The sequence below is a fragment of the Hetaerina americana genome, unplaced genomic scaffold (genome assembly GCF_022747635.1).
Source record: "Hetaerina americana unplaced genomic scaffold, ioHetAmer1.1.p SCAF_22, whole genome shotgun sequence".
Taxonomy (NCBI): domain Eukaryota; kingdom Metazoa; phylum Arthropoda; class Insecta; order Odonata; family Calopterygidae; genus Hetaerina; species Hetaerina americana.
This window is the reverse complement of record NW_027286786.1, coordinates 4,583,092-4,722,291: the sequence shown is the minus strand read 5'-3', so window position 1 is coordinate 4,722,291 and position 139,200 is coordinate 4,583,092. Positions and strand designations below refer to the sequence as shown.

Sequence of the window (139,200 nt, the reverse complement as noted above, 5' to 3'; positions counted from 1 at the left end):
CAATGAGATTCTAAACAAGTGAGAAAGTTATTTCGGGGAGAAGAAAAGAGTAGATGGATTTCACGTATCTGCAGAAGTTCTCTTTGGAAGAATGTCGGCGTAGAACTGGAGACATTAGGGGAAGGATAGCATTCTCAGATAAACATATTCCAGGAGGGAGTTGATGACAGGCACGCTAAGTAAAAAATAGATGTGTAAAAACTTTAATGTGAAGCTTTATGGGTCTGAAACGAAGGGTTTGAGGCAATAGAATGGGTGTACATGTAGGTTTTAGAGATGTGGGTGTGGTGAGGAACGGAGAAAATGAATTGGATGAGAAAGGAAGACCAACAACGAAGTCTTCAATATGGTGGGAGAAGAGAGGAAGTTGCAGGGTGACAACCAAAGAAGGATCCACAGGAAAGTAGGAGGAGGAAATATTGAGAGGCGAGATCGTGATAGCAGGGAGAATGCTGAGCAAGCAGCGAAGAAGAAGGAGAAGAATATTGTCTTTCGACGGCAGGCAGAAGTTAAGTACGAAGAGCTGAAGAAGGGAGCCGAGACAAGGTGGACAGGAGAACGAGAAATCCACGCACTGCGTGTACTATGTAGCCCAATGGTCGCTAGGAATCGCCCCCACCTTCAACGAATGATCAAAGTGCCGACCGGGGCTGTGCCAGTGCCGACCGGGGCTGTGGCACCACAACGCCACACACGCTGTGAAAAGGTTGACCGTGCTGACAACGTTTCACATCTGATTCTGCCGATGCCGACCTTCTCCATCTGATATCTGGAGGAATGGAATGATTATTTCCAACTAGGAAAGGGACTTCTGTATTTCCTCATTTACCCCTGCGCCGCCACGGGGGCAACTGGCACGGGGTGCTAGACCATCAGCCATTATGGTAATTGGTGGTTTTCCAGGCATTTGGTCACATTTTTCTCAAGCGAGTATTTCGAACGTTTTTAGTGTCCTGTTCTACTCTTGCGAACACTAATCGCTCGAGGGAAAGAAAGCACGGCGTGGGTGGAGAGGGGGTGATTGGGAGAAATTCAAAGACAGCAGGAAAAGCGGGGGCAAGGGATTTTGATTGCGTTGTAATGTCGAAGACGTTGATAGAGGGAAGAACATATTGCAGGTGGGGCAGGGGGGAGATAGCCACGTTGGAGGGAAGGAGGGGTGGAAAGCACGTGGGTTCGAAGGAGGGTTCAGTTAAGTGTGGGGCGAGGCGTAGGAGTGTGGCAGTGCCCATCCAATTCCTACCTTAAACGGTACACTACTCGGCCTAATAATCAAGCCAATTGCCACGTCATTCGAAGTTGAGTCAACATGATTCCTTGCCTTATCGACATACCTCATCGCCCATTTCTCATATTTCTCACTCACTCCTTCTCTGTAACTCTTCGCCTCAACTTCAAGCGCCTACGAAACAATGAAATGCCTAGTGCTACTGCCTTCGTGAGGAAGTAATGGGTGACGGTTGGTCGTCAATGTGAATTTCACGGTCAAACATCCGGAATGGAGATCGTAGTGTATCAAGAATTTGATAGATTAACAAGTTATAAATTACAATGTTAATACGTTTATGTGTAATCCGCCATCGAGACAAGTCATTTACATCACGTTAAGCTTTTCAAGATCTTGTATTTTACTTTTTATCACGTACCATTCGCAATTGTCTTTTTTATGATATTTCGTCCGAGTCAATACCAGCGACACATGGGCTGGCAGCGAAAGGAATCCAGGGAGTTTTTTTTAATTGCTTCGGAATTAATCTCCACTCCTCTGAAGCTCTTTAATGCGAAATAATAATTCCCTCATACGACTCATCAAATAAATAATAAAACACTACCACAAAAATCTATCATCATTTGTCAGTCCACAGTTTAATGTACGTATATTTTTGATAGGCACCGACTTGACAGTGCTTCCATATCTCCCTTCGCTCACCACCGCGCTTCATTCCACATCACAATCAAATGGGACAAATCAATAGGGACACCCTTCCGGGACAGCGGCAATTATATCCTCCAATTATTCGTATGCACCGCGTATTTCTTCTTCCACATTATTAGTTGCCAGAAAGTTTACCTGAATAATGACAAAGTTCGTTGGTTTGGCTGTTATCTCTACGAATAAAATCCTAATGCTCACCTAATATGCTTCACGCATTCCTTCATACCTTTCGTTTATTGCCGCAGCTGGCTCGCTTCCCCTACGCTGAATATTATTCAACCGCTCTAGTAACCCACGACCTCTCCTGGGCGAAACACATACGGGGAATATGTGGACAAGCTAAGAAAAAATTAGGATATATTAGATGAGTACTGGGTAAATGTGTTGAAAAGGTCAAAGAGTTATCTTTAGCTGGTTAGGCCTCATTTAGAATATGCTGCTAGTATTAATAGGATCCTCACGAAGTTGGATTGATTGCCGAATTGTAACGCGTGCAGTTTAAAGGAGCCAGATCTGTAAAACGTTGTTATGATATGTTATGTTGTTATGATGGCATGATTATTATGCCGAGTAGCATATCAAAACTATTTCATGAGCTAGGTTAGAAAGCACTCAAGGAGGGAAGGTTAAATATAGATTAAATCTCTTGCTTAAATTGGAAGGATATCTCTTTAGCAATGATGTCGAAAATATGTTATTACCCCATTTACTGTAAATGTACATTGTCAATGAAATTAGAGAGAAATTAAGTGTAGAGCGTGCCGGACACCCGAGCACGTCAACGGCAGATGAAAACATTGATGAAATGAAGAAAATAGTAATGGCCAATCGCCGAATTGCCGTTTGGGAAGGGGCGTGGTGCATCATGAGTTCTTGCCACAGATTGGTAGAACGGTAAATAAGGAATTGTTATTATCATTAGGTAATCTACCGGTTAAGGTAGGTTTTTGGATGGACACAGCTACTAAATAAATATTTTGTGACTCCTAACAAAACATCATCATCAGGCCCCTCTTCATCTCTGGGTACCTTCTTCCTCCCTTCATACCGTCCAACATCCCTATCCTGTTCCTTCACTTTCCTCTTTTGCCCAACATTCTACCCTCTATCACAGTCTTCAACATCCCACTGCCGGTCAACACCCCCTTCATCCACTTTTCCTGCCTCCATAGGATTTCTCCCAACAAACCCCTCTCTTCGCCCACCATACCAATTACTTCCTCATTTGTTTTCTTCTCTGTCCATTTCACCTTCTCCATTCTTCTCCACACCCACATTTCAAAAGCCTCCAGTCTACGCCTATCCTCCTGCTTCAATGACCAAGTTTCCGCACCGTAGATAGCTACGCTCCATATCAAAGTTTTAAGAGTCTTTTCTTAATATCCTTACTCAACGTCCCTGTCATCAACTCCCTCCTCCTTGTGAAAGCCTCTTTGCCTAGCGCAATTCTTCTCCTTACGTCCCTACTTTTTTTTGACCGTGTTGGTCCAAACACTGCCGAGATACGTAAATCGTTCTACCTGCTCTAGTTTTTACCTCCTATTTTAATGTTTAGCTTAGCCTTTTTCTTTCTAGAAAATCGCATAACCTTTGTTTTATTAATATTGATTTTCATCCCATACCTGTCCTGAATTTCCAATGCACCCAGCAATGCTTGCAACCCCTTGGCTGACTGACAAACAAAAGCTTGGTCATCAGCAAACCTAACTGATTTTACGCATTCCCCGCCCACTTACATTCCTACCTCCAGTTCCTCCCATGCCTCTTTAATGATTTCCTCTGCATACAGGTTGAACAGCAGCGGTGATAATGGGCAACCCTGCCTTACACCTCTTCCTAACACTGCCAATCCGGACTCCCCATTCCCCACTCGCACCCGTACAGTCTGAGACATGTATAGGTTGCGGATTAGCCTCCTTTCCCTCCAATCTATTCTTATTTTCTCCAATATGCTCATTAGTTTTTCCCAATTCACTCTATCAAACGCTTTTTCGAAATCTACGAAACAGGCACATGCCTCCTGGTAGTATTCTATATTCATCTTGATTAATAATCTCATTACTGAAATGGCATCACGCGTACCTCTCCCCTTCCTAAACCTAAACTGATCATCCCCTAAGTTATCATTTGCCCTACTCTCTATCCTTTTGTTTATGATCCTGAGAACAACTTTAGCTGCGTGGAATATCAAACTTATTGTCCTATAGTCCTCACATGATGTAGCCTTTACCTTTTTCAGAACAGGAACTAAAACTGATCTCGCAAAATCTTCCGGCCAGATTCCTTCCTCATAAATACTCCGAATCAGCCCATATAGCCTCTTCCTCCCACATTTTCCTAAACATTTCATTAGTTCCGCAGGAATGTTGTCCACCCCCACGGCCTTATTTAGTTCCATCTCCCTTACTGCCCTTTCTATCTCATTGTCTAGTATGCCTGGACCTAAGCTGTCTTCCTCTACGTCTTATTCTTTCTCAATGTCTAACTTTGTTGTTCGAAGTTTTTTACTATACAGTTCTTCTATATACTCCTTCCATCTCTCTTGGATCTTTGCTGCGTCAACTATTACCTTACCCGCCTTATATCTAACTGCAATCGTTGATCTCCCTTTCTTACTTCCCGATAAAGATTTAACTATGCTGTAAAGCGCACCGATTTCCCCCTTCCTCTGCAGACTTTCCATATCCTCGCACTGCGTCTTCCACCAGGCTTCTTTTGCTTTATTTGTTGCCCGCCTCAATTTATATTTTAACTCTTTGTACTTCATTTTGGCTAATTCTGTATTTACATTCTTCCATTCTCTCCGCTCATCCATCTTTGTAATCATCTCATCCGTGATCCATGGTTTCCTAGTCCTTTTAGCGTTAACAGTTCCAGTAGTGCCTTTTGCGGCCTCCGATAACCCTTTCTTGATACTTTCCCATTTTTCTTCGATAGTACCTTGCTCTTTACCATCCTCCATGATTTCCTCTACCGCCTGTTTGTATTCCTTCCTTTTCAAACCATTTAATGCTTCTAAATTCCATTTTCTAACTCGCCGCCCCTGTCTTATATTTTTGAAGCGGACGCTACATTTCTTAAAAACTAAATTGTGGTCAGAGTCCACATCCGCTCCCGGGAAGCTGTGTGAATTTATTACTCTGTTCCTAAACCTGTGTCTAACCAGGATATAATCTAGCTGATACCTTTCTGAGTCAGCTGGCATTTTCCATTTATACCTGCGTCTTTTATGGTGTCTAAACCAAGTGTTGGTGATGACTAACCCCTGTCTCCTGCAGAACTCAACTGCTTTCTCCCCGCGGTCATTCCTCGTGCCTAAACCGTAGTCCCCCACCTCATCACCATCTCTTCCTTCGCCTATCGACCCCATCCCCCATCACTATCAAATATTTCCCTCCGGGAACACACGCGATTATGTCCTCTAACTGATCTTATATAAATAAGGAATATTACCTGCACGTTATGCGCAATTTGCGCAAAGCAATCCGCGACAAACGCCCGGATTTGTGGAAGAACAAAAATTGGCTTTTGCACCATGACAACGCCCCTGGTCATGCATCGTTACTTGTGCGCGAATTTTTGGCCAAAAGCAACACACTAATGCTGCCCCAGCCACCGTATCCCCTAGTGACTTTTTCTTGTTCCCGAAACTGAAGAGGCCCATGAAAGGACGACGCTACGCTACGATTGACGAGATGAAGACTGCATCGAAGGAGGAGCTGAACAAGATCACAAAAAATGATTTTTTGAAGTGCTGCGAAGATTGGAAAAAACGTTGGCACAAGTGTATAATATCTAATGGGGATTACTTTGAAGAGGAAAAATAGGTATTCATGAATAAATAAATAATTTTTGAAACACGACACAAAAGTCGCGGTACTGTATACCTCCTTTAGACCTCGTATACACTTATCCCAACGGTGTTTCCACTTTTTGAACCAGTCTTGGAACATTTCTTCCGGAATGCTCATAAATATCATTTTTTCTCAATCTCTGGAATCTTTTTCCTTTGAGCTGGATGTTTAGTTCGGGGAAAAGGAAAAAGTCGCATGGGTGGGGCCTTTGGTTGGGTGAGAAGTAGGGTGGGTGAGAATGCTCAGCGGCCTTCTTTTTGGCTAAAAACACGCGAGTTCTGAGAGGCGAAATAGCCAACACATTGTCGTGGTGAAAAAAACACTCGCCGCTCCTCCAGAGTTCGGGCCGTTTTTACCTGATCCTCTTTCTTAGATGTTTCATAACCGCCAGGTAGCAGTCCGTGCACACGAACCAATCGAGATGCCACACTCTTCTGCAAGTTCCCTGACAGTCTGACGTCGATTTGCACGAACCAAATCGTTCACTTTCTCGATGTGGGGGTCATCCATCAGTCGACGTTGATGGCCTCCCAGAACGCTCGTCGTCTTCCACTCATTGACGCTCCTTTATTTCATGAACCTGGCAATCCAGTCACATCATGCGGTACGTTTCAGAGCATCCTCAACCATAACCCTAGGTAATCAACTCAAAAACTACCATAAAGGATTTGCAGCGTAAGAAAATTACACTGAAAAACGCTGCTCCTTCGAAGAGCTCATTCCCGACACGACACGACGCCTCCAAGCGGATTAAAAAATAAGCAATTGGAGGCGCGCTATTTAATAAGTTCGGGAACCTTTTGAACAGACCACGTATTTGGTAATAATGATAAAATCACGATAAATCATATCGGGCGGTGTGAATCCCGTCAGCCAGAGGGTGTTGTTCCAACCCCCTCCACTCGCCACCCCCCCCCCCTCACACCACGGGGCAACGTCGTCTCGACAAAATGCATCGCCATGCGTCTGCTCTGCGTCTGGGGAAGGTGGAGGCCATTCGCGGCTCGCCTCCCTCCCCCCCCCGGGGAGGAGACCAGCACCCCGCACCGAACGGACCGTGCTGCACCGCGTGTCGCCCCTGTATGTGCTTGCTGCACCACGGCGGCGACACCAGGTTCATGCAGAACACCTAGCCGCTATGCCCGTGATGGTGTCGCGTGTTGGCACGTGAATTTGCAGATGCCTCACAAAAATGCGATTGATTTTGCCAGGCATAAATAACACTCAGTTCGAAAAAATTAACTAATGTGCTTTAAAAGTTAAACCTTAAAGAAACAATTTGAGAGAATTGAATTTATACATAACAGTTTACCGAAAAAATTATGCAATTGTCAAGTTAGATTTTCAAGGAATAATCCAAGGCGATCTAACTTGAAAGCAGCTGTTTACAACGCACGGAGCTCGTCTGCCCAACTGTCGGCAAAAATTATAAAATTCATGTTTGTAAAGTACGATATAATAGCTAGAGAGAGAATGAGATAGTTTTATTGCCGCTACTCATTGAAGATAACGAATTGAAATCTTAATTAAGAGTGACATATGTGCTGCGAGGGAAGGATGGGCGCCGGTCCGTGACGGTATCAATCACTCTTTTATTTTATTATCTCGGCGGTCGAATCCACCAATATGATTCGGAGTCATAATAATTCCCTCGGTCTGCAAGGAAACTCAGGCGCTCTGTACCTCTCCAAAAGCCTACGGAGTGACAGAATCGGCGGAAATTCTGCCATGAAACATACACTTTTTACACCAAGTGTCCGGCCCCATGTTCCCGAAGTCACCAATTGTCTCCTATGGAACCGTGCTTGCGAGGCGGGAGTAGGAAAGCGACCGCGGCAGACAGATGGCAGCGGAGCGACTGCGGCTGCTGCTTCCATGAGTGCCAGGGCCTATTAGAAATGGCGCTTATTATATGTATTGCTCAGAATGTCATCTTGAGAATCAGATTTAAGGTATGCTGAGTAATGTATCTTTACAGAAAATATATTAAACAATGGAATGAAGGTGTGAATTCAGCTTGGTGTTTATATGGTTTACATAGACGTGCCATTAGCTGAAGCCACTGGCGTGCAGTGTTGAATTCAGGCCGTCGATTACGTGTGCGCATGATCGCTGATCGTATTGTCATAATTAAGATGGCAGGGTACACCGCAAATTTGGCGATGCGAAAGATGTGCGCTAATCTCGTCCTCCGGAAGGTCTTTGGACGGACGACCAAAAGAGCAGAGTCGAGTGTCTACCAATGAAGACCTTCTGCAACGACATCGCGACGATTCCCCAACCCCCTTACTGTCCCCCGAACTTGGCACCAGCAGACTATTTCCTATTCCCAAAAGTGAAATGCTCCCTCCCTCAAAGCCCACCACCACCATGGGATCCTAAGTGCCGTCAAAGAAGCTTCTTACCCTTCTAGCCTACGAGTCGTTGAAAAGCCGCTCCGGCAAAAGTGTACCGACGCTCAAGGGATGTACTCTGAAGAATTTTGAGGCATCCTAACAACATCTCAAATAAATCTATTTTTCCAGATTTTTACCAGATTTTTTTCAACTTTGTGACGCGCAGTAGCACTGATAAGCACAATAGTATACTTGATAAGGATATTATGTATTGAAACCCGGATAGTAAGATTAAAACATGAAGTGAATTTTACAAAGTTGCATTATTTTCTTTCCATCATTACAATAAGTTAGTTGGGTCCGCTTTTACCCTCTCTAAATCACTCCATCCCAGTTCTCTATCCAGTAGAGCGACTTGTCAGCGTTGGCTCTTGAAATTAGTCGAGGGAGGTCCTCTCTCAATCACTCCTGGAGCTCGCTCGACCAACCAACCCCCTCGTTTCTTTCCGTCTCACTCTACTCTAAGCCAACCTCGTCGTTCTTTGACATGCGCTTAACGTATTATTTAATTTATTCTCATTAAATAATAGGTGGGTTATTCTTGAGCTCATTTTCTTTTCCACACACGATTTTTCTGTATACTTTGTAACCTCTAAACGTCTGGAAATATTTCAATGGAGCGATGTTTCCTTCCAACCTCGGAAATGTCGACACTTCGATTCGTCGTTACGGATAAAACAGCATTATTGCTATAGGATATTAAATTTCCGTAAATCCAAATGTTTAAGAGTACTCACATAAAACTGTGAGTGAACTTCCTCAATAATACCACTCAGGTAATTAAATCGGCCACTGAAAATGGCTGAAGTTTCAAACAAAAACACTACGATAAGTAATTTGAACAGATCGACCTTTGCTGGATAAAAGTAAATAAATATTCATTGATGAGACGCCGCTGAAATGCGTTCTTCAACCATCTCCCCTGACTTCCACCTGGAGATCGCTCTCATTTGAATCAAACACTCCTCTTGTGGAGATAATCGAGGGTGGCCGCATAATGATGCAATTTGCTTCCTCCCGATCTTCAATTGCGATCTAATGCCAACAAACTCGCCTCCGCCGTCTCCAAGCGACCCCCCTCGCACACCATTTGGACACCCCACCCGCCTTGTCGGCCTCAGAAATTAGCCATCACTGCGCCCTGTCCACGGGTGGGCGCCGACGGCACGCGCCACTGGACAGCAGGGACTCCGCTGCCCTTTAGCCGCCCCTGATCCAGGCGACAGCATTTCGGCGGAGGTCAGCGGGTTTCACGCACGAGGTCCGAACGGCAGCGGTCGCGGGCAAGCAGCCGGGCGTGGCGGCCTTGGTGGGGGAGGGGAGGGTGGGTAGGTGGCGCCGAGGGGGAAAGTGGGTCTCCCGAGGCATCTTGCGCAATTCGCACGGACGGATCTCGTCCCGCCCTTGCAAGACATCACTGCAGGTGGGGGCGGAGGGGGGGAATCATCGGGGTGCCTCCGTCCATCCACTTTCGATTTGGAATGGCAACAACAAAGAAGCTCCTTCCAAGGATGCTCTTCGGTTGCCCACTCTGTTTCATCCTCACTATCTCCTGCATCAAATCGCCTTTCCTTCTCCGAGTTTCTTCTAATCCTCGACCAACCCAAGGGCCTCTCTCTTCCCCTAAAATGTCCAGGGCTTCTTCTTTGGTTTGCCTTTCCGTCCTCCTTACTTTCTCCATCCTTCGCCTCACACGAACATCTCGAAAACCTCCAATACACGCCTCCTATCCCCGTGTCTCAATGGCTAAGTTTCCCAGTCATATAAATCTACACTTCACATCAAAGTTGGCATTAATCTTTTTTCATATCATTACATTAAGCGTGTGTGTGGTCGCGGTAGTCCAGGGGGTAGAGCGTTGGACTACTGACCGGAGGTCCCGGGTTCGATTCCCGGCCAAACTTCTCTGGCCCCCTGCAGCTCCACCCAAGCTATGTGATTTTTCGGGTACCAGATCTTCCTGGGAAACCATAACCGGCACAGGGAAAGGATGTGGTTCCCCATTAATACCCTGATGTTTGAATTTCACACGCCGTCGGGCTTAGTATTGGGTGAACTCTGCCATCACCTACCAAACCGACCTTCGGGTTGATTACTGTGTTAATGGTTTATGGTTACTTAAGTTGCCTGATATAATAACTCTTTCCCCTTTGCAAACCCTTCCTCTTCTAATGTCCCTTCTTTTCATCTCCCTCCAAAAGTCTTCTCCAATAGAAGTTTCCACCTGTTCTAGTGTAGTATGTCCTCCACCTTTATAATGTTTACCTTAGCCTTCCTATTTCTTGAGAATCTCATGAACTTCACTTTAATGATTAATTTTCGACTCTTGCATATCACACTGATTGTGCAATGCCCTTAGTATCCTAGGCTTACATACTCCTCGACAATGCCCTTCTCATGGAATACTCGGTATATCGGCCATACGCTGCGATGACGCGGCCATCGGCTGCGTCATCGATGTAGCATGATATGAACTATAATACTTTGTTAATGTTTTCATAAGTAATTGTTATTTTCCAAAATAATGGTTATTTACTTAAATAATAAGTTAAAATGAATTAGAAGTATTTCACTGAGAAATTAAACAGGAACCCCGGCAATTTTTCCACTGAAAAGTAGGAGTGGTACATTTACGTATTTGCCCCTTCTCTTTTGAACAACCCCGAGGGGAGGAAGGTTTCGAAACGGCCGCTCGTCGGCGGGGGGAAGGCGGGAGGGGAGGCCCTGCGCCCGCTTAGCATTTTAATCGCGAAAGCCAACATCGTAAAGAATCCAAAAGAAGACAGACATGCGTCGCTATTCTGAATAAAGGTCGCGATAAATCCTCGGGGTATTCCACGCACGGCTATAGGGGCGATCGCAATTTCGAACTGTTCGTTCAATTGACTGGGATACCATCGAGAGGATAATCCTTTGCTCTCCCCGCCCTGCCCAAGCGACGGTTCCAAAGACGCAAATCGACAAATTTGAGAAGCCGAGCAGTAGGCAGCATCCATCCACCCAGCACCAACAGCACCCCTGGTGAGGGCAGTTCGATCACTGACCTCAAGGACCACCACGCACCCGAATGGCGCGGCCACCGATGGCTAAGGGACTGAACATTACTTTGGCCCCGAAATCAATGTCAAATAAAAGAATTGTTAATCACGGAAGTGAAATCCGCAAACTTCCCGACGGAGATGCAGATGAGATCGGGGAAGGCGTGGGCCGCGTTCTCTGCACTCGACGTCGAATCGGGAAGGATGGCTATGATGGGTCTTCGCAACTTATTACCTGCGCGCAGGAGCAAAGCCACTGCTTACTTCTCAAGAGATGGAAATCACCGAGATCGTCGGGAACCCGGCCGATGGAAAACTAAAAACCGTCCCAACCGCCGGAACAGCACGGAACACACGCCCACGTGAATAAGTCATCTTCCCCGAAAGGACATCTTCCGTCAAACCACACAGATTGTGCGGGTTGGCGAAAGTTCACGAAAAGATGCACCGACCGAGAGTGAGCCAGATTGACGACGCCCAGAACCAGCCTGTCCGAATACTCAGGTGAGACACTCCACGCGGGGAGAGCCCTCACGCATTTCACCAATGCCTTGGAGAAAGTCACGAGAAATGGAAAGGACAGGGGACACTGAGGGAAGGAGGTTGATTCGAAGGACTTCCCCGTCCTCGTGGAGCACCGTCGTCGGAATTCCCTTTTCCCTCGGAACGGGAATCACATTCACAAGCAGAGGACGGTCAGCGAGCGACGGGTTCACCACTCTCGCCATTGGTGGTGGCGAATTTGTATGCATAGACATTCGAGAAAATTCTGGATTGCTGTATTCGCGAGACGACAAACCAAGCAACCCTTTGGGTGAGGTGCGTTGGCGAAATGTTCGTCGTTCGGCCGGCCGCATGTCTCCTACGAACCGTAGAAACGTCTCAACGCCTGAATTCCCATCATCAGGCCATGAAATTCCTCATGGGGATGGAGGAGGAGAACCCACCACCCATCCTGGGCGACTTATTGAAGAAGGGAAGCGACATGAACCTTGGGCACAAGGAATATGGTGGGGAAACCCACTGCCGTCCGGTACTTGACCGCTTCCTCCCGTCACCACCCAGCGCAAAAAATTGCACCGACGATCGCTACCGCGCCTCTTGCTTCCCGGCCGTGAGGAAGCACGAAGCGAGAGATAGCAAAAATAATGACAGCTCTGCGGTGGAGTCGAAACGAAAGCAAGCGACTTGGGTTTGCGAAGGAGGAGAGCCGCTGACGATGCCCACTCCAGGAAACCGGAAATATTGCAGCCCCATGGCATCCCTTTCAGTACAGGAACCACCGAACAGATGGCCAGAGCCCTGAAGAAGCATGACGTCGGCACTACACGTAGATGCAACCGCGAGACGAAATGGCTGGCGAGGCCTTAGGACGAAATTCCACCAAGTGTAAACGGAGGAGTACATATTCGGAGTGAATTGAGTAGTTTCAAGCGTGATGTGACGGAAGTCGAACACAATGAAGAACGGATAGTAGCAATTTTCCTCTGGGTAAGATGACGACCGGGTTTTAATGTATGCATACATTGTCTTCAGCCACCAAGATGAAGTCAAGTGCCGTCTTATGTGAATTTTTACATCACGGGAGGAGGGAGTGGATGTGACAGGAAAGGAGAGAGGGGAGGGACGGGAAAGGTTGGCCAACTTACCAATAGGAAATGCGAAATACAAACTTTACAACATGTTAAAAGCATTTGCTGCATTTGGCAATCCTGTGGCGCCCTTTCTCGTCCCTCCCATCCTTCCTTTCCTGCCGCATCCACACCCTCCTCCCGGGATGTTCAACTTCATATAAGACGGCGCTTGACTTCACTTTGGTACCTGAAGATGATGGCATCGAATCCCTTTCGCACCATGAATCTTATCCAGTGGAAAATTGCTACTATCCGTTCTTTCTTACGTATATGGAGTGCCATGCCCCAGCGGGGAGGGAGGGAGTCCTCTATCGGGGAAACCTGGCGATCAATGAGTGTCAGAATGAAACAACACGAGAGAGCTGAGGAGAAAGAGCAGTTCAGCTTATCCGTTGTCTCCGAACATGCGTGCAGCGAACCAGGGAATAGCACGTAGTAATTCCAAGGAGAGAGAGTCTCAGTCAAGGAGAGCTATCCTAGATTGATGCGAGAGGCGATCTTAATAGTTAAAACATCGGAAAACCTCTGCCGAGAAGACGGATATCCACTACATATTGCGTGGGAAAGAGTCGTCAATAAATCAGAGCGCAGTGGCGATACGGGATGGCCAACTAATCTAGGGCGGCGGCAAATGTAGTCCAAAAGAAATTTCATTTCGGCAACCAGCCCGAAATCTATCCTGTCTTTCTTTTCCCTTTAATTTTAAGTTACGCGTAATTGGAAACACGTGCTATATATGCATTGACCTGGCTCAGCTGAAGGGAAAACATGTAACGATGTGTGTGTGTGTTTGCGTGTTCGCGTGTGCGCGTGTGCGTGGGTGTGTTCTTGGGTATGTCCGTGCGTTAGTTTGCGTGTGCGTGTGTGCGTGCGTGTGTCGGTGTGTGCGTGCGCGTGTGTGCTATTTTATGTGTGTGTGCGTGCGTGCGTACCAGTGTGTATGTGTGTATGTGTTTGTTTGTGTGTGTGCGTGCTTGCGTGTGTGCGGGTGTGCGTGTGTGCGGGTGTGCGTGTGTGTGTGTGTGAATGTGTGCGCGTGTGTGCGTGTGTGCGCGTGCGTGTACGTGAGTGTGTGTTTGTAAAAATGCATAAAAATTATTTAAAAATAAAAATCAATAATAATAATAAAAGAAGATTCGTTTTATGGCGGAGACATCAATATAAATCGGAAAAACGAAATAAAAAGTTTTCCTTTTTATGCTAATAATAAACCCTCCTCTAGGCATCTTAAAAGCTTCAATTATCTAAATTTGCCCGATGTATTATTGCCCTTAGATTTAGTTCCGTCCGTGAGGACGTGCATGGGCAAGTTAACCCGAATAGCATAAGTTACTTTTGGATCCTTCCAGTAATAGCCACAAATTTCCCCGCTCACTAAAAGCCTGTCATTCTCTTTCCCCTTCACTTACACTGGGAAGGTACACCGGATATTACACTATGGTCGTCATGGTCCCCCATCGGTATTTCTAACCGTTTACGCCGAAGAGGTGGACTGTAGTCATTCATTGGTTGGCTGGCTGGCTGACGGCAATCCGCCGTCGACGCCAACTGGAATGCCGGCGAAACTACATACGCAGTGCCAGTGTGCGCCGACTAACGCGATGCGAACACGAGAAACGGGCAATCACATCGAATCCACGCCACGAACATTCGGACGAACGGTGGGAGTCTATTAAATAGGCAATAATTGTCAGATGGGATAAGAATAATATGTTGCTGAAGTAAAAATATCAATATGCACCACATTTCTATTCGGTACGACTGGTTTCGACGCATCGGTGTCATCCTCAGATACGAAGTTCTTTCCAAGAACTTTTTACCAACGGACGACGCCGATGCGTCGAAGTTAGTCGTCCCAAATAAAAAGTTAGTCGGAAGATTCATTGGTATTTTTATTTCAGTGATAATGGATTTCCACAAAGTTAAGCCAGAAAACATCAAATATACTGTATAATATGTTACGATTGCGAAACGAAAAGTATTCATGAAAAGAGGTTAATGGTAACTATCCTCAAGAGGAAGATCTCTATAATTTGTGAGAAATATAAAATCATGGATGGCACACATATTTCGTTCAGAAAATGAAAATGCGTCCGCATGCCGCACTTTCATCGCAGAGGAGAAAAAATATGTGGACCCACTCCATCGCGAGTTTTCGTTATCTTATTTCCTGTGAAGCAGCGGAAACAAAAGCCTTCCCTTGTATGACTAACGAGTGCATTAATTTTTCTATTTATAACAAACTCACGAATGAAAAACATTACAAACCCGTGATGTAAGAAATATCCTCTCCTCTTCCATTCGGTCTCTTCCTTACATGTTGATTACATGAGGTAGTGGAAAAAGCTGGACATAGACGTCTTGCCAATTTTATCGAGAAGGTTTACGGAAAAGAGTGAAAAGGCGCTCAGCGGGCTGTCCCGCTATGGACAACGGGGTCACAAAATTAATAGGTCGTCAGACCCGAGCTGTAGTAACCCGCCACTCGGGATCGCTACACTCCATTTAGAATGGGAAAAGGCGACCCATTATGCTGTAATTATTGCGACCTCCCTATATTATTGCGTCTTTCAGTCGCTATTTCGGCAATGGAAATAGCAAATAGCGACTGCGCCATAAGATTCCTCAAAAATAGAAAACGAGGGTCGCAATAAGTAAGAATAGCATGGTGTTATTTCTTTTAGAATTTCAGTCACGCCACGCTGTGGCACTCCTAGTGCCCACATCAAGGCGCATGCCCGACTCTATGGCCACAAATCGTGACGTCGTCGTCAACACCGAGCGAATAATCGTACTGAAGTACTTCGGGTGGAAACATCAACCTAACTACCATCAGATTGGATACATATAGGAAAATTACCATTCCAACTCTATAACATTTTCATTAGATAAACGATTTTTAAAGTTTTATACCGTAACACAAGAGAAATACACAAATGAATTGGCTCAAACGACTGGGATTATTTTTTTCCCTCCACCATCGGCCGTACCATCTGAAAAATTCCATATAAATGTCTTAATTGACACTTAAGTTTTGAAAATATGACTTTATCCTGCCTGTAAATATATTAGGTTAAGCTGGTTTCTACAGGTATTCCTGTATTCGGCCATTAATTTGATAGTAGCGAAATTTAAACCTACAATCCTTCGTAAGAGGCCCAGGCATTAAATACCTAGGCGTGCCCTCACTCACGACCTCTCCTGGGTGAAGCATATATGAGGAACATGAGGACAAGCTAACAACAAATTAGGATATATTAGATGAGTACTGGGTAAATGTGTTGAAAAGGTCAAAGAGTTATCCGTAGCTGGTTAGGCCTCATTTAGAATATGCTGCTAGTATTAATGGGATCCTCACGAAGTCGGATTGATTGCCGAATTTTAACGCGTGCAGTTTAAAGGAGTTAGATTTGTAAAACGTTGTTATGATATGATATGTTGTTATGATGGCATGATTATTATGCCGAGTAGCATATCAAAACTTAGTAGCGTATCAAAACTATTTCATGAGCTAGTTTAGACATCACTCACGGAGCGAGGGTTAAATTATAGATTAAATCTCTTGCTTAAATTGGAAGGATGTCTCTTTAGCGATGATGTCGAAAATATGTTATTACCCAATTTTACTACAGTAAGTGAGATCATATAAAAAAATTGAGAGATCAAGTGTTGAGCAAATAGATTTAAGATGCAATTTTTTCCACGAACGATATGGGGTCAGAATAACATTGTCCGACAGTCATATTCGGGTCAAAATCAGTCTGGTGTGTATTCACCTCCTGCCACACACCCTAGCGGCAGCTTGCAAGGTATTAAAATGACTAATGACTAATTTGTAAGAGTAATTCAGTTTTGTAATTAATTCCATTCAAAACAGCGTAGGTAGCGTTGTATCAAATACTTTCAAAGCTTCTAATTATAGTCGCAAAATTCGTGCTTGCACAGCTTAAGGATATGATGCGTCGAAAGATTTAACTCGATAGCCCTTTTGTTTATTAAATAATAAATATCGATAAATATTTATCGCTACGTTCTGATCTCTATACAATGGAATGATGACGACAGGTGCATCCCGCATGGAATTCACTGAAGTCAAGTCGGCAATATTGGTAAGGACTGGGATGCAGTTGAAGTAGCTTTTTCGATTACGTCTTTCGTTGAAACCAAAGCCATTGATGTTTCTTAGTAAAGCACCGCGTATATTCTGGTGCGCGGGTGACGAAAATCAGCGCTTGGGCTTGATGTGGATATTTCTCACGCTCTGTCATTGTTTTAATTCACTTCGAGGGAACATTATCTTAATTGCTACCGCGGTGCATTGAATGCAACCTAAGCTAGTTAATTTCTTACATTTGGTATACTTTGAAGATGAATTTTGCATGTTTTGTTTGAAATTTGAATGATTTGAAATCTAAAAATAAAAGATATTTTTACTGAAAGATATGCACTCAAAATCCCTCTTGTGGACTCCACTTAGACTCGGCATTCTGTAAGGTCATTAATTGTATATGTGTCAGTATAGATGAGCATTTTTGCATTACTTGATTCAAAATAGAATGCAATAAATAATGACGTTGTGATTATTACCAAAATGTTATGCTTCGTAAATTGTTATCATTCATTCAATGTTTTATTGTACAAGTACAAAAAAAAAGAGCTCGTGTTGTCTAGTTCTCATAGGATAGGACATGCGTTATCAAACCAAGACATTTTGAGGCATCGTCTGTGTCCAATCCACTTTTCGGACTGTTGCCCTTGCTTCCTGGATAAGTCCTTGAGGAGTGCTTTGAAACATAACTACGAGATTTCAGTCAATGATTTTCAAAGATTCATAACTCAGAGATGGATGCACGAAATATGGGAAGAGTCACATTTTACGCCAAAACAATATTCGTGTCCGCGGGCACCGAAATGTGGCTGTTCCTTCACATCGATCATTTTTCTAGAAATTAACTCCACAGGGAAGAATGATCAGAAAGAGTATCGGTTCTCATCATTTTACATCCGATTTCAATCCCAGCATTTAGAGGCACTATGATCAACGCTGGCATTCCAGTAGACATCTTGGATCTGCTTCCTTGATTTAAAAAAATAAGATTGGGCATTCTCCCGGCGCACAATTCTGATGAAGTCTTGGCGGGTTTTCCACCGGGTTAGGGATAAAATTGCCGACGTTTCGACGCATGGCTAACGCCGCCTTCGTCCCTGTCTTAAGTCATCCCTGAATCATTGATCCGGTGAAAAACCCGCCAAGACTCTACCATTAATTTAAAACTTTTTGCATTGAATATTGATTAGTTTTCTTTATTGACCACTTAATTTTGGTAAATATTTGTAATACTGTCGAGTTTTCGCAATATTTTTCTAGGTCCTACGCGATTAGTATATTGTATATATTTTTTAACTTGATGTATTTATTTATTTATCATTAATTTATTTTTGACTAAACTGAGACGAATAAGTTTTCTGAAACTTCCTCAAACCGAAACATTTCCAAAAGGTTTTAATCTTGATTATTAATTTACTTCTTCTACCAAATTAATCAATGGAAGCGCGCGCCTTCGAGCTGCTCGCATTAAGCAGTCTCTGCTGCGCTGCATCCGTCTAGCAGCACAGTTCGCATCTCACGAATAAGCTCGCAGAAGGATGAAAAAATGGAATATGAAAAAAAGATCGTATTATGAGCGGAACGGAAGTCGAGATTGCGATAGATAATGTGGATACGCTAGATTGTGATTGCATGATTTATTTCAAAGGGGGATATTGGAAGTCAAGTGAGACAGTTAGCCAGAAGTCGTCCAAAAGCTGTTATAGAAAAAATAGCCGTTAAAAGCTTCAGACAGCTGATTTATATACAATATAATTTTACGAGATTACATAATTATTAAGAATAGACATCCAGTCAAATCACCAAACAAAACACTTAAAAATGCCCTAAAATCGACACTACAATATGCCATTCTAAAACTACACACACAGCAGCCACACAACATTTCGCCGAACATGCGTATTTTCCGCAAATAGTCCGTTCCATCCATGCAATTTCGTCTACCCAACATTCTACGCCGTGCCACAGTCTTGAACAGTCCACTATTACTCAATACATATGCCCTGCATCCAATTGTCCTCCGTTCTTCGAATTCCTTCCAAAGAACCCCTCTCCTATGTGCCCTCCCCTCTCCCACGCCTCAAAATCCCTCCTCCGCATCATCTCGTAAGACTCCAGCGTGCGCTGTTCCTCCTCTTGCCACCCTACGGTCCATATTGAACTTTTCCACCAGTCTTTTATTTCAATCTTTACTTGCTATCCCTTTCACAACCCCCCTCATCTTAGAGGCACATTCTTTTCTCAACACAACTCTAAATTCAATGGACCCATTACTTTGCCCACCATTTTCTAAAACACATGCTAAATAGGTGAATACTTCTACCCCTTCCAGTTTAAGTCGCCCAACTTAATTATCTCATCCTTCATATTTCTTGAGAAACACAACGTCTTCGTTTTCTGAAACACATGCGTAAATAGGGAAATGCGGTACTTCTTTCCCAAACTGGGCAAAGCAGCGCACTTAGTGGAAACATGCATGTGTTACTTGTACGGTGAAATTGAGAACGTGAACCGTTCTGACGTAAGCAATTTGTACGCGGGTTCAAACTCAGTCTCGGAGTGCTTGTTTTCTACAGACTATCATCTTAGATTCTAGACACCTAATTAGAGCCATACGTGCTTGCTCTTTTCTGCATTTGGTGTATTTCCTCAACTGGATCAACTCCAATGTAAACATTTGACCATATAATCTACAATCCCAGGGAAGTCTCCAAGAAGTAGGCCTTTGTGATTACCATTACGAAATTCTTCAATAGTCCGTTATCTTACAGCGCTGAAATTTGAAAAGAAAATTATGACGAAACGCCCGCACCATTAGTTTTTTTTCTTTAAAATAACGTCATCATTGCTAGCATTACGGATATTTTACACTCCACACATTTGGAATTAACTTCGTCCACTCCTCCACAAGGATGGCGGTTGAAAAAGCTTTTGGAGTAATTAAAGTAGATACCTTGGCCTGAAATTGTTAAAAATATGTGATATGAATTCAATCAAATTAAACATGTTATGAACTCCAAAACAAATGTCTGGATTAGGGGATTGCGATAGAAGTAACGTAATAAGAAGATGGTAATGCGATGATAGGAAAAGTCGTCACGGTGAAGAGGAAGCCTTCCAAGGAAACAGGAGATTGAAATTATTATATGATCTGTAAGCAGAGTCTATAACCTATTTAATAATTTAATGAGCTGTTTAATTTAGAGAAAGCAATCAAATCATTCAACAGGTTTTGCTCATGTTGATCTTGTGGGAAATTATATTATTTATTATTGATAATCTACCGGTTAAGGTAGGTTTTGGATGGACAAAACTACCAAATAAATATATTTTCTCTCCTAGCAAAACGAAACCCCTCATCCTACTCTATACCAAGTCCCTCTTCATCTCTGTATTCTTCCTTCCTCCATTCATCCCTATCCCTATCCCTATCCCACTTCTTCCCTTTCCGCGTTTGCCGAACATTCTCCCTTCTATCACAGTCTTCAACATCCCACGGCCAATCAATACGCCCTTCTTCAATTTTTCCTGCCTCCTTATGATTTCTCCCAACAATCCCCTCTCCTCGCCCACCATACCCAGCACTTCCTCGTTTATTTTCCTTTCTATCTACTTCACCACCTCCATTCTTCTCCACACCCACATTGCAAAAGCCTCCAATCTACTTCTATCATCCTGCTTCAGGGACCATGTTTCCGTGCCCTACATGACGACGCTCCATATCAAAGTTTGAACTTGAAATCCTTAGTCAACGTCCATGTCATCAACGGCCTTCTCCTTGTGAGAGCTTCTTTACCCAATGCGATTCTTATCCTCATGTCGCTACAGCTGGGACCGTCTTGGTCAAAACAGTTCCAAGGAAACTGTTCCACCCGCAATAATTTTTACCCTCCTATTTTTCACTTTTAACTCAGCTTTCCTCTTTTTCGAGAACCTCGTAACCTTTGTTTTGTTAACATTGAGTTTCATCCAATACCTAGAAAAATTATTATATATATATATATATATATATATATATATATATATATATATATATATATATATATAATATTATGTAGACGTAGATTGGAAGCTTTTGAAATGTGGGTGTGAGGGGCGTATTGATCGGCAGTGGGATGCTGAAGACTGTAATAGAGGGGAGAATGTTAGCAAACGAGGAAAGGGAAGGAACAGGATAGGGATGTTGGATGGGATGAAGGGAGGAAGAAAGTACTCAGAGATGAAGAGGGACCTGATGTAGAGTACGATGCTGGATTTTGTGTTTTGTTAGTAGTCACAAAATATATATTTGGTAGCTGTGTCCATCCAAAAATCTACCTTAACCGGTAGATTACCCAATAATAATAATATATATATATATAAATATATAACAAGTTTATATAACAAACAAATATAACAAACGTATATAACAAATGGGGATGTTCTCCATCCCAACGGCCTTATTCGATTTCAATTCCTTTAATGCCCTTTCTTACCAACAGTCGGATCTAATCATTGAACCGAAGTACTCGCAGTCGCTTAGGCTGACGTGTTAGCAAATAAGTTAAGAAATCAATTTATTTCAGCAAAAGAGAATCGCGCAAAGCACGGTCCCTTAAAGTGAACAGTGTCAGAGGTAAGAACCTCACTGAAAGCCAAGGTCGCTCGTTCATTCTGAAACGTATCAACTGACGCCGAAATTTCTCAACTCTGGAAATATAAAGAGCTTAGGGAATGAAATGAGAAGCGATATTTAATCTGGATTAAATGATAGGCAGATAATAAGTAACCAGCGCGTTCAATATTATGAAGCGACTCTATCAGAATCATCAGCAAAGTATAAATCAAGTAAATGTGGCTAGAACGGGTGTAATGCGTCGCATTAATCGGCAGCGTATGGGCTATTATACAAGGTGAAGGTATTAGAGAAACCATCAAACTTCATTTCATCAACATGAAATACTACGCCAACTGACATAAAATGTCTCTACAGTAAAAAATGTGAAGGTCGGTAGGGCGGTTGGGGGGGGTCTAGGGGAGGGAAAGGGGCCGAGGCGTAGTGGGATGGATTCCAAAAACACACGAGGATGTATCGTAGGTGCTCTATTCTTGGCTTAATGATTAATATTTACATGAGCGTTGCAATGGCCTCCTCTACGAAGACAGGGGCATCGGCAACATCGTTTTACGTGTAGCCACGGGCCCCACTGGAGTCGACAGGGGTCTTGGTGCTCCCGCTGCGTAATCGTAGCGAGAGGGAAGCAATCACTGCCACAGCTGCCACCCCGTGTTTTTGATCGAGGCATCAAAGTTGCTTCATATCACATTTTGCGTGCATAATATAATATTCCTATTTTCAAGTAAGATGCGAATGTGTGCAGTGACTGAATAAAGTCACCAAGTTTCCGAGCCACACCCCGATTATTCCATCACCAAAAACAAGTCTTCAAACCGAGAGTCGGCGTTCCATCGCATAAACACTGTATTGCTGTTTACATTCACTTCGAGTGAATTTATTGTTTCATTAATTTTGACGTTTTCAGAGCCGTGATAGCTAATCAATGTAAAAGCGCACTCGGGGGCTTGTCCGGCGTTACAAATTTCTAGCCGCATTTATCAACTTTGAACTATAAAAATCTGGGATAATTTAACCGAAAAATCCACAATAACTAACATGTAATTTGCAAGTTTTAATTAAAAGGTCAACCATCAAGGAAAAAATCAATATTTTGACAGGAGCATCAAAATAAATGGCTTTGAAAAGGAGAAAAGCGTGAAAACACGAAGATAGCAATTGCTCATCGACATACATACGAGTCTATCGACACACGCGTACATACGAATCAAATTTTTAACTCAACCACCGTCTGTCCCCACGACTGTCCCCTTCTTCATAGGCATGCAAACAGGACTGCAGCAGCAGGGCGAAGAGGATGTCTAACTTTGCCAAGTTCTGCGTTTCTCGGAAGAAAGGGGACTAGGTCATTTCAGTTGCAATGGAAAATCGATCCGTCGGATGTGGAGCCTTCACTATTGCATTCATAGTTTGCACAAAGAGTGTTCCCAACTCCCGCCACAATCTTCCTTCCCCAGAAACTCCAAGTTTAATTAAGAAATGAATACTTAACAATAAAAAGTGCACTTAATAAGGAAATAAGTCAATGTTAAATTTTCTATTCCAAATTGTGACTGATCTGAATTAACTTCTGGAAAGAAGGCTAGCGAGCTTGGATTTAAAAGGCAATTTATCTTAACAATTCGTCAACTTGTGTGACCTATCAGCCTGAAGTTTAACCTCTACTGAGGCAGAGGTGAAACTTCTGCTACATTTTGGTTTGGCCTTTAGTTTAGTTTTGGTCTTTAACATATCATGTGCGATCCTACAGGGTTACTTAGTTGATGAATGTGTTTTGTTCTTCTGAGAGGTCTAGATCTAGAATCAGCGAAATCGTCTCTTCGGCAATGAATGGCACAACATTTTTCACAGTTTTGCAATTTTCGCGGGTAGCTTTCATTTTTCTCACGCATGTTGACGTCGTTAGAGGAGTCTCCTGAAGAAAGAGCACTCGTATGTTTGCGCCGGCCTCCTTGCCGTCTGTCCGCAAGCACATTTCGGAGGAGTGCAGGGGTGTTTGGACACAAGACAATCGTCAACCTCCATTCGCTTAAGCCCTTTCTGAACACTCAAGAAAGGTTTAGGCGCGGTATGTGCAAGCCATTGAAAGTACTGACTTTAGAACCTGTCGTTCATTCAATAGTAAGACTCCGACTTATTGTGAAGTCTCTTCTTGGAACAGCAAACATACAGTCATAGCCTGTCGGAGCACGAACTCATCCTCTTTAACGGAAAGTTTCCCAGCAATAATAATTCTTCAATATTTGTTTTCTGGCATTCATTTTCTTCCTTCCATTGTCCTTAAAAGCGGTAAAAATGTCGTCTCCATGTTGAACCTTAGACAAATCCTAACGATCATTCTATAGCACGATCACTAAATCAGAAGTACTTATACACAAACAGACACTGGTAGAATAGTTAACAGTCTGAACGCAAGGGGAAGTTAGCCACGTCCTCGAGGTCGCCATCAGTGCGGCACCCGTCCCGCGATAGGTTCAGCTGCTGCCACAAGGTGAGTGGCAGTGAAATATGGAACATTTTCCTTCGATCTGAAGGGACCAAAGGATTGGGGATGCCTTTTCATCTTAAATTTATGTCCCAAAAGTAGTAGGATTGAGTCGGTTTTAAAAAATTGTGGCCAGAATTGAGGCATTCACTCTAAAGTCTTCCAAGCAGCACCCTTTTGCGTCCACGCACCACTGCCAGCGGGTTTTCCATGCCCCGTACGGCGGCACCCGGAATGCTTCGAGGCTCCCTCGTCACGGCCTGTTGTAACGCTTCCACCGAGCCGTGGTGACGTCTTCTCAGCACGGCTTTGAAGCAGAGGAAGGGGAAGAAGTCTGGTGGGGCAACGTCAGGGCTGTAGGGTGGCTGAGGCATGGTCGAGAAGCTCTTGGTAGATCCGCGTGCGAGTTTCCTTTTGTTCTTTGTCCGAGAGAACTCGCGGCGCCGACTTCTCACTCCCCTTTCTCATGCCCATGTTTTCGGTCACAAGTCGATGCACATCACTTTTAGGGATATCAAATTCATCAGAAACCAAACAAACTCTAAAATCTACGATCCCTGTACAACAAAGCCTTCCCTTTCGCAATATCTTCGTCACTTTTTGAGGTCGAAGGGCATCCTGAATGTTCGGCGTCTTCCACATCTTCTCTACCCTCCCGAAACAACTTGTGCCACTCATAAACACCCGATCTACCCATAGCGTTACTAGAAAGAAAGATAAAAAGCTTTACATCCCACAACAATGAGCATAGATTAATAATCGGTGGCGATTTTAATGTTCCCACAGTAGATTGGGATTCGTACAGTTTTATAAATGGAGGTAAAGACAAGGATTCATGCGAGTCCCTCATTTTGACGTTCACCTCAAATTCCCTACATCAATTAGTCACTTCACCAACAAGGGGAAAGAACATTCTTGATCTGTTAGCTACTAATACTACCTTGATCAAAAAGTTCCCGGAATAACCACCGTGTGGCCCTCCCATCGTTCCGATTTGAGTTCTGTTTTTTTTGTTAAATTGGTACATCTGTTGTTGATATTCCCTTTAAATCTTAGTGTCATAACTTGACATTTGCAAAAGTTACGTAGCCAAGAGTACATCTATCTCTGTGTGTGTTGGCGATTTTTTACAATTTCAGAAATGTATTTAAATTTGCAACAACGAACTTGTATTAAATTTTGCGTAAAAAACGGATTTAGTGGCGCACGGACGTTGGAAATGTTGGAAAAGTGTTTCGGCAACGATTCTCTAAAAAAAACGGTCGTTTACCAGTGGCACGAGCGGTTCAGAAGTGGTCGTGAGTCAATCGAAGATGATGAACGCAGTGGCAGACCATCGACATCGAAAGTCGGTGAAAAAATTGATAAAGTAAAAGAAATGTTGGTCAATAACCGCAAATTAACCATCAGAGAAATAGCGGAGGACTTGAACATTGCCTATGGATCCGCCCAAGACATTGTGGTTAATGATTTGGGTTTCCGTCGTGTAGCATGCCAAAAGACCTCAATTTCATGCAAAAAAGAGACCGTGTTGACGTCGCAAAAGACATGATTTGCGAGGCTGAATCCGATCCCACATTCATCAAAAGGATCATTACTGGAGACGAGACGTGGGTTTATGAGTACGACACGCAATCCAGACATCAGGCAAGTGAATGGCGTTCACCAAATGAGCCGAGACCAAAAAAACCACGTCGTTTTCAGTCAAAAAAGAAGGCAATGCTGACGGTTTTCATGGATTACAACGGTGTAGTGCATCATGAATTTTTGCCAGAAGGCCAGACAGTAAACAAAGAGTATTATTTGGGCGTTATGAGACGTTTGCGTGAAGCAATTCGCCGAAAGAGACCAGAAATGTGGGCAGAAAACTCGTGGATTTTGCACCATGATAACGCACCGTCGCACAGTGCTATCATTATTCGTAATTTTTTGACGAAAAATGCAACAAATACCATCCAACAGCCACCGAATTCACCTGATCACCTGATTCACCGAATTCACTGTGACTTCTTTCTGTTCAATCGAGTTAAAAAAACCATTACGGGGAACGCGTTTTAGCAGCCGAGAGGAAGTAATGGAAAAATCGCAGGAAGCACTGATGGACATACCGAAAACCGACCGTAACTTTTGCAAATGTCAAGTTATGACACTAAGATTTAAAGGGAATATCAACAACAGATGTAACAATTTAACAAAAAAAACAGAACTCAAATCGGAACGATGGGAGCGCCACACGGTGGTTATTCCGGGAACTTTTTGATCAAGGTAGTATGCCATGGGCACGACGTGCACAAGAGGGATGAACGCTCGGCGGGGGTTGAGGCGTGACTCATTCCGTGTGGGTCAAAATGCCTCCTCGTGGGTCGTGCCTAGGTTGACACCTCGCGGCACACCCCTGAATTGCACAAACAAATGAACTGCTACATCAAAAAATGAACCGCCACAATATCCATCGTCTTGCCTAGAGCACCTCTACATCTGGCACTTGGCTTTTCGTTGCTCGATAGTATGGTCTTCCAACAGCTTCTTTGTCAGTCAGTCAACCCATCAAGTTGCACTGGGCCTTATTTACTCTTGTACTTCCTCCATTTAAGTGGGGGCTGATCATTCATTCATCCGGTCGCCGCTTGTGGTCTTCTATATTTTTCCGAGATGTTCTGCCTTTTTGTATTACAGGTCGTCAAAAAAGGTCTGTGCTAATTCTCATAAATACTCCGCTAACGGCTGCATTTCTGTCAGCACGTGCAGAATCTCCATGGCATGTTTCCAACCTAGGGCTAGGATAGCACTCAGCGTCCCTCACTCCACCACCTCCAATGGTTGCAAAGCTTATAGGATGAGTCACCCACTCCATGCCAGCAAGGCATAGGATTGGCCAAATGGGATTAATACCACATGAGTGTCAGTTATTTGCTCACAGATTAATACTTTCAACATCAAATATTTTCTTTTAAGCTGGGTAACGAGCATTAACTTGCAATGTATTGTTGAAGAACTCAAGAATATAACTTTAAAATATTAGCAAATTAGTTTGTGGTGACTGACCTTGATGAAATCCATGTTGATCATCTATGATAATATATTAGAAGAGGTCTAACACAGCTGAGAACAATAACTTCAAAGACCTTAGCTAGGCACAATGGAATTGCTATGGTTCTGTAAAACAGCTTCATCACCTGTTTATGGATAGGCATATCATGGTTTAGCTTCAAATTGCAAGGGAAGACATCAAAAGATAAGGATTGATTATAAAAAACAGTGAGAGGTTCTGCAAAGATTTCACAAAAGTATTTCCACACAAATGGTCAAATTCCATTATGACCCTGATCCTTTGTTGGGATTCTAGGCATTTAACACTAGAGAAAAAGAAAGCAAAAGATATTAGCCACTTCTTTTTGATAATTGTTTCTCTATGAACCAAAATGCATGTGATTAGGCAAGCCAATATTTTTCTTAACTAATTTCCATCATACTTTAATATCCTTAGGAACTGAGATTTGAACACATTTAATATATGCAACAATTTCAGAGTGTAAAAATCATTTGCTTTGACTGGGATTCAAATCTAGATCCCTCAATGCCCGGCCAAGTGGCTAGCTTTAGCCAGTTAAGCCACCAAAGTATCCTATTAAACACAAATATTTTGAGGGCTTTAAAGGAACAAGATGTTGAGGTGAAATACCATCCAAACAATGCCACAGGCATTCGCAGTTTTGCGCAACGCACCACAGTCCACCAGGTTAAAGCCAACTTAGATTGTTCTAACCTTTGACAATTTAATATGGTTAAGATAGCATTCCATTCAGTTTTCTTGCATTTTTAATGACTATACAAATGTCCAAGTACGTTCCACACCACTCGGACACTCTTGATTGATGATGCAATTTTCACTTGTGAATTGTTGTCCTAACAAGCGCCTAGTCAAACAGAATGAGGAAATTTCTTGTGTTGATATTTTTAACTGAGGTACTTTGCAAGATTGAACAATTAATTATTTCTTCAAATTTACTGAACTTCTCTTTCATGGAACAGCATGAAAAGATAAAAAACCTCAAACACAGTAATCAACCAGAAGGTTGGTTTGGCAGGTGACGGCAGAGTTCACCCAGTACCAAGCCCACAGTGTGTGAACTTACAGCATGGTGTGTGAAATTCATACATCAGGGTGGGGGGCCCAGTTCCTTAATACCCTATGCCAGTTACGGTTTCTCTGGAAGAAGATCTGATACCCAAAGAAAGTACGTTACCCGGGTTGAGCTGAGGGTGCTCAGAGTGGTGTGACTTCAATGGCTGAATTAGGATGGATGTAAACCACCTTAGCATAAGCATATGAAATTTTCACCAGTCCCTGTCATAAAAAAGATCTCATCATGCAACATCTGTACATACATGGCCCATAATCCTTGTAAGGGAATTCTAGAAACCAAAGTTCCATCAATCAAAATATTGCATCATAGCACTGTACCTTCAAAGGTGCAAAATGGGTTGAGGTAAATGGAAAAAAATACTATGGTCAGCACATTCAAAACTATTCTTGACTGTGGTTTTTTCATTTCAATAAATTTGTTCACATTTACCATGGATGAAATGTGTCTTATTCCAGGTAAGAAGGGATAACTCAATTAAGGTGCACAGGTTTTGTATGCCAATCAAGACATGGACAAAATTAAAAGCATATCAAATATTCTTGAAGTATTCATTAGGTTCCTGGGAAACCATTGGTTACACTAAGGTAAAACTAGCCCTCTGACTTTGATATGTGAATTTTACCTACCATTGGGCTTCAGTGTGCTCTATCTTCACCAAACAACCAACTTTTTAGAATAAAAAAGCTCTGTTAATGTAATGAAACAGTTTTAAACAGCTCCATAGCCATCCATGTAGCCACATTCACAGGCATGTAATCTCCCACAGTTTTCAAACAACGTCATTATAATCGAAGAGAAATGTACAACACAACTGTGTGTATATCACACATTAGGATAGGGATGGCCGATTCCTTCTTAGTCAGTTACACTTAGGTACTTCCTCTGTGGTTTTCCACAAACTTCAGATGCTCAAAAAGTACACATTTTGGGTGAAGCTGCAGGTGCCCAGAGGCATCAGCTAAAACCGTGCTCGGGTTCTCTAGTCAGTAGCCTTATGTTTTAAACAATAACCACCAATATAATAGAAACAATAACACCAGATTAATAATATATTTTGAAAAGGGCTTCCAAAGATTTTCTTCAAACAAAAAAGTGACCAGTCACCCATTAGAGCATTGGTGGCCAACCTTAGGCATACCTTGAGCCAATTTTTTCACAGATGAGTTTAGATGCGTAATAAAACTCAAGCTAGTTTTTTACCTTCTTATTTTCACGTTTGGGGTTATAAAGTAGGGATAGGGTGGGGGAGTTCTTTAAATTTTAGAGATCTATTCACCACTTTGTTTTGCTTCTAATCAATGTCATGGATGAAAATGCATGAGTATTCAATTATTTCAGCATCTACTTCTTGGAAATTCATGTTGATTAAATGAAGAACATAATGCATTTTCAGCTGTTCTTTACTTTTCTGAAAAGAAATACTTAGTTAATCAACATATATTTTATTAAACATAACCTAGGTTTCGACTTACAAAATTTAAGTCAAAACCTAGGTCATTTTTGATGAAATATATGCAGAAGAACAAAGTATTTCTTTTCCAATACATATGAATCGCTTCCACAAAGTGGAAGCAAAACTCAAACCATTCTGTTCTTTATTTTGGCACTATTAGATTCAACGCTTAGGCGTCATCATCAGGTACCTTGTACCTTGATACAAAGCAATAGTGAGGAACCCGGAAGCTCCCAGATTTTTTGGCCTTCTAAAAATTCATAAAGAAAATATTCCAATAAAATGGATTTAAATGAAGAATACCTACCAGATGCCTAAGCGTTGAAACTGGTAGTACGAAAATAAAGAACATACATGGCGTACATCATTTAATGAAAATGCATGTTCGCATCTGGATGTTGTTCCAAAGGGGCATATACAACTTTTTGTACATATTTTTAGCTCTGGGAAATGTTCACAGGGTAATTAATGCCAGAAATTAATTATATCAGAAGCGTTTTGATCTGGAAAAAGCATCAATTTCTTTTGTGTAGTATTACCAGGCATCTGCATTTCGTTTTCTTCGTTTAGTGAAAATGGGTTTATAAATGCGAACATGCAGTCTTCGTCTTTCGTAAAGTCATGAGAACGACTTTCAAATAACTCTTGCGATATCTTGACTTTTTCAATATATTTCGTCAAACTGCTGTTATCCACAGCACATTCACCCTGCTCTTTCCAATGTGGAAATATGCTTAAATCCTTATTTTCTAACTGGGAGATGAACAGTTTTAATCCATTCCAAAGAAACTGCGGGAGATGCCGCAACAGTAACTTTTAACGGAGTCATCCGCTAATGTGCATTTCAATGCCACAATTTCAGAGTGTAAAAATCATTCGCCTCGACTGGGATTCGTTAAATGAGCTAATGCTATTTACTAAGTTAGGAAGTAATTTATCTTGCCTTTCAGTTTTAAATTTACATAACTTAGAATGCTGGTATAATCAAATAATTAGGCCAAATCAAATAGCCGGCTATTGTCAAACAATAGGGTTCTTTCATTGGGTAGTTAATTTTCCTGTATCAAAATATTACAAACTGCATTTTTAAATTTTCAATATTTACTCAGAACCTGACCTCTGGAAAGCCAGCGCACTTCACAAAGAAGAATAAGTTCACCATATTCCAAATCTAACAATTCACAGTATTCTCTTCTGTTCGATGCTCTTACTCTAATTTTATTCACAAATTTTACAACTGATAGCATAATGTGCGGCATGTTTCAAGTTTTCCCCACAGTGCCTCTTGGTGGATGGCATTTCAGTGGAGGATGCTTTAAAATATTTTCAAGACAGGTTGTAGTGCTATGTCATTGATGGTGCTCCATCAGTGCACGCACTGATAAGTTTGCTACAATCTAATTATAGATCTTCTAGGCAGATTTCACCTTTTCAAATACATCAGATCCTCTTGTTTAAACATGCAATTACTCCTGACTGGCAAGTTCTTCACAGACATTAAAATTATCATCAATTCCTCTTTTAAAAATGCTTAACTGGGCGACATCACTTATATGTCCGCTGATTCATCCAAAGCTAGGGAAAAGAAAGTACAAGAATGGAAAAGATATATAAGTAAGTAAGTAAGTAATTTTATTTGCCCAGCAGATTTGTACAATTGTAAAAAACAAGCACAGATATAGGACACGTCAATGTTATATAAAGAAATGATAAATACTAAGTACATGTTTAAATACAAAGAAACTCATGGGACAAGAAGTTCATTAATAGAATAAAACATTTTACAGAGTAAATATTTCTGAAGGTTGAGCTTAAATATAGGCAGCTTATGTTGTGCTTTCAGTTCTTTAGGAAGTTTATTAAAAATCCTGAGGCCCATATGTTTAGGTCCATGGGCGGTGGTACAGGTTCTGACAAAGTTTTGGTGGAGGTCAGCAGAATGCCTTGTGTTATAATTGTGAACGTTGGCATTGGAAAGATAACTAGAGAAGTTGCTTTTGACATACAAAGATGCGCAATACATATACACGCAGGGAATGGGTAAAATTTTCAATTTTTTAAAGAGGGGATGACAGGATGCTGCATGAGTAGCAAAGCAAATAAGTAAGTCGGATGATCCGTTTTTGAATTTTAAATATAATATTTGCATTAGGTGTAGGGCCCCATAAAAGAATACTATAAACAACATGAGAGTAAAATTCACTAAAATAAAGAGACAATAAGACCTCAGCATTGACGGTATGCCTAATGAATCTGATAAGATGACAGAGTGAACTCAACTTATTACGAAGTTTGAGAATATGGTCATCCCAAGACAGACGACTGTCAATAGAGATGCCTAGAAAACATGATTTACTTTTTTGTACAATAAGTTCGTTATCAATATTTACAGTTATGCAAGCAGCTGATTTATTCTTATTAGCAAAGTAAATTAAAGAAGATTTACTAACATTGAGGAGGAGGGAATTGAGGAGACACCACTCATGTAACAGCTGGGTAACGGAAACAGAGGTTAATATTAGTGTGTCTACAGAGGAGGCAGACACGAGGACATTTGTGTCATCAGCATAGACGACAGGCAGCACGCCTGGTACAGAGTTCAGTAATGTTGGTAGATCATTTACGTACATAAGGAACAAGATTGGGAAAAAGAGGCAAACGGCATTCAGAAGCCCTGAAGACGATGACCGAGTCAGACATCGAAACGTCGGTCAATATGGACGATATAACTCGGTGGAGGACCCGAGAGGAATTTACGCATTACCGTAGGCTGTACGAATAGAACTGAGATCACGTTGATGATGGAAATATTACAATGGATTCAGTTACGACGCCCATTAAAAAAAATAAGCAGGCGCAAAGATGAAATGCCCCACTTGTAGTCATCCAATGCACCACGTTTGGAAAATGCGCCACGGTTCGGCCACCCCTGCTTTAGAGAGTCACGCACTTAGTTGTATTTAAAATATTTCCGGGAAAACCGCGCCTAATATTTCCGTTGATCTAAGCTGCGTAATTAGTAGTACTTAAATAATACATAACATTTTCCGTCAAGACTTTGTTTGTGCTCCGACCCTTAACGGACCGTGGAGATGTGAGTACCCTTTAACAAAATCCGGAATCTGAACAACAGTTGCGCATTGTAACATTTTATAAAATTTTCTACAGTTAGTTATATTTTGATGCTCGAGGTTGACTAAGCATTATCATCGCAAATATCATCGTAGTTAACGATTTTGAACAGAAAAAATATTTGGATTTTGCGGGGAATGAACTTCCGTGCTCTAATATTAACACACAGGTTTACCTTTATTGATTAAGATGACAGCAAATATGACAAATTTTGGATTATTTCTTTTAGAGGCTTTAGCAGAATTATTCTGGTTTAATTCAATGGGCAATTATCAACTCTAAAAGGATCCTAAATCTTCCTTAAGGTATCCTATTCACCAAAGAGTACCCACACATCAGAGAAGCTTGAATATGTCCAAACCATCCGCATTTCATCGAAATCAGTCTCCGCGCTGTGCATTTGGGTTTCCATTCCAACCACTTTGAATTTGAGAGAGCGGCATTTGAATTCACTGCTTCCACCTACTGGAGGAAATTTGAAACACTACCAATATGTTTGTTAGATGTGAAACTCAACATCTTTCAAAAATAACAAAAAGACCACCAAATATATGTAATTTAATATGCAATTGGTAGTATTTTAATTTATGAATATTTGTATAATGTTATTTATACAGCTTAAATTTGCATAAAAATAATATTTTTAATCTATGACAGAAATTTCATGGCAAATAGGCCAGTAGTTTTGACGCTAGTGTTCCAAAAGAATCCCACAATAATTTCAACTCTTACATTAATACCATGTATATATAACATATTTGCGCGACCATTAATTGTACTTGTCATTCGGCGGAAATCTGCAGATGATGGTAGTATCCCGTCGGGGTTGAGTGGAATAGTTTCAGTGTTTCTGTGCCATAATTATATTTATAGCCGCTTAAATGGAGTGCGATGGGAAAAGTTCACCCAGGAAAACCACTCAAAAAGAAATATCTGCCACTCGAGATGAACTCGATGCTTGGGGAAGGACTCCGTAAGTTTACAGATGAGTAGTTTCCTCGTACTGTTGGTATTTTCTAGAAATTAATAATTGTTGTTTTTCTACGATTTAGGAAACCGGATGAAATACCCACAGCCGAAATGCCTGTCCATAAGTTTGCGGAATTTTATAATATGAATCATAGATCCAGAGGACAAGCAATTATTTTCAACCATGAGAATTTTGAAGACAGCTCTTTAAAATCCCGATCAGGAACAACTTTAGATTGTTTGAATCTCGGAGAACGCCTTAGGAAGTTAGGATTCAAAGTTAGAACATACCATGACTTGAAGTTCTCTGACCTGAAAGAGAAGGTGAACCAAGGTAAGTAATTTGGGGTTATAGAAACTAGATTTTCGGTTTTCTCTCAAATTGGCTGTGAATAATTCCGCCACAGACCCGGAACTGTTCGTCCTGTTTCTTTGGAAAGTAGTTCATTCATTCTTGCAACCGAATGACCTAATTCAGATTAATGCAATTGGATACTCCAATTGCAACATTTTACTTTGAGAATCCTTAGGTTGACATTATCATTCATTAACTTGCTGAATTTTAGGGACTGGTTTCTTTCAGTGTACCAGGTGGTGGGAAGAAGCCACCATGAGAATGCAATAGTTGTTTGATCCTCGCAGAATTTGTATGATTTATTTTGTTTGGTTTCTTTTTTCCCAACGTTTCTCACAATACGTTACTTCCTCATTCACTTAGCACAATGTGTTTTGAGGGGACATTTATTCCTTGAATGCAGATCTTACTCCACAATTGTCTAATTTCATTATTTTTCTGCGTCTACTTTTAATCGGCTTTTCTGGGCGAATTTTCTTTCTTATTTACTAAGACACTTAATTCTTAACTTTTGTGATTATCAAGTAATGTTTGGGTCCATTACCCATTTAAAAGTCTATAGTTTTCATTAATAAAATTTAAAAAGATATTTCATCCCTGTGTATATTAAAATGTTCTAAGCTTGCTTTGTTCCAATTTCTTTAGTGGAAACATTGAAACAACTGGTGTTAATATTTTCTCTTCCACAGCGGCAGAAGAGAATCACGCGGATTGCGATTGTTTTTTCATGGCTGTCCTTTCCCATGGGGAGCGTGACATCCTATATGCCAAAGATAATGGGTACAAGCCAGATGTTCTTTGGACCCCGTTTACTGCAGACAAGTGCGCAACTCTAGCTGGGAAACCCAAGTTATTCTTCATTCAGGTGAATAGAATACAAATTATGTATTTTACGATTGTTTGCCTCACTGCTAAACATCCTGATATGGCAGTATCGTAGATTAACCTGTATTTATTGTAATGTTGAACAAGACAGTTGTGTTAAGTGTGATGCATATGGTTGAGTGCAAGCTAAACACATGTTCATGTGTTTTACATGAAGTAGCCTTTAATATTTTCTATTCTGTGTTCTCCGAGTTAAATATCAACATTGAGAGAAAATTGTCTTGTTTCAATTAATTTAATTTTGGAAATGCATTTGATAGAACTCTGTGATATTGCTCGTTTTTATTTTCGAGTTCTTATGCTCGCAATTGTAAGCTATTGATTAATCTCTTCAGAGAGCATCACTTGACTCACATTTATTATTGCCAACAGTCATTATGTAGCAATGGAAAAATGTCATATAGTAGCCCAAAATAGTATTATTATTATTACACCCTGAGAACACAAGCTTGAGAATAAAAGTGCAGAGAGCAATTACAAATGATATTTCTAAAGTTGCTGCCAGCCCAGCAATATACTCCATAGCAAAATATCCTATCCTGCAAGTGTGTTGTCTTGCCGTAATGACAGCCCACTGTAAGAAATAAAGAATTCTGTCTGAAGAAATTATGAAAGACAAAAACCTGGTCCATACTAAAATGCAAGCATCTAAGGAAGTATGCCTTTTGAAATATATTTATCTCTGATTGTGTCAAACCTATTTCTGAAGTATTCAAGAAATTTGTTTGAAAAGTGCCTTATAGTATTAAGCTGTCTGTTTGCTGGATTCAATCTTCGTAGGGCTGTCATGTTTCATCAAAAGATAAATGCAGAAGTTGGGTAAGACACTCTTTAAGTGTACTCAGAAGTTCATAATGGTCATGCTTGAAATCCAAAATTAAAACTGAGGTTCACCGTGAATGAATCAAAATGGCATCTTAATTCGTGAAGGATTCTCGGGTCTTCCACCGGGTCAAGGGTTCCATATTGGTCGACGTAGGCATCTTAATTGCAATATTAGCTAATAAAATTTCCTAATTTTGTGAGAGAAGCTTTGAAAAAGTAAAAAATAAATCATTAGTGTTCCAGTCAGGGTAGTTCTGTGAAGACAAAGTGGCCTGTTTTGATTCTGAGCTGTCTGAATCCTGTTGATGAGCCATCAATTACATGGTGTCTTGCCTCCACTGTTGGTGTAAAAATTCCAAAGATAATTCCAATTGGTGAGCTCAGATTTGAAATTGCTGCCGGTGACTCCATTGCATTCTTATTTCCTGGGCTCTGCAATAGTGATGTGGTCTTTTTTTCAGGCATGCCAAGGGGACAGGTTTGACTCTGGTGTCATTCTTAGGAGGACGGAAGTGGATGGATTATCTCAATACTCAATTCCAAGTCATGCTGATTTTCTCATTGCCTACTCGACAATACCAGGTAATAATGCCATTTTCCGGTAATAATTCAAGTGCCGTATTTTCCCATCGATGACATGCACATTATCCCTCCAAAAATGTTCAGATGGGCAAAGAAATGACGGTGCATTATTTAATGAAAATTGAAAAAATCCAAACATTTACATACCTATGTACACTATAATTTAAAGTCTTGTAAAAATAAATTAGTCTGGAAGCATACCTTTCTAATTGCATTCTATTTTATACAGATCTGCTACTGTTACAGTTGTTCCATCTCATAAATCCATGAGAAATAGAATAAACATAATTTCTATACTTCATGTTTGCATAGAGTATGTCGTATTATATACACGTACATGTAAATATTTGATAGGACAGGTAGATCACTCGAATCCAAGAAATTCGTTGCCTGGCCCTCGACTAAATGAATTAAGTGCGTTTATTATCTCTTCAGGCATATCACCAAGTTCACTCTTTGAAGTTAACTCTTCCTCATATTCTGGCGGTAGCGTTGAAATATTGCCTTGAGCTTTTTCAAATCCATTTTTTACACAAGTTATTCCGACACCTTGCAAACTTTCCAGGATCCACCGGCTTATTTCTTCATTAGACACTCTTTTAATCCTTCCTGATTCTGTGTAGTCTTTCATACCAGACATCATCCACTCTTCCCAGGTGGTACATAACTTTGATTTGAAAGATTTATTAATGGATAAATCCTGCAATTTTCTTTTTCTTTCACGAAATTGATAACTTCTAGCTTAAGCATCACTGTATACGATTTTCTTCTCCTTGGGTAATTTTCTTGAGAAAATTCTAAATAACAAAAGCTTAAGTTAATTCAGGTTTGAGACAATCACCTAGTAGGAGGCACTTTCATAGAACTTGGAGGGTGTTTAGAACAGCGGAGCGGCGATACTAACAAAGTGAAGTAAAGCAAACAAAAACCAGCTCATATCTACTGTGCCTCCCGAGGTAAACCTGATGAAAGTTTTGCATGTGAAGCCCACACTAATCCGCACTGAATGAGTCAGAGGTGCATGAAATATGGATTGACCCGAAATTAGGAACATGTGACCCCACGACATATTTCATGACAATTATTGTGGACGCTTAATCACGGATGACTTAAAAATTTATTGAAATCGTAAAAAGGAAGCCTCTAGTTTAGAAACATCCTCTAGTTTAGAAGTTGACAAAATCCCATTTCATCGCAGAATGTCCTTGGAAATTAGGTTAGTTTTTGTTTTAAGTGACTTCAGTTACCATTTTTTATTAGCTAGTTCATCAAATTTTTTTAATTTTATCCCATTTATTTGCTTACATCGGCATTTAGTGCCTTTAAAGTTAAGGGATTATCATCATTTTATTATTTTCCTCTGACCTCGGTGTTATCAAAATTATACCACATCAATACTCTTTCAACTAGTGGCTACCATCTGCATCAGCACTCACAAGCATAAAGACACTTTCCTTTTTGATTTTTGTGTTTTCTTGCCTAAGCTCTTCAGTCCAGGCCCGTTTCATCTGCATTATATGTACATTTGACGTAATTGTAAATTATATTCAGCCATCAGAGCATGCAGTTTTATCCTGAATGGCTCAAATGCATCATCAGTATCGGCACTCATGACTTCCCTGGGCATTCGTTCATCCTATACACATTGCCTCCTCCTACACTGTCATAACAACAAAATACTTCCAGTGAAGTTCTCTTCGTGGAAGTGTTTGTGCCGCATCTTCAGTTTCAGTTCCACGAATTCCTATGCCACTTGATTGCTGCCGCACCACCAAATACTAATAGTTCCTGTATCTCTAGTTTTATTAGGCTTCAATTCAATATTCTGGTTGCTGAATTCAAACTTGATAGCAAATACCTAGAATTTATCCTTATTCTATTTCAGCGGTCTGTTTATCTAAGCCAAACTAGAAATAGGCTCCCCAGCTTCCAACTTCTCAACGACCTTCACCTTGCCTGCAGTGTTCAAATTTATATGTTTTCTTGTAGCACCACACTTTCTTTGGTGCCATTTTTGCTGCACCATTTCACTTCCTGAACTTGAATTAATTTGGTATGTGTTATGGAAGTTACGAAAGCACCTGAAAAGAACTGCCCGTCTATCATAAAGAAATGTGATGCGACCGTGTAACGTGCAGCATTTTGATGAAAGAGTGATTTATTTGCTTCGTGTTGCACTGGCAGTTCATAATTTACAATGCCTCTGGAAAAATTATGAATTATTTGAAAGTGATTTTCATTCATGTTCTGAGAAAATTTCGAGCAAAACATTGAGACTTATTGGCCAAGTGCTTCAGTCACAGCCGTCATGTCACCACCCTCACAAGAGAGCACCCGTACTCCAGCTGGTTTTAAGTGGGTCTGGATTAGTGGAGGTTTAGTGTGCATATTTGTCTACTGGGCCATGGAGGTAGGAGAAATGTTTGTGATTTTTTGTTTGCATTCTCTTTCTTAACAAAGTAGAGGTAAGCCATTCAGCATATGTTCACAGTTTGTATTCAAATGAATAAATACATTTTAACTGTACTTCATTTCGGCTATTTTATTATTGATGTAATTGCTATAGCCATCATTCATATGTTGGCTTGACCTCAATCATATTTCAGTTTTTTGCCCCAAAACAAATTTTTTTCTTTGGCTTTCATTAAACTTCTAATATTTCTGCTAAAAACTGCTCAATTTCCTGGTTAGAGTACATTTTTTCATAAATGCTCCACCACAGAAAAATAAATCATACCCTTAAACATTCAGCTGTAGATGTAATGGTTTATGAAAAAATGCCTCACCAGAATGAGTCACCTAGTATAATAGAATGTTTGTCTTCAGTCTTAATTAACAATTGTATTTTGGAATCCAAACAGTTATCTACTCCATAAAACTTGTGATTAGCTGCAGATATGCTCAATCATGCTAATGTGTGTCCTTGTTTATAGCTTCCTTCACTCTTCTCAACAGTGCTCGCATGTATGAATTTCATGAATTAACGGTGAAATGTCTGTGAGTGATCATTTCTCTGATTGCCCCTCTCTTTCCACCCACCACAGGGTTCTTCTCGTGGAGGAATGCCACCAAGGGTTCTTGGTTCATTCAAGCTCTTTGTGAGGAGCTCCGGGAAAGCGGAGACAAGTTGGACATCTTAACGCTGCTCACCTTTGTCAACCAAAGAGTGGCCATGAATTTTGAGTCGAATGTTCCCACAAATGAAGCCATGAACAGAAAGAAGCAGATCCCTTGCATTACGTCAATGCTCACTCGCCGTCTTATTTTCACGGGGCCATAGGAAGCTTATGTGAATGTGAGACTGGCATTGGTTGTCGAGACCCAAGGAAATGTTTTTAACTGTTCTAAATGAATATTTTGTGCATTTATTTCATTTTGCAAAATATGGTGTATCACCGGTGATGTGATAATAATGTACTTGGCAGCTGTGGGCAAGATGATTCAAAACATGGGTGATCGATTGACTTGGCAATTTATTTGTGTATTCCAGTGATATGGAGAGTTTATTATTGTAAAAGCTTAAACCATAGCTTGTATCCATCATAATTTTTGTAAATATAGGAATATATTATGTAATTCATTTCTACATAATCTCTTGGAATAATATTTTTCTAAATTTTTACTGAAACATTGAATACAAGGAACCCATACCTATAATTATTTATCTGATGGAGTTACTTGTGATCTTATATCCTTATATGAAATAGGAGTAATGCTCAATGCTTGAATTAAAAAAAAACTGTCCACTCTACTTGGTAGTCAATAGGGTGTGAAACTGTGATTATCTTTTGCATGTACCTATTCTGTATTGTAACTCAAGGTCATAATGTGTACTCTTTTGAGCAATGAAATACATTTCTTAATGATTAATCAAATTGTTGTGCCCTTGAAGCCAATCACCTCAAACAGCGAGGCCTTGCAACAAGTAACTGGAGGGATGAGCTGATGTACCGTTGGCAACGATGGATATAATTCACAAAGACTTTTTGCTCTGCTTGGCAAGTAAGTGGACGTGGAAGATTTTGCCAATAATTGCAATGTTCTCTTGGGCCTCAGCAATGTGAAGGTGGCAGGGTGTCCATTGAAGAGATCATAGAGTGCAGGTGGTTAGAAGTCAGTTGTTGAAGAAACAATTAGGTAGTTCCCACGATATGTCGCAATCAAATAAATATTATACCTGGATGGTAAATCTTCAAAAAATGAAACTTTTTGAAATGTGTGTGACATGCCACTCATTTTGCAGTTATCTCTAAAATGTAATTATTCAACTTGAATTCATTTTCAACTTTTTCTTCCAACTTGTACCCGAGGCATTCCGAGCTGTTTTGCATGAGTGAAAGGAACATTATTAAATTTAAACCCAATAATGCAGTAAATTAATAAGTAGAAAACTCCAGTACCCTATTCAATATTAACACCAAATGTGGAAAGCAGAGAGGTATGGAATGGTGATTTAAGATAAACTAAATAAGAAACTCAGTCATTGATTGCATGGTGGAGTTTTTCCATCATTGAGACAAAATGAAACGGCAATTCCACAATCCATATTCATTCTCCACAACCATGGTTTCAACACTATTAAATGCTATGGTTAAACCCTATTTACAGGGAATTAATATTAATTGTGAAATTGCAGTTTCATGTTGTCTGTTCAGAATTCAGTTAATATGACAACCAACCTTCAGTAGGAAAAAATGCATTGGTGCAGGTTTTAATGGCTTGAACCGCTGTAATATAACTCCTTAGCCAAGAAACTTATGGCAGTGAGATGTGCGCACCAGTGGTAAAAGTAATGTTTGCTGAAAATGCAGATTTATGGTCCTTTTTTAAACAAAAAGTAGCATTTTGACTTAGGACAGTCTCAGGCTTAACTGCATAGAATTTCCCCATATTCCAGGAAGCGGTAGCAAAAAAACTCTGCAATCCCAAAATTTATTATTGATGCAATGGTTTTGCTGCCAGCATTAGCATTACCCGACACTTCACAGAAGCAAAACCTTATTTATTTGATAAATATATGGTGGAGTTGTTTGCTACCATTCCTTGAAGCATTTCCAATGTCCTTTCACTCCCATATAAAGGTGTACTTATGATATTTATGATGTGTGTAAGCCCACTCAAAAGGCCTTCAAGAAACAGCATGGCCACTGTCCCATTTTTGGTAACTATCCCATAAAAACCTGACTGATCCAACCCTGTTATAACCAAACGTATGGACTTAATATGCCTAATGCCCCATTCTTGTTACCTACTTTTTATGCCATTGAAATCCAGTGCACTCGCAAAAGTTAGTAATAAGATTGTTCATTTGAATGATTATTAAAAAATACATGGAAAAAAGGGAAAGAAAAATGACTGAGTTTGGCAATGTTGAGAGGAAAGTTGAGGGTGAGGATTGGAGGCAGAAAAGTTTAGGTGTAGGAAATACTAAGATAGATGCTGATGGCCATGGGAGAATGCGCCAGTAAGTGAGGGGTAGTAAGGAAGGGCATAGGCTCAATGAATGGAGTTAAGTTAGGTAGAAAGTATTGAGAAATGAAAGAAGAAGTATATGGAAAAGAAGATTTGTAGAAGACTTGGATGCGCCTGGCTTTCAATTGGGGAATGTTGTGAACCACTGCTCTTCAACTGTTCAATTAACCCTAAAACGATAAAATCTATGGTGCATGTTTATAAATTCAAATGGTCTTATTTTCAAAGTAAGAATGAAATTTATGTAGCTAACAATGAAAGTAAATTTGTCACTAAAGTTAAGACACATTATTGCATAAATCATAGCTATTGTTTTGCATTTGAGGAAATATTTTCATACAGGTAAATTCACCAAGATATATTTCCCACATTTTTTGTGAGAATGTAAAATAGAAACAAACTTGTCTTTTTTGTGCTATCCTGTTTCAAAGGAGACTTTTTGCAGTCTATGAAGGCCGAGAGAACTCAAATGCTATCCTTCGTTTCGTGAACCTGTAAAGTAATACTAATAAGAAAAATCTTGAGAAATATTCTCCTGAATGACAAAACATTCTGTGCACACACTAATTTGTGAGAAATGGATAATGAACAGAAACTGTGCCCAGAAGAGAATTTCTGATTTTGCACATTCCTCGCTGAAAAATGCAAAGAGTGCCCATGAATTAAAAAAAGGACTCCTGGGATGGCATTGGAAGCTTTGAGGAAACAATTATAAGCTATTAGAACAAAAATACACAAATTTATTTGAATAGATTAAGTTCCATCTATATACAGTTGCAACAAATAATGTATTTAAAACAGAACCTGCAAATGTTCATTTCAGTGGGCAGAGGCCGAAGGAGAAGAGTAATCAGTGCAGCGAGAGATGGGCAGTTCAGATGCCAAATCCACCTCGGCAAACTGGACTTGGGTCTACTCTTTTGTCGCTACCCTCCCACTGACTCGGGGCCTTTGCCTGGAGAGGAGATAAACAGTGTCATGAACAGGGGAGCATTGTCACACATTCCAAATAATATCATTGAGGACACAATTTTATAGGATTCCTGTACTTGGAGATCCAACCAAATCTACGAGGGTCATCCGGAAAGTAGTACCCGTTCGTGCCGCATGAAGTGCTGACGACGCGAGTAGCCGCTGGACGAGGTCAGATAGCTTCAGTGGCTTGTCTGCCTTCTCTGAGCCAAGTTGCGTGACGCTAGCATTGCCTGTGTTGTTTCTGTGATTGTTTACAATGTTTAAAAAAATTGAGAACGCCGCCAGTTGTGAAGTGAGGGCAGTGATTAAATTCCTCAATGCAAGAAACGTTCGCCCATGTGATATTCATCGCCAATTAAAGGAGGTGTATGGAGACAATGTAATGGACGAGTCGTCTGTTCGGCGGTGGTGTCGCAACTTCAACATGGGGAGGGGGAACACACACGACGATGAGCGTTCGGGGAGACCGTCTGTCATTACAGACCAACTGGTGAGCTCAGGTGACGAATTCGTGAGGAACGATCGGCGCGTCACAATTGATGACATCTGTGAGCATTTTCCCAATGTTTCTCGAACAATTGTTCATGAAATTGTTAAACACCATCTGCATTATGCAAAAATTTGTGCAAGATGGGTCCCTCGCGTATCTCAATGAGCTGGCGGCGAAGGACTATGCAGCAGGAATACAGAAACTTGTCACACGTTATGACAAATGCCTTAATTTGCTTGGAGATTATGTTGAGAAGTAGTTTAAAGTATCCTCTTTCAAATAAAATTTTTTATGTTTGTTAATATTTACTTTTGTGTCTTTATTTCACGAACGGGTACTACTTTCCGGATGACCCTCGTATACACACCGATGACTTTCCCTCATTTAAGCACTGAACTCCTCAATCATTCAAACTATGTCTCTCTCCAAAGAAACCCTCAAATGCAGCAACCGCCTGATTTCTTGAGCCATTCCATGCCGTTCTTAATTTTCAACTGCAACCACTTCACAACCCATCACAGTCCACATGATAACATTTCAATAGGCTTTTACTACATTTTTTCAAAGCTCAAGTCATTTAAGATGCACTCATTTTTCCTAAGTTTGACTTCATTGCCAGTCCTAGTGCAGGAAACACTTCTATTATAGGCATGGGGAAAGACCAGCACGCAGTAAAAACAAGAAATGTCCACATGTTTACCACTGAGCAAGCTGGAATGCTGTCGGAGATCTCTAAAAAATCCAGAGAAAAGGAATAAGGTTCCTCATTCACTGTGTGGCATAAGGGGATATAGATAAATTACCCGAGGCTTTTCGGGGAGGGTAGATGTGCCACTTCAGTATGCTTCCTCATAAGGTTCAAGTGAATCTTATTTAAGATTCATCATTACTTTATTTTAGTCACTGTTCATGAAGGAAGAATTTTAATTACCCATACCTGATCACCTAAGAAGACATTTGGCAAATACACATTAATTACATTTTCAGAACAATTCCCTAAGCATTTATAAACATTATTCTTGGATGGCTTCCATTGAGCAGTGATAGTAAAGTGGGGCAGAGATGACGGAAGGGAGAGGATGGAAAATGAGGTTCCACCACTTGCTGGAGAACTCTTTGATGATTGGTGCTTGCTGGATGTTGGTGGCAGTTGAAAAGAATTTGAGCGGCACGAGATAAGAGGAGTGATCACCAAGGTAGGCAAGAGGTGTGGTGGTTGTAAATTGGTAGATGGTGAGGGGCAAATGGTATTTAAGGAAGTATCAACGGGTAAGAAGACAGAAAAAGGGAGAAAAGCAAACTGATTTGATGGCAAGGTCATCTGCATCAAGCAAAGAATGATTACCGAATGACTGTCCCACAGATTGTTGGCAAGTATGGGCGAAGGAGAAAAGTAGAATTCTGAGACTGGCCACTTCGCTAGGGAGTAGGTTGGTGAGTTTATCGTGTTAATTACAAGTTGCATTATATAATTGGTTATATTAATAATGGGGACACAGTAGGATAAGGAATACTGAGGGATCATTTTAATTTTGGGTTTATAAGGTTGGGATCTAAATTGAGGGCTGTTTTAGCTTTTGAGGACATCACATTTTAAATTTATTTAAATTAAGTATACAAATAGGAATTTAGAAGATCTTTAACTTGCAATAGGTACTCTGTTTAATCTTGGATAACAATGGAGTTAGTTACCTTTATATGCTTTCAAAATAACTATATTTTTGGAGTTACGGGATTTGATAGTTTGACAATTGCCACTGGAAGAAGTTTTTTTTGGTGAGGTGCAAAAAAAATTACCTAGAAGAAGCTGGAATTATGGATGTTATTTTTGACAGTTTCCCACAGATATTTTACAGCAAATTCAATGATGGTGATTAGTTCATCAAAGAGGGTTGGCTTGGCATAAGGGAGAATTGGAGGCTTTAGTTAAGAAGAGTGATTTCACCAGGGGATAGACTGGTGGAAGCAAGACACTACATTACCTGTCCTTACTTCCCACCACTCCACACCCTACTGCACCTGTTACATCTTATGCCTCTTGAGCTCAGAGAAAGTGCCATCAGCATCCAGATGAGGTCCTGCAGACATCACTGGGGGATTCTCCCAATCAGTCATCATGTTCTTTTCAATCCTCTCCCATCCCTCTCTTCTTCACATGTCATTATAATTGGCATTTGAAATGCTTCCAAAAATAATGTTTCTAACTGACTGAAATCAGACGTCCTTTTGAGAATTTATAAAATAATAAGAATTTCGATGTACTAGTTCCAATATGCATTATAAACAACTAACGGCCAAATTCCAAGAAGTTGTGGGAGAGGTCGCAACAGTAACTTTTAACTGAGTCATCCGCTAAGTGTGCATTACAATGCAATGAGTTCAGAGTGTAAAAATCATTCGCCTTGACCAAGATTTGATCCCATATCCCTCAATGTCCAGCCGAGTGCTTTAACCGGTAGAGCTATCTAGGCATCCTCTTAAAATCTGAAATTTTGGGGGCTTTAAAGGAACAATGTTCGATGAAATACTGTACATACAATGTCACATGCATGGTTAAATTCTGGTCGGTAGATAAATAAAAGAAGGGTATTTTAAAGAGGAAACTAAATGAACTGCTCAATCACAATACTTTTGCAAGGTTAAATGCTTTTATATGGGAAGGCCCAGAAGAACCCAGCCTGACCTAGAGATGCTGCTACCTCATGCACCCTATTTGCCATATTTAGCCCTTTCGGATTATTTTCTGTTCGAAAACTTGAAATAATGGCTCGGTGGTCCAAGATTGTCCAACCATGAAGAAGAGATGTCGGCAGCTAATGGCTATTTTGAGGAGAAATACAGTTCTTATTAAAAAAAGGGAATCGAACTCATTGAACATCGCTGGGAAAAGAGTATAGAGCTGAAAGGAGTTGATGTTGAAAAATAAATAAAATTTTTTTTCCAAAATTTTTGTGTTTCCTTTGCTGGGTCGGGTACTTCAGGGATTGCCCTCGTAAATTCTTATTTTTAATGTTTCCCATTTGATGATTGATGTTAACACTGACAATTATGTCAGATGGGGAGAAGAAGTTTATTCCTACCTACCCTAATTAATTAATTGGTAGGTAGTCTACCTCTTCAGGTAGATTTTGGTTGACCACAGAGGGAACATCCATGCGTTTAAAAGACCCCCCACACTAAATTACACTGCTCTTCAATTTCAGATGCAGTCTACCTCCCTTCATTCATCACCTTGTTTCTCCTCTGCAGCAGTATTCAGCATCCTATTGCCAATCAAAATCCCCAGCAACTACCATTACTGCCTCCTTAAGACGTCTGCCAGCAATGGCCTCACCTTCTACCATGCCTAGCACACATTTCTTTGTTTTACTTAACATCCTTCTGCACATCCGCACCTCATTAGCCTATTATCTTGTTTCAACAACCATATACATTTATGTACAACCATATCTTGACGCACTTATACTGACCCCTTAGAGGAGTTAACGCGAGCAGAATATGACACAGTTTAAGGATGGCCCCTAAAATGATACGCCGACCCTGGTGTAATAACAAAATAGAAGAGCAATCATGACAAGCATTCACATAACATTACTCTAACACTTAGCTGAAGCATAAGGAGGAGAGACAGTATTAACATTATCGGAAATGAAATCTAAGGAAGTGAACTCTTCTTTCTTGTTAAAAAATTCACGATTGAGATAAAGTGAACTAAATACGGCAATATGTAGTGTAATGTGTAGGATCAGAAATAAAACATCTAACATAAGGAGAGGTATGAAATCCGCACGATATTTCATCCTAATCCCGAGTTCAACGTAGCATTTTATTGAACAAAAAGTGACTTTCATTCACATTGACTAACTACTAAGTATTTAAATGTAACCAAAACTTTTATTCAAAATTTACGAGCAACTGCTACCGGATTTGCGTTGCTGGACTCTTACCAGTGATGACTGCTTAGAGCCTGCCCTGATTTCAGTTGTTTTTCTGCAATATTGAGTGCACTTCTATTTTAGAGAAGTCTGTTAATGTGTACATGTTTCCATTCTAGTGCTCGTTAGACCTTCGAAATGAATTCAAACCGAACGAAAAAACTGCAAGTCTTCATGGACCTGCCAGCTCATTTGGAAATGGACAATAATTATACCAATTGATGCATGGAAATGGCCATTAATACGAATTAAGCCCAAGTCAACAGTTTTTCTAAAACATCCAAAAAGAGCATATCTCTAAGTATTTAATGATAGAAGTAAAATACTCACAACAATTGATAGCGCATGTACGCCTCCAGCTAGTTCATCTCGAAGAAGTTCATTTATCATTCTGTGCCGCTGCAATTTAGAAAATGAGAGCCATGTTATTATCAATGTCAATTTAGAAGGCCAGTTCTTTACGGAGAATGTTTAACTTACTTTAATTAGAGGGACGCTTTCAAACTTTTTCGAAACCACGACAACTTTGAAGTGCGTTTCCGACCCTTTAGGCACGTTATGCATGAACGATTCATTAATAACCTCTAAGTGGTCAGGCTTCAAATTTTCGGTTATTTTAAAGGCGATGGAGTTCTCAGTGGGTTTCTCAGGGCTGATATTCATTATTCCTTGGTGTTGTACAATCGTAGTATTCAATGAGAAGTTCCGGCCTACAAAAAACCTTCACAAGCTAGTGCACTAAGTAATGGTAGAAAGAGGAAATGCACACATGATTTTCTCACCATAGCTTTGGGTTCGTATTTGGTACATTTTCCATACACGGTTCATTGCAATCAGTCTGCTCCACTGAAAAAAATTGTTAATTACCGGAAATACCAAAATCAGAAACGAAAAAGTAAGCTTCGTTAAGCGCATTCCTGAAAACAAAAGCTAATCGTCCAAGCTAATTAAAATAATCTCAGCCATCAAACGTAAAAATACTTAAATAATTAGTTCATTATTTAAGGCTCACTACCAAACCTCGATGTCGTCCATGAAAACAGGGCTGCCTAAAAGACACTATTGTCTGAGTCAACAGCCATTTCGGGATTAAAGCATTCGCGCTGAAAGCCACACATCTTGTAATGACGGACCATCGTTTGGCTCTGGTTTGGGATGAACTTTGTTCTTGATGCCTCCACTAAATTTGGAAAAGCGGAGTCACATGCAAAACGCTTTCGGTTCGTTTCCCGCTATTGTTATTTCGATTTCTTACACCAAAAGGGCCAAATGGCACTCACTGTTAGTTGTGTTGTTGCGTTGCAGCTATTGGTTTTTTAAAATTTCATTCTTGAAGAAATATGTAACGCCAAGCGTAATAGTGGATCGAGTGAGACATATACTCATGAAGAATTATCTGTTTTTGATGCATAATGAAATAAATAATGATTTTGATCATGCAATAATTCCCGGGTTCAAATCCCGGCGGTGTTGAATATTTTTCAGAGGTATCTCGATCCCTACTTGAGGTGCTTTGTGGAGGGCACCTTGAGTGAGTACGCCGTCCGTCGGATAGGACGTTAAGCTGCGGACACCTTGGCGCCTTTCGTAAAGAGTTGGCTAATGCCGACGCAGGGGGTCTTCATCCTTTCCTGTCCATCCCCTATGGCGCAAATGACCTCAGCTGTCGGTCGCCTCCCCTAAATACTATTACTACTTGTGTTTCGACGTCCTTTGGGAACTTAATTTATTTTTATTTTAATATTCCAGTGAAATAAAGGTATTGAGGAGTTCCATGACATTTCAAACATTCCTGAGTAACATGACACTGCAATATGGGATAGGGAGTTGAAAAAACTTGGTGAAGTTTTGATTTCTCAATATGTAACCATTGCAATACTTGCGTTGATTTCGGATGCGTTCACGTTCACTGAATGTTTTAGAATTCCCACAGTTGATGGTGATTTACAGGCATGCTAGCGTTAGTGCGAAAAATGAAAATGTGTATTCTTTTTTATTATATTGAATTGTGCCACTTGTCTTAGGATAAGTAAATTGTCTTCTGCTATTTATGTTCGTTTTTAATCACAATTTATGTTATCTTCGACAGGATTTCCTTACTTGTCAATGGCAATATTTGAATGATGCTATTTTATAATTTTATTCTAAATAAGCCACTATTTCTACTTCTTTATAATTTTATTCTGACTAAGCCACTAGTGCAGTGTCAATATAGTCGTTGATTATTGAATTTTGATTAAAAGCAAGTATTGATGAACAAAATCAAAATACGAAAACCCCGCGGTTATTAGGCAGTCTCTGTAGGAGGTATGCTGGTACTGCATGCGCCTCTACAGTTGAAAATCTCGTAACTATCTGATGTTAAAGGTCAATACCATGGAGAGGACCGGCTCTGGAATCAGTAGTTCTTCTACTCGTTCATGGAGGTTCAAAGTAGTGTCACCGGTGCCTGATAGAAGGTCATAGATTATTGTAAATTAAAACAAAGGTTAAACGTTAAGATTAATTTGTATTCAAGAAGACCTATGGGGAATAATTTAGTCGACTTCGTGGTCGTATCAGTTATATGTTTTGAAATCGAATAATATCTTTGATAGGCAGATCTATCAAATCATTGACTCGTATTTCTTCATGAATAATCGGTCACCTTAGAAGTTGTGCAAAGCGGTTAATTACACTCTAATTAAGTTACTGGCGATGGTCTCCTTCAACGATATGTCATGAAGCTAAGGTATTTGCGTTTCTCCATAAACTTAGCAGTTATTGCTGGGGGATTTTTTATTTAAATAATTTTACTTCCATTTACAGAAGTCGGCCTAAACTACTTGTGATATGTTCGACACTAATCGTCGTTTTTTACATCGAATATGTAAGTTATTATGTTAAGAGTTGGAACTGGCCGTCCATCAAATGCTCGTCCTCCGAATGTCTAAAACTTCTTTTAGTAGCCGACCCTCAAATATTGGGCGAGAAGACTGAATCTGCGTTAACGAGATGGGATTGTGACAGGTTGGCAAGCTCTGCCCGTGTGTATACTGTATCTATGTTATAGGTTCTCATGATTTCACTATTCTAGGTACCTATCCAAAAATTTCCTACTTGCTTTAAATCACGTGAGGCCAGATATCATTTTATTCCTCGGAGATTTAATGGATGAAGGAAGCCGTGCATCAGCTGAAGAATATTCACGCTACAAGGAGCGCTTCTTTTCAATTTATCGAGCTGAAGCCCACGTTCAGGTACTTAATATTAAAGTAATAATTGTGATTCCATGCTAGTTGAACCAGAACAGGATTGGAAAACCCATCGCATAATATTGACGATCCTGTGCCTTCACGTTCCTCTGAAGTAAACTCTTAATTATTGTATGTTTTAAGTTAAGTTTCTAGAGCTTATCACACAAATGAAACAGTTTCTGGCGTCACTTGGTGGAAATTCTTCATATTGAAATTAAATTTAAATTTACTTTTATTACGGCCTAGGTTTCGTTATGGTATAACATCATCAGGTCTAATAAAAGGTAAAAATACGAAACCTAGGTCGTAATAAAAGTGTTTTATGTGGAAAGGCGAAGTATTTTAAATTTAATTTCATTATCACACAAAGTTCACTTTCCTATTGAAAAAAATTGTATCTCATTTACTAATCAAATAAGCCTCCAAAAATTTCACATCTTATTTAGTAAAATGCCAGGATTCCAGAGAAAATACACATTTATATTTCTTGTTACCCTGGTTTTTGATGCACAATCATTAATTTTCTGAAATAAGGGTTTTTCATGTTTTAAATTCTTTTGAAGAGGTGAAGGCTCTGACACTCCAATTTCATCTGGAGTCCATCCCGATTTTTTTTCCACTTCTTCAACCAGTTCCAGCTAATTTTTTGTTCCCAATTCTAGTGTTAAGTTCCCTCAGGATAAAAACATGCGCATTATGATAATTGTCAGAATATCTGAATCCTGCCATTAATTGAAATATTGTTCAATTTTTTTTATTGTGATTGTGTAAAGCATAGTAAATGAGAAAGTTTCTCTCGGGGTCATGTTTTGGGATGCTTTTATTATTCTTTCGCTGGTGTATTCATTGCGTCTTCAGAAACTCCCCATGAATATTGTCTTATCCTCATATAGTTGCAGTTTGCTGCTTTAATATCGGCGTTATTAATTTTCATTGCTTCTGAGTGTTGAAGCAAGTCTTCTTGTTTTGTACTGATTCCTCTTACTTTTAATGTGTTTCAAGGTTTAATATGCTCACATTTCCAGTTTGCATAGTCCTTGCTGTAGCTTTACTAACTCTATTGTGCTGGTCAGCCTTGGTTCCAAGGCAATGTTGGCATCTGTGAGTTAATTTCAAGAGCCCAATGAGAGAGGTTACCGACCTCTCAAAGTCTAGGGGTGGGATACATCCATGTTGAGGATGTTTCCCTTGGCAGGAGTGGCCCACATTAAGGGTGCCAGGCTCTCATCTTTCCCCCCCCGTCTGTTTGCTGTGCTCCACATGGTTCATTGTTTAGGGGTCAACTGGCTTTTGCCTTTGTGGCTGTGGGAATCTGCTGGCTGGCAGGGCTCTTTCTACAGGGCTCTGCTGGCGGAGGCATTTGGTCAAGGCCGTATTTCCCCATCCCCTCCAACATGCGCAGGGTTCCATGCGTCCTCACTTGCTTACCTTTCCTTGCTAATTAAGTAAAGTGTTAAACATTCTTTTCGTGAGACTACATTTTCTAAAAAATTATAGAGGTATTGATTTGTTTTGGACAAAAGACATTGTTTCAGTCCATTCAAATTTTTTTCTGGAATCCTCGCATTCCGACTGATCTAACGATAAAAGTTTTTGAAGATGGATTTAGAAATAAAATATTTTAGTGAGAAGATGCTCTTCGCATGGCTTATTTTGTAAACTTTAATTTGTATTACATTAGGGGGGCTGTAAAATTTCTAGAGGTGAATGATAAAAATGTAATAGTGTTGCTCACCTTATTTGAGATATTGAAGGCTCTTTGAGTTTCATTAAAATATGAGGTAGTAGAACAAAAGCAATTATTTTTGTTGAATTGACATAGAATTGTAAAAGTTGATCAGATTAAACTTTTGAGTATCCATTTACTGGCTGACCTAATTGCAGTGCGCCTGGCTAGAATATAGATGTTCGTTTGGTAGGATATGTTATGTATCTTTTTTAGTTTGTAGTTTCATTGATGGTTACGATTGGAAAGGATTTAATATCATGTGCAGCATATAGAAGGCAGAGTATTAATAACTATTAATAACATTTTGAGTCTTAAATAATTATTCATTGGCCATTTGTTTCAGATGTTGTTTATTCCGGGTGATAATGACATTGGTGGTGAGGATGAATCAATTACCACGTCAAAATTGGAAAGATATCGGAAAACATTTGATTCATTCAGTGCAGTGAATGTAAAATTTGCAGAATTCATTAAGGTAATATTGGTGCATTCACTGTCTGTCTCTTAGGACTTTTTATTTTAATCCCCTGCTGAAAAATGCATGAATTTGCATATGTTCATGGACCCCTGATTCATGTGTAAATCATATTTTATAGGCGTTATTGTTTGTGCAGAGAAATTTAATATGATATTCACTTGGAAAACATGCCCCTTCGGTTCACTCCTTGTCAAAAAATCTAATAGTTATAACATAGCTATTTTAGAGTACACTCATTTTAATTTTGGGTTCCTGCTTGTTTTAGCACATCAGAACAATTAAAAAAATAAATATTGTGTGCTTAGTTATCAAGGGACATCCAGGTTTCCACCAAGGGGCATTCATGTGCATTTTTAGTCAGCTGCCATGCCATTCTGTACATGAAGAGATGTTGTGAGGCATTTATTGGTCAAATGGGAGGAAATTGGCAAATAGAAGTGGTTGTGCACATTGAACTAAACTATTTTCATGAACTCACATTCTCCTAGTGTCTACCATAGCTCCCTTGGCTGTTGGAAGGGCCACAGGGTAAATGGACAGAGGGGAGCGGAGGGAATTTCCTACCCTGCAATATTCATGAATCAATCCACCAAGATTACATAATTGATTCACGTCTTTATTTATGCTTTGATTTTTATGTAAATATTAAGATAAATAGAAACAAAAATAGCTGATCATTAAAAGTAACCCTTTTAGGGTGATTTTCCAATTCAATCCATTCCCTTTTTCTGTTTTCAATCATGAAAATTTTTGCTAGTACGAGGGTAGTTATGAGTAAACACATAATGTATTCAAATGTAACGTACAGTATAATATTATGGGGATCAGCTGCTATTTCTCAAACCATCTTTAAAATGCAAAATAAAGCTATTAGAATCATCTCCAGGAAATCTCACAATGCTCCATCAAGGCCTATTTTCCATGAATTAAATTTGCTACCACTCCTGTGCATCTACATTATGTTTTTAATTCTATGTATAAAAAATAACATTGGCAACTATTCTCTTAACTCCACCTATCATCATCATTACACCAGAGGAAGGAATGACATCCATTATGGGAATATAAGAACTAAAGCAATGAAATGGGCATCAGATCATATAACAAACTACCCAAAAGTATCAAGGATACAAAGGGAACTGCTGCATTAAGGCATAATCTACAGCGCAATATGTTCTACTCCGTTGACGAATATCTCAACAATATTCCCGACCAGTAAGTTCATACTTTTAGTTTCTAGCAATGGTCGTAGTCTGATTCATGTTGGTGATCAATGATTTTTCTGAATTAGTCAAGCAATTAATGGACATTACTACGATAACCTCCTGGACCAACTACAGCCAAAGATACATGAAAAACAGCCAGGTTTGGTGAGAAAGAAAGTCATCTTTCATCGAGACAATGTACACCCCCACACGTGTTGTTGCCATGGCAAAAATACGTGAACTAAGATCCGTATTGTTGCCACACCCGCCTTAGTCGTCTGATTTGGCTCCCATCAGATTTCCATCTCTTCCCCAAGCTCAAAAGTTTCCTCGGTGGATGGAGATTCTCTTCAAACAAAGACCTAACAGCCAAAGTAGACAAGTATTTTGCAAACCTAAAGGAAGCTAATTTTCAAGATGGGATTAAGGCATTGGAACATCGCTGGACCAAGTGCATTAGTTTATGGGGAGACTACATTGAAAAATGAAAAAGTTACACGGAGGTAATTCATTTATTTCTATTCCATTCCAAGAACTTTTCAAATTACCCTCCTGTGTAAATTTTTTTCTATATTTCATTTTTTGTCTTCTATTCTGTTATTCATTCTTATTTGCCTCATATATTTATTGATCCCACTTGACCTTATAATGCCTTGCATCAGGAAATTAGCGGAGCTTCAGTGAGAGGTGGAATGCACTATTAAGGCATGGTTGAGATGAGAGGGTTGTCTGGAAAGTAGCGCTCATTCATTTCGAATGGGGCGCTTCAGATGCGAGTAGCCTCAGCTCAATCTCAGACACCAGTTTTTTGTCTGCTCACTGTCCGCGAAGTTTCATTATGCTGTTATTGTATTTTTTTTCTCAGTGTTTGTCAATGTTTAACAAAATTGAAAATGCCACCACTTGTGAAGTTAGGGCTGTGATCTGATTCCTCAATGCAAGAAATGAGTGACCAAATCATACTCACTGTTTGTCAATTAAAGGAGGTTTACGGAGGCAATGCAACTGATGAGTCGGCCATTTGGTGTTGGTGCCAAAACTCCGACTTGGGGAAGGAGAATGTCCATGGACTTGGCTCCTTCAGATTTCCATCTCTTTAAGAAACAAAAGGAATATTTGGCAGGAATGAAATTTTGAAGTGATGAAGAACTGAAAGAAGGGCTGGCTACTTTTCTCTATGGACTGTCGGCAGAGGAATATGAAGCTGGAATTAAAAAACTCATCACAATATAGGACAAATGTATACATTTTTTGCATGGTGACTTAGTAGAGAAGTAGTCCAAGGTGTTTAGTTAACGTATAAAACATTCTTTGAAGAAAATACAAGTATGTATTAGTTAAGCTTGAATTGTAAAATGTGCACTGCCCTCCATTTGACCCTCATTTATGAACCAGAATACATGTAATGTGCAAATTTGGAGTTAGGATTCCAATAATTTAAATTATTTTATATAGTTTCTTAGATGTAATGCTTGGAATGAAATCAGAATGTGGGACAGTCATCTTTTCACTTATGATACCTGTTCCTACACTAAATGGTTTATTTTTTGGGCATTTTTTTAAATCAGGTGAATCGCCTTACGGAGAGCTTCCCCTCTGAAAAAGGTGCCCATTCCCCCGGTGCCAATTGCTCTCGCATCCTCCTCTCACACCTTCCACTTCTCCCTGTCTCAACTGGATTTGTTGAAAGGGTAAGCGGTCTAACTCTGCTCTTTGGGATTTAATATAAATTAGTCCTAATCAGTACAAGCATATTTACCAGCAGTATTAGCATATAATCAGGTACCACTTCACTTAATGAGCATGAACTTGCACACTTGCAAGTTGAGCCAGAAACCATTGAATATTTCCCCCTTCTTAAATGACCACGAAATTGGCAATTTCTTAAATAAAAGAAAAGTAGTACACAGCAAAAACAATTGGAAAAGAACAAATTCACTGTTGTGACCAAGATAAATTTAAGTTTACCACACTACCAATGTTTGTGCTTTTCAGGTGATTACACAGTTGCGTCCTCAGCTCATATTTTCTGCCCATGAGCACAAGTCTTTCCACTTTGATGCTGATATTGACGTTAGATCTGGAAAGATTGTTGGTCATTATCGTGTCTTCCCTCTAGGTGGTTCTGAGTAAGTACATAGAATCCTTTTTTGGACTGTATGCGACAGAATGATTTGAAAGTTTGACTAGCTGTCAAGTCAAAATGTTAGGATTGTCATGGAATGTCTGTAAAAAGTGTGTTTTAGATCTCTGTCAGTGCCATGCAAATCAAAAAATATCCCATTTTCTGAATTGTTGACTCCATGTAAAAACCTTGGGGGGTAAAATATTTTGTGGTCATTAGAGAAATTACTACTCCACCAGTTGGAGTAACACCGTGGCTGGGTACCCTGCATTTGAAACTCAGCCTGGCTATATTATCAATATGGCAGCCGCTTGTTTTAATCAGTCATCTTCACCTGGCATATTCAAATCATTAAATTCGAATGGAGGAGTGTATTAAGCTCTATTATCCTGATGTAAAAATGACTAGAGTGGTTGAGTAAAAGCAGGTCAAGTGAAATTAGCTATATTGGTTCTTTAAAAAAGTATCTCGTAAGAACTACGCTGAACTTCTCTATTTTATCAATGCTACATAATTATTAATTTTGTTTAGCAATACCTATATTATATGGGCATATATTTAGTTAATATAAACACTGAGCTCTTTAATTTTTTATTGTAAATACTTCACTGTCATTCGCATTTGTCATTTGAACAAATTCGGAGAAGTGATGCATGAAACAAAGCATTCATGTTTGGAATAAATCCACCAAAGGACATACTCATGAATGCAGGAAATCCCCAATTAAATGAAGTATTGGCGAATTTGTGAATCATTGGTTTCCTGTGTATGTTTTTGTTGGGTATTTATTCGTGTGTGTGCACAGTCATGAGTTACCAAATCTAGTCATCTGTTCTTTTGACTTTCTTCATTGAATACAATTGATTATCCTGAGCTACTCTATCATTACCCTTTCATTATTATGCTATTATAAATTGGTACAATCCCCTTTTCCATGTTAAATCAGGAAAGTAAGAATTTGTGAGATACTTGTGTGTTCCGAAATATGTGATTTATTTGGTACACTATTGCGTGGCGCCAAATGTATTTCTTTAGCATTCTGTGTAACCATTGTGTACTTTAATTCATTATCAGAGGCATTCAAGACAAAACCGTGCCATAGTATTTTGTTGAAAGAGGGGTTTCATGTTTTTTGTGATCTCATGGGGGCAATTACCATTAGGTATCTATCGAAGCTTATCCGTTATGCAATAGAAAACCAAGGGCAACACTGATATTGACATTATTGGAAAGAAATAATGTTCATTTTTATTTGCCCATCGAGGTCAAATAGGCAAATCATCTGGGTTTTTCAATACAATACAGCGAGAGGTTTTTCAATATTAAATACCAATCATTTAAGTTCATCGAGCATAGTACTGATTAGCTTTGTTGTAGGTTACATAAAGTGTGCTACCAGATATGTAAATTAAATAATTTGGAATGGGTAAATGTTATGTAGATTATTTTGCTTCAGTTGATGAATCTGATGCACCATTTTAGGAAGTAATGAGAACAGGCTCATGTAAAATTGAATGTGTATTCTGACAAAACATGATGATGATGTTGGATGAGTTGGAGAGACACAAATGGATATGATTAAACTACATGTTTTGCTTGTAAAAAAAATCCCCCGTGAGTAGGCTTTGTGTAGCGTGATTTAGTGAAGGTAAATTACTCTATAAACAAGTTTAAACGCAGAGGAAAATCGAAGATGGGTTAAAGTAATATGTAAATAATAAAGCTATATCTGTGATATTCTAAAATATTTTAGAAATTTTGGTGGTGATAGAACTACCTTAGTGATGCCGAAATATTTTTAATGCCTTGTCAAATCATCTGGATGATTAAAGACCTATGGTGAGATTAAAAAAAATTATAGAAGTATCCTCTCCAAAGTTAAAGCTCAATGACTGCAAAATGTTTGTGTACAGGGTGGGGTGGTTATCTCCAGACTAATTTCAATTGGAATTTCCCACCATATTGTGGTTTTCCTGGAGGTTGCACTCGGCATTCTTGAATGCCCTAGGTATCTAGTTAACAGTCATAACCTCGAAATGGCTGGGATTTTATGTACAAGTGCAGAGAACAATCAAAGAGCCACTATTATCAGAAGTGTTCCCGCTGGGCGTTCGCCCAGTGAAATAGTTTGATTCTTCGGGTCCCCCAGATCTACTGTTTACCATATTGTGGCAAAGTAAAATGCTTCGAAGAAGTCTGGGGAAGGTTTCCCTAACCTGGCAAGGAAACCTAATTCAAGGAAACTCGTGTCGCAAACTGTGGCAGTCGTCGAGAAGGCTCAGGCGCTGATTTCAGAGGACCCGGTGCGATCGCTGAGGAAATTGGCGTTAGAGTTGAATGTTAGCGAGCAAACAATGCGTTGGATGGCAGATGCTACAACACAAGTCATACACAATATAGGGGCGACACACCTTTGCTGTCTGAGGCGGCCAGAACAAAGTGGATTGCTCACTGCACCTGCTATTGTGTTCTCTAAAAAAATAAACCTGCGGGACGAATCAGATTCTTCTCTGATGAAAACATTTTCACCGTTGACGCGAAGATCAACCAGATCAACAGAAGAGAAATGATCGCCGGCTGACCCTTGACCCCGAGGGTGTCCTGATTGTTGCTCAAACGAAATATCCGGCCAGTGTTCACATCTTAGGTGTTGTGTCCAGTGATTGATATCATGCCGCCACTTTTCTTTGGAAAGGGACAAACTGTCACAAAAGAAGTCCATCTGCACCTTTTGAGGAATGTCGTGAAACCGTGGATGGTAACCGTGGCCTCGGAGAGACAATATGTCTTTCAACGGGACGGTGCACCAGCTCATGTGAGTCATTCAGTCCAAAACTTACTCTCAGATGACACTATTGACATGTTCTGGTCAATAGGAGTTCTGGCCCCGGAATAGCCCGAACTTGAGCCCCCACGATTATTATGTATGTTTGCAGCATAGTCAATACCAATAAGACGAGGCACCCTAATATCGCATCTCTACGCACCGATATCGTAGCAGCATTTGCGAATATGGACATCACTGTTTTAAAGAGTCCATGCGATCGATTCAGGACAAGGTTGGAGGTGGTCATTGCAGCTGAAGGAGGTTACTTTGAGTAAAGTTACTCTTCACAGATACCTCTAATTGTATGTAAAAGGGTTTTCAGTTTCTCTTGTTTTTTTTTTAATAAATTTACTTTTAAACAAAAGTTTAATTTTTCCGGATTTAAGCACCGTACCCTGTACTTTACCTAAATGATCACGGCATAATTGGCTATATTGTGAAAACGTTGCTTAAGTCAAGAGTCTAACATTTGAATTTATTAATCTTTGTGAAGAAGGCAGAAATAAGTACCTCTTAAAAAGCCATTATCTGGCTCAGGAGGGCTTCTAACTCGACCAGTAGATTTTCTGGGTGGAATGCATGATCTCTTTGCAATTACTTCTCTGATTAATGCCGGTTCTTTCTCATTCAAGTACAAATATATTTGTTTTTGCCATTCATAAATTGCATCCTATGTCTTCATCTTTTCTTTAATACTTCTAGTCTTCCTCAGTAAGATTTACATGCTGCAATCTCAATGCCTAATCAGTTATCTGTGTAGCCTGTTACTTCTACTTTGGTCAGCCTGTACTTTTCTCCCATTCTCTCTAGAAATTCTTTATTGCTTGCTCATCCACAGCACTATAGACATACAGGGTTCGTCCGGAAAATAAGTGTACTGACTCCTGGGCTGGGCGCGCCGCTCCAGGCGCACCCAGCACTGCTCTGACGGGCTGCGATTGGAGGGGGGTATGTTGGCAAGCGACGCTGAAAAAGGCAGTCGGCTCTGAGCTGTGGTGTAGTGAGGAGCTCTGTTAACGCGAACCTCCACGCTTCGACCCACGTCACGGAACGCGATGCCGAAGTTTTTGGAGCAGCGTTATTCCATCAAATTTGCGGTAAAGCTTGGGAAATCGTCTGCCGAAACTGTCGGTATGATTAGCCTGGCTTACGGGGAGTCAGCCATGTCCAGAAACATGATCTTTCGGTGGCACAAGATGTTCGTGGAGGGCAGAGAAGAGGTCGACAACGAGTCTTCGAGAGGTTCCCGATGATGCCTTCGCGGGAGCGTTCCAGGAATGGGAACGACGCTGGAACAAGTGTATCGACTCACAAGGGTCCTATTTTGAGGAATATTAGCTTAAGATATGTAAAAGTGTAATAAATTTTTTTTCCTGAGCTCAGTACACTTATTTTCCGGACGAACCCTGTAGGCACCGGAGCATTCAAGTATTGAAACTTGTTATGAATAATCTTTCATGAACCATCCTTACATTGTTTTCTTCATTGATTCAGGACATCAGTGGACAGTGACAGTAGGGAAGCTTCAATAGCACATCCTATTTTCTCTAGAGAATTTTTTCAGTGAAATTCATGTGGTCAACAATGTAAGTGACAATTGATGCTGCAGGATCAATGTTCACTTTACCTTATTTGGTTCTTTCATCTGAAAATGAATGTTTGTCTATATTTTCTCGTCTGAGAAGTCAAAAGCATTTTACTCTCTTCTCCGCCACATTTCATAATCAACAAGTTTACACATGTTAAGTTGGTATTCATGGTCGTGTCATTCATTTTTGCCAATTAAATAATAAGTATGTATTTATCTATTCCTTCAAAAGTTCTTGCATACCATTTTGTTTGCTAATTAAAGGCTTACCATTGGCCATTATCATTTTTGGACTTCATGAATATTATAATTTTCATGCATGCAAAGCTCCCAGTTACTAATAAAACTCCAACCCCTTAAGTAAACTCAGTGACCAGTAGTGAGACTTCGGCCCCCTCACTCCTAATCACAGCAGACAGTTTCACCATCTGGCATCATAAAGCTCTGCCTGATGGAGTGATTCTGGTCTCAAGTTTGCAAAAGTTTTTCTAAAGTGCAGAAAAAATAGTTTAAATTTTAAAATATTTGCCAGTGATTGTGCTTAAAATAATGAGTTGTCACGAAATTCTTTCTTTCCAATAATTTTCAAGAGTTAGGAAAATGCTGTAAACACATTGCAAATTATCTAATTTTAATATTAAAAAATATAAGCTCGAAAATCATTTTAAAATGGTACGTCATTCAGTTCAAGCTTTATAAAAGATATAAAATATTCAGAAATTAAATATATTCTGTAATTTTAATTGAATTAATCTTTCACTGGGTTAGAATTAAAATTTCAAATGTAAGTTTATAAGAAAAATGATTTTGTAATGGCCCCAGCCCATAAAGATGAGGAAGTTCATGAAAAGCAAGAGAGGAAGCAGGAATGATTGACAGTGGGTGCTTGACCACAGCTGACATTCATGTGGGATAATTTGTGCACATGCCGGAAAGCCAAGTGCAGGGGAGGTGAGGCTGTCCAAGTGCTGAGTGTGTCCATGTTGACCGTCACCATACTCACGGCCATTGGGAAAACAGTGAAGTTCCACTGTTAAAGTAATGGATTGTGATTAAGTGATTCATGTAAATTGATATTTAACAATGCAAATAGTGGTAAGTCTGCATACTAATAGTCACGTACAGATATAAATATTGTTGTTTGACAATATTGAATTAAAGTTGAATAAAATAAAATAAATTGAAATAAGTCATGATATGTTTTGCTTTGGATATATTTCAAGTAAGTTATTCTGCTGGTTGATTAGCTAGTCTGTATACTTAGTGTTCTTGCGAATTTAACACGAGTCTTATGTAGCATTGAATTGGAATGGTTGCAGACAAGTTGGTACTTAAAAGGAATAGGGAAGGGAATATGGAAACGATTCATAGACTAATCAAAGTGGTGAAAAGATATAAGTGGCAAGATCCAGTTTGTGTGTTATCAGAATCAATTTGCTCTTCCTGCATTTTCCATTTGGAATGCTGACAATCAGTGCAGACAATCCTACCATTAAATTCTATCAATCAGGGTTGGTAAAACGCCAAGTTGGAGTGGGATGAAGTGCAAGCCACTTATGAGTGCGGTTTGTGGTTCCTTTGAAAGAATATGAATGGCTTTCTTCATTTTGAATATGCAATTAATTTGTGGTGCTTCCTTTGAAGAGCTGCCATGAAGACGGCCGCAGCGAAAAAAGCCCAGGGGAAGAAGTCCCTCTCGTCTTGGATGTTCTACCTGGGAGACAGCATTGTGCATGAAATAATGGTGCCAACGTGCTCGTACCGCATGGCAGTCCCCTACATTGGATTTGGAGCTGCCACTCTAGCACCCCTGGGTCAGTCCTGCACCTCCCACCATTTTAATTTTCAAATGGCCCTGGTCACCAGCATCACGAGAGTCAAATTCTCAAAGTGGTGGACATCTCCTTGAGATCCAATAACAAAGACCCTGGGATGGAATGCATGGCAATAATGATTATTATTTGCAAACGGAGCTTTGGTTTGGGAAATACATGTGTACTCACAATAAGGTACAGTGATGGGTGTGGGCTTTACATTTGCATTCTTTTCAAGCATACGTGCGTTACATAAATTTGCATATTTCTTCTGTTTCATTAATTTTTTCTATTTTAAAATTAGTTATTTGCTTGATGTGCCAAAAATTGCTAGAAAAATGAAAAAGTAAATACTTCAATGGATCTCCTGGTGATTCCAGTGAATGATCATCATCTCTTTGGCTTTAGTGGTTCGTTTTGGTCGCTGGGTTTTAATGTTTGCACTCGTAGGCATTCATGTCTAAGGGCTTTGGTGAGCCTTTTTATCTTTAACTGTATTCATTGGAAAGAGATGGGATTTACATAAATAGATTGAGCCTTTGTATATATCCTGTTCTTAGCCTTATAAAAACAGCTGCCACAATTTTTTTATTCTTAATATGTATTTCTACTGTAAATTCTTGTAAACATTTAGTAATGCAGCAATTTCAAAGTGTGACAATGTTTCACCTTGACAGTGACTCGAACGTAGAGCCTTATGACGTTAGGCCAAATGCATCAGCTGGTTAACTACCAAGGCATCATCATCTTACGCTCTGAAACTTGGAGAGTTCTGAGTGTAAGAGGATACCTCGTTGGCTGAACTCGCTAAATTATTCGGCTGGACCAAGTGGGGATCCAGGTTTAAATCACGGTCAAGGTGAAAGATTTTTACGCTTCAAAATTGTTGCGTTGTAATGCACAATAGTGGATTACTCCATTGAAAGCTACCGGTGCAGCATCTTTTGCGTTTTCTTAGATAAATGTATACAGTTCTGTTAATTCAATTTTTAGTGTCATCATGGTACCTATGTAGTAGGTACTTCAAAGCATGCATTTTGATTCAGATTAATTAGCAGCAATCAAAACATTTCAAACTCACTGAAACACTATAACTTGAGAGTCAGTCTTTACTTGAATGAGCAGTTCATTGGTGATAAGGATTTCACGTTCGTCCTATGAGAATATTCAACTCTGAGAACGTCCTCCTTATCCATCCTCTTTGCTGCATTTTAGATATCCATTCTTTCATAATCAAAGTATGGGCAAATTATGTGGGTTGTTCGATAAGTCCTCAGTGAAAAATAGGATTTTCAGCTTAGTCTCCTTTTAGCGCGATACATTTTCCCCAACATTTCTCCAACTTTTTAAGCCGTTCACAGAAATATTTTGCAAGGTCTTCACAATAGACCTTGTGGGTCTTGGTGATGACCCCTTTGTTCAACATGAATTGTTTTCTATGGAGCCAAGTTGAAAATAAAAAATTCACGAGGGGCAAATTTGGTGAATTCGGTGCATGTTTTAATAATATGAACTTTCTTTTCATAGTTTTCAGAATCAAAACAGCATGCGTGTGCACCTGGGAATTGTCTTGATGGAAGATATTTTTTTTCTTTGCCAAAGGAGAGTGATTTTTCTTAATTTCTTCGCTCAACCGATGCAATAACAGCGAATAACACTCTCCGTTCATCATTTGACCTTTTGGTAATTAATTGATGGACATGGTTCCACATGCATGCCAAAAAGCCATGGCCATCATCTGATTGGCTGATTCTTCTGTCTTTGCCCACAGAAACCCACTGTTTCAACTGTTCCTTTTTCTCTAGAGTGTAGTAGTGTGTTTGTTTTTTCCGCAGTCGTGTTTAGATGCAGATACTCCTCAGGATGGTGACAGCAAAGTGCCAAACCAGTCTCCGATTTCACCACATTTATTGTGTATATTCTCTGCTGAGAGCAAATATGGCACCCCACTTGCAGAGGTTTAGTTCATGCCCAATTTTTCTTGGAAAATTGAAAATACTGTACTGTGACATATCAGTGGCCCCAATTATTTTGCCAACCTTGATTCATTCATCATTTAAAACCATATTGTGGGCTTTGTTATTCGTTTCGCAGAAAGTCACTTCCACTGGACATCTCGGATGATGTTCATCATTTGTGGATGTATGGCCACGTGTGGATTCATTTACCCAAAGGTAACAGTTGTAAACACAGGAGCATGTGTTTCATGAAATTCATCCAACTCAGCTTTGATCTTTTTGGTGTAAAGTCTTTAAGTAGAAGTGATAAATAACCACACAAAACTCATGTTTTTTTATCTAAATAAACAAAATGTATCGCTTCAATCGACTATGAAAATGAAATCGTGAGCTGGATACAGCTGAAACTTAAACAGCAGGATCGTGAAACTTAAGGCTTACTAAAATCAAACCATTTCCAATACTATAAATGCTCTCTCTTGAAATTTCTAAGGACTTATTGAACAACTCACTTAAGACAAGCTCGCCAGAAAGTAGGGCGGGGAAGAATTTTTTGCTCTTTCCGAGTGTGAATGTCACATCAGGAAAGTAGGGGAGAACTATGTAAGTGCCAGGGCAAAGGTTTTATCACTACAGCACCAATTTTTTTATGCCTACATTGTTGTGGTCCATTTGCAAAATTATCGCAAAATCTGACGTACTTACTGGGAAGTAAATTGGAGAACCATCTTCCTCTGATTGCTATTAATATGCTAACTCCTGCAAATATGGGAGTTGGGTCATTGCCAGAGGAATCAGTTGTCAGTGGTATTACAATGCTCTGATGCGGGATGGCAGATGGCCATGACTTGATATTGGTGCAAGGTGTTCTGCACATAATATGAGGTGCAAATTATGCATGTTGTCATTTCCATGCAAGAAAATGTTCAAGGCTTCCATAGCATATCATGAGAAACAGTTTTTTCTGGTTGGGATTTTTTCCTCCTCACATTTAAATAAAAGATGTGAGAGGTAAGGGAGGTTACTTGCAGTGGATTTAAAAACAGCTTTAAGTAGTTTAATGCAGGTACCATGGCAATAGTTTCTTCTCCGCATTAAACTTTTAGGTGTGATTGCAGTGAGGCATTGAGGGGAAAAGGGATGTTGACTGTGACATTGTTGGGAATCCTTTTTCCTCTCAGACTTCATGGTTGCGATTGTAGGAAACAATAAGCAGGACCATCCAAGCACCTCAAAAATGAAACATTACCCAGTTGTCTTCTAAATCTCACAATCACAGCTTGTATGGACTTCCCTTCATAGATGTATGGTAAATAAAATGTGTGTGCAACAAAATTTGAAAGTATGATCGGGACATATCTCTTGCTAACATTATATTGATTTCAAGATCTTCATCTAAGACATTGTGCCCATCATCAAGCATTTGTGATGTATGGAGTCAAGTTCAGTATGGTTTTGAAACTCTCATTGGAGGAAAGAGGGACGAGCACAGATTGGAGGCTCGAAGAAAAATGGCAAATATACAAGGACAGAAAGGAAAACCAAGTGGAGTTAGTTTTATCACAGTAGAATAGGAGGAAAGAAAATTAATGCAAGGAATTGGAGGAAAAGTGGATGTAGAAGAATGTATTGAGTGGTGATGTGATCTTGAAGACTGAAAGAGGAGAAAATGTTGTATTAGGAAGGCGCAGGTTGGACGGGATGACAGAGGAAATGAATAATAATGAGCAGAAGAATGGTTTATCCATAAGGTTTATGCATAAGGTGGTTAATTGTTTAGTTTTGTTTTGGGGAAGGCTTTGATTTGTAGCTGAGGTTATTTCCTAAATAACCTTGACATTTAGTATAGGTTTTCTTGGTTCATCAAATATCTACCTCCAAATGGTTGGCTACTGCTAATAAATATGTTCACTGATTTGTATGCTGCTTTGGGTCTGATTTGTGTGAATGTCAGCAGGTTTACCTTCTAAATTTTATCTCTTAAAATTCCAAAGAGACTGTGGGAGATGCAGCAACGGTAACTTTTAACGGAGTCATCCGCTAATATGCATATCAATGCAACAATTTCAGAGTTTTAGAGGATGCCTCGATAGCTTAACTGGCTAAAGCACTCGACCAGACATCGAGGGATCCAGGTTCGAATCCCGAACAAGGTGAATGATTTTTACACTCTGAAATTGTTGCATTGAAATTCTCTTAAAATTGTCTATATACGTTCACCAACTTTGAAATGATCACATGCTGATATGTGGACAAGTGTCAGACATGTGCCGGGAAAAAACTGACCTTTGGTGCTGATTGCCCTGTCATGCAGCCCTCTCTTCAATCCAAATGTCTTGTGGGCATGCCGATCGAATGATGTGGTAGAGTTGATGAGCACTTAAAGGTTGGTGGTTTAGTGAGTGATTTCTCTCTCTCTTCTTCACAGCTACCGAAGGTGTTGAAGTTGCATACGAGGATGAGTATGACTCTGTTGATGGCATCGCCCGGGATAGTGGGAAGATGGTCCTGCATTACTCTGTGCTCTGGCTGCCCTCTCGCCTCGCCCAGTTAACCTTCTATGAATTCTTTGTTTGCGCGTTACTTGTTGGCCTTCTGATTTGGAAAATTTCTTTCTGTAATTCAAGAAGTCTTAGGGGATGAGTTAATTTTGTTTGTAGGAAATAGTGAAAGCATCAAAATTCTGTGGGCTGTGGTGCATCCGAAGGATTAATGTGATCCAAGGGTTAAAATTATGAATCATGGTTTTTATATGTTCTGCGTCCACCTGAAGCAGGTACATGAACATTCAGATGTGGGAGGTATCTCATTTTTTGAAATGTCTGTTGAAATGAAAGATGTTCTCTTTTGGTTGAAAAAACCCTTTCCTATCTAAGTCAGATGAAGTGCTCTTTCTCTTTTTTTTTTTTAATAACTAGAATGGTGACTTCAAGACAGCAGAGATAATACCTTAGACCGTTTTGAATATGTCTGGCATGATTTTAGATAATTTCTCAACAGTGGTATGGTTTAGACTGAAGGAGATCATGAAATACGCACCCATCCATTTTATCTTGGAAGCTTAGGAAATAAAGAATAGGAAAAAGGTTGATATACCTGGACATGAGCAACAACTGGTCTGTAATTCAAGTAGCATATCCATAGCATTTATAAGTGCATTTTTATTTAGAATTTTATTCCATTCCAATCTCTGTGTATTCTTAATGATATTTTAGTTGAAGGTATTAAATTTACTGAGAAACTTGTGAAGCTTCAAGATTTCTTCCAAATGTAAATGGGTTGAATGATGCAATTCAGAAGGTCGAGAAGTTCATTTGTTGAATTTGAATATTACCCATGTCCATCAGAATTTGGTGCATTTCCAATACTGCCTGCATTTACCTTGAATGTTGCACTATTAATGCACTACACATTAAGTGCATACTTAAATATTAATTTCTAGTATTTAAAATTATCACTTTTGAAAAGAAGGCAACTAAATTCAATCATATGCTAATATTTTTTAACGAGTACTTTAAAATATGATAAATTCAAGTTATTACAATTTTAAATTATGGGTGATCATAATTATAATTACTTGGGTAAGTTTCCTTATTGTCTCCTTCCTTCCCAAGCGCATACACATTTCACAAAATGGGGACTATATCACTGGACCGAAAGGAATCAAAAGAAATGATGACAATTTTTTTCTCATATTAAATAGATCAAAGCAATGTCATTTCATCTTCCTTGTTGGTTGAGTGAAAATACAAGTCCATCCATTTTGCTTTTCTGTAGATGCACTTACTTAAAACATGAAAATTAAAGTCTGAAAGCACGTAGGCAAGTGAAAATTCTGAAACTTTTAGAATTGTTTCTTTACTTAATAATATCTTACCAAAATTTTATTTATTAAGATAACACAAACCGTATTTTGTTTTCATTTTTTTTGCATGATTCTCTTCTATGGAGAAATTTAAATGAAAAAATAAGATGAGTTGTGAAGTTACATTGTATAAAAATTATCATGGGAGTTAGTGTTCACCCAAGAGATTATCCCATTCACCATGGTATTTATTTCCCATTCCCAACCGTTTTGCATTGAGGTGAAACTGAGATTTAATATGCCGTCTGCTCCCACAACACTTGACAAGCTACAGCATATGAACCATTTTAAGTAACCTCAATTGTATTTGCCTTATCGGGGCAGATTCCAAGTCCATTCCTAGCCCTGGATCTAACCCATTTTGTGAATTTTGGTGTATTTCAAGCGAATGCTAAGTTGAGTAGAATGCTCCAAAAAGGAGGTTGATAGTTGGAATTAGAGGTCACGTATTTGTTACCATACCGATTCTGTCAAGCATCAAGGTTATAAGGAATCCTAATCTGTTAACATGTGCACTAAAATGAACAATTTTTGCCCAACTTCACCTCCAAATCTTCCTTAAGTTTCTGATTTCGATCTGGCAATTATGGTAACCCAAGAGTCTAGCGCAGCATGGGAATGCCACTCACAGCCTTTTCTTCTTCCCGCTATTTGTCTCCAGCGTCCTATTCCTCGGCATCCACCCACCATTCCTTCTTGGAATCCATCACGGCAACTTTGTCTCCTCCCCCTCTATGCCTAGTATTTCTCCGTTAGTTTGCCCTTCTGTTCTCAGTTTTTCTTCCAGTCTTCTCGACGCTCACACATTGCATTATCATTTTTTGGCTCTGCATACTTTCCAACTCCCTTATTTCCAACCAAAACATGCATTCTCTTCCTCCCTTTACCTCATCCTTCTATCACAGTGGTCAGCATCCCATTGGCTCTCGGTGTCTCCTGCCCTATTCTACCATTTAAGTGAAATAATTTGAAATGAAGTCCACACATGTGCTAAACAGCCATCACTTGGTTTTAATACTGATCCAATACTTAACTGAAAGAAAAAAGAAAAGAAATGTTTCCATGCGTTGGGCCAAAGCAGCACTCGAGTTTGATGCTATCCACACCACGAGCTATTCATCGGAGCGAGAGAGAGACTTAATTGGAGAGCAAATACTGACACACACTTTAATATGCTTGCACATTTTAATGTCTCCATGCAGAGACTGATTTGAGCTCAACCAGAGAAAACCAGTTATATTTTAATTCATACTTTATAAGGTTAAGGTAGTGCTAAAACAAAATTTTGAAATTTGTACACACTATATTTACAAATGAGTATTTCAAATGTTGACTCCAGCTTTCTTGTGTGACTTCATTTCTTTCAATGCTCTTGATTGAAGTTATTTTATAATAACGTGCATTTTCATGTAACCTCTGAACGTGAAACTTTCTTGTCACAAGACACCGGAAGCTTACTGGCTATGTCATCCTGGTCTTGTGAGGAATTTTCACCCAAGGATCACAAAGCTTTTATGACTGGATAAAAGAATCATTTTGAGAGAGATGGAAGAGTAGAAACTGTATCACATGGCGGCAAAAGATATTTTTGCCATCCTTTCATGTTGACTTCCATGACCTTGAACAGGGCTTCTGCATGTTGAACTGCTGCCCTGGTGTTATGATAGCAACCAACAGCCCCCTGCTTTTCTCTCTTGATCGTGCGCCTGCGTGCTTCCCCCTCTGTGAGGAAAGTGACCCTCACATGCATGGTTGGATTCTCAGTCTGACCCATGGTCAACAGAGGGCACTGCGCTCTGCTGCTACCGCATGGCTCCCACTTGCAACCCCCAGGGCCTGATTATGCTCCTACAATTGAACTACTCATAGTGGAACTCGTTACGTTAACATGTATCGGGCTAAATTTTGACATCAGACCACCACGGGCCTCAAAAACAAATGAATGCCCTTGGGAGAGGGGCGCATCACATGTTTTTTAGTGCGTTATGGAAGTTCATGGGGTTGAACAGTATTGGGCGCTGCAGTTTTCAATTTGCATGTTTAACCATGGAGTATTTACTCAACTAGAACGTGTTTTCATGATAGGCAAAGCACTGCGTGACACTGAAAGTTTAAGGGAAACTTTTCCCTGACTTCTAGTCAATGAAAAGATTGTCGCCTAAGATTTGGAGTGAATTGAACTCCTCTTGTTGCGCCATGTGGAATCTTTTCTCAGGGTGGGAAACTTATGTTCACAAGTGCTCTTAACTACTGTTTGCCTAGTATGCTAGTAAGAATTCCAAAATCAGTCCTCTTGAATCCATGCTGTAGGTAAGAGTTTGTACAGTGGGATATTTGAATCCAACGTTGTGCATATTTTTATTTTTTCATGATATTTAAGCCTTGAAACTTGAAAATAAATGAATTCTTGAAGTTTTAAGGTTTGAAAGAATGACCCTCTCTCAGATTATTTCTAGCAATGTAGAATTTTAGGATTAATGATCACAAATCTCAAGTCATATTAGAAACCGTAAATAGGTGAAAAATCACTGCTCACCCTAGATGAAAGTTTCGGGAAGGTCACTTACTTTTTGTTGATATTCATTTTTATAGTGTAACTAAAAGACTTGGGTAGAAGTAACATGTAGAGGGTATATTTTGATTAATTTGATTTTCTAAGATGACAGTATTAATTGTCAGGCCATAGTTTATGACACGTAATAGCTGTGATATGCTGCTATTCTGATTAGGCATTGACAAACTGGTAGACCTAATTAAATATGAGAAGCTCTTTTCAATTGTGATCATTTGAAATTTCGCTAACATCATGATTTGATACTGGCGGTAATAATGCATGCAGTGCATGTGTGAGTAAACATATGTGCCTCATTATTATCCTTCTTTCTCATTAAATAACTTTCAAATCCAAAAGGTTACCAATGCATAATTCTCATGAAGTACATTTTTAACTTTACACTGTGATTACTGCAAAGCAATCAAAATGGGGGTCTGATACTTGTTGTCAGATGCTAATAGTATTGTTTTCCAACCCATGTGATATTTTTATCATAGGATTAGCTATAAAGTCAAAGGAGTATTAACTAATTGTATGTGAACAGGATTTCCAATAATGTTTTAATAGGCATAATTTGATCAATTGAATACGCTGTTTCCATTAGTAAAGCACCATGCACCTGGTGAATGAATTCGGGTAAAATTTCTTGGATGATATTTTTAATAGATAATTAAAGAATTCATGAATTTTGGGGTATTTCTGATAAATAGTTCAAACGGATAAACCATGTAGTAATTTGAAGCTCAAGAATGATGCACAGATTATAATGTAGGAAGTTGCTCCAAATGCTCACTTCTATTGCACGTGCTGGGTATGTTTTGTCTTAGGTTGGAAACTATCCTGCACCAAAGGTGCACACGTGCATTTGTCTCACAAACCCCAATCGCAGTCGTTTTGGTGCTGAGCTGTGAAGTTGCCACAAATGAAAATGAACTGTGCTCTAGATGTGTCAATATTGTGTGATATTTTAAGTTTTTCATGAAATGGTGACTTTCCCAATGTGTAGCTTTTAAAAGAACCAGAAGTGTTCCAAGTGTTGTGAAACTTCTCTCCTCTCATGAACAGCAACAGTTCCTGATCTCTGACGGTGGCGTGCTCTGACACGCCTTCCTTCTCATGTCTCATCAGAGATGCCGTGGCATGTGTGAAAAGTACCAAAACTGGATTATGTGACGGTATTTGTTGTTATTGGCTATGTGAGGTGCCCGCAAGACCCATGTCATTCATAATTTTCTCAAGTGCTATTCATGTTGTTGTTATTAAATTGTTTTAATATTGGACAATATAAAAGAATTATTGCTGGTAATGAGGGTTTGAAGTTGGAAAGCCAGCTGCTGTATTAAGGGTGGGGAAGAATTGGGGAGGTGACACCAAAAACAGTTTTCATTCATTCCTTTTCCCTAAGTTGAGATTAATGGTCAAGGTATTGACTATTAGATAGTTATGATTTAGCCATGAATACATTAAGAAAAGATGGCTAAATTTTAAGCAGTATGTTCTATCAAACTAGCTCCCTACCAAACCAGCAGAGTGTAAACATTGACATTTTTGGTGTGACTTCAGTGAACAAACAAGGTTTTTTTTACACTAGATTTTCATAGAGATCCATCTGAGATATTTTAGCCCTACAACTTTAAAAATACCACAAATGGCCATATTGGAGCTCCTACTGAAAAAAAAGTTTCTAAGTCATATTTGATATTAGCAGACTCCCTGTAGGTAGGTCTGCACATTTTTAATGAGTAAAGCCTTAGGCTTTAACCCCTCTATTGAAAAATTTCGACCCAAAAACTCAATTTTTTTACTTTTACCCTAAGTTCATGTTTCATTCCAGTATGAAATGATGAAGCTAAGTTTACTTAAGCTTATTAAAAGGTTCATTTTAAGACTCACAAAAAAGTTTTTGAATGAGGTCTATTCACCAAAATTGTTTCTTCTAAAATGGTCATGTAATCAATTATTTTTACATTAAATAATTTGTCATGAAATGACCCTTACAGCAAGGGAAGAAGTTGCCTTCCCATGCCTCTTCTTCAATTAGATTCAGAAATTGATATTCATGGCCACTTAATATGAGCATAACAAAAATTAGTGTCTTTTAGAATTATTTGGAATCAGAGAAAGCATTTCAGGAATATTCCAACACACATTAAATGAAGTGTCAGGCAGAAACTTATAATCGAGGGAAAAAAGTTTTACAATTTGCAAAAGTTAATTTTCAACAGTAATGAACATGCACCAATTATTGATTCAACTATCTGATTTGTAAAATAAATTATACCTTACCTTATTAAAGTGGATCTCCTATTTTACTTATTTGTTTCCAATGTACTAATTTTCTAAAGCCAACAATTACAAAAATTATTCTATTTGAACAGGACATGAACCTGGATTCCTTGATGTCTGGCCGAGAGAGCTTAAGCCACTCGAGTGTCCTCTCACCCACACTTCATATTTTAGAGTGTAAGAGGACACCTTGGTAACTCAACCGGCTCAAGCACTCGGTCGGTCACCAAGGGATCAGGGTTCGAAACTAACTCGAGGAGAATGATTTTACAATGTGGAAGTTTTGCATTGTGATGAGCATTAGCGGATGATTCTGTTTAAAGTTACTCTTGCTGCATCTCCTACAGTTCTTTGAATCATTTTTTTCCTTCAATTCCCTTGAAATTTCCCTTTTAATGATTGCATTTCATTCTTCCATTTAAGCTGCCTCTTCAATGGACAACTGCATTAAAAATAGGTATTAAATGCTATTGCAACTTCATTGCACAGCATATTTCACCTGCAATATGTGGAAATTCAAAGTACAATTTGAAAGTACGAAATTCTGACTCATCCAGGTTCACCTTCTCCAGGCTGCATTCCTCTTGAGACTGAATCCCCTCATTTCTAGCTGAGAGTGTTTTGGTCTCATAAGCAACCAAAATGTCCTCTATTCCAACGTGAATTCCCGACTGCTCTCAAAGTTCAAGATGCATGCAAATATAATGAGATGAAATTAGTGACAATAAATTGAGTAGCTTCAGGCGTGACGTGGTGGAAGTCGAACATATTGAATAACTGATCGTAGCACTTTTCCACTTGATAAAAATATTTTTATTTACGACCGGGTTTCGATGTATTACATCATCATCAGGTAACCAACTGAAGTTGTGTTCAAGCTTATATACCTTCCGGAAGGGGTGGAGAGGGCGTGGTAGGAAACGAGGGGGGGTTTGGAGAGGGGGGAAAGGGGGTGAAGGGAAAGACAAGGGAGACATTTACAAGAAATAGCAGAAACAGCATATTGACCTTGTTAAAAACACACACAGTATATAGTCTTTAGGGTTTGAAGTGATCCTGTTGGGTGGATGACTGGGGGGGGGAGGAGAAAGCACTCAAGGAAGGAGGTGGTTGTGAGTGCACTGGAGGTGTTCCTTGAGTGCTTTCTCCTCCCCCCCCCTCCAGTGTGTGAGTTAAGTGGGGGTATTCCACCACCACTCTTCCAGAAGGGCCTAATCCTTGGCCTCCAAACCCAGCTGGTCTACTGGTTCCGTCCTGGCCACCGATGGTTTATTGGAGACTGCCGCCATCCACCCAACAGGATCACTTCGAACCCTAAAGACTATATACTGTGTGTGTTTTTTAACAAGGTCAATACGCTGTTTCCGCTATTTCTTGTAAATGTCTCCCTTGTCTTTCCCTTCACCCCCTTCCCCTCCTTTTCCCCCCCCCCTCTCCAAACCCCCCCCTCGTTTCCTACCACGCCCTCTCCACCCCTTCCGGAAGGTATATAAGCTTGAACACAACTTCAGTTGGTTACCTGATGAGGATGTAATACATCGAAACCCAGTCGTAAATAAAAATATTTTTATCAAGTGGAAGAGTGCTACGATCAGTTATTCATGAAATTAGTGACTTTGTAATACCAAACACTTTATTTAGAAACACGATCCAGTTTTCCGACGTTGAACGTCATCATCAGCTGGTCCTCATAGAAGCAAACTTGGTATATATACCTTCAGAGCGAGGGAGTCGGGTTGGTCAGAGGGGGAGGAGAAGGGAGGGTGGAGGGGTAAAAAGGTTAAAATTTAGATGGGAGGGAAAGAGAATTACATCTTATGGTGTCAATTGTTGACTTGGAAGAGTGGTCGGTCAAGGAGTTGGGAGTGGGAGGGGTACAAAAGTGGTACCTTGAAAGAAGCAATGCCTTGAAGAGGAGTTAATTAATTGATCCGTATACATCTCCTTCCAAAAAATGGAGTACCGTAATCTGTCTTTATCTTTACAAGTGGATAGGTCGAGGCAATTCAGGGAACCTTTTTCCTCCTTTTCACACGTATATTGTACATTAAAATAACAGAATTTAAATGGGCTATAAACTGATCTAGTTTCCAATCGGGGCCTGTCCACACACAGAAGACATCATCTCACATATCTAAACCAACCAAATACATTATTAATGAGAGGGTAAGCTGAGGAGAACAAAACTTTTTCAAAATTGTCCATATAAATATTGGCCAGGAGTGGGGACAAGGGCAAGCCCATGGCTAAGCAATTAAATCTTTGGAAATATGTACCTTTAAAAGTAAAATAATTTTGGGAATTACACGTGTTTAGTAATAAGCAGAGTTCACTGACACTGGGATGGATTTCCGGAGGAGGATGTCCTCGGCAAGGTTCACCGCTTCCATGGGTGGCACGTTGGTGAAAAGTTTGCGTACATTGAAGGAAACAAGCATGCACTTTTTTCAGGATGACCTTTTCCATTAGTTTGTTGATAAGGTCCAAGGAAATCACCACACCATATTCCGTGGAAATTTTGGAAACCTCCCCGAGGAGTTTATCAAGTCTTTCCACTAGCATGTGGTTGGGAGTTGACACATTTGATACTCCTGGTCTGATGGGAATCCCATTTTTGCAAACTTTTGGTAGCCCAAAAAACCATGGTGCTGAGAGATTCATTTACACTAGTAGTTGAACATTTCACAGCTTTTAAGTAACATATCACTGGATTTAATCTCTTCCTTAATTTCTTGTGGAAACTTGGGGGTCGGGTCTGAACGAAGTACTTCAATATTATTGTCTATAATTAAGTCTTTGCATTTCGTGATGTATTTCTTTCTAATACAACAACCTTTATCTGCTTCTTGGATGATCAACTTTTAAGCTTTTGCTGAATGTATAATGGACTTCAAGGTCTCGTACTCAGTAGAATACTTTTTCTTTTTACTTCCGGTTGTGAGATTTTAAGGAGCTCCTGGGAAACAACTTGTTTAACTGCAATGTTTTCTTTCTGAAGGCAACTTCAAGGTCAACCGCCAGGTTTTTTATGTCTTTAACAGAAATAAGAATTTTAGGTACGTGCTTCAGGTGCTTTTCTAGTAAAGAAATTTCAATATTAGAAAAGGAATGTCCGGAAAGATTAACAATTCGAAGTCCAAACTTGTGATCACATTTAGAACTTATTGATTTTGAATTGGACTCCTCATTTTCCCTTAGTAACTCTAGCTTACATTTCTGGTGGGCATCATTATCAAAATATTGCCACTCGATCCAATGAAGTTCATGAGACAATTCCACATACAACAGTAGTAAATAATGGGATATAGCATCTCTTTTAACATAACATTCGTGTGACTCTCTTTTTAGCCAGACTTTCTTGGCCACTCCTATAGCAAACTTTCCAGCCGAGGATGGGGTTTTCTTACACGAAGGTTGATGATTGTGAGGAAAACTCCACGGGAGATGCACCAACTGTTGAAGAAGATATTCAGTGATGCATTCCGGTATTTGATGGAGAGACTTCTGCAGAGGATTGCCTTAAATGCTTCACTGGCGCACTTTCGAATAAAGTGTGTAGGATTACAAAGTCTATAACTTCATTTCAATATTTTATGCCAATTCCATAAAGTTACGCCGAGACAACAAATATGAGGCCAAGCTGATGAGAGTAAAGAGTTTCCCCATACATTTTTCAATTGAATTTTCAGCATACTTTTTGCTTAAAAGAAAGAGTTTGTATAATCCTGGCATCAACAAATGCCTTTATTCAAGTATACCACAATTCCATTCAGTCATATAAATTTAAATTACTCCAGAAATATAGTGGAAGATATGTTACAATTTACATTTCATTGGCTATAAAGCTGCTGGAATAACATTCAATGGAATCCCTCCATCATGAGGGCACATGTTACATGATTTAAATTTGGAGTATAAATGCCTGGAATTGTTGTTTTAGAGGTGATCTCTCACCTGCTCATTATAGATGAGTATGTGTACGTACATAATGCATCATCAAAGTATTAAAAACTAGACAAAACAACTCCTTCAAACTTGAGATGTCATGATGGAATGTTAAAAACAAGAGCAAGATGGCAATTTTAGTAACATTCTACTAAAGAGCAAAAGAGCTCTCATGCAATTTAAAAAAATGCTTATGCACTCACACACAAATGGCTATTTTCAAACATACATAGAGAAACAACATAGAGACAAATGTTTCACAAAAAGCAGTCTTATCATGTCACTGAAGTTAATCATTAAATCTTTGGCTTCCTTCCATTAAATCATAGTAAATGCTTAGACAGTTAAAGTTATACCACAACTAAGGTGCTCAAATAACAATTAAATTTTAGCAAATGATAACATCACACAACTTTTAAAAATATTAGCTTATGCATGTAAGATACCACAACTTGCATGCAATGGAAAGATTACACAGGAATCAAATCTTAAATGAATAAGTAACAATTCAGTGCAGCACATCAGTTTTCTTTTTTTTCCGATTTTTCATTCTGATGGTTCTCGCAAGGCACTGGCAACACTGATGCTGATGACCCTCTGGCAATGCTTCGGACTGACCCATTGATCACTTCCACAACGCAGCATCTCGGGAACCAACCCCTCATCCTGTTCCCACCCTTCCTCCCCACTTCCCCTTTGGCCCCTGCAGCATCCAACTCGTCCTCCTTCTCCCCAAACAGCCAGTATCTGCAGAGAAATTGCAGGATGACCAAGGATGACCTCCCCTCCGCATATTCACATCTCCACCTCAACAGCCATTGCTTACTTCTGAGAGCATGCATTTTGGTCTCATGACAGACACAGGAACAAAAAGAAATTAATTTACCCCAAAATGTTAACATTACAATATCAATCCCAAGTTGTCTCTTATTATGGGCATTTAATATCAACTCACTCAACATAAATGACGAAAATCAAACCAACCCCCTCTGCTGCCTGTGCTACTGTTTTACAATAATGTCCAGAATTATCAGACACTCGGCAGCAAAGGAGTTGGAAGGAGAGGATCAAACAGTAATGCACAGATGCCCATAATCACCAGTCATTTGCGACACTAAGATGATGATGATAAGTGAAATTGAAGATGACACTGTACATTCCACATCCAACAAGGAAAGATAAGTCAGATAGTTGCATTCAGTAAATATTCAGTGATATGGCTTTGGCGGAGAGGAAAAAGTGGATGTGAAGAGAGGGTAATTAAAAAAAAAGCAAGACCTAAAAATTAACAATAAGCTCCAGGTCAATGGTGGGTCAAAAGGTGACACAAATGTGAACCAGGCCATTCCAAATCCAGAATTCAAGAGTTTGGCCATTTCGATACATCAGCCATTCAGATCACACAATTCAAATGGATTTATACGCGGGATAGCAAAATCTGATAAGGAATCCAAACATAAGAAAATCTACTAGCACCATGCAATTTAAACTTCAAAATAAGAAAAAATTATCCAGGCATACACATGGAGATAACATATTCACAGATGGGCAAAGTGGAGGAAAGGAGATGGACAGCAATGGGAATTTTCTTCATAAATGAAGATGGTGTAACACTGCTTTGAAATAGTTTTAAACCAAATAACATCATCAGCATATTTTTATTTGGAAGTTATTTTAACAAAGTTGCCAAATCATCACCTTCATCTCCACAGACCCATAACACCAGCATAATTGTTACTTCATGGCACTTTCCTTCACAGGAATGTACCAAAATAGTCACCATCCACAAAAGACTTGAGCCAAGATTCAAGCAACTACAGGCCCATTGACATCACATTATTCTTTTCTAGGCTCTCAAAGAAAATAATTTACTCTTGTATAAATAAAGTCCTTATTTACTGTGCCACCCCAGTGGCAAAATGGCTTCTGCAAAGGCAAATTTACTGTTTCTACAATTTTATTGCAGACTTATGTCAATCTATTTCATGCTTGACTAAAAGTCCATCACGAGTGCATATATGACTCATCCCAAAGCCTTTACTTAGTGAATCACCAAATTATTCACGACTAACTATGAGAGTTTGAATTGACCAAAAGAAAATAATGGTAGGAGAACATGGATGATTGAGAGGTTTAAGGACATTATCAAATTCAGTGTCACTTCATTGATACCTAATTCTCATCCCATACCTATCACACTGATTCCGGAAAGTATTCAGCAACGACTGTAGCCCTTTGGGTCTGAAAGACTAACTAACACTTGACCATTTACAAATCTAACATGAGTCTTCCACGTACTTTCACTCCGGCCTTTCCCATGCCATTTCTTCTGCATTAGCAGGGTATTAGAAGGGTCATGATAAATACTTGGGAGGGGTTGTATATTTTGCAATACATACAATTTTTTCTCACAATGCACACAATTCTTCATTTACAGAGTAATTGCAATGCAAAAATTGAACCAAAAACATTTCTTCTCAGTTGTATTTCTTTTCCATTGTTGATTTTTTTCATTTATGAAAACATCAACCAAAGTGTGCTAGTCCAAGCCAGGTGGAGTAGATATCTACAAACAACATATTTTTCTAAAAACATTATTAATGTCCCAGCAACAGCATTGGTATAAATGGAAAGGAAATTTAATATTCTAAGGAAAAACAGTTTTAATCTCTGAAAAAAAAAAGAAATGACCTAAAAATGATTTCTGAACAAGAACATTTTGGAGAATATCAGTTTTCATCTCAAACGATTTTGGCCATGCCCAGCAAAGGGTGGCATTTTATTTGACAAGCATATTTTTACCCACTTAATGAGCATGAGGAGAGTCAAAACTTCAATATTGACTTTTATGGAAACAATAAAGAATCTTTTTGATTACCAACTAATGATTGATTCAATTTCTGTGTTTTCACAACTATGTAATTAAAGAGATCTGGAAATATTAACAATGAGAGAGGACAATGCTTTAAATTGCAAAATCTACCCCTTCTCCATATTTACTATGACCTTTTTAACACTACGTACGGAAAAGAACAGATGATAATGGATATTCCCGTTTCACTTCCCTGCACTGCCCAGGCTCACTTCTTTCGCTACATGCACAAGTCCAGTCTGAGACACAGAAGTTACAGATAAATTGTCTATCCATCCAGACAACTCCTTTCCTCACCATAATGCCCCTTAGTGCCCAGTTAAATCAGCCCATCATCTTTAAATCCATATAGCATGCTATTATCTTCTCATTACACACTATCTTCTTGCCTATTCTCGGCAATATTGTTACCGTCAATATCCAAACATCATCCACTAAGTAATCATTTGTTCTCTTCTCTATGCTACCGTTAAATATCCTACTGTGCATGAAATCAAACTTGTCGTCCCCACATAATGCTGCTTATCCTTTTTTGGTGATGTATCATAACTGATTTAATCAAGCTGGCCAAATTTCTGAGTAGTTCCACAGGAATGTTATCCAGTCTCACGGATGTCTTTGATTTCATCTCTATAATGCCTTCCCTATTTTTTTGTCAAGTATTCCTGTCTTACACTATCCTTATCAATAACATATTTCCATGCTACTCCGTACTTAATTTGAAACATAGTTGATGCCGAAACTATGTGGAAATCCATTTGTAAAACACAAAGGAATCAAAAGGACTTTGCGTTTCCACAGGAGAGAATTTATTACTGTCGACTAGCTTTAAACTTATAGAGTCCCGATGACACTACAGTGTAGCACAACTAGTCAACAGTAATTAATACTTTCCCGTGGAAGCGCAAAGTCCTTTTGACTCTCCCTATTTGTTTTATAATCCGGAATCGCTTGATCCTGTTGGAGTTAGGCCATGAAGTAGAGGTGGATACTTGTTACTTAGGAAGTTTTGCATTTGAAAAAAGGAAGTTATTTTGCTGCACCCTATATTACTCAAGTTATTATTTTTATATCTGTAAAGATAACACTAGGGCTGACGGCTGTATTCCGGGCCTATTCTTCGCAGTCATGAAATTTAAATCAATGCTTTTTGCAGAACTTATTCAATATCTTCCTAGATTCTTTCTTTCATTTCAATCCTTTTGACAGCTTGAAATTTTGAAGGTCTTTTCTTTTTCTGAAATAGCCAAGGCCAAACAACAAATCAGATTCTCTAGGTAATATTGATAATGTGATAAATATAGAAGCATTGATATTAAACATTTCTTGCTTTCAATAATGAGAAATTCTCTTGCTCAAATAATACTTGGACATGATGTGACTTGAAATGTATAATGAGATTCTCTCTCATAGGTTAGAAAAGTGGATGATATTGCAGATGGAACCAGTTGGCATAGCTAGAACTTTCAGCTAAGATTTTCATCACATCTTTATTTGTTCTTTTTTACTCATTTATCCATAATTTTTCTTTCAATTTTCATTAACCTAAATTTGCTGAAAGATATTGGGGAATACTTTTTAGTGCGTTACCGTTTTGCCTTCCTTCATGTGAGGTCACCATTACCTTCGGAAGAAGTTAAAGTATAAAAGATCCTTCAATCCATTCAATCATTTGTACAAGTACGAGGGTCATCCGGAAAGTAGTACCCGTTCGTGCCGCATGAAGTGCTGACGACGCGAGTAGCCGCTGGACGAGGTCAGATAGCTTCAGTGGCTTGTCTGCCTTCTCTGAGCCAAGTTGCGTGACGCTAGCATTGCCTGTGTTGTTTCTGTGATTGTTTACAATGTTTAAAAAAATTGAGAACGCCGCCAGTTGTGAAGTGAGGGCAGTGATTAAATTCCTCAATGCAAGAAACGTTCGCCCATGTGATATTCATCGCCAATTAAAGGAGGTGTATGGAGACAATGTAATGGACGAGTCGTCTGTTCGGCGGTGGTGTCGCAACTTCAACATGGGGAGGGGGAACACACACGACGATGAGCGTTCGGGGAGACCGTCTGTCATTACAGACCAACTGGTGAGCTCAGGTGACGAATTCGTGAGGAACGATCGGCGCGTCACAATTGATGACATCTGTGAGCATTTTCCCAATGTTTCTCGAACAATTGTTCATGAAATTGTTAAACACCATCTGCATTATGCAAAAATTTGTGCAAGATGGGTCCCTCGCGTATCTCAATGAGCTGGCGGCGAAGGACTATGCAGCAGGAATACAGAAACTTGTCACACGTTATGACAAATGCCTTAATTTGCTTGGAGATTATGTTGAGAAGTAGTTTAAAGTATCCTCTTTCAAATAAAATTTTTTATGTTTGTTAATATTTACTTTTGTGTCTTTATTTCACGAACGGGTACTACTTTCCGGATGACCCTCGTATATTTCTCCAATTGTGCTACCTCTGTTGAATTTTTATTAAGCAATAACATGATTGTGAGATCTGCATTAATTTATGCATTGGATGAATATAGTGAATATTTATATTAACACTAGTGCATTAATTACCTTTCATAATTAAACTTTATTAAATTAATATGCATTTTAATTTCTATACACAGACATATTAAGTGAGGACTTATATGAAGATCAGTCGTAAATAATTAGTTCTTCATAATTTTTATACTTTGAATTGAATGAAATACATTTCTTCTAGTAAATTTGAAGGACATGACAGTTTCAGGTTTAACTTCATGGGATTCCTTCTTGATGAGGGTGAAAAAGAAACTTTACACTTCTACAATATTGTAGAAGCGTAAAGTTTCTTTTTTACCCTCATCATAAATTTGAAATGCCCACTCCTGAAAATGGCGATGGTACCATATCTGCCAGCAGAATATAAAATAATTTCTTGGTTTTAAATGGTTGCCACGCCCACAAAAAATATTTGGATTTGTTGGCAGATTTCACCATGCATGATGACCCATCACAGACATCATATTTTTACATAGTTTACGAAACCATTCCATTAATATTGAAACAACTTTAGGTTGAATTGGATTAATAACGCGGTCAGGGTTCTCTCTTTCTTTTAAGTCTCCGTGCATGTTTTGGGGTAATTGGGACATCAGGTCACAAGAGACCTGAAATGCTGACACAGAAATGTTGGCAACTTTAGATATGTTATTCAGGACATCGCATACAACACCTGAAAAAGTGCTTGCTTTTTCTCTGAAGGTCGCAGTCAAAATTCCCTCTGCCACAAACTCTTCAGCTCAAAATGACATTAGTGAGAACTGTCAGAGCAGGACGAGCGTCCTCTCTAGGCATGCAAGGAGGCCAGGTACTTACACTTTCCACCGGGTGACTAGGATGGTGTCCCCTTTTGAAATGCGGATTCGAGGCTCGTCTGTGAGCGGGGGGCGGCAGCACACAGAGAGCCCTTTGGAGATCGGGAACCAAGACCCCGAGTAATCCTCCATCACCAGGTATCGCCTCGTCCTCTCCCGTTTCTCCTGCTTCTGCTCAATTTGCTCCCTCTGAAGCCACAAAATTAAGTATTACTAACCTGCCCAATGAGTAACGCCAGAATAACGGCAGTGTCATGTAACTGATCACGTTTCACTCCTTCAATGAAGTTCTGAAATTAGGCAATGAATATGTTACCCAAAGAAAGGTTTAATGGTCTCATCTCCTGAAAATTTTTCAATGGGACAGCAATTGATTAACGGTAACGAGGAGATGAAGGTCATGGTATTTCTAATAACAGTTGCAGCACTTCCATCTAATGGCGTAGATGCCATCATGACTGTGGCCTACACCACTTAAGAATAATATATGACCCCTGAATGTGCCCCGTCATCTGGTCACTCAGAACACAGGAAGGAGAGATCCCTCTTAAGGTTTTTGCACTTTTTACAAAAATATTTTGCACAAACATCCTTCATTGGGTTTTGAGGAGACACTAAAGGAAATGAATAAATAAACCACAAAATATTGTTCTTTTTCAAAAAATTATAAGATAATGAAAGTTTATGCACTAGGGTATAATAAAACAGAAAGTGAGCGACTAATAAGTATCTGCTGAAATGTCCTATAAGTAGGTACATTCATAAAAACAATTTGATGATCCTCCAGGGATTCAAACTCTATGCACAACTTCAGATTAGACGACCATAAGAACTAAGTACAAGTTGGTTAGCTATTTCACCTTTCATTTATTTATGTTTAGCATTAATGAAAAAAACAGCAATATTACTAAAGATAGGGGCATTAGCTTCAATATTTGGCAAGATAATAGAAATCATCAGGCCATTGAATAATTTGAAATGAAGCTAAGAGATTACACTCCATTAAAATCCAATGGTTTTTGGATCTGTGATCAAATCCTCCCACAATATTGTCATCAAGCAAATGGTATTAGGGTTCTTTGAGAATTTCTGTTAGGAGTTAACAACTACAAGGAATTACATGGGACTCTGGAAAACAGACTTGTGTGTGTGTTGCTTTGAATCCAGATGAATGGTCGGAAGAGAAAATACTTTGTTCTTCCACATACATTTTATAACGCATGACCTAGGTTTCGACTTACAAAGTCATCATCAGGCAAAGTGCAGAAAGGACACAGCTTTATATAGTAGACAAGAGAAGAGGAGGGGGAGGTGCTTTTGAAGTGGGAGGAGGGGAAAGAGGAGGGAAACTGGTGTGTGTGTGGGGGGGGAGGGAGGGGGAGAAGGAAATAGTGTATGGCGTCCGGAGGTGAGGGTGAACAGAGGGAGGTCCAGGACGGACAAGGACAAACTATTTACTTCTCCGAAGTATGAATCACTTCCACAAAGTGATGCCTCAAACCATTCTAGTCTTCCTATGAATGGTGTACAGTAATGCAGCGAAAAATCATCAATGCCAACAAAATCGATGACATAATGGCAGGACGTGTTGGATCAGAAGGTGAAAAGGCTACAAGATCTTCCTCAATCCTTCAATAAAAATCCACATTTCTTATTTAATCTATTTTTTGATGAGCACAGATGAAAAAAAAAACTTGGAACCCTGTTAGGCCATTTCTTCATGGAATTAACATGCTTCCAACCCAATGTTACAAAAACACAATCTTTATGCGGGTCCTAGTGGCAACAGGCATTTAAGAACAGCACAATGAAACACTCACTGTCAAGACGTACTGGTCGCATTCATCCAAAACTGGCCACACGATACCATCTCCCACTGGCTCACAACTGAAACTGATCACCTATGGAAATAGAATTAATTTACCATTACATACACAGTCAAAAATTCATAGGTGCTGAATTACATCACAGTGAAACCATAAACCTTAAATCCCATGTTGAGTTACACATTCATGAAAAAAATCAATTACCATTATTCAGAATGTACTTAATAAAAGGTATTTTCAAGCTTGGATAGAAATCATCCATGAAGAGTCAAGTATCAGGTATTTGGGATACTATTCATTGACTAACTGGAGCATAGCTTAATCAACATCTTCATTTTATACATTAATCAGTCGACAAAACTGGCAACAAATGGCATTTAAGGGGATATTTAAAAGTTAAATGGTTTCAACAAACCTCGACCACCACAAAGGATAATATCAAGTATGAATCTAATTAACCTTTTGCACTCGGATGTCGAGTGTGACTCGACACGGTTAGCAACGGCAGCAGCTCGTATGTCGAGCCACACTCGACACGGAGTTTTGCCACGAGGGGAATTGGGATTTTTGTCTATTTTTCCAATAACTTTTCTTGCAATCATCTGCATGAAAGGAAAAGGAAAGTTAAAGCTTAATTAATAGCATGGCTTGTTTTATAGATGAATAGTATCGACCCATTATGTCATCGTCGACATAAATGCTGTCTCCCAAAGGATGCCACCACCTACGCAGATGTTTTTTCTTATCTATTTACTGTGCTGTAAGTTCTTTTTCATTTCTATTGTTTGCCCTTCTTTACTTTGAAGGCAGCTAAATGTAAAGCAATGTCTTTTAGAGATTATCGGTGTCTGAAAAAAGATCGCCAGAATGTAAAGTTACCTCAGTCAGCTGATCCTTAGCTCATTGCTTTCTAGTTTGGACTTTTTCATTTCCTTTTCTTCCTAGTGTCCGCTGTCTCATCAAATATTATGCCTGCTCTTTTCCTATCTATTGCATAGTCAGGAATCTTGAGTAGGAGGGTCCAAGATATGATCTATTATATTCATAGTAAAAAACGAACCTTAGGCCTTTTCCTGGAGTCTAGCTTTTTTGAGGTTACATCATCATTGTTTGAGGATCATCATTCTCCTTGCATGGAAAGACAAGAGGATGGTCACAATGCTCAGTACGTGGGACACTGCAGAGACTGAGTCCATGGAAAGGAGAGTTCGTGGTGGTGGGAATGAAATAGTTTTCATAACCAAAGGTTGTGACAAATTATACCAAGTTTATGGGGGGAGTTGATAGAGCGGATCATTACACAAGCACCTACTGTTTCACGAGGAAAACTCTAAAATGGTGGCGTAAATTGTTTTTCTGGGGGCTTGAGGTCAGTGTTGTAAATTCATTTATATTGTACAAAGAATGCGAAAAAAAGAAAAAATAAAAAACCGATCTCACATGTGAAATTTGTTAGGAAACTAATACACGATCTTGTTGGAGAATTCCGAGATGGCACATTAACTTCCAGGGTTAGATTACCATCCACAAGCATAGAGCAACGTTTAGATGGAAAACTCCATATGATCACACCTCACCCTAACAAAAAACATAAAGATTGTGCGGTTCGCTCCAACCGAAAAATCAAAGTAGGAAGAAGAGAGACGATGTATATCTGTGAGACGTGTGAATGTCAACCAGGTCTTCATGTTGGTGAATGCTTCCAAATATATCATACCATGAAAAATTATACAGTTTAAATTATGGTTTATCAATAAATTTATCAATAATTATGTCAAAAAATCCAAATAAATAAGTTTGTATGAAAAGAAACTCCAGTTTTTCATTCTAGTGCCACGCTTAGCTAATTTGGGGTATTTAAAAAATTGAATCCCGAGTAGACTAAGGCAATCGAGAAAAAAGCACCCGAGTGCAAAGGGTTAAACCCTTGTCATTATATGTGTCAGCAATTACATGAGTTTGTTAACATGAGGGGAAAGTTAAACGTTATCTTGGACAAATCCAACGTGGTTAGCTGATAGAAGGCTTGTATTTTCATTATTTGAGCCTGGAAGAGAGGTAAAATTACAAATTAACCTTTGAAATACATTAATGAGAGCACTTCATTATTATTACAGAAAAGAGTCAAGTGCGCAGCAAACGAATTTCACCCATTCTACTGGTTTGCAAATAATAAATGCAAAATTATATTTCCCACAGAATTGTTTGTTCTCACAGTTTTTGGGGAAGGGCAGAGCCGATTTGAAATGCAGGTCCCCTTTAGATCACCAAAGACAGGTAACAATGGGCCTACATGGAGGTCGGGTGCATGACCTCCATGCCTCTACCCCTGATTGTGCCCCTATCTACACGGGGCAGGCAGCTGGCTACTTTGCCAAACACTGGTGGGCAGGAGGATATGTGAGCAATTTCACCCCTGATGCCCTTCCTCCGTCAACAGTCAAGGGCTGGACATCTTAGAGCAGCTTGAAGGAAGCAATGCGCACAAGGATGCCTAGCTAATGTATTATGTGTTTTCCTTCCATTCTCCCCTCCTCAACGTCCCTTTCACCCAGTAATGCTCGCATGCCACGGCCCTCAACACCACCCTCCCTCCTTCTCCAACTACCCTTGCACCCCTACCACCCACCCCCACCTCCCTTGTACACAACCAGCGCAATTACTCGGAGCTGTCGACTTCCCCCTTGTCCATTCTCACTCCTCACCGCCCTTCTTCCCTTGTTTAGCCGCTCCCCTTTGTCTCCCCAATTTCCCCCACCTTCCGCACACTCACACAGCACAACCCTTCCTCCTCCCCACTTCTACCAACCTCCTCCCACCACATCCATATATTCGCCAACTACCAATCTGTATTCTGCACCTGAAGATGTTGAATCTTTGAAGAAACTGGTCGTTTGAAGAGAAAATTGTGAAACTAACAAAGTTTTGTTCTGCCTCTGCTAATCATTCAAAATTCCTTTTGAACGCCCTTTTTTTCATTTTAAAATGAATCATAAGCAGGATAAGGTATTTTAATCTTCCGACTGCATCTTTTGAATTTCATGCCAATGCAAAAGTCCAACTTCTTGATGCTTTAACAAGCAAAGAGATGGATTCTACATGAAATTTTTTCATCTCGTCCTAATGATGTGGCACATGGAAAACATAACTGAGATTAGTGGCTTATTACAGTAATATTTCAATTATATTTCTATCATACACCAACAGGAGTTTTATTTTGTATTAAACCTCTACATTTTAGTTACCATTCATTTTTCATCATAAGTAGGTTCACTGGCATAAAATACAAAACATGCAAAGCTCATGTTTTGGGGATAATTATTGATCAGAGCATACTGCCTCTTTCATATTCTGCACTTATCCTTCCTTCTGTTACCCCATAAATACCCAAGAGTCAAGAATTCTCCACTGAATCACAAAAAAATACACAGTTTTCACTATAGCCACAACAAATGCATAAATATCTGCAAACTCTCCATTAGCATACATCAGGCCAGTATTTTATGAATGCTATGATCATACTTTTAAACTTGATGTAAAAATGGTGGAAATTGAAAGCAAAATTTAAGGCATAATAAAAAGGCTTTTATTTTCTGTTGGCTTTTATTAATGTGGATGATAGGGGAAATGCTTGCTGGGGCTCCATTTCACCACCCAACACATCTGCAATAAAACATGCAAGCTCTTAAAATGACGCTATTGCATTGGTAATGACTGCCAATGCTTTAAATTTACTTTTCGACTCTTTTTCCAGCAAAATGCACAACCATCACATTTCCCTATTTGGTAGAATTCCCGCAGAATGGGGGATGAATCCATTTGTTGCACAATGCAGCTCACGCCATAGGAAGGCCCAATTCAACCCTCCTCACTCCCTGCTTTTTCCTTCTTAGAGAGTAGAGCTGGGCTACCATTGGAAAAAAATAATGGCAGGCATCTCATGTCTTTGGATAGAAGTAGCTTCTTGAGTAGATGATTCAGTGAATGCTGGGGTAAGGTATTGTAAACAGCATTCGTTGCATTACTATAACTTCCTAATTCCTCCGCCTCTGGCAGCCGACTTATTTCCCACTACTTTCCTTCCTTCTCACAGCATAATTCTACAACAGCTTAAAATCTAGGAAAAATAATGTAGCAGTAAGATCATAATAGCTATGAGATCTACAAACAGAGAAGTCACGCTTAAGGCTCAGCGGAAGGGCTACGGTCCCAATATTTTCAATTGCTACATCATCAACCAATTCAAATTATCCTTGAACTATTTAAAGGTAAGCTACATGTTTGTGGCTTCCGGGGTCTGGTCATGGCTTAGAATTTCATTGGAAATATCTTTCAAATAATCAATGCTAAACAATGTGCAAAAGCCAATGATTACGAGGCAGAGGCTACTTGCAGTATATTCCATACCTTGGTGATCAAAATAACAAGGTTTCATTTTATTTAACAAAGATTTTTTTAGTTAACCTTTTTCATACATTTTATGTTAAATCAGTAAAATGTAAAATATTTATTGGCTGAAAAGCAATGTGCATATATGCTACCAGACATAATATGCACTCTAGCATGTAGACCATCTATTATGGAAAAATGCACATTTATTACACAGAGAAAATTATGCTGATCAATACAATTTCCAAAACAATTTGTTGCTCTGGGACCCATTTTACTGTGCACCCATAATTTGGGCAGCCTTTGATTCGATAGTTGGGAATCCACCGTCCCAGCCATATGAGCCAACATTATTTATACGCTGGATACAGAAATGCTGCAAAAATAGTACTAAAAGTATTTAATTGATTTGCACAGACCTGGCATAAATTCTTTTTCCAGCCAAGATTGTAGGGGAATGTGAATTTGGTGCTTCCATCACGACGGCGGTGATGGGCTTTCTCCACTATCCAATCCTCAATCCCAGTCTGATTCCTCCACATGGATCGCAGCTGAAAGATTCATTCAGAGCCAATCATTTTGAAAGTCTTCCGCTTCACATGGAATGTTTTCGTCTACCTTGGGCACTGCATTCAATGGTGATCAGTTGTGCCCGTGAGCTAATACCAAAACATCTATCCATTCACAATTATCTCCAGTAATGACTGGCTTGGAAATCATGGATAATAAAATTTTCAGAGCATGTAAATATTACGAATAGTCTAATATGACTTGCAATGTAAAGCATATATTTTGACCTTAAATTATCACAGGATGTGACTTCAAACTTGGACAATTTAATGCATCAAACCCAACAATAAACCCCATTTCATCAAAATATGGCATGCAGAATTAATAACAAGATGTTGGTCTACGAGAATTGACATAAAGCGAGTCAAATTATGCAGGCTCATGCCAAGGTAACACATTCCGAATGCAGTTACAATAATGGAAAATACATTCCAGTATGCTTATAATTAAGATTCAAACACACATACATTTAAATGACTGACCGTATTTCCCCATCGATAACGAGTGTGCTTTCTTTACAAAAATGTTCAGATGATCGAAAAAAATGACGATGCGCATTATGTAAAATGAAAATTGAAAAAATCCAAACATTTACAGACCTATGTACACAATACTTTAAAGAAGAGTCTCGCAAAAATAAATTAACCTGGAAGCATGCCTTTCCAATTGCATTCTATTTTATACAGATTTGCTACTGTTACAGTTATTTTATCTCATAAATCCATGGGAAAAAGGGCACCACGCAGTATCTATACAAATTCATGATAACTTACTAAGTTCTAGATGCGCATTATACATAAGGTGCACGTTATCGATGGGAAACCGTGGTAATTTGATGGTATATGCATTTACCTAAGCAACACAGTGTAATATGGCCTTTTCAGTAGATTATTTTTTACACGAGTTTTGAGTTGACAGACATTCTTCACAGGATTTATGCCCTTGCGCAGCTTATTTATATCTTTGTTATTGTACGGTATGGGACCTTGTGTGCTAATGCCAATTCATTCTTTACATGCTCTATGTTTTACTTTTGCAGGGTGTGTCCCTGGTACTCTTACCGAGGAGAAGCTAAGGATGGTGGGGGAGGAGAGGGGATTGCTGGGGAGAAGATAGATCCGGAACGTTTTGGTTGGCATTGGGATGTTGAAGACTGTAAAGGAGGGACAATGTTAGGCAAGCGAGAAAGGGGCAGGAATTTCGTAGGAAAGGGATGTTGGATGGAGTGAAGGGAGGAAGTGTGGCAAGATGAAGAGGGGCTAGTAGGATGCTGGGTTGTGTTTACATTGGAAAGGCAAGGAAATTGTTAATGTACGTAGCATGTGTCCACCAAAAACCTACCTTAACTGGTAGATTACAGATAATAATAATTTGTGATAAGAAGTAGGTATAGTGTACTACTAATAATATGTTTACCGATACCATATGATGGAGATGCTTACATACAGATGCTGGAATGAATGGATTTCACTCTGCAGTGAACGTGAATTGACCGGACCAGGATCTCTGTGAGTGTAATGTCAAGAAATTTAATTTGCTAGCTATTGGAAATGGGTAGGTTGTTCATTCCAAGGGGTGGATAGCCTCAATCCCCTTTTGGTGGGTGTCAGGATTTGTATTGTGCTTTCTTGTGATTGATGTTCAATTTGATTTTGAATTTTCAAGAAAGTCATTTCTTTTACTGCTTGGTTTACAGTTCTTTCTAATAATTCAGGCCTAGGGGTAGTTATTAAGTGATTTTTGTCATCAGCATTGATTACTAAATGTTTATTATGTAAGTGGGAGGTTCTCCGGATGCATGCCAGACGTTCTATAACGCACTGCAATCGATCCATCCTTTGCTAGGCAATGATTGCTCAATTGTTTCGTTAGCATCATAGAACACCACATGCAGGGCAGTTCAGGCACATTGATGCCACCATTAACTTTGTTCACGCCATCACTATTGATGGATCTTCTTTTTAATATGGAATTGATGACAATATCTGTTTGAGGACTTGTTTATCTTGTTTTCTTTCTTGGACAAGTTTGTGCCTGATACCGATACCTATTTTCAACACCCTGTAACTGAAGTGGAAGGAACATGGTGGAGTTTGACAGGATATTCTAATCACATATTTCTTCACTAATGGACACCATGAAATTTTGCAAGGTGTTTTTTTTTTAATAATGACCCCTTTGTGTACTACCATGCATTTATCCCAGTTGAATCAAGTATGTTACATAAAAATTACTCAGTCCACTGTCAATAGGCATTTGGTTCCAAATATCGGCTGAATTTGTGAAGACAGAAACATTTTGGCACTTCTTCTGTTTTATTTACCTTCATATTTCAAGTACAATTCATTCTGGCACATTTTACTGTGCTACATTGTTAAAGCCATGTTTTCAACTTCAGTTACGTACGATTATTATTATTATTATTATATACCTTGTGCTTTGATGAGCAAATTATTTTGAGAATTTCATTTCTGATTCTGATCATAAAGCTGGCAGTGAAAATTTCTTTTTTTCATGACACTACTAAATCTCTGCAGGATATTTCATAAAAATTCGAAGCCTGAAGAAGAATTTCAGGAGACTTAATTTGGTAGGCATTACCTATATTCATTCCCCCATTTGGGAAATCCACTACAAATCTAAGAATCCATGCTGCCAGCATTCAAAACTCCGTACAAAATTTGTTCACTTTATCAGCCATGGAGCCATATCCATACACACTGTAAATCTAATTGCGGCATTAGTTCAAAAAGCTACTCCTTAACTGCTGCGTCATCAATTTCTGCTCTCAGATACTCTTTGTGGCACTGATTAGCTGAAATAATGACTGACAGTGCTTAGATAAATAAAATACGACATATATTGTGGTAAACCGGATTCTTGACATCCTTTGCAATAAATTGAAAAAACCCTGACATATCCAGTGGAAACTTTTTAATGTTTAAATGAAAATGTACAACCGTAAAATCCTCATTAAAATTTTTATTGGTCGAGATAGGATGAAATGCATGGTATAATTTTCAAGGTGTAGCAGCAAATCCAACCTTACTGTTAAAGGGTGACAATTTCATCAAGGGAGTTCGCAAGAATGAGAGCCCTATGTGGAGTATGATGGGAGACAGGATGGACCAAAATGTTGAAATTCATTCTCTTCAATTAAAATGTATTATTCCAAGTACGATTTCCTGTTTACCATTTTATTCAATCAAGGAGAATTCCACAAAGTAATGCCCAAAATTTTTCACCTTCAGTTCAATAAGTTTATTAAGATAAGTCTGAGAAATTCTATGTAATGAAATTAATGTATCATATGTAATAATAAAAAAATTAATATTTTAGGTAAGCAATATATGAATTCTGTCCAGTCATAATATTCTTAATTAAAACAACTAAATGTAATTGAAATAATGAGCTTTTAGAAAGACACTTATTTTTTAGATTTAATGAAGGCAGTCGAACTGACTTCTTCGCCACTTTAAGCTAAATCAGCAAATATTTATAAACTAATAATCCAAGAGAAAACAATTCAAAGACAGATCAAATGACTGCTCCAGCACCTCTACTGCTAATCACATTTCCCATTTCAATTTCATGTCCAATATTCACTTAATTTGATGAATTTTCCTTCAGTTAATTTATTTAACCATTGTCTGCATTTATTAAGTAGAAATATTTTAAATCAATCTTCACACACAACAATTTTAATGAAGTAATGGCTGAATCTATTTGCATGTATTACATCACCTCAGAATAACATAATTTTGTTGTGCTCAGGGTTTAAAAGATAGAAATCAACACATTGCATCAATGACTACATATTATATCAAATTGTACTCGAAAAAGAATTTAATGACATGTAAGTTTCCACTTTTATTTTTCATATTGCATCAATGACTACATATTATATCAAACTGTACTCGAAAAAGAATTTAATGACATGTAAGTTTCCACTTTTATTTTTGTAAAGACTTCTATTCATAATGTAAGAAATTGAGCTCTTAGGCCTCATGAATTAATAAAATAAAATGAAAACTCCCGTGTCAATGTAGTCAGCGAAAGAGCCAACTGCATTTTATGCTAACAGTTTCACTGCCACTAAAATTCGCCAATGATGGTCAACTTCTTAAGTTTAACAGAGTTTGGAATAAAAAGTTAATAATTAATTTACTTCCATTCCCAGAGGATAACTCACCTGGAAGCAGAAAAGCATGCCTACCACCACGGCCACTCCAATTGACAATCCCAAACAGAACAGACAAAAGACAAGAGTGTATGGTGTCATGAGCACTATTGGTTCTTCAGGGTTGCCATAGTAGAGGTACCAGTCCTAGAAAAGAAATGTTTGTACACTCCAAGGTTGACACACTTCAGAGACTATAAAAGCCATTTATCCAAGGTTCCCAATCACTAAAACTTGGGTGAAGCCAAGCAGTGCCCTCTTTTCTCACCCCCGCATTCAACTACCACTATGCCACAAGGATTTCCTCAGAGAAGAGAACCACTCAAGAAATATACATTACCGGCATAATGCTAAAAACACAGCAGCACTTAACTTCTCATTGATTTCTCTTCCAACATTTGGAATTTTTAAGCCATTTCAATGGATTTCCATAACCTAATCAAGTGATCCCAGCACCAATACAATTGATTTCATTACCTAGCATGTCCTTCGTACCCTTAAATATTATTTAATATAATGCACAGAGCATGACCAATCTCCCGATTGGTCATATCAAGAATAAGGACCATTCAAAAATCATCATTGTGAAGGAGAATTATACCAAAGAACCACCAGCAAGGGCTGATTCATGTTAACCAGTGATGGGATCAATATACTTTCACATTTTGAATAGTCTAATGAAATATTCCAGTCTAAAGACAGAATAGTCACGAATTATTTATCATTCTGACCCTTAATAAACCATTAGGATAAGGAACACAGGCCTTACCTTCCCATCTCTCCATTTTATTGTGTCCTTTTAATGTCTCACACAATCAACCACCATATCATGATAACTCCAACTAAAGGTAAGTGCATACACATAACTTAGGAACTACAAACAGTGAAATAACATTAGATCGTCCAACATTAGTACATTTACCTAATGTATATGACACCGAGGAACGCACAAGTCATAACACACGAGCATGCATGCCATTAAGCTCTTCCGTTGAAGGAGTCCCAATTTCGAGTAATCCTGATTCAAGTCACTTGAGTGAAACATTTCTGCACGATGCATCTCCCACGTTGCGGTCAGAAATCCAAATCTAAGTTAACAAGCATCATCACCTCAATATTTGAGATTTAAAAACCATTCCTTCATGAAAAAAAGGCTGAATGAGCAATTAGGAATAAAAAGGATAGGCGAAGTGAATTATTCATTATGCCTGTTGAAAAACGTGATTTTGATGGAGAGGCAGTCATAAATGCCAAGGGGAACCACAAACCATTTCACTTTTCTTTCAAATGTCAAAGCATAATGTCTCACTCTTACTCCATGATATTTTGAGGAGTGAAAATTTTTCCAATTGCTACCCCAAGAACAACTTAGTTGAAAGTTTAAAACTATGAAAAAGCAGAAACAAACTTTTGGAACACAATCGTTAACCCACAAACTTGAATGAATTTCATATTCAACAAGGCATCAGGGAGATGTGTACAAAGATACAAATTCATTGGTGACATGAATGGAAAAAAAGCAAGAGAGGAACTTCATTGGTTTGATGCCTGTTATAAATGGCCTACCACTTCATTAATAAAACCAAATATGGCTGGCCCTTCACATTTTCAAAGTATACCCAAGCATGCAATAGAGTAATTTCATAACATGCACTGTTTTGAAAGAACTCATTAGCTGAGATTAAGTTTTCAACTTATTTTTACCACAAGCAACCATACAAAGACATTCGTGGTGATTTGATCCATTGACGCTAGAGCACATTAAGCAACAGGTTAGTTAACAAAAACTATCCTCTTGAATATTTTGAGATCTCTTCAATAAGTTTTCACCGGATTCTGACTCAAACTTAAGATTTCAAGCAAGACACAACATCTTTATATGATTTAGAATAAGAATAATGCAACAGATAAGCTGGAGTTTATGTGCATTGTGATAACCACATTCAACCAAATTGGTGGTTAGCCCTCAATGCCAAACTTAGTATCATGCGCAGAAATTTCAAACGGCAATATCATTTGCCTTGACTAGGATTCAAACCCAGATCCCTCGCTGTCTGGCTGAGCGATTGGGTCAGTTAACCTACCGAGGCATCCTCTTACATCTGGAGATTTAAAGGAAATAGATGTCACAATGAAATACCCTACATAAAATGTCACAGACATTCGACGTCCTGCATGCTGTGCTTCATTCAGGACCTGAATCTGGGTTCAAATCTCGGTCAAGGCAAGTGATTTTTACACATTGAAATTTCTGCATTTTAATTCATATTAGCGGATGACTCCATTAAAAGTTACTGTCGTGGCATCTCCCACAATTTTTTAGCCTTGATTTGGCAACTTCCCCATTTGGTGTTGAAGCACCATGGTGGCCATTCTACACAAAAGCTGCTTGGCAATGATTGTTGAGGGAAAGGGTGCATTGTCAGGGCAAAGCACCCGCAACTTGTTTTGCCACTAATTGGTACCATTCTCCGAATTCTTTCATGTAAATGATTCATTACTTCCCGGTATAAGGCAATATTATGAGGGTAATCAGAAAAGTTCTAAGAATTAAATAGAAATAAACGTCAGGGTCAGATTGATATTGAAATTAAACCACTTGGCTTTTCCGCATAGAAAAATGTTTTATTTACTACCTAGGTTTTGTTATATGTTTCACTTATATTTTTACCTGATGATGTTATGCCATAGTGAAACCTAGGTAGTAAATAAAACATTTTTCTTTGTGGAAAAGCCAAGTGGTTTAATTTCAAGTTCAATATGAAGACATTCCACCAAGTGACGCCAGAAACTGTTTTATTTGTCAGGGAAGAAATAAACCTCCGTGTAACTTTTTCATTTTTCAATGTAGTCTCCCCATAAACTAATGCACTTGGTCCAGCGATGTTCCAATGCCTTAATCATATCTTGAAAATTAGCCTCCTTTAGGTTTGCAAAATACTTGTCTACTTTGGCTGTTAGTTCTTTGTTTGAGGAGAATCTCCATCCACCGAGGAAACTTTTGAGCTTGGGGAAGAGATGGAAATCTGATGGAGCCAAATCAGGCGACTAAGGCGGATGTGTGGCAACAATACGGATCTTAGGTCACGTATTTTGGCCATGGCAACAACACGTGTGTGGGTGTACATTGTCTCGATGAAAGATGACCTTCTTTCTCGCCAAACCTGGCTGTTTTTCATGCATCTTTGGCTGTAGTTGGTCCAAAAGGTTAGTGTAGTAATGTCCATTAATTGCTTGACCAGTGGGGAGATAATCTGTCAGCAGATTCCCTTTTGCATCCCAGACAACTGAAGCCATCTACTTTCCGGCCGACCGTATTGCCTTGCTTTCTTTGGTTGTGGTAAATGTTTCCACTGCTTTGACTGCTGTTTTGTCTCTGGGGCATAGTAGTTGACCATAGTTTCATCTGTGGTTACAAACCGGTGGAGAAATTCTTGTTGGTGGCTCTTAAAATGAGTAAAACATTGTTCAGAAATTACAATTCTGATGCCTAGTAGATAATTCTCTCATATCCAATTCCGCTGTTAAAATGTGATATGCCCGTTCAGATGACATCCCTACAGCTTCAGGGATTTCTCGCACTTTCAGTCGGCAATCCTCCATGTCCCTTTGATGCACTTTAGCAATAATTTCTGGGGTAAGAGCACATTTTGCCCCGCCACTGCACAGACCATCATCAAAGCTGTCCCAACCAAACTTAAACTTGTTTGTCCACTACGCAAAAGTTGAATCTGAAGGAGCAGAGTCCCTCAGTGTGTTCTTCAGTCGGCATGGATCTCCTTAGCTTTCAAACCTTTCTTAATGAGGTATTTAATCAATGCTTGAGCCTCAATTTTTCTCATCTTCACAAATCACTAGAAGGGAACAGCGGTGAGGCATAGCAAAACTCGGTGGCACTTGCACAAAAGTCACTCTTTGGTGGCAAAGTCCATTGTATTAATACTTGCTTGATGTGAGTGACAAAGGCAGTAGCCGCAGGCATCCACTAGAATACCTGCAGTTGCTTTCCTTTGTTGCCAACTTTCAAATGCTCTCTCTCTTATTCTCCTAAACAGAAATGCCACATATTTCAAAGTGATATACGTACATAACAAATGAAGAGTGGCACTGGATATTTAATAACTAAGAGTAATTACTTCATAGCAATATAGAATATATCAGAAGACATAAAAGTTCATGGCTAAAAATTAAGCTAGTGGAAAATTCTTTTTTCATAAATGGGAATATAGAATCAGACTTCTTCAGGCAGCCACATTAGAGCAGATATGATTATTTCAAAGTATTATTTGTTGTATCTTTACTAATGCATCTTACAGTTCTTTTAAATTAGGAATACATGGCCAAAATACTCAGATTTTATTCTTCATAGTGGTTTAAGTACATTAACTTTCACTCCGAGAACTTTGCAAATTACCCTCACACTACTCAGTATTATACTATCAAATTTATTTCACACTCCAGTTCTGGTTTTTAACTATTGAAATTCCATATGTCCCTTCCTTAAATAAGTCCATAAATTCAATAAATAAAGGGCACTAATTAATTAAATCGATAAAGAAAAAACTTAGGGGTCAGAAAGGTATTTTAAAGGGGCATGCTGATAACATAATGGTGGGGACTGGAATCGCATGTTCAAGGGATGCATAACATCATTTTGAGGGGATCGGGATTGCTGCGGTGGCTACCGTACCGGCTTCCCACCCAGAGGGCCAGGGTTCAAATCCCAGTGGTGTTGAATATTTTTCAGTGGTGTCTCGATCCCCACTCGAGGTGCTTTGAGGAGGGCATTTTGAGTGAGTACGCCGTCCGTCAGATGGGACGTTAAGCTGCGGACCTTTCGTAAAGAGTAGGCCCACACCGGGTTTCTCTCCACCCTTCATCCTTTCCTGTCCATCCCCTATGGCGCAAATGACCTCAGCTGTCAGTTGCCTCCCTTAAATACTACTTCTACTACTAACATCATTTTGAGTAGACTCCATTCTCTCAATTTATGATTTGCACCACTGACTATGCCACTGGACTGTAAAGTAGAAGTTGTGTGGTTCCATTCCCACATAAAGTACACCGCAGGTTGCCCACCCCTGATACCAATGCCACTTAGCCTAACATGCTGACACTTAGAATGCCGCCAATACCAAAAAATTGATCAGTATCTTGGATCACATCATGCCAATATGACCTGTGTTTTTGAGGCATTGTATCATGTGGCCATCATCCTGAAAATGTAAACATTCCATCATTGGCTCCTCCCTTTTGCCATACCTCTCAATTATCCCTGGAGGGTCTTTGGTAATATGGCCTTTTATAAGTAACAGAGGTAAAACGAGTATAAGAGGCATATGGTCACGAGAACAGAAGCTTGGAATTCTTTCCTCAACAAATAAAAGCATTCCAAAAGCAAGCAATAAATCAAAGCCATGCATTTGAAGACAACATCCTTTGAAGAATAACTCTGCATATTTTACCCTATTAAAAGCTCGAATGAGTGAACATGAAAAGATAATGGCTGCATGGAAGCATCCACATGTTGCAAACAAGAGAAATGCAGCAAAATGAGCATGATTCCGATGGCCAACACAATTGTTGATCCATGGGCAGTGGTGATCCATTTTTAGCACACAGCGCCCACCTGGGTGAGAGACAAGAATCAGGAATCAGAAGCACACCTTGGCCCACCACACACATTCACAGCTAAATAAATATTTCTGGCACACTAATGCTTCAAAACAGTGCATCGTAACTCTTCCATGAGCTCCAAGCATTTTTGCCCCTTTGCCTACTGCCTCATCATGAACTTAACAAGGGAGGGAACGTTTGTCTCCCTTCCCTTTCTCCTTGCTCCCATTCCAGACATTATATGAATTACTCACGAAGGGATCAAGACCAAGGGATGACATGCAAATGCAAGGACTGGATACAACTAAACTGCAAATGATTTAGAAGTCCCTCTGGGAGGGTCCCACTGATCAAACCATTAATAAATGTCAACTTTTAGACATCCCACATGCAACAGAACCTTGCACACACATGAATGATAAATACAAATAATTTTTTGGAATTTGATTGGCAATCGAGGGAGGAGATCAGTAACAAATTCCTTGGGACTTCCCGAGGCAGAGAAAAAGTATTCTCCTCTCTGGTAAAAATTTCAATTCATGTGATTTGAAATTCATAGGAGTCCATGGAGGTAAAAAGATATATCCATATCAAAATATTAAATAAAAATTATAAAATTATTAGTCCTAGAGTCTATTTTTTAAACAAATATCCTTAGGTGGATATTCACTAGAACAGTTCTGATCAAATGGTATTAATTTTGATTTATACATTCCTATGACTTCCCTTCAGACTTATTTAAATAAAAACACTCCAAAAGATACAGTTACAGAGAGTGTGGTGTCATGTCCTCATGGCCATCACACAATAGTTATACTACATGGCAAGCTCTGTACATGTGATAAAGCGGCTTATGGAATGCTTAAAATATAATCAATCCTCACACGGCAGGTCACATTCTCACACCAGAGCCACACATACACTATGTTTCACCTCCCCTCGTGCTTCTGCCCCACCCCCTCCAAGCACCTTTCTCACCTGGCCCTCAAGTCTTCAGTTCCCCAAGGAGCATTCACTTAGGAAAACATCTACATAACTCAATTCATTTCACTCTGTAACTTTAAATGTATTTGTAACATCTCTCAATGCTTTTGTTAAATGATCAAAAACAGATTCCACAATGCAGTTGCATGTCAAGTTGTACCTTGCCTGTATGAATACTGTTGCCAAGACATATATATTGGGAAATTTCATATTGATAAATTTCATTCAAAAACCATTTGATAATTATCATATCAAATGGTTCCTGATTATCAATAATATTGATAATTTTGATGCAAATTTCCATTGGAGATTCAAGTTGTATAATTTTTTTTTTTAAATGAACATGCATTTGCTTGCTGAGTGAATAATGCCTCGGAAGGCAATTACATTCATGTGCCAGTTTGACCATAGCAGACATGCAGCACGTGAAAGAAAAGCAGGTAAAGCATTCATGTTGGGATAAACACTTGGTTCATTTGGATCCAAGGGTTTATTATTTGGACGTCACAATGACTTTAGCCACAGTCTCATATTCACATTGAAAGAAGGGAGGTTGGGACCAATATATGTATCGAATATAAGTAGTCTAGGCAAGAGGCACAGAGTAAATAGGCTTGTGAAATAATTGACATAAAATGTCAGGCTGAATAAACAGCGCTCCATTTCTAACAGAAAAATATTAAAGGAAATATATTTAAGATTATTATAGATCCATATAGATATTTACATATCTATACGGATAACCATTGACCAACCTTTTAGCAAATGATGGCATGCAGGATGAGATTAATGTATTTTATTTTGAAATTGACAAGTTAGCATTCTTACCCATGGACTACAACCTTGCACTTTCTGATGACCCCTAATGCTGTGTGTGAGGGATCAATATATTTGCTTCTTGTAGGGCCACCCTTGCCAGATACATTAAAAGGGAGGAGCCACATGAAAGGTAGTCTGTATGGTAACTGTGTCTCAGTGAGCCAGCTGCAAAGACACCTGACCCGAGTGGGGCAGCCATTTGAGTGATGGCATCACATTAAAAACACTATAATGGAAGGCTTCATGAAATCACTTCAATTAATTATCCCACCAAAGAGTGATGGTCATAGATTGGAGCATGAGTCCTGGCAATCACAGGATTCGGCCTCCTTGGCCATGTGTCGAGCCTTACAGTGGAAGAGGCATGGCTTCCTTGGTCATCATCTCATGATATCCTTGCAGAGCAAAATCAACATTGACAACAAGGAAAACACAGAAGTGACAGCAAAGAGGACTAAACAAGTTTGGATAGGGACTTACAATATTAGGACGATGTTGAGGACAGGGGAGTTTTAAAGAATATGAAATGGATGGAAGAAGAAAATATAGATATTTTATGGAAATGCAAGGTGAGATAAGAGAGCCAATGAGAAGTTGCAATAATATTAAACAATAAGGTAGGCAGAGGCATAATAAGTATTGAGCAACCGAGTGATAGAATATTATCGTTAGAAGAAAAAGCTGAACCAATGAACTTGATCATTATTCAGGTCTTGCCATGAAGCAATCATAGGGAGGAAGAAGTGGACAGTGTATCCAATCAATAAAAAGAAATAATCATGGGGGTTCCTAGAAAGAAACTGCAATTTTCTCCCGTTCCCGAAACACAGAGCTACGTAGAAGGAAAAACAAAGAGATAAATACTTAACGTAAGGAGGAAACTAATTGGTCAAAAGAAGAGTGGTGGAAGAGAGAGTGCGAGGATATGGATAATTTACTGAGGTTGCGTGAAATGGGTGCATTGTAAAGAATGGTGAAAGCACCATCAGGAAATACAAATAGAAAATTGGTGAACATCATTAAAAATGGATCAGGAAATTTATTAATTGGACCACGAAAGACTCATGAGAGATGGAAAGAATGCATACAGAATCTATAAGGTAAATACATCACAACAGCAAGCTTAGACATAGAAAGTGAATATGATGGAGATGGGAATAGATTAGGTCTAGGCAAATTTGATGGCCAGATAGAGATGACATTCAAGGAAATTAAATCAAATCAGGCATTGGGAGAGACCACATCCTAATGGAACAGCTCAAAGATTTATGAAAATGAGGCCAAACTTTTAGAGGCTAATTCTTATATTTACTGTGGAGTGCTTGGCTAGGAGAGACTTCAAGAGATCAGTGTCAATTTCCATTCCAAAAAAATGGAAAGGCACCGTGTGTGATGACCGTATGAAAATAAGTGTGATTTCACAAGCAGCTAAATTTGTAGTCAGGACCATCAATGAGAGATTGGAGAGGAGGGAAAATGATTACTCAGGAGATTATCAGTTTGGCTTGTGGATGGGAGAGATTTGAGTGATGCAATCTTTAATGAGGTCATTAATAGTGAGGAACATTGAATAAAATCAGGTTTTTCTATATCCTGATGGAGAGTCGGGAAGGGCAGTGCTTGGAAGAAGGGTAAGACTTGGGTTGTCCATTATCACCCGTAATTTCAATGTATCAGTTGGTCGCCTGATTAAAGAGGCATGGGAAGAACTGAAGAGAGGAATGAAAATCAGAGGAAAACTCTTGGAGTCAGTTCATTTTGCAGATGATTAGATCTTGTTTATACAGCCAGCCAATTGGTTTCAAACACTGCTGACGGAATAGGAAAGTCAGTGCGATAGATATGGGATGAGACTGAATGTAAAAAAAACTAAAGTTAAGAGGTTTTAGAGAAAGGTAAAAGCTAATATACATTAACATAAGAGTTCATAAACTTGGGCAGGTGAACAGTGGAATCTTGGAAAAGTTTTCGACCAAAATTGTCAAAGTGGCAAGGTAACATGAAGACAAATTGTGCTAGGTAGAGAAGCATTCACAAAAGGGGCAAAATCATGACAGGGGTGTTGTGTACGGATCTTCCTTGATTTATTTAACGACTTCATTGGGGAGAGATTGGGACTGCTATAGTCTCCTCTTCCACCTAACCACTAAACATAGCATGAAGACAATTACAAACACCCATGCTCAAGGTGAAGGAAAACCAAGAAAAGTAGGAAATGGAACCTGCGACCTCTGGGCGGGCAGGGGAACACTTTACCCCACCCCCATGGAGGCAATTGAAAAGAATGACGAAAACTCGAATTGGAGCCTGGTTTATAATGCCATGGAAAAATGGTTGCATAAGCTAGATGTGTCTTGGTGGCTTTTGAAACGTGAATATGGAGATGTATGGAAATAGTTCAATAAACAAAGAAGAAAACAAACGACAAAGAACTTGGCATGGAATCAGTGGGAGAAATTCAAAGTCAGCACGGGAGGTGGGTGCAGAACGTTTTCATGGGTGGTGAAATGTTGAAGGCCATGCGAATTTATACAAACTATGTAGCGAAGAATATACCATTTTGGATGGAATGAAGGTAGGTTGACTGTATGCGGAATTGAAGGTTTGATGTAGCGTGAGGTATTACTGATTACTATTTATTTTAAATTGAACTTTTTAAGAATCTATCCATATACACACAGAAATATGGGAGAGCTAATGTATTACTTTCTCTGAGAGAATATGTTCTGTGTAGACTTTGAAACTAAATTCAAGTTTCCATTATGTTCGATGGAGAAACTCAGGAGAGTAAGTCAATAGAGCAGCAAGAATATGGAAAACTAAAACATCTTACTACTCATGAGTTATTACCATAAACAGAGTCAATGAATAATGGCATTCAAATTATAAATTAACAATGAATAAAATGGAGCAATCGCAGACTTTTGGCATAGATATCAATACATATCATAATGAGAGGTACATTAAACAACCAAGAACATACATCCAAACCAAACATACAACTTAAAATGTTATATTACATATATAGAGGTAGCTAAATGAAACTCCTTCCTTCGAAGAGTTGAATTGAGTAAATGGTATAATTTAAGGTTTAAAAATCAAATATGATATAGAGAGAGAATGAATTACATTTTCGACAATGATGAGCACGGGGTGCTTTAAAACCCTCACAAACTCCGCAGTATTGCAAAAATTCAGTATCTTCTTCCACCTCCTATAAGTATAAGGGTAAAATTTCAAAAATAAAACTTTTGTATCCTTCTATACATAAACACTACACAACTCTGCAGCAATCAATTACAAGAGATACAATCCATGAATGAAATCATCAAAGAAAATTCAAAGGCAATGACATCTTTGAACACTCACCGGTTTCCAACCGATTGGAAGGAATCCTGGTCCCTCATAAATGGAACTTAAAAAATTATAAATAGTGAGAGCGCTAAAAATTAAGAAACAGCCGACGTTAATAGAACCCGCCAGGGATGCCGAAGGAGGCCACCACATAGAGCAACAATGAACGGCCATAAACGATATACTTTTTATGATACCTAGAAAATCGTGAGAAAACATTAACACATCAAAGAAATATGTTTTTCTGGGCCAAAAATTTGTTAGTATAACATTAGTGTAATGACAATGTGATTTAGATAATGTGAGGAGTCATGTTGAATTAAAATTAACGAGCTGTGTACAATCTTAACATTATTAAAAAGCTACACATTTACAGGTATATAACTTTACCTAATGCAGTGAGGGGTCCAAAGTGACATAGTCTTTTCAAAGTGCCAAAACACATACTTAATTTAAGCAAAAACACAGGAGTTCCCAAGTTTAGCGTCCAGTTCAATCAATTTTCCATATCTCTGATTTAACTGAACTGGCCCACGGCGAGCTAGCCCACGACTATCTACCGGCCGTTGAAGCTCTCGATTTTTCAGTCATACCAACGTAAAACTTTTTCCACAAAGAAACCCCTAAAATAAGTAAATCCCGTAATCCCCTACGAAAAGTAAATCCCCTAAATCATTGCAGTAATCTCACTACAATGGACAAATTATACTCAGTGATACCCCCTGTAATCACCTGCAACTGTAAGACCGGGATGAGTTATGTAGTATATATGATATACGGCCCTGGAAAGACAACTACACTGATCATAGATAGCCCAAGCGGAAGGTCGTCTTTTATAGCGAAAACTAAGAGGTCATTTGCAATATTTTAGGAAAAAAATGTTCTAGTTTAGGAGATATTGTTAAGTACTTTCTTATTTTTTGTGTGAAAGGGCGACTCTGTTGACTGCACTGGGCCCTTGATGCTAAATTAGGGTATGGACGTGGGTTTTGTGCATACGTCGTGATAGAGTAGGGAGTGCCGAGTGTTTTTGGTGATTTTCAAGAAAAGTACTTTTCTAGTTGAGCAGATATTGTCGAAAACGTTTTCGTTACGACCTCTTAGTTTTCGCTATAAAAGACGACCTTCCGCTTGGGCTATCTATGATCAGTGTAGTTGTCTTTCCAGGGCCGTATATCATATATACTACATAACTCATCCCGGTCTTACAGTTGCAGGTGATTACAGGGGGTATCACTGAGTATAATTTGTCCATTGTAGTGAGATTACTGCAATGATTTAGGGGATTTACTTTTCGTAGGGGATTACGGGATTTACTTATTTTAGGGGTTTCTTTGTGGAAAAAGTTTTACGTTGGTATGACTGAAAAATCGAGAGCTTCAACGGCCGGTAGATAGTCGTGGGCTAGCTCGCCGTGGGCCAGGTTCAGTTAAATTACTCATACAAATTTTTCATAGAAAACAGATGACGTTGTTAGTGCGTTTGTTGTGATTTTACTTGTGATTCGTGCGGTTTTGGGCCTGTATTACATTTTGCAGTTTGATCGAATTCGTAGAAATTGAATTGATGTAAAAGTTAATTAATGGTTAATGCTGGCTTCATGTTAAACTAATATGTTAGATGGTCAGCCTCCTGAGAAAAAGTGTCTGGTAATGGAAAATACCAAATTGTCAGATGAAGATGTGTCGCGGGTTTTGTTGGAAGAAGAAAAGCGTCCCGAATCACTAAGTCAGCCGTGCTACACATGGTCCGAAGTTCGTAATGAAAGTACCAGAGGAAGTTACAAACTTTTTGGGCCTGACACAATGCCTCCGATTGTGCCATCCACATCTCATTCCGTATTGTTCAAGGTAGGTACGTGTAGATTTGAGAGAGTGTTAGATAAAACATTCCTGTTCTTGATAATGAGGGAACAGAAACCGAAAATTATATTGATTCTAATTGGTGATATTCATTTGACTATTGCGCTGTTTTCAGTAATATATTCTGGAAATTTAATACCCAGAATATTTTTCTTTTAAGCTGCCAGTAATTAGCGGTAGATCTCCAGACCCCTTTGTTGGCTCGAACAAGGACTGCTGGGATAGCCATCATGTTCGAATGCCTTTTTCCAATCATAGTCTTTATCCATTTGACACGGTAAGAAATATACTGGATAGCCTGGGGGGTGTTTGGTTTTGAGGTGGCATTAATGTATAAGTTTTCATCGTATACATTTAAAAAATATAATCATGATGATTTTTAATGTATGTCCGTCTAAAAACTTCCTTACATATCAATCGTTGAAAAAATAAATATGTTTTCATCCATTATGTGTGTAATTTTATTTTTCTCTCCTTGTTCGCAGCCAAATGGAAAAGTGTTGAAACTACGATGGGAACTTGTCAAAGAAGCCTTGTCGAATGAGATTACATGTAGTAGAGAGCTTGAAGATGCAATCTTGTCCTACAATACAAGATATAGGCAAAAGTGGGATTTTTCCGGACTTCACCATTTCTTTGAAGAAGTATGTACAAAAGATGGGTAGCCATCAGCAACAAGGCTGTGACCAATTATCATTAATTAGGAAAATGGACAAGAAGTTCCTATTTTTCTTTGTTTTTTAACCACTCTTGAATGGAGGTTATCTCATGATAATTAGCCCTCAATTGATTATTTCTTGTTAATGTTATGGCTTATTAATCTCATGCATTGAAAGTTTGCCAACTGATGTGGAAGTATTGAGTGCCACTTTTTGGGCAAGGTAATTATTTCATTATTGTTGTCATGTCTGATACCTAACATCATTTTAGATATTACTTACCAATTTCTACAAGTTTTGGCTGATCTTTTGAGTCCTGTTGAAACACATTCACAAAATGTTTAAGTTTCTAAGAGGATGACATGTAATTACTGAAATTTGACATCCAGTGAAGGAATCAGTTGTAGTTTTGAAAAATATTCTTGGGATACCTTAATGGAGACCTAGGAAATTTATTTTCCTTCTCATTTATGAGTATGTACATTCCACTTGCCCTTAGGCTCAGCCTTTGCTAACGTGACAGCTGAGTAATCTCCAGTTGGATTACTGTAGTTTCGCTGAGACACGTTGCTGGAAAGAATAGTCATATTTTTTAGTGATATATGATGCACTTTCTATCAAAGCTCTTTAACATGTCTCATATGCTATTATAATTATCATATCCAATTTATATTCAAGTTGATACATTTATTGTAATAATATGTTCTACCTCTGTGTTCCAACAAAAGTTACTATTGCTTTCAGAGGACACAAACTGACATTTAATTAAAAGTGAAACCACTATAATCAATCTGGCGGTTAGTTGGTGGAAAATAGAAGGTTCCCAAAAATGAACCGGCATTCCATAGACCCATGGTATCCAGTGTATGGTGGCTACTGTGAGTGCATCAAGGTGTTACAATTTTAATGGCTTCTCTATGGAATTTTGTGCCTACAAAATCCACGCCTTGTGGGGAAGGCACTAACGTTGTATCTGATTTTCTCTATCTGACATGTCTCCACCAATTGACAATAATTGTCTGATATTCCTCTGCAGGTATTGGACGCCTCGGAGAGTGAGTACTTCTTTGAGAGCGTCCTCCCTGGGATGGTGCACTTGGCGCTCTCACTCCCCTCCCTCGTGCAGAGTGCCATCCCCCTCCTGAGGCGCCGCAGGCCGGCTTCCATCTCTCTGACTCAGAAGCAGGTGGCCTCACTCTTGGCAAATGCTTTCTTTTGCACATTTCCGAGGAGGAACACTGCTCGAGAGCCCTCCGAGTACTCAACATTCCCAGACATTAACTTCAATAGGTGAGGTCATCCTCCCTTGTGAGCAGACATTCTTCTAACTGCAGATTGCACACGAAAGACTTTCACAGACATTTGACTTGGACAAATTTTGTGTGCCACTGAGCATCTCCATGATTTATGGAAATTGAATACAAGTGTCAATTGCAGGCATGCTCAGAAGGAGCTGTTGACAAGTAATTAAATTTAATGTAATAAATGAAAAAGAAAAACTTTGTTCCAATCCACCACTTTATTTCAGGTACGACTATTTTCGATGCTATGGCGTCATCCTCAGGTACAAAGTTTAAAGACACAATCATTCTATATATACCCTCTTCCAGAAAGGATGGGGGAGTTGTGGGAAGAGGGGGCGGGGAGGGGAGTAGGTACGGAGGAATGTGGGGGAGGGTAGGAAAAACCAGGAAAAGCGTTAGTGAGCAGGGGGGGATTGGAAGGTGGGTTAAGAAAGGGGAAAATTTTGTTGGTCGGTATGGGTTGAGTCAATGGCTAATGGGGATAAAGGTACGGGTTAGGAGTCAATGGGAGTTAGGGGGAAGGGATTAGAGGTTCTGTTTTTCTGTTATTGCTAGGGAGGCTTTCAGGAGAGGTGATACGTTCTCAAACGGAATGTCATTGAGTAAAGGATGTTTCTTCATTGTTCTCCGGATCTCCAACTCTTCCTTTTTGTCCATCCTCCTCCCTTTTTCCCCCATTAGCCATTGACTCAACCCATACCGACCAATGAAATTTTCCCCTTTCTTAACCCACCTTCCAATCCCCCCCACTCACTAACGCTTTTCCTGGTGTTTCCTACCCTCTCCCACATTCTTTCGTACCAACCCCCGTACTCCCCTCCCCGCCCCCTCTTCCCACAACTCCCCCACCCTTTCCAGAAGAGGGTATATATACAATGATTGTGTCTTTAAACTTTGTACCTGAGGATGACGCCGTAGCGTCGAAACTAGTCGTACCTGAAATAAACTGGTGGATTGGAACAAAGTGTTTTCTTTTTCATTTATTAAAATGAACTTCCACAAAGTTGAGGCTGAAACTATTGAGTTAAATTTAATGTAATTGTAACTGTGTTAGGAGTAGTTTTGAATTGTTGTATTAAAACACAGACATAATTGAAATAAAATGCTTCAATGTCAAAGTGTAAAAAAGTCATTCGTTTTCCATGACCATATTGTAAATCCAGAGGATTTAAATATTTATGTTGCATTAATAATTTTATTCTGTGTGTGATTGAAAAGTTCAAATTCAATGCATTTTTTTTCTAACTCTCTGCTTTTATTTCCTATGATTTTGCATATTTTGTAATTGGAGGTTATTTTTGATCTTGCCAACTGTTTTGATAAATATTTTCTTATTAATCTCCAGAAGATTATTATACTTCTTGTGAGCCAATTTCTTCTAACTCTTCTTTGCTAAAAATATGTTTGTTAATTTCTCAACAATACAAATGTTCAGTAAAATAAATACTTAATTCCATTGCAATCACTGTTTATCGTGTTTATGTGTATGCAAATGCTCAAGATGCAGATAAAATTATGCCTCATACTCATGACAAATATTGCATCAATTTCATATTTATTGTGATGCACCAACTTTTATCTTAATAAGATTTTCACAGTCTAAAGTCGTGCATGTCATACCAGTTAATGGGATTGAGAGATATTTTCCAGTTTAATTTATCTTTAGATCAGTCATCCAGTTTAAAGAATGAATGTGTGTGGTGTAGTTGTGATTTGCATAGATTTTCTCTTAAGCTGCGAATGACATTGATTTGTTGAATGCCCATGCATTAAATCATATGTGGCTGGTTATTTTGTTGGATGAGATTAGGACAAGGTGTTGATGGAAAGCAATCACCTGAAAAACCAACATTGAAGAAATGGAATCAAAGTAAGCAAATCTCCTCTCATGGAGTGCTGTAAGCTGGCAATAGTGTGTATTCAGCATGAAATGCTAGAGAGAGGTATTAGAGTGATATCCAGACAGCATGTATTGGGATTCTGAGGCTGTTCCAAATAGTTTTTGGAGCTGAAATTCAATTGGTAGCCTAGTGAGTGTTATTTTAGCATTTTGTTTGCTGTTAAGGATGCCATACCCCTGTTTATGATAGAATACCCTCTTAATGGGTTGAAATTGTATTTTTATTCCCTTATTTCTGTTTTATAGGTTATTTCAAGGTCACAAGTGGAAGCCAAAGGCACAAATAGCAGTAGAAAAGCTAAAGTGCTTAATCCATTATTTTCGCCAAGTTTGCTCTAAAGGTAAGCTCATTAACTGCTTCCTCACTAGTAATAGTGTAATGTGTTTCAATGGGGTGACTCAAACTGGCAAGATGATTGGTTATTTTATAAAATGAAGTCCTCAGATTCATTCCCATGCATAAGATAATTGGGGTTTAAATACAATGTTCTATTTTAAATTTGTATGAGAATCTTAAATGAAAGGTAAAATAATATTTTATAAAATGGCATAGAATACAAAGTTAAGTGGTTATGAATTCTTTGTTTGGCTGTGATCAATTCAGGTGCTCTACATAGGGACAGAGAGAGAGGGAGGGAGTACACTGAGATTGTAGCTCCCCATTTATATAGTCTAACCAAATGGGACATCTCGCTCTCTCCACACTAACCGTTTCTTACAAATACTTAGAATTTTATTTTTTTATAGAATTCATATTAAATGAAACAGGATGCTAACAAAGTAGCATACATGCCAGGAGAGCCTTGTGCAATTGTTTTCACAAAGGAGCACATTCTACTGCATCTTACACTTTAATTTTCCTCATGAATTGATCTTAGCGAATATGTTAGACCTGATTGGTCATAGTGGAAATATTCATCTATTCTAAAAAATTAAAAAGATTTCAACCAAGTTATGGTGCTAATTTTAAAATTGGCCTTAGTTTCTATTTGGTATCAGTGTCCACACTCACACACAAATTTGAAGGGGTGTCAACTGATAATGCACATTCAGTGCTTAACCAAAAGGTTTAGATGTAATCACCTTCTGTTCTGTGTATAGTCCGAAGTTATGATCACAACCCTTATGTATAATGCTAGAAAAGTTACAGTATCTCAGTCACATTCTCCTCTTGTGTAGATCCATTGGGAGTGGTGACATTTGCAAGGCGCTACTGCCCAGAGAGCCTCTTGCCCAAATGGCCAGAGGCGAGGGAGATTGTTCCAAGGCTGCACGTCTCGGCCACGGGTCGAATTGAAGATGAGGGCTATGGAATGCTTCAAGTTGACTTTGCCAATAAGTAAGCTGATTCTAAAATTAATTACTTTGCTGATGTAATCATGTTTTGAGTTTCTTCTCACAAATGTCAGTTATCTAAAACCTGACCTGATGGAGAACCTGAGGGAATGTCTTTTGTCTGCAAATTCCACCAATTTTCTTGACTATACTCAAAATTAAATTATGCAATACAGGAGATTTTGGAGAGGTGAGGGGGGGAAAGAGAGAGAGGAGGGATTCTTGACTTTACTGAAGGTCAATTACGGTATTGTTTCTCTATTTAGTTAAATTTGTGGGGTAGCTGTAAATCTTAGGGTAATTACCATTCCAAAGAAGAATGCCTGATATGACAGATGGGCAAACTGCCTGACTCAGCCCCTGAAAAGGCACACCACGTGGGGTGAGCACAAAGTTGCACCAAGAGCATGCGTAAGTGACCCTACATTGCAGATGTACTTAGATCTCTTTCCCACTTATAACCTAGAATTATGCATGTTACCCAATGTTCAACTCTGAAAATAGGTATTGTGTTGAAAATGAAAAAAATGCATAATTAGTCATTATCAAAATAATAATGGAACTTACTTACATTTAAGGAAGTACAAAATAATGTCAGTTCAACTCTGAAGATCTCTAAAAAGAACTAAACATGAAAAAAATGCGAGTACAATAATAATTTGGACCATCTCACATTAGGCATCAATGAAGGAAGACTAGCTTGGCAGATTCCACTAGAATTTTTATTTTTCAAGACCATCGTTTCATCCCAAGGCGACATAATCAGGTGACACGGTGGGAAATACAGAGGATATATATGTACAATGCAATGGCCAATGGAGGGCAGGGAAGGTGGGAGGGTGTGAGTGGAGGTGGAATGAAGAGGGTGGTGGCAGTGGAGGGTTTGCCAATGGGTGGGCCAATTGTTTGTCTGGTTCTGGGGGTAGAATAGATTGGGGAGGCGGAGGGGGTTGTGAGGTGCGAACTTAAACAGCTGTCTCACAGTCAGTGGGAAATGGGGGAGGGATCAGGGGTGGAATAGGAAAGGTTTAGGATTGATTTGGGACATGTGGGACACAAATGGTTTGTATCCCAAATTAATGGGTTGTTAGCGCTTGGATTTCAGTTGACTTAGAATCTCCATCTCTTTGGGAGGGTCTAGTTTTGGTCCCATCTTCTCTAGGTGTAGAAATTTTGGGTGGAAATCGCTTGTGTGACCTTGGCCAAGGAGATGTTTGGCAAATAATGTGGTACGGGGTCCGCTCAGTAAGTATTGGGACTGGCTCCAAAAATCAAAATTTATTGCAGTTATCATTACAATTACTTAATAATCTTCAAAATACATTCCTCCTGCATTGATACACTTAGTTCAGCGCGTCTGCCAATCGTCAAAAGCCCGCTGGAAGTCGGTTTCAGGAGTACTTTTGAGAGCCTTTGTCGTCGCCACTTGAACCGCCTCGATGGAGTCGAACCAATATCCTTTGAACTCCTTTTGAGCTATCCTTTGAGGTAATAACGTTGTCGAGAAAATCTTCATCTTCCTGGATGCAGTCCAAAAGTTCTTGCAAAATTTCCACCCGCGACAGTTTTTGTTCCTCGCTCAAGACTGTCGGCACCAGCTTCGGGCACACTTTCCTCATCGCAAGATCCTCTGTTACAATGGTGTGGACGGTTCCGACTGAGAGGTCGGTCTCCTCACTGATAAGGGCGATGATTAAACGCCTGTCAGAGTCCAAAACATTTTTCACCTTGGCCACCTAAGCATCGGTTCGAGTGGTCGTCGGGCGTCCGTCTTCAACAAGCTCCCGGCATTCCTTAAACATTTGTGTCACTCAAACACTCTTGTGCGGCTTAAGGCATCATCCCCATAAGCCTGTTTAATGAGTTCAAGGGTCTCCGACGCGGATTTCCCCAAGTTTAACGCAAAACTTCACAGCGTAGCATTGCTCGACGGTGCGCTCCATGCTGGCGCGACGACACCACAAACAATCACACGTTACAAAAATCCACCTCCTGTCTCAACGCATGCCCGGAGGCGAATGAACTAAAGTGCGCCTGAGTGATGGGGGACCCCTCTACCGAGCCGACCGGTCGGACCTCCATCCACTGTCCGTTGAAGCTCTGTGAACCAGTCACGATAATTATTGTACGGACCCTGTATTCCCTCTATTGAGGAGGCAGGCCCGGTATTCCACCATTTTCATGGCAAAATTCCTTCCCATTTACCAGTTGTATTTGGAAGCTCAGTGGGAACATATGAGCCAGTATACACCACTAAAAATAAAAATTCTTGTGGAATCTGCCTAGTTGGTCTTCCTTCATTTACGTCTAGTAAAAAAGACGTCCATCAGCCTGAGGCAGCTCATGTCATTGCAAAGGTTGAACTCAACTATGATTGCTTCTTCTGCTCAGGTGAGAGTGGGGAATGGAGAGTCCGAATGGGAGTGTGAGGAAGAAGAGTAAGGCCAAGTTTTCCAGAAAGAGAAAGGCTAAGTTAAACGTTAAAAAAGGCGGGCCAACACTAGGGCAGGTGCGACAGTTACGTATCTCAGAAGTGTTCTGGACCAAAATGGTGAAAGTAGTTGAGACATAAGGAGAAGAATTGTGTTAGGCAAGAAGCTTTTGCCAGCAGGAGGGAATTGATGACAGGGACGTTGAGTGAGGATGTTAAGAAAAGGCTCATTAAAACTTTGATATGGAGCATTGTTATGTGCAGTGCAGAAACATGGTCTTTGGAGCAGGAGAATAGGCATAGATTGGGGGTTATTGAAATGTGGGTATGAAGTGGACAGAAAGGAAAACAGATGAGGAAGTGACAAGTAAGGAGACAAAAAATGGATGTGAAGCATATTGATCGGTAGTGGGATGTTAAAGACTGTGATAGAGAAGAGAATGTTAGGCAAATGAGGAAAGGGAAGGAATAGGATTGGGATGTTGGATGGGATGAAGGGAGGAAGTATACAGAGATGCAGAGGGACTTTGTTGTAGAGAAGTTTGTTGGGTTGTGTTTTGTTAGGAGAGAGAAGATATTTGGTAGTTGTGTCCATCCAAAACCTGCCTTAAATAATAATAAGAAGAAAATAAAGGTGTATAGTTGCAATATACCTGTGAATCATAATGTCACTTTGTCTAGGACAATCTATAATCACAAAAATTAAAAGACATAAATGGAACCATCTTGATGAGAATGAATTCTATTAATTAGGAATATATGTTTTAATTGGGACCACAAGGGTACAGGTGTAAGAACCAGCCACACTAGTCCCACTCTAATGCTTCATCCATAGCAACCCTGTTTGTAATTTCATCTGTGTCATTGCCTTCGTTATTGTCAGTTAGTGCTTGATGAACAAGATATAAGCTCAGTTTCACAATATTGGGTGAACAATGTTAAGCTGGGCTTATATCTTGTTCATTATTTCCAGTATTGAATACCCTTTCTCTTGTCTGTTTAAGTATGAATGTGCCATCATATCAGAAATGTTGGTACTCCCATAAATTTATTGTAATTACAAAATATTTCTCATTGCCATGTTTTTTTCTCATAACCATTTATTTTAAATTTTATGTCATCATTCGATGAAGTTGCTTTAATTCAAATAAGTAGAACTGATCATTCTTGAAATCGTTTTGCAAAAGGCACAAAATCTTTGCTGAGGAAGTAACTGAAAATGTTCTGTAAATCAGTTTGAAGATATTTTCGGGTGCTCTCTATAAGATTTTTAAAACAGTTGAAATCCACAGCCAATATTTTAGCATCTTTAGTATTATATGCTGACCAAAGAATGCACTCACAGTGAACTCTTCAAGTGAGCACATTTTTGAAGGGATCTGATATTCTGAACATACTAGTAAGTTGTTCAAACCAAGCTTGACCTTCTAGGAAAAGTTGTAGTCATACAGTGGGTAGCAAAGCAATTGTAGGTCATTAATGACAGTAACTCATAACTGTGAAATAACGTATGCTATCATGTCTTTGTCTTTCACAGAAATAATGGTTTTTGTTGTAAACTGAAAAGTTTATGTTTTCCTTGTGTCCTATTATCCAAAAGTGCATTTATTTGGAATTCACATATGCTTGCATGAAGATAAAGTGATCCATGTTGTAGGGGAATGGTGTTATGGAAAACTAATTTATTTGCAGATTTGTTGGAGGTGGTGTTCTTGGTACGGGATGTGTTCAGGAGGAAATTCAGTTCCTGATTTTTCCAGAGTTGATAGTCTCAAGGCTTTTCACGGAGGCACTGGATAGAACCGAGGCACTAGTAGTCAGTGGTAAGCCATTCTTTTCATCATTAGAAAGCTGGATTCACAACAAAAAGTTCATTCTTATGCAGCAAAATGCATGAATTCTCACCATGTAGTAATGGCATACATATTCAATAAATATCACTAATGATAATGTTAAAATGTATTGATCTTGCTTCTGGGCTAGTAAATTTAAGTTGTTAACATCTTGTTTTCAAAATATTTGGGAACTAATTTTTGAGTCTCAATTAAGCCAAAATGGGAAGAGGGTTGGAAAAAGTTGTAGACCATGATTGCAGACCGCACACGCTGGGCGACAGATGCGGTGAGAGCAGCCAGCTATGAATTTAGGGAATTATATGCATTGAAAAAAGGGTAGGATGATCCAGGCTTCATTAATTACTTCCAGAGCTACAAAAAAGGACATAAGTCTATTCTTCATGCAAGGAAATCATATTATAACAAAGTCATCAGCCAATCTGAGTATATCACTAAAACATAATGGCAAGTAGTTAATAATGTAACCAAGAGAAAGGTATGCAAGAAAGGAATTTCAACATTTATAAATGGGGAGGGGATCAATCTATCCTATCCAAAGCAAGTAGTAGAGTTGGCATTTAATTACCTAGCTAATGTGCCTCTGAATTGACAAAATGGAATTCTGAATAACGATAGATTTGCAGCGCGGTTTTGCCAGCATGTGAACTCTCCCCTGGTCCTCTTTCCTGCAACAGAGGATGAGGTCTTGAAGTGAATCTTGAGCCTTAAAAGTAAACCATCAGTCGGAATGAACGATATCCCTAGGAACATAAAATAATGCTCCTAGGAAATTCTACCATATCAATGATTTGCCTGGATATATTGAGAATAACAACATAGTTCTGTATGCTGATGATACAACTCTGGTTATGAGCCACAAGGACGCTAACTTGTTGCAGGCTAAGCTTGATAGCTCATTATTGCTCTTGGAAAAATGGTTTAAATTTAAAAAACTGCCTGGAAATGTATTAGAAACAATTAATATTCAATTTTTAAAAAGAAGAAAAGTGCCTCAGTTATACTTCATCTTAAAAGGCAATTCATAGAAAGGGTACACAGCACCCAGTTTTTAGTTTTGTCTATGAATGAGTCCTTAATTTGGGGAATCCATACCAATGGCCTATGTTCCGCTTTGGCAAAAAGTGGATTTATTTCTATGAAATCTTACAAACATTACAGATTTAAAGATATTGAAAATGGTTTACAATGGCAACTTTTAGTCTCATATGAGCTACAGAATTATTTTCTGGGGAATATGACCTGGTTTTCATGTTTGAATGTGTATTTGGCCAATGTGGCTCGTCTCCTTCAAGCACGAAATGCACTGTTCCTATCCTTTATGAAGTTGTACGATTGCTTTACCTACTGTCATTTCCTCTTGTGTCATCCATTACTTCTTTGGTGGGTGAAACAGCTCCCTAATGGCCATGCTCCCATCTCTTGGCTAAAATGGCCAAAGTAGCAAGGACATGAAGAGAATTGCCTCGGGCAAAGAAGCTTTCTGGAAAAGGAGGGAATTGATGACAGGAACATTTGGTAAGGAGTTAAAGAGTGGGGGTGATCATAGCTGGAAAAATAATACTTGTGCAGAACATAACTTAAAAAAAATAAATAAGAAAGACCCATGAGATATTTCCATTTCTCTTCTAGAATTGTAGTATTCCAAGATTTCTTGCTGTTCATTGTTGGTATGACTCGAGGTCCAATTTTGTATGACTCCAGCAAGTAAATGGCAGCAGGCCAACACCATGCTTTACAGCACTCGAGTTAACAGGTGGTCACTTTGGGGTGGATCTCTCATGCTTTCTCCTTTGCCCAGAATGTAAGCTGATCTGCCTATAAATCAATCCTTCTTTTATCACAATAATATGTGTATGAATTCAAATTTCAGTTTTCTCAGTAGTAGTAGTAGTTATTATTAGGGGAGGCGACCAACAGCTAAGGTCATTTGCGCCATTTGGGACGGACAGGAAAGGATGAAGGGTGGAGAGAAACCTGGTATTAGCCTACTCTCAATGTAAGGCACCAAGGGGTCCACAGTTAAACGTCCCCCCAACAGATGGCGTTCTTGCTTAAAGTGCTATCCACAAAGCACCTCAAGTAGGGATCGGGATAGCACAGGAAAAGATATGCATTCTCCAGGTTTCGTACCCGGGCCCTCTCTGTGGGAAGCCAGTACGTTAGCAACCACTGCACCATCTCAATCCCCCTTTTATTTGGAGGTTAATTGCATGGTGATAACTGTTAAATCCAATGACAATTCAGTATTATTTTTTTTCCACGTATTTAAGGTTTTTTAACTAAAACATTAATGTGTACATATTCAACCATTGTTTTTCTACTGCTTTATTAATGAAGATGAAGTTATATGTACAATTAAACAAACCTATAAAAGTGCACTTGGATTTTTTTCTTGCAACCCAGAGCAAGGGAAGTCAACATATAAATGTCTCTAAATTGTATTATTATTTGCAAATTTGTTGATTAATCTTGTGTGAGGCAAGACTCCTCCAGCAAATCTCTTAATGGTGTGGGAAAGGGTGCAACCAACATTGGTGTGGTTGGCAGAAATATGTTTAAGGAATCAGATTCAAAGGTTCATTGGAACCTTTTGGAAAATATTTTTCAGGTTCAATGTTTTTTGAAATAAATTATTTTAATAATAAGTCAATTTTTTTAAGTTACATGATAGTAATAGAATAATTAATCTCTGCCAGGTCTGTTCCAAAAAACATGAGACTGTTTGAATAAATACAATTTGATGAGGTACCCTTTAGTCCTAGTTATTGCCTTCAAAATACAGCCCTTGGCTGCCAATACAATGCTCCTAATGTTTATTCCAGGTGTCAAATGTCGCCTGGAGCACTTCTTTCGGGATAGCCTTTTTTTTAGTCTACATTTCAATTTCATTGGATGTCTTCAATAGTTTCAAATCGGCGTCCCTTCAAGGTGGATTTTGACTTAGGAAATAAGAAAAAGTTCGCTGGAGCAAGGCCTATAGAGTAGGGTGGCTGGGGGACATATCACCGGTGTGCTGTTTTTGGCCAAAACCTCGGTAACAATCAACGATGTGTGTGCATTGTCGTGATGGAAGCACCGAGACTCTTTGCTTTTCCACACTTGTCGTCTCTCAAGCAACATGGCGTGACTTAACCTTCTCAGAACTTCTACATATATAATAGTGCTGCCCATTCACTGTTTGCCCTTTGGGCACATATTTCTAATGAATAATACCTTGCCAATCGAAGAAAACGAACAACATCCGAGCTCCTTTGGTTCATTGGGAAGAGTGGCCCCTTCCAATGTGAATACGGGGCTTCTGTATCATGACCATGAACCCAGGTTTCATTACCTGTGACGATTGTTTTTAAGAAGTTTCGGCCATTGTTTGGACAATCCAGCAGCTCCTGGTTAGTGTCAAGACGTTTTTGCCTCTGTTCATCTGTTAACACCCACGGCACAAATTTGGACATGACGTGCTGCATGTCCAAAATTTCTGTCTAAATCATTCACACTGTTGATGGTCGTCCACTTCTTGTTTCTTCATCAGTTGAGGTCCATCCTGGAAGCGGTTGTGCCAATGAAAACACTGTTCCCGATTCATAGATTCATTGTCAAATGCCTCCTCAGTCATTGCATAAGTTTCCCTTTTCCCAAGGTTAGAACAAAATTCAATGCACAAGCACTGCTTCTCCAACACCTTCATTTTCATCAATGTTTGAATTTATAGAGCAAGTGTGTGCAAGATCTGACAAGAATTGCTTTTGTAAGGAGACAAGCGTAGATAGGGCCACAAGCAAGGTGGTGTTACACTTCCTGCAGACGCCCGCTGGAAGATGACAACAACAAACTGATTGTGATTGGTGAAGCAGTTCGCCCGGAGAAAGACCAGTCTCATCTTTTTTTGTACTGACCTTAAAGGTCTGGTACATCAAAAAAATCACCATAATGATAGACACCTTTTCTCCAAAATGAGTTCATATGATACTTTCCATTTTATCACATGCCTATTTTTAACTAATTAAAGGAACCACTCCATCCCTAAATATTTAAATATCATCACTCTACTCCTTTCACGTTACTGTGTCTCTTTGGTATCATCTGAGCTCTGGAAATGTTGTAATTTTTGCTGAACTTTTCAGTAAGGAACTGAGCATGCTGCAACTTGATGCATGGCTTCAAATAGAGTACTAAAATTGCTTCAATAAAAGTTTTTAATTATGCTTTGTATTGTTTTTCTAATAATTGTTCAAATGTGTAATTTTGTAGTGCTGTGTGGACAGTGATTTATCTCCTACTTCTATGTACTTTTGAACCCTACCTCTTATTGTGCTCTCTCCTTATGCTTGTAGGTTGTGAGCGTTACAGTGTGTACAAAGGATACAGTGAAACCTTTAGATGGGCAGGTGGTTATGATCCTAAAAAGCTATCTCCAAATAGTTCAGTTACTGCAAGAGATGTGTATGGACGCCATTTGACATCAATTGTCGCTATTGATGCCCTTAATTTTTCCTCACCAAGTCGTCAGTACTCACAAGATGCCCTTCTGCGCGAGGTGAACAAGGTAATTGCTGAAATGTGTGCAGGTAAACACATTCCCACACAGTCTGGAGTATTTTTATGTTTGGCCCACCCCCTGACGTCATCCCAATGGATCATCAAAAGCCTGAAATGTAGTTGTCATTCTGTAATTCCACAAATTTGCAAGTATTTGTTTTTACTATTATTGTATGATATTCACCTGTGAAATTCAAGCCGTAATAATTATCGTTCGTTCGAAGGTTTCCGCGGCGATGAGTAGGTGATTTCCACATTTTTCGGGCTAATTCCATCCTTGGGTCCGGGTAGGGTGTCAGCTATCTTGGTGACGCAGTTGAATCTGGTCACCACATCATGTTTCCTTAAAGCCCTCGCGATTCTTTCCGAAGTCCCTGCGATGAAGGGGATGGTGACGTAAGCCTTCGGACATGGTCTGGAGTCTTCTGCCCAAAAAATGTGGAAATCACGTAATAATTATCTTTTTCAGTTTGTTTTTCAATATTTAACACAATGTGAATTCTTCATTTGCATTTAATTTAAAAGTCATGAAAAAGAAGACAGTTTCCCCCCTCCACGCTGTTCATAAGATGAAATTGAATTGAATGTGATGAAATATTAATTGAAAAATATGACATACTGACTATGCAGAAGCTAAATAAAAATAAAAGGGAGGTTCATAAACTAGAGCAGGTGGAATTGTTCATCTATGTCAGAAGTGCTCTGGACCAAAATAATCAAAGTAGTTGGGACCTAATGAGAAGAATTGCATTAGACATTGAAGCTTTCACTAGAAGGAGAGAATTAATGGCTGGGCCAATGAGAAGGGATGTTAAGAATAGGCTAAGCAAAACCTTTATGTGTGGCGTGGTATTGTACGGCATGGAAACATGGTCTTTGTGGGAGAATGATAGGAGACGTAGATTGGAGACTTTGGAGATGTGGGTGTGGAGAAGATTAAGTGGATCGAAAGGAAAACAAATGAGGAAGTGCTAGGCAGGGTGAGAGGGGATTGTTGGGAGAAATCCAAAGTAGGCTGGGAAAATGTATTCAAAGCATATTAATTGGAAGTGGGACGTTGAAGACATATCAATTTCAGACTCTGTCCATCCTCCTCCTCTTTGGATAATGCACCACACCCTTCAACATTCACGTCAATAGTCACGGATATTTGGAAAAGGGATAGAAACATAAATAAATGACAAACTCAAGGTTGGTGGGGAAGGTGGAAGGGTGCAAATCACGAGCAGGCAAACGTTTCCTTGACCAGAACATAAACCAAGGACTTTCGTCTTGCTAGGTCAATGCTCTAACAATTAATCTATCATGAAAATTACCACTGAAATTGGCAGAGGTATTATGCAACCAAGTGCCCCGATTCTTCGTCTTGGGACCTGTTTTACACACAATCGGAGAAGTGGATGAACGCACCAGAGGAGAGGATAGGATAGCAAGCAAGCACACAAGGTCTGTGTATAAAGTATCAGGAAAGGTCACAGAAAAATAGATTTATTTCAGATATTGCTACAATGCCTCGAAATTCTTCAAAGCACATCCCTTGAGCGTTGACACACTTTTGCCTGTGGCTTTTCCACTACTTGAACGCTCCCTGGTTGGTAGGTTCAGGAAGGTCCTTTAAGGGTACACGTTCAAGCTTCTTTGACGCACTCAGGGTCCCATGGTGGTGTCCTTGAGGGAGGATTTCACTTTTGGGAATAGGATATTGTGTGCTGGTGCCAAGTCGGCACTGCGGGGGGATTGGGGAATTGTTGTAATGCCGTTCCGCGATGCCATAAATGTTTTGGCAAGTCGACACTCAACTCTGCTCTTTTGGTCATCGGCCAGACATTCAGGACGAGTTTAGCGCAGATCTTTTGCATTGCCAAATTTTCAGTGATAATGGTGTACACTGTCATCTTATCAATGCCAATATGATATGTGATCATGCGGACACTTAACCAACAGTCTGAATTCAGCACTTATCTCTCACATTGTCATTTAGCGTGCGGCTTGTCCTTGACACTCTCTTGGCCATCTTTGAAGAGCTTGTGCCCCATAAAAACTGCAGTTTGTGACATACTTTAATTCTTTAACACTTGGCAGATCATGCCCAGCGTCTCCAAACCTGATTTCCCTGGTCCAACAGAAAATTCGAGGGTGTACCTCTGTTCAATCGTTGACTGCATTTTGCACTTTAACTAAGTTGCTCGACAGGGGTCCACTAAAAATGCTCACGGGTGATTGTTGCGTGTTGAAGGTCAGACCCCCAAAGTGTCATACCGCACTGACTTAGCCACCGAGCCAGTGCGGTGCAACGTACATTCACATCGGGAAAAAATTATTACCGATACATACTTGTTATCCAAGCCATTTACAATATCAGGTGCACCTAGTTTAAGGCATGCATAAGCCAAAAAGAGAAATGGACCATTTTAGCCAAATACACAGGAATTTTAGCCAAGGACACACCTTAATGGTGAACGCACATTCATGTGGATATAGGTGTAAGAAAAAGAAATGTAAACACTCACAAAAGACTAACACAAGGTTGCTGGGGAAGGTGGAATAATGCGGACCACAAACAGAAGGTAGAGAATTAGCCTGACGATTCAAAGGCCCGTGGTTTGAAAACCCATCAAGGAAACATTTTCTATGTAAGCTAAGTAAGGACCATGTGGTCTTATGAAAATAATTTCGATAGAAAAATTTTAATTGATGGCTTTAGTTTCCTACAAACTTGCTTCATTTTTCTAAATAATCGCCATCACGTCTAAGCACTTATGGTAACCAACTTCTTTAATCCCTCAGCATAGAAGTTCACTACCTGGGAAACAAACCAGTTGACGGTGGTTATATTGAGTTCCTCATTGTCTGCAATGTCGTCCGCCAAGCCATTCTGTTTCAAGCGCAAGAAGAGGAAATGGTGGCTAGGTGCAAGGTCGGAACCCGGGGACGGTGGTTCAAAAATGCTTGCCCACTCAACATTCTTTGCTTTTTGTTTTGTGCCGTTAGCATTTTCGGTTCCCACCTTGCATGCAATTTGTGACATCCGAGCTTTACCGCAATTATCATGTGAATAGTGGTGTGTCCAGCTAGAGGAAATACATCAGTCAGAATGCTAATCGTCGATTATATCTCAGTCCTTTGATCGCTTGTTGAATGATTTCATTGGTCCAGATACTGAGGCTGCCACTCTGCTCTTCGTCGTGCAAAATTTGACTTTGTAATGTAAATGATGTGTATCTTTGTCACCAGTTGCCATCTTCCAGTATTGTTCTTATATGTGCCCATGTTTAAGTGTTTTTGTGTCTTCCGGCTTTGTTTTGTTGTAAATTTCTGCTCCCCAACCTTCACCTCCAAGCGCTCTCACGAAAGTGTGTCAAAACAGTATAGAAAAGAATCTGCCCTCACGAGCCAGATTTTTAAAGCATAGATGTGCAACATTATGTATAGCGGTCACTTTGTTTGATTGTTTGTAGTTATAATCTGGCTGAATAAATAAAAGAGGCTGATGGTTGCCCTTTCTTGGATGGCAGGCGTACGTAGGCTTCTCGTGTCCGGAGGGAGTTGCTGACCTGCCTGCTGTGGCCACGGGAAATTGGGGTTGCGGTGTGTTCCATGGCGATGCCCAGCTGAAGGCCCTCCTGCAGCTGATGGCTGCTGCCAAGGCAAAGCGTGACTTGGTTTACTTCACCTTTGGAAATGAAAAGTTAAGGGACGACATTGACTCACTCCACAAATGTCTCTACAACAATAAAATCCCTATTGGTGAGTCACCTTGAAAACACTTTCATCAGTTTAATTGTCTAAGTAATCTAGATATATTTTTGGTGAAGGTATTGACAATGAACATTAATAGTATGTTAACTCCAAACAAAGGTTTTCAGGTCCCAGATGATGTAGCATTCAAAAGTCACAATGACATTCATAAATAATTTTTCATTTTGAAATTATTTTCCTTGTGTAATTATTTATTTATTCCATGTTGTGGAATCTGGTGACTCATATTCCTCCTGAATTGTGTGTTAGCTGCATGCACTTAATACTGTGGAACCTCATGCCTTGAGCATAATTCATTCCGTGATCTTTCTCATGAAGCCAAACATTAGTAAAGTGAAACAACCTTCGCATATAACTTAATGTAAAGTACGATAATGTGTTCCACGCCAAAAAAAATAAATCATGCTAAAGGTTACTCAAAGAAAATTGGATGCATTGTTTAGGATCATGGATCACGTTCAACTTTTCCTCTACGGTGGAATGAAGTAACTGAGAATATGAACTGGATTTTTAAAAGCAAAAACTAATCAATTAATTGTCAATGATGTAAATGATATGTACTTTGCTTCCAATTCACTGCAAAGCTGTCTAAAGACATTTGGTTTTGCCGATGCGTCAAAATGTGGTAAAATGCAACTCAGAATTATTATTAAATAAATTTATGGGGTCCATTGACACTTCTTTATTAAAGTGATGCCTCATTTTTCCCATGACCTCCGCATCTCATTTAGCATGCTGGTTTTGAACTCAATACTTCTTGAAGATGCGTGGAGTTTCTGAATGCCATAGAAGCAGGGGTTTCATTGCCAAGGTGCCGCTTGCATATGTGGAAAATAGCAGCGAGAGATGGCCTTTCATTGACTTGTGGCCGGGCAATGCATTCTCTTCTCCTGTTATATGTAGAAATATAGGTTTGCTTCAGTATCTTTTTCCAGAAGATACTGAAGTTGGAAACTAATCTGGAGAGAAAGCATCAAGATAATAGTGATCAAAGTCAACCACAGGCTTAAATGCATTTTGATGGGTTTGTGGAGAGATTACAGCCGTTGACCAGGGATGTGATAGTATTAAAAAGATCTCAGTGGGGTTATAGAGCCATTCTAGGCTTTTGTGTGTGTGTGGCAAATCAAGTGAACCTATCTGAGGGTGCCTCCGATTTGCAATGCTTAAGAAGTGCGGAGTGAGAGATATTATTTTGCGTGGTTCTATGATGCAAAATCATTGCAAATGCAAGAGCTGCTGTATGTCTCTCTTGCTTGCATTTTCTTTGTGCCAACTCTTTGCATTTTTATCTTTTCAGGGGAGTTGTGGCAGCACTTATGCCACTACTATACCCACTGCTATCAAGACGGCTCATTTTCATCAAGCCTCTACACTTATTTATATTCGGTTCTGGAGGAACCTGCACCTGCAAACCACATAGCTCAACAAAATACAAGTAATTATAATTTCATGCAATTTTCAGTGGCATAATTATAAATTAAAAAGAGTATGAAAAGTATTCTCTTATTCTGGTCTAGGAAGTAAGCCAAGAATGATGCATGCATACAACTTACAAGTAACGCCAAAAATGCATTCAGTGGTTAGCAATTACGTTAAGTCTCACAAAGGGGGCCAAAAATCATCCTCTGCATTCTGGTGAGGCTTGGTGCAGCTTATAAAAAAATACTGTGAAACCAATGTCCAGTGGTAGCATTAAACAGCTTGAGGCAGGAAACTGCCACTCCTGGAAATATCATGGATGTTACCTATGGCCACATTATTCTGAATCACAGCCCTCTCACAGATTTGGCTGAAAAGATGCCTTGCTGTTCATTTCTGGCATGAATGTGCTGACTTTGCGATGAATGATGAGTAAAATGCTTGGAACAACACGTTTCCATGGTTAAATTCATCATCAAAATTATCGTTGGCGTAAATACTTTTTTTCAAAATTCAAATCTCTACGTTGTCCCTTGTACTGGCTCACTGCCCAATGATGGAGATACCCATGCCAATCTGGCACTGCCACTAAATGGTCATGGAATTCAGTTGAAAGTGTGTTTGGGAAAAATGACCGAGAGAAAAAATGAAGAAACTAAAATAGGGTCAGTAAGTCCGAAGTTAGCACCAAAGCTGCCTAAACACTGCACTGTTTGGCAGCTTTGGTGCTATACACTTAACTCTTTTACCTTCAATTTACAGTAATAATGGTGTTGTGTGAAGCAAGGTTTTTCCCCAATTTATCAAATCACAAACTGAAAAATTGCATGACTTTCGGCCAACAAATAAGTGGTGGTTGTCACACAAATATTCATCTTGGTTGTACTATGGGGATAAGAGCTAGGTTATTTACTGGGGAAGCAGTAGATCCAAGGATGTTGGCTGGGATCCAAACGCTTGACCAATCCTTTGGTCTTAAGGGGCCCTTCCTATTCTGCAGTGAAAGTGTTCTTTGCCATCATTACTTCCATTAACCCCAAGCCCTTAGATTTCCCACTCCTTAATACCCAATCCTCTCTCAAGCATTACAACTGCTGGTGAAAATTCTGCATGCCTCAATTTCTGAACATCCCATTTTCTAGTCAGGATTCTGTGAATTAGTGTCCTCTTTACTAAGAAATGAAAGTAATTACCTTAAGCTCCCATAATCAATTTTCTCCCCGGGTAAATTACCTCTAAAAAATTTCAGTTAAACAGAATGTGTCGATGGCTTAACTGGCTAAAGTAATTGGCCGGGTGTTGAGGGATCCCCGTTTGAATCCGTTAAGGCAAAGATTTTGTACACTGGAATTGTTGCATGGAAATGCATACCTGTATTAGCGGATGACTTCCTCAAAAGTTACTGCTGCGGCACCTCCTGCAGTTTCTTGGAATTGCTCAATATACTCCCTGCTTCCAGAGGAACAATGACTCCAGGTGAATAGATACAGGAATCCTGTCATGGTCTCGGGCCCACCCACGCTCTCCATGTATTGAGATGCATATTCCAGAATGCTGTCGTTATATACCTCAAAAGGTGAAAACAACGGCAGATTTATTTCTTAATGGTATGGAAATGTACCACATCTGTGAATATGCACCACTTCCACTAATGTATGAATTCCTCAATGAATGTTTAATAAAAGTTATAGAATGAGAGTATGTTGTCAATGACTGCATTGCAAGCTCAAAATAGTTGCTGAGGGATTTTTGAGAAAAGCTCCCTCTGGAAAGTGTGTTGGGTGGGTGGAAGTTTGACATTTGTCACGGCACCACGAGCGTAGCCGTAGTGTGTGGAAGGGAAGCAAGTAGTTTTAATGGGCTCATGATGTTTTTTCACAGGTATTAATAGTTCAAGTGACATCAAAATGGAAGTTCCTAGTGGAGGCAGTGCCAAGGTGGGGTCAAGTGGGGTTGAAGGTGTGGAAGAGGATGCGTCATTCACAAGGGAAGATTTGGACCAATTGGAGGAGTCAATCAAGGCTTACTACGCGGATGAACAGATTGAGTTGGCTTGTGTGTCGAATGGTGGAGATTCAGTGCCACAATCAACTGGAGAAAATGGCTAAAACTTTTTACCAATATTTTTATCCTTTCAATTATTTCACCACTTCCAGTTTTAATGTAATAGTTGCGTGATGATATTAATTTGTTAACAATTTTGTAGTCAGTTGTTCCCTGTTGTTTGAGGAAAGGAATGGAAAAGATAAATAAATGCTTTAATAATGTTCATTTAATTACTTCCCTTGTACCATTTTGTTTTTTGTCAAAATTTTTATTTATTAATAAATCCTTGCATACCAAAACATATCATTAATTACATATGATAATAATAATACTTTATTCCTATTTAAAAATGGTACAACCATATTAAATGTCAATATGCTGAGTTTTGTTAGTATTTACATGTAAATGATTAACATCAAGCCATTCCTTAGCCTGTCTTAAGTTAGTGCTAGACTGATTTGTTTGCATCTTCTAGATGTTGACATTTTTGCACAAAAGTAGTGTTGTCAGCGTATAGAACAGATGCAGGTTTCATATAACAGGGCAAATCATTAATCATGATGATGAAAAGTATTGGGCCAAGCACAGAGCCCTGTAGTACACCACATTTTACTTTAAGAGCTGTAGATCAACAGCCATCAAGGTCAACCAATTGGTGGCGATCATCCAAATATGACTTCATTATTTCCGTGCAACTCCCTTAATACCATAATATTCTAGCTTTGTTAGTAATATTGAATGATTAACACAGTTGAAAGCCTTAATAAGATCACAGAGACTGACTCCTCCTCTTCAAATGCATAAACAACATAATTAACTATGGGCTCTACTGCCAAAATTGTCAATTTCCCAGATCGAAAGCCATACTGGGATTTCAAAAGGAGATTATTTGAATCAAAAAAATTACATATTTGATCTTTCATAATAGCTTCAAAAATTGTACCAAAATTGAGGGGGTAATTAGCTAAATCATCTTTATCACCTTTCTTATAGACAGGTACTGTTTTAGAATATTTTAGAGCTATTGGAAAATCTCCTGTCTCAAAACATAAGTTAACTAACATAGCTAATGGTTCTGCTATGAACATAATAATGCCCTTTATTAGGGAATTAGACAGGCCATAAATATCCAAACTTATATTTTTTAACAGTTGATATAATATCAAATGGTGCAACAAAATTTCAATTATTTAGAGCAAGATTTTGCAGCAAATTGCCAATATTGGCAGCAGCAACGTTTCGAGAGAACAAATTGTCTTCAACAGCTTTTAAGAAAAAATTATTGACAGCATCTGGGGTGAAAAGATCTTTTCCATTACCATAACCAACTTCTTCATTGATTACTATCCATGCTGCATTTCATTTATTTTTTGCAAACCTAACTGAATTATAATTATCTCTTTTGTATTTCAAGTAAGCCTCTTTGTCATGCAGGCTTCCACTGGTTTTGTAAGAGTAGTATATATGCATACATACATGTATATACAGGGTTCGTCCTTTCTTTTTGAGCATTATCGTTCGTGAAATACGTCCCCCTCCCATGTTTTCCTCATCGGTGCGCGCTCAGGATACAAGGACTGGGGCTGGTTCTTGGAAGTGTGTCGGATGTCCAAGCGGGCTCGTTTTTAGCCTCTTTTTGCACTCTCCTCCGGTTTTAGCATTCTGACCCCGTAAGTTTCCAATTCCTCTCGACATTCGTGACGCGGAAGTTTGCTGTCAAGATCTTCACTTCCGTGGTCGCTCGAATTCTAATTCCTCGGCAAAATAAATCGTTTTTACCCATCAGACAAACTTGAATAATATGAAAGACTAGGAGAAGCCTCATGGATTGGGCAAATCTTGAGAACAGTATGAATTCGTTAAGGAAAAATAATGGAATGGAAACTGAAATGAAGACAGCAAAAGGGACCATTACTTTGGAAAATCGAATAAAATTGAAAAAATATGGAGCATTAAAAGTACATTCAACAGATTCAGGCGAGATTTAGTGAGAGTTCGTCAGTATGAGAAAAAGAAATTTGCACTTTTCCACAAATTTGCTTGTAACGTACAACGCGTTTCAGTTCATCAAACCATCTTCAGGTACAAGACATTAAGAGGTATAGATATTAACGTAATGTTAAAGTAATTAACGTATTAACGAAAGTCCATAATGAAAGAATGAAAGGCCACAGTTATACATTTTGTGAAACCAAGACTGGATCTCTATTTATTCCGTCAACGAAAACTCCATTATCGAAAATTGTTATTCTTCCCTCCATTTGTTTAATTATCCTGTTTTAAGTTCCCTAACAGAACAATTTTCATGTGCCCGTGATGCATCGGTGTCTACTTATTGTGTTGGAACTGTGGTGAATGTAAGCCAGATACGTTCATTGAAATACCCTGAATATCTGAAATTGTAGGAGCAATACTCTAGAAACTCCACCAATTGCGTGATAATTTCAAAAATGCAGGTTAATGGGGGCGTTCCTATTGAAAACTTAGTTTATTTTCATGTCTGTCTAAATATGATGCACTTAACTGATGCCGCGTGATCTAATCTGATCTAATGCAGTACTTAGGAGTCTCAAATTTATCCAGAAATTTCGCTTTCGCCATACTTTGGCATTGGAAACATTGGAATTTCATCTCGAAAAACCTGAAAAATTAAGGAAATTCATAGCTACGGATAATTCCATACTTTTCGTTCTCTGTAGCGTTCTTGGAAGAACTAATACGATTGATATGAAAAGTTTAACAATCTAGCAAATACTCACCTGGTGTTCGACTCTAGAAAGTACATATCAAGCTCAGATTATTCAAAAAATTAATTGTTGGTGTGGGCTCAGAAGTTCGTGTGAGAGACTACCTTTTGGGGAGCGTAAAATATTTCTCATAAGATGTAGGAACTCTTTGGGCGAAAGTCTCCATGTTTGTAGTTTCACAGCCAAATAAAGATGATCTACAGGGTTCGTCTGGAAAATAAGTGTACTGAGCTCAGGAAAAAAAATTTATTACACTTTTACATATCTTAAGCTAATATTCCTCAAAATAGGACCCTTGTGAGTCGATACACTTGTTCCAGCGGCGTTCCCATTCCTGGAACGCTCCCGCGAAGGCATCATCGGGAACCTCTCGAAGACACGTCGTCACGGCCTCTTTGACGGCGTCCAAAGTCCTGTATCGCGTTCCTTTCAAACTCCTCTTTATCTTCGGGAACAGAAAGAAGTCCGGTGGTGCCAAGTCCGGGCTGTAGGGCGGGTGCGGCAGCGTTGCCACGCCGTGCTTGGCCAAGAAGTCCGACACGACAAGCGCGGTGTGAGACGGCGAATTGTCGTGATGCAGCCGCCATATGTTTTTGATCGCTGGCCGGACGCGGGCGACTCGTTTTCGAAGCCTGTCGAGCACTTGGACGTAAAATGCAGCATTTACAGTTTGTCGTTCGGGTACAAATTCGTAGTGGACGACTCCCCTTTTGTCAAAAAAGACAATGAGCATCGCCTTGATCCGAGATTTGCTCATGCGAGCTTTCTTTTGACGGGGTGATGATGGGGTGTGCCACTCCGCACTTTGTCTCTTCGACTCCGGGTCGTACTCAAAGATCCACGTCTCGTCACCCGAAACAACGTTCTCTAAAAAATGTGGATCATTTTTGCAGTGATCCGCAAGTTGTGTCGCGATTTCCAAACGATTGAGTCTTTGATCATCACTGAGCACTTTCGGCACCAACTTTGCACAAATTTTTCGCATCTGTAATTGCTCCCTAATAATCTCGTGCACTATTGTTTTTGGCACATTACACTGTTCTGCTACCATCCGAACACTAAGACGACGATCAGAGTTCAGTACATCGCGAACTTTTCGCACATTTTCGTCGGTGAGTGTCGTTGATGGGCGTCCAGGCCGTGGTTCGTCGTCGACCTCTTCTCTGCCCTCCACGAACATCTTGTGCCACCGAAAGATCATGTTTCTGGACATGGCTGACTCCCCGTAAGCCTGGTTAATCATACCGACAGTTTCGGTAGACGATTTCCCAAGCTTTACCGCAAATTTGATGGAATAACGCTGCTCCAAAAACTTCGGCATCGCGTTCCGTGACGTGGGTCGAAGCGTGGAGGTTCGCGTTAACAGAGCTCCTCACTACACCACAGCTCAGAGCCGACTGCCTTTTTCAGCGTCGCTTGCCAACATACCCCCCTCCAATCGCAGCCCGTCAGAGCGGTGCTGGGCGCGCCTGGAGCGGCGGGAAAAAATCAGTACACTTATTTTCCGGACGAACCCTGTATGTATATATATATATATATATATATATATATATATATATATATATATATATATATACACATACACACACACATTCAAATATGAAATCCCTCAAAACAGCGAACAAATACTCATTCACATGAAGATAGATATAAGGAAAAGAGATACCAACACATATAAAGGACGAACTCAGTAGAGGTGGGGAAGGCGGAATTAAGCAGATCACAAGTGCTTAATTCTGCCTTCTCCACCTCTACCGTGTTCGTCCTTCATATGTGTTCCTATCCCTTTTCCTTACATCTACTTCCATGTGAATGAGTGTGTGTGTGTGTACATATACAGGGTCGCACCCAAAAGTGGATGGACTGATTTTCTCTGGCGTGAACGGAACGGTAGAGGGGGGTCTGCCTGGCAGGGTAAGGTGGAGGGGGCTCTTAAAAACAGACCAACACCAACCTCAGTCACCTGCGGGCTGTCGTTGAGTGAGGATACCGTTTTTAATGAAGCAAGTTTTTTGTCCGCGTCGAAAAACAAAATGAATCTAAATTTAGAGCAACGTTATTCCGTGAAGTTTTGTGCGAAACTCGGGAAGACGGCAACTGAGACCCTCGATATGATCAAGCAGGCTTATGGGGACACTGCCTTAAGCCGTTCCACAGTATTTGAGTGGCATAAGTTGTTTAAAGAGGGTAGGGAGCTCGTTGAAGACGACCATCGCTCCGGACGGCCGTCGACGGCAAGAACCGACACGAATGTGGACAGAGTGGGGACACTGCTGAGTACAGACCGACGCTTAACCAGTGAATAAATTGCAGACCAGTTGGGTCTGTCTGTATCCAACGTCCAACGCATTATTTCACAGGATTTGGCCATGCACAAGGTGTGCGCCAAGATGGTGCCGAAAATTCTGTGTCGACCAACAGGCAACGCGTGTGCGCATTTCCGAAGAAGTATTAGCCAATTTGCACCGAGATGAAAATTGTTTGGACAATGTGATAACTGGTGATGAAACGGGTTTTTCAATATGACCCCGAAACGAAAAGACAATCCGCGGAATGGCACACTTCCGCGTCCCCAAGTCCAAAAAAGGCTCGCATGAGCAAATCAAAAAGATGTTGATTGTGTTTTTCGACCGTCATGGAGTGGTTCACAAGGAGTTTGTCCCAAAAGGGGAGACTGTGAATGCGAACTTTTACGTGCAGGTGCTCACCCGCCTTCGAGAACGCGTGAAAAGAGTCCGACCGGCCATCGCAAACTGCTGGGTGCTTCATCATGACAACGCGCCGTGCCATGGCGCGCTCGTCGTCAGACAGCTCCTGGCCAAATACGGCGTTGCCACGTTGCCGTACCCGCCCTATTCTCCCGATCTGGCGCCTTCGGACTTCTTCTTCCCCCTGATGAAAAGACAGCTCAAGGGACGACGTTTTGACTCGATAAAGGCCGTTCAAGAGGCTTCGACGAGGGTCAACAACGGCATCCCCAAAGAAAATTTCCAGCGGGCGTACGGGAATTGGAGCAACGTTATACTAAGTGTGTAGCAGCTCAAGGAGCATACTTTGAAGATTATTAAGTCGATGAAAGTATATCGTCAATAAAATTCTTGTAAAAAAATCAGTCCTACCACTTTTGGGTGCGACACTGTATATATTCAAATCTACTAATTGCAATCAATGTCAACAATCGGTAATTCACGTATCGGAACATGCTTCGTCCGTTTGCATTAATTTGTAGTGACCCCATGGTAATGTATCAAATCCGTTTTCGCATAAGTATCGTTTATCATCATCGAAGCTGAGAGTTTTTTATTTATTTCTAGCGTACAAAGTTGATTTTTCGTGTTTTGAATTTGTTCCGGAAGTTCGATAAATCCGGTCCCCATCAAGGGTATATTCGTTTATTCTCAGTTCAAGTCCTTTCACCATCGATAAAATCCATCCAGAACCTTTTGTTTGGTGTTCCGACTTTTCTTGCAACAATTTCCCGTACAATACATTTAAATGTTCATCTACGTCATCGGCTTGAAACACTGGAATATTTTTGGTTTTAAAACATTTTTCACCCGTTTCGTTGCCTTTTACAAACTGACATTTTAAAATCAAATTAATTTTTAATGCTCTTTTTTTGCAATTGTTTGGTTATTTTTATTCGGATATGACTTTTTATCGAACCTAGAAATGTTACAACATCGGATATTTCGTCGAATCCACTCACCCAATATGTTTTCAATCGACGTCGTGCTGCTGATTCAATTTCCATTATTGGTCGAATTTCGCCGCCCAGTTGTCGTCTTTGGTGCACATCGGTTGTTTCGTGGCTTTGCAAATTTCGATAATATGCGTAGCACACGTCACAGAATTGTTGCTCCATTGCTTCACAAACACTCACTACTCACGTAAGAGGCTAGCAAGCAACTGAAGGACGAGTGCTAAGTTTGCATATGAAAGCGCTACTGGCGGGCAGCACAAGTCGGGAGCCGATGGAAAATGTTTGAACAGTGCCGAGCGGGAGCTATATATGTACGTTCGGCTTAACACTACTGGCGGCAGCACAAGACGGGAGGCGATGGAAAATATTTTTTCCATGAACGGAGCAGGCTCGCCGGGCGGTCGCCTCTAGAGGGAGATAATTTCCATGAACGGGGGTCATGGAGCGGGGTCGCCGGGCGGTCACCTCTAGAGAGAGATAAGATAGGGCGAGCGAGGAGTCGCTCGCCATTCCATCGAGAGGGGGAGAGAGACGCCTCCCCTCTTGGTAAAAAAAATTGTAATGTTTTAAAAAAATAAATTTCTTCTGTAACGAGCCTTTAAACGAGACACATTGGCAAGATTTTCTCCTTATCGGAAATGTCGCGTCCGCTCTTTGACCGAGCTTTTCCTGAGGGTGCCACCCTGAACGTCATTCGAACTACAGCATCGTAAGAGGTAAGATGTGCTGGAGCTGCTCAACATTATTACTTATATTTCTTTCATTAATTTTATCTTCCTCCTCCAAACAGGACAGAACGATTTTTAAAAATCCAATTGAAATCCAATTGAAGATTATTAATATAATTTGTCGATATAACAATATACTAATTCATTCATTCCTTTCAGATGGACACATTAACAAATTTACACGAAACGATCAATGAAAGCCAACCGGCATTTTTGAAGAAAGATCTGGCGTTGAGCAAGAGAAATGAAACAATCAGTTTAGAGAAAGTGACGGAAAATATAGGGAAGGTTTGCTTGGCAAAATAAAATATTCCGAAATTGTGGAAAGAAAAATAAGGCTGCCGAAAAGATACACGACCATTTTCAAGAGTGATGGAGAAATTAAAATGTACAATACGAACGAGAGAAAGTGGGTCCTGGCCTAGGACGGGGCCAGAGTAGTGGTTCTTCCATATTATGTATCATTTTTTACTTCAGTCTTGTATTGACCATTTCATTAATCGAGCAATTAGTTGCATAGCATTTTTTCTTCTTTTAATTTTATCTGTTTTTAAACCGTTGTAAATTTCCGAAAACAGACCATATATATAGTAATATATTTTATAGTAAACTCTTATTCACAAAAGCTATATATAATTAAACATTCGTTTAATGCTATATCTTGGTGATTTCAAGAACATTTGTAGTTTTCATAAATAATATCCTTTTTCCATTTCACTATCACTGGTTTTTAATTATATATCCTTTTCAATTCATTGCTTGTAAAAGATGTTTTTCCTTTTCTCTTTATTTCATTTGCGGCTTGGAATCAGAGTGTTCCTCACACCTGAATTTGTAAAAAATATATATATAATAAAAAAATTTAAAATAAAATATGTAAAAATGTGATAATGCCTTTTATTTCTTAATCCTGCTCTCCCATTCCAGTTCAAATAAGAACCCCTTGTGTTACAAGTATTGTAAAGGTTAGTGTTCAGTTTTGTTAATCATTCTGTTTTGATAAAAATGGAGTTTTATTAATTAATATCATTAATGTTTTCACCTATAGTGTTTGTTTAAATTGATCATCTTTTTTTTGTAATGTATATTTTTTAAATTGTTTATATAGAATAAATTGGTTGCATTAAAATTATTCTTTTTTTCCTAATTCATTTTCCTTCGCCTTCCATTGTAAAATTATTTTTCTGGAAAATAATAATACAGTAATGATAAAATTTAGCCTCCTTAAAAGTGTGTGCATCTAAGAAGAGTTTCAGGCAACTGCGAATTTCAAGGATTTATGACCATCGATGGAAAATTTATTGTCAAGGAATTGGTAATTATCGCTGTCCAGAACAAATGTTGCAATAAGTGGTTATTTAAATCACCGGCGAGAATTCTTTATACTAAAGAGTCGACTTGGCTGCGAAACAATTATCACGGCTTGACGGAATATTCTGGAGACGTGAATTATTCTGAATTGGAGAGTGTATTATCCAATTATACGAGGCCATATAAATATTTATTTACCAAGGGCGTACAAAAGGCATCTTTATTTAACGGTCTTCTTCCCGAGGGAATTTGTGTTGCTAATCTCGAACTCTACGGCTGTCTCTCGCTCAAGAAATTAACTACGCATGAGGGATGCTTGTTACCTGCACACCAGAATACCACACAATGTGCAAGAAAAAACTGTTTCAAGTTGGCTGAATAGTGTATTAAAAATAAAATTTGTAAATAAAAAATGTAAAAATTATTATAATTGTAATCAAAACCAGTAAAAAAATGTATTTATGCTTTAATAAATTGTAAAAGCCGTATCCGTGTTTTATTTCTAACCTTATATCCCATAAAATGAGAAATAAAAAACAATGTTCAATAATAAACTTTTATTTACTTTAATATACAAACATTTCATCTTCAAATTTGAGTACAAATTTGATCACTCTTAGGCGGGTGCCTCTGATATGGTCCCTGGTACAGTATCGCACTTTCGATTCTTTATGGTCCGTGTAACAAACTGGCTTCACTCCGTCAACTTCCACGCTCTCTCCTTTGCTAACAAAGTGCGATCCACCGTCAAACTCAGTTCTTCCTCGACGCTCTTGAACATATCCTCCAATTACTCTTGATTGCGGGCGGTGTGCTTCGTACACTTCCAGCCAAATTAAGGGAAGCTGCTCCTCGGCCTATAGACGCTTCTCAGGATCGGAGATGTCAGACGCCTGGGTGATGTTGAATATCACGACTCTCCCACTTCCATCTTGAAAGCCCGAAAATTTCACTTTTTGACCGACGACATCAAACTCACGGTTCTGGTGTCGGAACGCACAGTAGTACGTAGTTAGGAAAGAAACTGATAGTATTAAATCGGTATTTGCGATTCTTTCTCTCGGGATGTATATTGAGTACGCCTCCTCATCTTCTATTCACTCCACGCGCAGATTTGCGTCACCCAAGCGAGAACATAAAAAGTCGTGAAGGATCTCAGATTTTCCCGGCGTATGGTATTCAAGAAGTTCTCTCGGGTTTCCCACCGGGTCAGGTTGCAGTACACCGACGTTTCGAAGGCTGACTCTGCCATCGTCTTCAGGGTGAAGTCTTCACTTGAAGAAGATGGCAGAGTCAGCCTTCGAAACGTCGGTGTACTGCAACCTGACCCGGTGGGAAACCTGAGAGAACTTCTTGAGCATAAAAAGTCAATTTTCACGCTCATGTTGACGGAGAATGAGCTTCTTTTCGGGCGAGGTCATTCATATACGGAAGTGGGAGGAGTCACATTGTAACCTCATGTGTTTAGATCCTGGTAACTGCCAATGGGATATTGCCGGATTGAACGCATCGGAGAACTTGATGTCATCTTCGTAGCCAGTAGTTGGTCAGCTCTCGACCGAGAACCAGGATTGACAAGTCTATGCGAGGTTAAAAATAATAAAAGCTGGGGGGGATGTGGGATGGGCGTTTCCCGGTTAACGCAATTCTACTCTCTCTTCATGACCCCCGCTTTAAATGTCAATTTCCGAATAGGAGAAGGAGACTGTGAATAATCGGGATAGAATGAGAGAATAGTGAAGCGGAATTAAAGAGAATAAGCGGGATATTCAAAAATTAGGTCTTGAGAACTTAAATTAATTTTTTACGGGTTTATTAAAGTGCTATCAAAAAAAGGATGCGACTCTTTTTTACGTAAAATTACGTTGTCTTTCGATTAATGTCGTTAATTTGTTGTTATCGTTATTATTCAACGAGATAATTAGATAATTTATGAAATCTATATATTGCTCCATATAAAGGGGACACTGTAAGGCATCTATCTGAAGTAAAATTGCCTCCTCTTTCACGTGGCACCGTTTTTTTTCTCTGCAACCGATAGTTCTCGAGATATAAGAGGCGATGGCCTTGGGTCATGATTTTTCCTGCATGGGTTGGGTTGACGTGATGCAATTAGATTGCATATGAAGGACAAATGCCCCTCTTTCACGTGACGTCATTTGTTTTTCTCTGCGACCGATACTTCCGGGTTTGAGTTTCAAGGTCAAACCTGCGCCAGGACAAACATTTTCCGCCTACTAGTCTAAGCGTCGCTTGTTCTCTTCGTACTTCAAGTGGTTCCCAGCCTAAATCCCCTGAGAGACCTGTCACACTTGTGTTCTTATCATAACAATTTTTAACGAATCTAGCGGATTTTCTCTGGACTTTATCTAAATCTTTTTGCTAAATTTTCTCCCAAGGATCCCAAACACTTTCGGCATATCCCTAATGAGGGTCTAACCAGAGCAAAATAACACCTCTCTTTAACTTTTTCATTGCATTTCCCCACCACCCGTTTTATGAAGCCAAGTTTCTTTAAAGCTGACCCGCATATTGTCCTGATATGTGCTTCCCATGAAAGGCGTTAACGAATCATCAAAAAGGAATCCTTACGAAGTTGGATTGATTGCCAAAATAGATCGCGTTCATCGTAGAGGAGCTAGATTTATAAAATGTTACTATGATAAACTTAGTAGCGTATCCAAAATATTAGAGGAACCAAGCTGGGAATCACTCACATAGCGAAAATTAAATTACAGATTCAATCTC

The 139,200-nt window shown here is 39.3% G+C and overlaps 5 protein-coding genes across 7 annotated transcripts; 3 read left to right on the top strand and 2 right to left on the bottom strand.

The window, feature by feature from the left end:
* The first annotated feature begins 33,568 nt into the window (after positions 1–33,568).
* On the top strand, positions 33,569–40,284 carry LOC139689281 (caspase-1-like). Its single transcript, XM_071586341.1, has 5 exons — positions 33,569–33,772; positions 33,852–34,102; positions 34,813–34,988; positions 36,295–36,415; positions 39,460–40,284. Exons 1-5 carry the CDS (start codon positions 33,681–33,683, stop codon positions 39,693–39,695), a joined length of 876 nt encoding a protein of 291 aa, XP_071442442.1. The 5' UTR covers positions 33,569–33,680; the 3' UTR covers positions 39,696–40,284.
* Positions 40,285–42,610: 2,326 nt separating this feature from the next.
* On the bottom strand, positions 42,611–48,201 carry LOC139689298 (bolA-like protein DDB_G0274169). Of its 2 annotated transcripts, none has more exons than XM_071586368.1 (4): positions 48,070–48,201; positions 47,768–47,997; positions 47,618–47,686; positions 42,611–42,842 (listed from the first exon to the last, which is right to left on the bottom strand). In XM_071586368.1, the coding sequence occupies exons 1-4, from the start codon at positions 48,113–48,115 to the stop codon at positions 42,762–42,764; spliced, it is 426 nt and encodes a 141-aa protein (XP_071442469.1). In that variant the 5' UTR covers positions 48,116–48,201; the 3' UTR covers positions 42,611–42,761. The 2 variants fall into 2 exon arrangements, with proteins under 2 accessions (XP_071442469.1, XP_071442470.1); XM_071586369.1 differs by having other exon boundaries at positions 47,768–47,955.
* A 1,540-nt stretch (positions 48,202–49,741) lies between these two features.
* Positions 49,742–72,941, top strand: Mppe (Metallophosphoesterase). The gene is made up of 8 exons (XM_071586408.1): positions 49,742–50,018; positions 50,096–50,296; positions 50,364–50,526; positions 52,596–52,727; positions 55,504–55,626; positions 55,931–56,064; positions 62,120–62,289; positions 66,676–72,941. Exons 1-8 carry the CDS (start codon positions 50,008–50,010, stop codon positions 66,888–66,890), a joined length of 1,149 nt encoding a protein of 382 aa, XP_071442509.1. The 5' UTR covers positions 49,742–50,007; the 3' UTR covers positions 66,891–72,941.
* A 3,735-nt stretch (positions 72,942–76,676) lies between these two features.
* On the bottom strand, positions 76,677–105,392 carry LOC139689283 (palmitoyltransferase ZDHHC6). Its single transcript, XM_071586343.1, has 9 exons — positions 105,244–105,392; positions 104,869–105,050; positions 104,629–104,713; positions 99,546–99,709; positions 94,093–94,227; positions 89,750–89,881; positions 84,936–85,016; positions 83,117–83,304; positions 76,677–77,644 (listed from the first exon to the last, which is right to left on the bottom strand). Exons 1-9 carry the CDS (start codon positions 105,296–105,298, stop codon positions 77,419–77,421), a joined length of 1,248 nt encoding a protein of 415 aa, XP_071442444.1. The 5' UTR covers positions 105,299–105,392; the 3' UTR covers positions 76,677–77,418.
* Positions 105,393–106,350: 958 nt separating this feature from the next.
* On the top strand, positions 106,351–128,186 carry LOC139689286 (poly(ADP-ribose) glycohydrolase-like). 2 transcript variants are annotated; one of them, XM_071586351.1, is made up of 11 exons: positions 106,351–106,703; positions 106,876–106,992; positions 107,201–107,359; positions 108,411–108,664; positions 110,825–110,919; positions 111,758–111,917; positions 116,037–116,167; positions 120,532–120,743; positions 124,252–124,483; positions 125,796–125,933; positions 127,799–128,186. In XM_071586351.1, exons 1-11 carry the CDS (start codon positions 106,467–106,469, stop codon positions 128,023–128,025), a joined length of 1,962 nt encoding a protein of 653 aa, XP_071442452.1. In that variant the 5' UTR covers positions 106,351–106,466; the 3' UTR covers positions 128,026–128,186. The 2 variants fall into 2 exon arrangements, with proteins under 2 accessions (XP_071442452.1, XP_071442454.1); XM_071586353.1 differs by lacking the exons at positions 106,351–106,703; positions 106,876–106,992; positions 107,201–107,359 and adding an exon at positions 108,159–108,252.
* The last annotated feature ends 11,014 nt before the right edge of the window (positions 128,187–139,200 follow it).

Bases quoted from the DNA above. Each gene is read 5' to 3' on its own strand.
- LOC139689283 (XM_071586343.1), bottom strand. From the start codon at position 105,298: ATGTGTTTTGGCACTTTGAAAAGACTATGTCACTTTGGACCCCTCACT. The intron at 104,714-104,868 runs GTGAGTGTTCAA...TTATACTTATAG, and splicing joins TTCCAATCGGTTGGAAACCG to GAGGTGGAAGAAGATACTGA. The intron at 83,305-84,935 runs GTGAGTGTTTCA...TTGTGGCTTCAG, and splicing joins GCGACCAGTACGTCTTGACA to AGGGAGCAAATTGAGCAGAA.
- Mppe (XM_071586408.1), top strand. The intron at 55,627-55,930 runs GTAAGCGGTCTA...TGTGCTTTTCAG, and splicing joins CAACTGGATTTGTTGAAAGG to GTGATTACACAGTTGCGTCC. The intron at 56,065-62,119 runs GTAAGTACATAG...CTTCCTTTGAAG, and splicing joins TTCCCTCTAGGTGGTTCTGA to AGCTGCCATGAAGACGGCCG.
- LOC139689298 (XM_071586368.1), bottom strand. From the start codon at position 48,115: ATGAACCGTGTATGGAAAATGTACCAAATACGAACCCAAAGCTATG. The intron at 47,998-48,069 runs GTGAGAAAATCA...GGTTTTTTGTAG, and splicing joins AATACGAACCCAAAGCTATG to GCCGGAACTTCTCATTGAAT. The intron at 42,843-47,617 runs GTGAGTATTTTA...TCTCCTCTCCAG, and splicing joins TACATGCGCTATCAATTGTT to GCAAAGGCCCCGAGTCAGTG.
- LOC139689281 (XM_071586341.1), top strand. From the start codon at position 33,681: ATGGAGTGCGATGGGAAAAGTTCACCCAGGAAAACCACTCAAAAAGAA. The intron at 33,773-33,851 runs GTAAGTTTACAG...TCTACGATTTAG, and splicing joins GATGCTTGGGGAAGGACTCC to GAAACCGGATGAAATACCCA. The intron at 34,989-36,294 runs GTGAATAGAATA...TCTTTTTTTCAG, and splicing joins CCAAGTTATTCTTCATTCAG to GCATGCCAAGGGGACAGGTT.
- LOC139689286 (XM_071586351.1), top strand. From the start codon at position 106,467: ATGTTAGATGGTCAGCCTCCTGAGAAAAAGTGTCTGGTAATGGAAAAT. The intron at 106,993-107,200 runs GTAAGAAATATA...CCTTGTTCGCAG, and splicing joins GTCTTTATCCATTTGACACG to CCAAATGGAAAAGTGTTGAA. The intron at 125,934-127,798 runs GTAATTATAATT...GTTTTTTCACAG, and splicing joins CATAGCTCAACAAAATACAA to GTATTAATAGTTCAAGTGAC.